General features: G+C 37.6%; 1 protein-coding gene across 2 annotated transcripts; it reads right to left on the bottom strand.

The window, feature by feature from the left end:
* Positions 1-22532: 22532 nt before the first annotated feature.
* On the bottom strand, positions 22533-103129 carry ACVR1C (activin A receptor type 1C). Of its 2 annotated transcripts, XM_045868826.3 has the most exons (9): positions 102838-103128; positions 69668-69898; positions 48873-49112; positions 43138-43368; positions 40390-40557; positions 38892-39048; positions 37265-37389; positions 33503-33633; positions 22533-30005 (listed from the first exon to the last, which is right to left on the bottom strand). In XM_045868826.3, exons 1-9 carry the CDS (start codon positions 102908-102910, stop codon positions 29880-29882), a joined length of 1482 nt encoding a protein of 493 aa, XP_045724782.1. In that variant the 5' UTR covers positions 102911-103128; the 3' UTR covers positions 22533-29879. The 2 variants fall into 2 exon arrangements, with proteins under 2 accessions (XP_045724782.1, XP_045724783.1); XM_045868827.3 differs by lacking the exon at positions 48873-49112 and having other exon boundaries at positions 102838-103129.
* Between the last annotated feature and the right edge of the window lie 41050 nt (positions 103130-144179).

Below are 144179 nucleotides of genomic sequence, written 5' to 3' on the forward strand. Positions count from 1 at the left end.
TAGTACTAGGCCTATTATTTTCTTCTTTATCGCATTTGTTGTGGTTATGGTATTCATTTTTAGCGGTTGGATTCATTGGTTACCATGTGTATTCTGTTGGGGTTCCCCACACATCCTAGTTAACACTAATTACCTATTTTTTTTAATATGTGCAACACTACTTGGTCCTAATAGTCAGAACTATACAAGAAGGTGGGCTTAGAGATGTGCCCCCACTCATGCCTTCCACCCATTCCCACTCTCACATTCTTTCCACTCCATTCCCACTCACCTCTTACATAATGCAGCACTTCAGTGTCTAATTTATTCTTTCTATATTCCTTTTTGCCCAAATGAGCAGATGTATGTATATGTTCTTACAGTTCCTTCATTTGTACTTAAAGGGTACCCTACCCTCCTATTGATATATTTTGGAACTTTGCTATCTTTCACATCAAAGTTTATCCTGGATACCACTGTATGTTGGTTTGGAAAGGTCTTCTTCATTTTTTTTTATAGCTGCATAATGCTCTGTATTGGTGTGGATGCACCATAGTTTATTTGACTATTCTCTTATGTATGGGCATTTAGATGGTTTTTCATATTTTGCATTTTCAAACAGTGCTCCAATGAATAACATTGTGCATGTTATTTGTATGCTGTCTTCAGAATAATTTTCTGGAAACAGGATTGAGTCAAAAGGTAAATGCATATGGACCTTTGTTAGATATTGTTAAATTTTCCTGGGGAGATTTTAATACCTAACGATATCCAAGCCCTACCCCCAGAGGTTCTGATATAATTGGCTAAAGAATGGGACCAAGCATTGGTATCATTTTTTATACTTTTTTATCACTTTATTGAGGTATAATTTATACCGTAAATTCACACACCGTAAGTGTACAGTTCAATAATTTTTCAAGTACACTCATAGAGTTGTTCAAACATCACCCGTACTGGTACGTTTTCAAAGCTGATGAAAATCAAGTTTGAGGCCACTAACGGGTACACTTTTGTCAGTACCACATGGTACCACAGGGTGTCGCTATTAAAGGCCCATTCTGCTACTTGGAGGGACTGGGCTTTTCCTTTACTGCAGCGCCCCTACTGGCTTAGATCTAGCGGAACCTGTTTCACTTGGAACAAAAGCATGAAGCTCAAAATCAGTCCTTATTCTTCAACGTGGAATTAGAATCACTGGGCTATAAAAATGGCATTGGAGGGAGCTTCCAGCAAAAGTTACACACTTGTCCAAACCAGTTCTCCTCCACGAGACTCGTGCTGTGAAACTATGTCATTAAACCAGACTTCATTTGTGACTTCTTTAAAGGTGTTCTCTTATTCGTGTCTGTTAGTCTTTACTGTCCCAGCAACCAGCTGAGCATAACCCTAAACAAAGGAGAAGCCAACATAAATTTTAAATATTTCCCATATGAGATAGCCCCTTGGATGTCGTTCATAAGAAGCACTCATACAGTTCCATATATAGAGGGTCTCGCCAGCATAGACCCAGTCTGGGAAATGTTGGGAATATTTTGGTTTGGGGTTTTTTTTTTCTTAGGCAGGTGATATTTGAACAGAGCTTCAGCTGATGACTCCTAATTAACCTGGTGAAACATGGGGAGGTAAAGGAGTGCACATCCCATGCAAAGCAAGCAGAATCTACAAAGAGCCAGTTGGAGAACAGAACAGGAGAGTTGCGTGACTGATGCACTGAGAGGTGATAGAGAATATGTCACCGGATAAGACTAGATGGGTAGACCTGAGGCCAGATCATTCAGACCCTTTAGACCTGAAGGACTGTGCCCCTAATCTTAAAATCAGCAGAGACCCACTGAAAAAATTTAAGTGCTAGATTAGAGGAAGATAAGGGGGAACTGCATGATCATATTTACTGAGAAAATTTCACTGTGATAGCAGCAAAGAAAACAAACTGACAAGAGTATGTACTGGAAGACCAATTAGAAAACAAATGTTATGAAACAGGGAGAAATGATTTAAAAAAAAATCTGACTGGTGACTAGAGTAGTGCAATATTGAGAAAAGCATTAGATCGACAGGACTTAATGATTGGTTAACTCGGGCTGAGAAAGAGAAGGTATCAAGGATGACTCAGGTTAACAGACTATACCACCCACTTCTCCTCCTGATTGTAGTCATCTCTGGTTCTGCTCTCATTACTCCTCATCATTCTTTTGAAACTTTTAGCTCCGCACTCTCTTTCGCTCTCACCATCCTGTGATAATTCTTGATGATTTCAAGATATATTCAAACAATTCTCCCATTACCCCGATTGTTTGGTTCCTTGACTTCTTCTTCAATCATTTTGTATTCTAGGCTACCTTAGCCACTGATTCCCATGGACATATACTTGACATTTTGCTACTATTAATTGAAATCCCTCCATAGTTTTATTTGCAAAACTCCTTCTAGTACGCCAACTCCAATAATCCTTTGACCCTACTGGGACTTCTATTCCATTGATACTACCAGGATCACACTGTTCATCATACCATCATGTGTTTATATCCATTACATTACTAAACAACTTAAATTGCAGAACCAATCATTCCGATTACTCTTTTATTATTATTATGTTATGTTAATCACCATACATTACATCATTAGTTTTTGATCACTCTTTCTTATACCAACTGACTTACCACCCCCCGCCACCCAATCTGTAGAATCTCTTGGCCAAGCCACCATTATGACAATTAAATAATGCCCTTTGAAGTTGAGTAAAAATAAAGTGAATGCCGATATCTTCTGTTTTCATCTTAAGATCCAATCTCCTTCCTTCTCCTCTCTATAGCTGACCTATAGGGACTACATATTACAGAACAACCATGCCCTGTTGGCTTTCAAATGGTTCAAGCAATGGAAAAGCCTGGCAGGAAATGAAAGGATAGAGGATAATCAAGTTGTACCTGGTTCCATCCCTGCAAATTCACCAAAGGTTGTCTATGCCCCTAAGTGAAGTCAGTTCACTGGCTTGTTGTAGGGAACTCACTCTCCTGAATTTTGGAAATCTCTGCTCCCACCCAGGCCTTCCCATCCAGAGATGTTAGTAGCTCTACTTTCGGTAAACCTGGACTCCTGCATAACTCTGTAGTTCCAGTGCACCCTGCCTACATCTTTTGTATTACATTTATTATTAAGGTATAATTGACACAGTAAAATGCACATGAGCCAATCAACTTTGAAAAACATACACACCTGAAATCCCACATTCCAATCAAGATATAGAACATTTCCATCTCATCAGAAAGTTTTCTCGTGACCCTTTCCAGTCAGTGTACTGTCTGCCAAGGTAAGAACTATTCTGATTTCTATCACTATAGGTTACATTTGTCTATTTTGAACTTGTATAAATTGAATCATACGGTTTTTATCCTTTTGTGTCTTGCATTTTGCTCTCAACATCACATCTATGAGATTGATCATATAGTTGACTCCTGTCTCTTTCACTGTCTTATTCCATTGTATGAGTAGGACGACAGCTGATCTCTTCCCCTAATCATGGACATTCAAGTGGTTTCTAGTTATTGGATTTTATACCTGAAGATGTTATCTGTATACTTGTACAATCTTTTTGTGAGCATATGTTTTCATTTTTCAATTAAAGAGGAGTGAAATTGATGATTCACAGGGAAAATCTATTGTTTATCTTTTTGAGAAATTGCCAAGCAGTTTTTCAAAGTGACTGAATGATTTTGTATTTCATAAGCAATGCATGATAGCTCCAATCACTTCATAGTTTTGCAACATCTGGGGTTGTTATATTATCTTCATGTTTTTAGACATTTTACCGAGCGTATAGTAGTCTCACTGTGGTTTTAACTCACATTTCTAATACTGACTGCCTCTTCATGTACTTATTAACCATTTGTCAATATTCTTTGTGAGGTGTTCCAGCCTTTGGCCCATTGGGAAGGGGAGCATTTATCTTCTTATAGTTGAATTATAACAGTTCTTTTAATAGCCTCAATACAAGGTCCTTGCACATGTATATTCTGCCCATATTTTCTTCTATTTAATGTCTTGCTTCTTCATTTTCTGCTGATTAGAGGATAGCATTTTATCAATGGTAATTTCCTATTTTTATCACTGTACATAGTTATCTAGGAGAATGCCCTTGTGTTTAGGAGATACATAATTGAATAGGTAGAGGTAAAGAAGCATCATGTCTGCCATATATATGAAAGAGAGAGAGAGAATGATATAACAAATGTGGTAAATGTTAACATGAGGAATCTGAGTAAAGGGTAATCAGGAATTATTTATACTAGCAACTTTTCTGTAAGCCTGAAGTTTTTTCAACATAAAGTTTTAAAAAAATAATTTATGTTATCAAAAAACTCATGTGAAGAAAGCCTTTTAATAGGAAGGATAGTATTGTGGACTGAATGATTGTATCCTCCCCAAATGCATATATTGAAGCTTTAACATCAGTGTGATGATATTAGAAGGCAGGGCCTTTGGGAGGTAATTCAGTTTAGATTAAGTCATGAGGGTGAGGCCGCTTGCTGGGATTAATGCCCTTATAAGAAGAGAAAGGGAAACCAGAGCTTCCAGCAAGAAGACAACTATCAGCAAACCAGGAAAGGGGTCCTCATCAGACACTGAATCTACTAGCACCTTAATGTTGGACTTCCCAGCATCCAGAACTGTGAAAAATAAAGTCTTGTTTTTAAGCTTCTCACTCTACAGTATTTTGTCATAGCAACCCAAATTAAGACAGAAAGATTCATCGAACTTATGTACTAGTGAGAACTCAAGTCAGTTAAAAACTGATGTACAGGGGTGCCTGGGTGGCTGAGTCATTAAGCGTCAGCCTTCAGCTCAGGTCATGATCCCAGGGTCCTGGGATGGAGCCCTGCACTGGGCTCCCTACTCCGCGGGAAGCCTGCTTCTCTCTCTCCCACTCCCCCTGCTTGTGTTCCCTCTCTCACTGTATCTCTCTTTGTCAAATAAATAAGTAAAATCTTAAAAAAAAAAAAAACTGACGTACATTGGAAAGGTGTGTAGAAGACAAGTGGTGGAATCTTTAAATTTCAGACTAAAGGTAGTTGTATTCCTGAGAGCAACTGGAATAAATTAACAGTTGTTGAACATAGGAACAACATGTGTGATATACTCTTTTAGGAATATTAATCCAGCAAAAGCATTCTTGGGAAGACAGGAGACTAGCTGGAGACACCATTTAATGGATAATTGCCAACCCAGCAAGTGAAAATTTGGATTAGGTAGTAATGAGAATAGAAAGGAAGGGACAGATATGAAAAGAATTATGGTGCACTAGCTTTGGATGGGTCTTAGAAATCCATAATTTTCAAATCTCTCCAGAAAATTCTGAAACACAGTCATCCATGGGAACTAGAATACGTATTGGCCCCCTAAAGTGACATTAATTGAGACATGAGCCCTGGATGGGGAAATTAGTGGTCAAAGGAGACCAGATTGAGGCTAGAGAAAATGAAAAGTTACCATAATAAAACTGTGCATTTAATTATTTTAAGACAGAGCACTTAAACAAAATAAAAATTCAAAGTATTAAATCCAAAGGAAATGCAATGAAATTAACGACTTTATATTGACTGGAAATGGAGCCAGAGATTTGGATGGGACTGTTGAATATTGTTTAGGCCAAAATATTGCCGTATCTTGATTAAATCATTATGCCTTTTTAGCTTTTGGGGGGGTTTTGTTTTTTGTATTTTGGGGACACTATCAGTGAATAAAAATATGTGTGATATGATACAAGCTCTATCTACTCCTATTCCCTTTCTTCATTTCCCTCATTATCTTGAGCTGTAAAAACCTCTCTTGCATATTTCCTAAGGAGTAAACAAAATGCCTGTTCAAAAGACCTTCCAGTTACACACTTCAGTTTCTGTAATTTCTACCTCATGAGCCTCTACAGCTCAGCATAGAAAATGCTTTTGTCAAACAAAATGGAATAAAGTCACCCTGCCATAGTCAAAGGAAAAACATAATTACCCTTTCTTTCTCTTTTTTTCCTTCTTTCTTTCTTTCTTTTTCTTTCTTTCTTTTTCTTTCTTTCTTTCTTTCTTTCTTTCTTTCTTTCTTTTCTTTGAGTGTCTCATAGGATTCAAATAATTTCTAATAGTGAATATATTTCTAAGAATATAAAGTTTGGCTAATCCAGTAAGTAAATACACAAGCAGACAATGGCATTAAATGAGAGCTACATAATAAAGCACTTGCTATGTCAAGGCGATCAATAAATAGTAGCCTCCTCCCTTACCCAACTCCATCCACTATTTGTGGAGGATAAGAAGTAGAAAAAAAATTGTCACAATTTAAAAATAAAGTCATTTGTGCTTTGCTGCCAATCTCAGTTCTCTCCCCAGGCAACAATTCATTTCTTTTGGGCCTGTTGGGATATGGAGTGTTTTCCAAAAAGGGTGCAGAGAGGTTACAAAGCAGCTTTCAGGAGTATTCTTTGCTTATTGTGGGTGGAAAGAGAGAGTAGGCAAAGAACTCTGGGAACAAAATTGTCTCTCCCACTACTTCTAACAATTAAAGATTCATAGTAGTTAATGAGCTGTTCTTTTAAAGTGCAAAGTTCTCATGGGTTAAGCCTCATTTGCACCTGAATGTCATTAAACAAATAATTGATTTTAGCTAAAATTCAAGGCAGAAATTTTGTGATAAGGGAAGGAGATATGAAGAACATTTTTGAGGAGTAGGGGAAGTGGCAGACTCCTGATAACTAGAGGCTCTGAGGGCAGTGAGTATCTGAAATTAGGGGAAGAGATGGCAGGTGGCAGCAGGATTCCAAAAGAAAAAGAGGTAATAGCCAAGTTCAATGTTGGCATTTTGATTGGAAGTCAGAGAGCAATGGATGTGTGCCACCCATATTCCAGCATGATTTTCAGATGACTACATTCAGACATCTAGACTTGTAATAATAGCTTCTCTTATTTCCTTACAAAAATTGTAATCCCTACAACAATTTTGCAAGACAGATATTATATCATCATTTCTCAACTCAGGAAACTTGCACACAGAGAAGTTATATAGCTTTCTTGAGTCACACCAAGGCTTGTAAATACAAGGGCAGAATTTGACAATAAATTTTCCTGACTGCAAAGTGTGCCTTGTTTTCAAGGAAGGCCTGTACACTTGGCAAATCTCATCTTCTTTCTACTGGGCTCAATCTTCTCAGGCTAGAGTTTAATGGACTTTTTAGTTCAGCTCAATGTCTTTCTGGTCACTCTCTGCCTTCTCACAGGAGTGGGTCAAAGAGTAGAAAAAACTCAAACTGTGGATTCAGGCATCCTAGAATCCACAGCTCAGCTCTCCCACTTACATGCTATGTGGCTGTTAGTGTATCTCTTCATCTGTAGAATAGTTGATCATATCAAGCTTACAGTACTCTTAGTGTTCATTTGAGTTATCTATTGCTGTATAACAATCACCTCATAATCTAGTGGCTTAAAATTTTGATATTTACTTGGCCCATAATTCAGTAAGCTGATCGAAGTCTGATAGGGATAACTCATCTCTGCTTCACTCAGTGTCAGCTAAGACAGCTTGAAGGCTAGGAGCAGAATCATGTAAAGGCTCAGTTACTCACATGTCTGGCAATTGATTCTGGATGCTGTCTGATACCTTAGCTGGTACTATCAGCCAGAACATCTACACACAGCCTCTCCCTGTGACTTGGCCTTCCTCATAGCATGGGATTCCAAAGGTCAGCATTCCAAGAGAAAGACGTTAGATGGAAGCTCTATTTCTTCTCATGCTCTGGCCTCAGGAGCCACACAGCATCACTTTTGCAGCATTTTACTCTCTGATGTAGTCACCGAGGTCTACTCAAGTTTCAGGGGATAGGACATGCATTCCATTAATGGGTGAACGGCAACATCCTGGAAGAGCATTTGGGACCAGAAATATTGTGGAGGCAGTTTTTGGAAACTAAAATCTGCCACAATCCACTTTTGGCCACACCGATAAGCTCACTTTCTTTGCCATAATCCCTCTCAAGTTCATCAGGCTTGGGCTTGAGATCCAGGATCTTGTATCTAAATGAGATGAAGTTCTTTGGGTGTGGTTCCTTGGGTTTAGCCTTGAGTGCCATTCCTCTTAATCTACAGATGTGTGAACTAAAAAGATAGTTCCTCTATTCCACACACACTTGACATCCAATAATGATGTGATAGATGGAAGAAAACCATTAAATGTATGCACATCTAAAATAGGGAAAATAGCTGGAACACAGCTGTCACTGGTTCATTCCAAAATATAACCAGAAATGGTTACCAGTTCCTTGACCAGAGCTCAGTCTTACCACCTAAGCGGTCTCCACGGCTCTTTGCTCTGTCTTTGGGCTCTTTCAACCCACTACCTTATCTTTTCTATTCCATAAAATGTAAATCATCTTTGCAGTTGAGTGATTTTCTTAATCTGCCTCCTGCCCACATATTTTTGGGGATACAAACGCCTCTTAATTTTGTACTATCATTTTTAGTACAAGAAGACAAAATTCCTTTAAACAATTTGTGGGTTTCTTATGAATCACTTTATAACCCACCCCATTATACAAAAGTAATATGTCCAAATCTAATTGAAATAAGCCTGTTTTTCTAACTTGGGCTCTCTTTAAAGATATCTACCTGAAGATTCTTAGAAGCCCGATTGTTTTATGGAAGGAGTCTATAAGGCACCCCTTAAGATCCTTAGAGGTACTTTTGTCTATTTGAAGTGGTCTATAAGGCACTATCTTAAAATTTTATGAGGCTTTAACAAATGGTTTTATATTTAGACCATGTTTTCCTGACAGCACCCTGGATTTGATCTCTGCTCAGAAGCCACATCTTAATTTTAGTATCATTTGCCATCTGGAGAGGCTGGGAATGAGAAACAGTTTTCTTTTCCAACCCAGCAAGTCCTGGAGACTTTATATATAACAGTTCTTTCTTTAGCTCATCTCTCTTCCTTACATTTTACTACAGGCAGTTAGAAACAGACAGGTGGCAAAGCATTCTCAACCCTCTTTCTGCAAATCTTCTTAGCTAGAAAATAGGTATGTTTCTTATTTTCCACCTTACTGCAGGGGACATTGTTGCTAAACTTTCTATCACTATATAAAAAGAGTCCCCTTTTCTCCAGCTTCCAATGCCACTTTCCTCTCTTTCTTTTAAGTCCTTACCAACAGCCTTTCCAGGTCCATGAGGCTTCCTCTACTGGTCTCTTTGACCCCTTTAGGATTTTACTAACACTTTTAAAGATGCTTCCCATTTCTGCCTGCCTCCTAGTCCTAAAGCTGCTACTACATATATTAAGTTTAATTTTCATCCCACTTTACTGCCCCAAATTAAGATGTGTTCCAACTATCTACTGCTGCCTATAAAAGCACCGTAAAACTTAATGGCCTAAAAGACTGATATTTATTTTGCTCAAAAATCTGCAATTTGAGGAAGACTCTGTGGGTTGTTCATCTCTGCTCAACTCAGCCTTAGTAGGGGCATCTCAAAGACTGAGGACTGAATTAACATTTCACCTCTGCTCCATGATGAGTAGCTTACGGATGACTCTCAGACTGGATTCTAGAATCATCTGTGGGCTTCTTACTTCACATGTCTGGTGGTTGATACTGGCTGTTAGCTGCTTTCCTGGGGCTGTTGGCCAGAACACCTACGCATGATCTTTCCATGTGTCCTAAGCTTCCACCATGTGGCTGAATTCCAAGAGTGAACATTTTGAGAAAAATAGTGAGCCAGAAAGAATATGTGTTGCCTTTCATAACTTAGCCTCAAATGTCAGGTATGTCACTTCTGCTGCTGTCTTTTCATTGAGATAGTTACATAGACCCTAAGTTCAAGTGGCAGAAAAATAGATTCCATAGATGGGACAATGACAAGTTTCTGGAAGGGCATGTGAGACCAAAAAATATCCCACTAGTTTTGGAAAATACAGTCTGCCTCAAAAGAGTCAAAATAATTTACATTAAAAAATAGATGTTCAACTCATGTCAGTTCCCTGTCTCAAGCAAAATACACTTTTCTATCTTCACTCAAAATATGGCCTTAACATGGGATATAGTCATGATTTTTAAAGATAACTTGGATTGAATGTAAAATCTGTTTAGTATGCATCTGTGTACATATATCTTTTAATATGGAGAGAACCCATTAGAGTCTTAAAATATCAATGACCAGGAAAAATGTGAATAAAAACATTGCTATGGTCTGCATCATAGAGTACACTATTTTAATAAAATATTTTTGGAAAAGGAACCTATCTCCTGTAGTGCTGAAGGCCAATTCTACAGATGTTTCCTATGGAGAAATTAGCAGAAGGAGAAAGGAGCATTGATAAAACAAAAATTAAATTTTATATCATTTTATAATCCAATCAATTTGCATTGTATATTCTTAAGAAAACACATACTGTCTCTTTGTACCATCTTGCCCCTAAATAAGCTCTCACAACTGAAAACAAAATCAATTTGCAGTAATTCAGCATTCCTATTTCATTAGAGCAGCCATGAAAGAAGGTATATTATGATAGTTCCAAAAGTCACTGGAAACTGGGTCAACCTGCTCCTAGAGTTATTTTTTTTCTCAGATTTCAATAAACAACCTGTGGTTTCAGGAATCTAGCCTCAAAAGACTCTAAATTTATGTGGATCATGATTCACAGGTGACCAAGCCATGCAAAAGAAAAACTAATGAATCAAAACTCTTTTCCTCCTCTATACCAATTCTCACCACTGTAATTCCCAATATCTACTCCTTCTTGAGTAACAAAGAGTAGGAAATGAAAGAATACACACAACCAGAAATAAGAAGAGAAAAAGTGGAAGTAATAAAGGGGAGCCTAAGCGTCACATTAAGAACCATGTCAGGCACGTGCCACTCTAACCCCCACCATTACAGTTACAAATGATAGCTGTCAGAAATAAGGTAGAAGTCTCAAAAGTATATATAATTACCTATATTCATTTAGGATAATAATTAATGGGTTTGTTCTAGAGTTTTGTAAAAATTGCAAATTTGTAGAGAACTAACACTACAGATCCAAGTAATATAGGTACCACACAAAATATTATGTTCAAGCTATGTCTGTGATGAAATTGAACATTGCAGGTACAATTCTGGACATGTTTGCACTGCATACAAGTATCCCATCCCTCTAAAGTTAATATCATTCACTATCTCCCATCATCTGTTTACACCAACACCTCAGTATGAACAATCATGAAGCTCTTGTGATCTTTCTCTCATTCCTTGTCCCCCAGTCACTCTTCATATCACAAACACATTTGAATGAATTGAACATATCCAAAATCTTACATTACATTACATTGAACTTGACCTAATTTAGTTTTAAATAAACCGAGTCTGTAGAATAGATAAGCTTTTGGATAAATAATTGGAAAAACAAATATAATACATTAAAATCTTTAAAAATAGGGGCTCCTGGGTGGCTCGGTCATTAAGCATCTGCCTTCGGCTCAGGTCATGATCCCAGGGTCCTGGGATCGAGCCCCGCATCGGGCTCCATGCTCGGCGGGAAGCCTGGTTCTCCCTCTCCCACTCCTGCTGCTTGTGTTCCCTCTCTCGCTATGCCTCTCTCTGTCAAATAAATAAATAAAAATCCTAAAAAAAAATCTTTAAAAATAAAGAGATGTCTGCTTCCATCCATAACAGACTATCTTGTACTGTAATTGTCCTCCTGCCATAAACAGTTAAAAATCTCAAATAGAGGGAGGAGTTAAGATGGCAGAGTAGTAGAGGGACTCTGGGCTGGCCTCATCCCTCAAACACAGCTATATCAACACCAAATCATTTTGAACAGTGAGGAAGTCGATCAGAGGATTAAGAAAACAATCTGCACAACTGGAGGGAGAATGTGACAGATGCGAGGTTCAGAGCTGTGAATTGGGGGAGAGAAGAGCCACAGAGCCATAGAGGGGAGTGAGTCCTTTTTACAGACAGAAGCCAGAGAGAAAGGGAGAGAGCAGGAGTGAGAGTGGAGTGGTGAGGGGATCCCCTGGGTCCCACCAGGAGAGATCTCTCCCCCTCCTGGAGTACATTTGGAAGAGGGTATTTTGCCTCTCCAAGGACAAAGGACTCACTGGGAGCCATTGAGCCCCCATTCAGAAGCAGGGGACAGAGGTGCCCACAGAGGGCAGGTGACCTGGTTGCAGCTTCTGGCTGTGAGTCACAATAGACTCCAGCCACCACACACCCAACCATGTGACTGCTTTTCTGGGACGGAACAGTGCCACACTATGAGGCTCTCCTCTGGGGGAGGGGAGTGGGTCCGTGCCTTACCGGCCCTTGAAGATTTGGAGTTTTGAATCCTCGCCACCCGCCAGAGATAAAACACAGGAGAACTATAGCACTGGCATGCCAACAATCTACACACAGATATGTTGAGGGCAGGAATCCGACAAAAGCCTGGGACACAGGAGGGGAGATTTTTCACTTTTCTGCGAGGGCCTCCTGAGCAGCAGTAGCTGTGCGTTCTCCTCCCTGGGGATGCGAGGGCAGCGTGAGACCATATTCCACCCTCCCCGCCCAGCAACATGGTTAGAATTCAGAGAGCCTCCAGTGGAGGCTGGAGTCGCTTATACCAACCCCAACGCCCCTCTGCTCTGCAAGAGAATCTTTACTAGGCCAGTCCAGCCAGCTTCTCCCTCAGAAGACCTACACAGCCCCCCAACAACATGTACCAGGTCTGCTAATGATACAGTGCTCCATAGCGTCAGCTTCAGTTCTGGTGGAAATAGGACCAGGCTTGCTTGCTTACTTGCTTGCTTGCTTGCTTGCTTGCTTTTTTTAATTTTTCTTTTCTTTTCGTTTCTTCTTTTTTTTCTTTCTTTTTTTCCCTTGGTATCAGATTTATAGTTTCATAAGGTTTCTTTGTTCATTTGTTGGCTTGTTTCCTTTTCTCCTCTTTTGGATCAGATTTTTTTTTCCTTCTTTTTCTTTTCTTTTTTTCTTCTTTCTTTCTTAGTCTTTGGAAACAGGCTTAGATTTTTGTTTGTCTGCTTATTTGCTTTTTGTTCCTTTTCCTTTTCTCTTTTCTTGGATCAGGCCATGTTTTGTTTTGTTTTGTTTTGTTTTGTTTTGTTTTGTTTTGTTTTGTTTTTAATCAGGCTTACCAAACAAATCAAAGCACACCTAGTTAAGGTCCAAACACTCTGCAGGGACTGACCTATAGGAAAAAGCAGCCAAAGCACAACAGCAGAGGGCGCACAGCATACAGCAGAAACACTTCCTGAAGCACAAGGCCCTGGACAGTGTAGGACCCCTTGTTAATATAACATTACTCTCAGAAGCAGGAAACATAACATGTTTTCTTGATATGCAAAAGACAAAAACCTAGAGAAAATGACAAGATAGAGGAATTCTTCCCAAAAGAAAAATCAAGAAGAAATCACAGCCAGGGATTTGTTCAAAACAGATATAAGTAACATATCTGAACAAGAATTTAAAACAACAGACATAAGTATACTAGCTGGGCTTGAAAGAACCATAGAAGACACCAGAGAAACCCCGGCTGCAGAGATAAAAGACCTAAAAACTAATCAGACAAAATAAAAAATGTTATGACTGAGATGCAAAACTGACTGGATGTAATCACGACGAGGATGGAGGAAGCAGAGGATTGAATAGGTGATATGGAAGATAAAATTATGGAAAATAATGAAACTGAAAAGAAGAGGGGGGAAAAGCTATTAAATCAGGAATATAGACTTAGGGAACTCAGTGATTCCACAAAGTGCAATAATATCTGTATCATAGGAGTCCCAGAAGAAGAAGAGTGGGAAAAGGGGGCAGAAGGTTTATTTGAACAAATTATAGCTGAGAAGTTACCTAATCTGGGGAAGGAAGCAGGCATTTAAGTCCAAGAGGCACAGAGAACTCCCCTCAAAATCAACAAAACAGGTCAACACCAAGACATATCATAGTGACACTTGCAGAATACAAAGATAAAGAGAGAATTCTGACAGCGGCTAAGGACAAAAGGTCCTTAACCTACAGGGCAGACACATAAGGTTAGAAGCAGACCTGTCCACAAAAACTTGGCAGACCAGAAAGCAGTGACATGATATACTCAACATGCTAAATGAGAAAAATATGCAGCCAAGAATACTTTATCCAACAAGGCTGTCATTCAGAATAGAAGGAAAGATAAAGAGTTTCCAAGACAAGGAAAAACTAAAGGAGTTCATGAACACTAAACCCCAGCCCTGCAAGAAATACTAAAGGAGACCCTTTGAGTGGGAAAGAGAGACCAAAAGCAACAAAGACTAGAAAGGAACAGAAACAATCTACAAGACTAGTGACTTTCCAGGTAACACACTGGCACTAAGCTCATATCTATCAATAATTACTCTGAATGTAAATGGACTCAATACTCCAATCAAAAGACATAGATCAGAATGGATGAAAAAAAAAAAAAAAACAAGACTCAATATGCTGCTTACAAGAGACTCATTTTAGACCCAAAGACATCGCTAGATTGGAAGTGAGGAGGTGGAAAACCATCTATTATGCTAATGGACAACAAAAGAAAGATAGAGTAGCCATATTTATATCAGACAAACGAGATTTTAAACCAAAGACTATAATAAGACATGGAGGAGAGCACTATATCATAATAAAGGGGTTTGTCCAACAAGAAGATGTAACAATTGTAAATACTTATGCCCCTAACTTGGGAGGACCCAAATATATAAATCATTTGATAACAAACTTAAAGAAACTCATTGATAATAATGCAATAATAGTAAGGGACCTTAACACCCCACTCACAGCAATGGATAGATCATCTAAGCGGAAGATCAACAAGGAAACAATGGCTTTGAATGACAAACAGGTCCAGATGGACTTAACAGATATATTCAGAGCATTTCATTCTAAAACAGCAGAATACACATTCTTTTCAGGTGCACATGGAATGTTCTCCAGAATAGATCACATATTGGGTAACAAATCAGACCTCAACCAGTACAGAAAGATGGAGATCATACCATGCATATTTTCACACAACAGTGTTATGAAACTTGAAGTCAAGCACAAGAAAAAATTTGAAAAGACCACAAATACATGGAGGCTAAAGAACATCTTACTAAAAAATGAATGGGTTAACTAGGAAATTAAAAAAGAAATTAAGGGCACCTGGGTGGCTCAGTTGGTTAAGCGACTTCCTTCGGCTCAGGTCATGATTCTGGAGTCCTGGGATGGAGTCCCACATCAGGCTTCCAGCTCAGCAGGGAGCCTGCTTCTCCCTCTGACCTTCTCCCTTCTCTCTCTCTCTCTCAAATAAATAAAAATAAATAAATAAATAAATAAATAAATAAATAAATAAGAAAGAAATCAAAAAACACATAGAAACAAATGAAAATGAAAACACGATGGTCCATAAATTTTGGGATGCAGCAAAGGTGGTCCTAATAGGAAAGTACATAACAATACAGGGCCTTCCTCAAGAAGCAAGAAAAGTGTCAAATATACAACCTAACCTTACACTTAAAGGAGCTGGAAAAAGAACAGCAAATAAAGCTTAAAACCAGCAGAAGAAGAGAAATAATAAAGATTAGAGCAGAAATCAATGATATAGAAATAATAATAATAATAATAAAAAAAACAGTAGAACAGAGCAATGAAACTAGGATCTGGTTCTTTGAAAGAATTAACAAAATTGATAAACCCCTAGCCAGACTTATCAAAAAGAAAAGAGAAAGATCCCAAATAAGTAAAATCACGAATGAAAGAGGAGAGAGCACAACCAACACCACAGAAATACAATTATAAGAGACTATAATGAACAATTATATGCCAACAAACTTGGGAATCTGGAAGAAAGAGATAAGTTCCTAGAAACATATAAACTACCAAAACTGAAACAGGAAGAAATAGAAAATCTGAAAAGACCCATCACCAGCAAAGAAATTGAATCAGTATTCAAAAATCTCCCAACAAACAAAAGTCCAGGGCTGGATGGCTTCCCAGAGGAATTCTACCAAACATTTAAAGAAGAATTAATACCTATTTTTCTGAAACTGCTCCAAAAAATAGAAATGGAAGAAAAACTTCCAAACTCATTCTATGATGGCTGCATTACCTTGATCCCCAAACCAGACAAAAATCCCACTAAAAAGGAAGATTACAGGCCAATATCCCTGATGAACATGGATACAAAAATTCTGAACAAGATACTAGCTAATCAAATTTAACAGTACATTGAAAGGATTATTCACTATGATCAAGTGGGATTTATTCCTGGGCTTCAGGGGTAGTTTGATATCCACAAATCAATCAACGTGATACACCACATAAATAAAAGAAAGGATAAGAACCATATGATCCTCTCAATAGATGCAGAAAAAGCATTTGACAAAATACAGCATCTTTTCTTGATAAAAGCCCTCAAGAAAGTAGGCATAGAAGGAACATACCTCAACATCATAAAAGCCGTATATGAAAGACCCACAGCTAATATCATCCTCAATGGGGAAAAACTGAGAGCTTTTCCCCTAAGGTCAAGAACACAACAGGGATGTCCACTCTCACCACTGTTGTTCAACATATTACTGGAAATGCTAGTCTCAACAATCAGACAACAAAAAGAAATAAAAGGCATCCAAATCCGCAAGGAAGAAGTCAAACTTTCATTATTTGTAGATGACATGATACTCTATGTAGAAAACTTGAAAGACCACCAAAAATTGCTAGAGCTGATACATGAATTCAGCAAAGTCACAGGATATGAAATCAATATACAGAATTCTGTTCCATTTCTATACACCAATAATTAAGCAGCAGAAAGAAAAATCAAGGAATTGATCCCATTTACAATTGCTCCAAAAACCATAAGATACCTAGGAATAAACCTAATGAAAGAGATAAAAGATCTATATGCTTAAAACTATAGAACACTTATAAATGAAATTGAAAAAGACACAAAGAAATGCAAAATCATTCCATGCTCATGGATTGGAAGCAGAAACATTGTTAAAAAGTCTATACTACCCAGAGCAAATTACACATCCAGTGTAATCCTGATCAAAATAACACAGCATTTGTTGTAGAACTAGAACAAACAATCCTCACTAGCCCTAGGATTAGGCTACTCTAGACCTAACCCTAACAAATGTTAAAACAACAAGACTAGAAAGAATAAAACTATTCTAAATCAAACTTCAAATCTCCAGGGAAAAAATGACAATAAAATCCAGACATTCAATAATGCAACTATACGATGTCCAGCATCTAATAAAAAAATACTAGACATGCAAGTAAGGAAAATATGATCCAAAACAAGAGAAAAGGCAATTCATAAAAACAGGCCTAGAGGAAGATAAAGACTTTATAACAGTATTATAGGACTTAAGGACTAAAAGTACACACGAAAATAATGAGAAGAGATATGATATAAAAAAGATCTAAATGATACTTCTAGAGGTGAAAAATATAATATTTGAAATGAAAATTTCACCAGGAGGTTGTACCTGGAGATTGAAAAATGCAAAGGAAAGGAGTAATGAACTTGAAGTCACAAACAATCCAAATAAATCAAGTTGAAGCACAGAAAGAAAGAAAGCAGCAGGAAAAAAAAACAAATAGAAACTCAGTTTCCAACAGAGCAATGCCAAGATATCTAGTATACATGTATTTGAAGCTCTCTGTAAAAGAAAAGACAGTTCATGGGGTAGAAAACTTCTGAAGAAATTGTGGGAATCAGAAATTTTCCAGATTCAATGAAAATTGTACACATGTAGATCCAAGAAATTCACTGAAACAAAAGTGGAATAAAAATAAAGAACTACATCAAGGCCCATCATAATCTGATTGCCAAAGACATGTGAAAAGAGAAAATCTTAGGACAGCAGAAAAAGGCCACAACACAGAGAGGAAGACAAGAATTAGTGGTGACCTTCTTATCAGAAACAATGCAAACAGGGAGATAATAAAACAATGACTTTAAAGCATTGACAAAAAAGACTCACAAACAAACAAACAAAAAAACTTAATTTAGAATTCTACATCCAGTGAAAATATTCTTCAACAATAAAATGTATTTGTAGATTAACAAAAGCTGAGGAAATTTGGTGCTGTATAAGAAATGTTAAAGGAAAATCTTCTGACTGAAGAACATAATATCAGGTTAAAACTCAAATCTGGGAGCACCTGGGTGGCTCAGTCGGTTAAGCAGCTGACTCTTGGTTTCTGCTCAGGTCATGACCTCAGGATGGTGAGATCAAGCCCCGTGTCCAGTTTTGTGCTCAGTGGGGAGTCTGCTTGTCCCTCTCCCTCCCTCTGGGCCCCTCCACCCCCTCAAAATAAATACGTAAAATCTTAAAAAACAAAAATTAGATTTTTAAATTTAATTTATTTAAAATATAACTCAGTTTATAGAAAAAATTCAATATATAGTGAAATTACAACATATAAAAGTAAATTGTACAACAAAAACACAAAGGACAAGAGGGAAAAGATGAAAAAGTGTTTTGTAAAATTCTTACATTATACATAACATGATATGACAATATTAAAGGTAGATTATGCTAAATTAATGATGCCCTAAGCTACATAATGTCATTTGTGAGCATAGAGAAGGCAGATAGAAGAGTAATGAGAGCAAAAGTTTCACTGCGGTGGATGGAGGAAGTGAATGGGCAGAAATGAGATGGGGACAGAAAATGGTTCCCTATGTCTACAAAAGTTTGTTTCAGGAGAGAAAGAAGAAATAAAGAAATAGCAAAGTCTGTGTCTCTGGATGTCATCTTCCTACCTGACTGTAAATTGGGGGTATTTACTAAGTACTTTGTAGCAAATGGATTCTCAGTAAGAAGTTCATGATATCACCCATGTATTTCTGAGAAAGGAAAAGCTGACTTAGAGAAAAGTGCATTTCATGAACTAGTTTCCGTATTATATAAAAGCAAAGATCTTGATTGCGGTATAGAATTGAAATGTGTTTTGCAGTCTTGCTTTCGCTCTGTGCAGAAAACTCGGCTCGATTTCCCTGTTCTGGTTCACTTATATCTCTGTGTCACCTTGTGTTTTACTATTTAAAAAAAATTTTTAAAGGCAAACTCAGCAGTTCCTTTTTCTTAAACTGCTTCAGTAACCAGCAGTTGCCACATTAAAAGCTATAGCTGGAAGATTATAATGCTTCCTAGCAGGTAACTACTTTTGAACCAATTCTCCTTTCAGGGATGTAGTGAGTTCAAATCAAACCGCCAAGGAAGGGCAGGCTATGAGAGAGAAGAAAGCTGGTTGACATTCAAAGGGCAGAAGTGCATTATGTTTGGAATGTTTTGTGTAAATGTTAAACAGTGCCCACATTTAACCACCTGCCTCTTGTTTAGAAGAGTTCAAACGAACAATTTCAAGCACAACTGAGTAACACTCAAAAGAAAATCAAGCATAATTTCCTAAGTTGCTGAAGCAAGGTTTCTTCTATGAAATCACCATTAGTATTTCTAAAGCCAACTTGATTATATTTGAAATGGACTGCACACAGTTCAGTGGCACCTGGAAATTTTTCATGCAGAGATGGAATTACGAGGAAGATCTTTTTAAATGACCTGTTTCTGTGTGTGTTTGTGTGTGTGTTCTAAAATTAATATTTGCAATAAAATTAAATTCGTAAGGATGAAATCTTTCATAATCTTTCATTTCTTTTTTATCTTCCTTGTGAATATAGTCTACTTTTAAGACACACGAAAGAGTAGAAAAAAGCTCCATATAAAGACACCTACATCACCCCAACTGTACAGCTCATCTTAAGATTCTTCACCTGTCTGCTATCTCTAAATATCCTCCAATTAGGGAGGAAGGGTAATGGAGGAATCTTCAGGTCTCTTTGCTATATCTCCTAAGAAGGTAACATTTTAAATCCCTTTATTAAATACAGGCACACCTTTGTTTTATTGTGCTTCACTTTATTGCACTTCACAGATATTGTGCTTTTTACAAATTGAAGGTTTGATGGCAACTCTGTGTTAAGTGAGTCTATCGGTGCCAGTTTCCTGACAGCATTTGCTCATTTTGTGCTTCTGTGATGCATTTTGATAATTCTTGCAATATTTGAGAGTTTTTCATTATTATTATATGTGTTATGGTGATCTGCGGTCATAAACTAGGACTTGCTGAAAGCTCAGATCATGGTTAGCATTTTTTAACAACAAAGTATTTTTAAATTAAGGTATTTACATTGGTTTTTTTTAGACATAATACTATTGCACACTCCAGAGACTCCAGTATAGTGTAAACATAACTTTTATATGTACTAGGAAACCAAAAAATTCCTTTGACTCACTTTATTATGGGATCTGCTCTATTGCAGTGGTCTGAAATCGAACCCACAGTATCTTCAAGGTATGCCTGTCCCAACGTCCCATTATCATTGCTGCTTTAAAATCTTCAGTCTCCCTCAAAGGCAGAATCAAGTTTAAATGCTGTATTCTAAACCTTATAAAAACCCTCCATTCTACTCCTGTAGGTTATTCAGTGTCTTGAGCATTCCTGCCTTTGTTTCAGACATTTTTTCCTACCAGGGACTTCTCTGTCTGTTCCACTTAACAAAAATCTTTCCCATCCTACAGCATCAACTCCTTAATTTTCTTGAATATTCCAACTTAACTCATACCTCATTTCTATGTCTTTGCTATCATTTAATGTCTGTACCCACACTCAGCCTTAATAACTTTCTTCCTTATGACATCTCTTCTGTTACTAGCTTCTAAGGTAAGATAGGCTATTTGTGTGCATGCTTTGTGTTCCTTAAATTATCTTCTGAAATGCAGGAGCGTGTTGTTTTCTTAGTAGCACCTACAATAACTGCAATGATACCATGCACTTTGCAGCAACGTTTGATAAAGATTTGTCCACTAACACTTGAGAGGGAAAGAATTTGAACCTATTTTAACTATAGGAGTGATTGATGCTAATTACAATTTTGTTACACATAGCATTAACAAAAACAAAAAAAAACTTCTCTATAGAAAAGTTTTTCTCATTAAATAGATTTTAAAGAAACTATTCAAAGTTCAAATACTCTCTTTAACCACAACATATGATCAAAGTTATAGAGCATTTCCTTAAAATCGCACCTGCAGAACACCCCATAAAACAGCCTGGATTTAGTTATCCGCCAATCTCAAGGAATCTATCCTAAGGGAATAAAAGTTGACTATCCACTTTTAAGTTCACTCATTAAGTAAATTATTTCATCATTGTGGATGTTCATCAACTTTTGCACACATTAGTGTTAAAAGATAAAAATACTGAGAGGTTATTACAAAGTTACAACTGAAAAAAACCACTACTACCAGGCCTGCTGAATCAAAAGTATTTGTCTTATTTCAGGCATGGGTTTCACAATCCAGATTGACAGAAGATAAGTATTTTGCTTTTCTCTACAACTCCAAGAAGAAGGTAATCATGAAGCCAAATGAGAACCTGACTTAATGATTGTTGGGGAAGAATATTTGAGTGTGAATCTGGTTAGTATCTACTTAATGCAATGAGGACACATGAATACAATTGCCCTCAACATGAAAAAAAATGAAGTAAAGAGAATGAAGAATCCATACCAAAAATAAAACCAATGCAGTATTTTGCCTCTCTACACTAAGGCCCAGAAAACACCCAGCTTTGTAGGGTTGAAAGTATAATCCACACAACCTAGTTTTCTCATCATGTCATTCTACAACAGCCACTATGAATTTGGATAAACTATTTTTGTTTGGGTTTATTACAGACATGGGGGAAGGAATGGGTGGGTAATGAGTACCACAGAGTACTTCTCACAGTGCACAATATATAATTCTTTGTGTTTTAAAATTACATCTTCAAACTTCAATGCAAAGATCCCTAATATTAGTGCTCAAGTTATATGATATAATATAATGCCAGTTAATGTAAAGTACTATAAAGAAAAATAAAAACAGGCTAAGCGGACAGTGAATGACAGAAAATGCTACTCTAGAAAGCATGGCAAAAAAGGCTCATTTTGTGTGATGGTATTCTGACAGAGACCTACACCATACCACTACCTGCAGGAAGGATAGTCCTGGCAGAGGGAATAGAACAAATTCCCTGGGACAAGCAGCTGTATTGCAAGTTCAAGGAATAGCAAGGAGCAGAAGACTAGAGAGCAGTTGGGGTTGGAGGTGGGGGGGATACCAGAAATCAAGACAAAGAAGTTGTCAGTCCCATATCCTCAAGGTGCTTAGAGACCACATGCATGTTCAGGATTTTATCTAAATGTGAAGGAAGGTATGTTTGGCTTGAGAGCAAGCCTACCCAAAAGTCTTTTATTAATGTTTAAATAAGTACAAGGCATGGTTACTCCACAGGAAAAATAGGGCAAAGACTATTGTGCTAAGTTTCACATAGAGAAATGGCTATTGAAGAAGCAAGTGCTTCTTCCAGAAAGGAAGGAAGAAAAAGTCCAGTACCCATTGGAGGCAACATTTGAATTTCCATAACCCCTCCATTTACTACATTCAAATATAAAGACAATTTTAAAGTAATAGAACAAAGAAACCAAAATACGACACATTTTCTTTTTATTTAAAATAGAGCTCTATATGCTTCACAAAAACAAGTGCAAGGAGTGACTGATTTATTAACTTTGCCACTTTACAAAACAATACATTTTCAGAAATGCATACATAAAAATATAACATTTAGGCAGATAAGTATTTACATTGGAGGCAGCTGAAAGTTATGCAATAATATTTAAAAAGCTTTAAAATAAATACTTTTATGACTTGCTGTTGGTAGTTAAACATTTTGGTATGAAGGCTATCACTGAGTTCTCACTAAATTCTAAAATACTATTATTTCTAAAGAAAATAAGTATATGTATTACTACAAAATGCGTATTTCTATAGACTAGAAGTTAATGAAACATCTGAATATCATTCTTTTCTCTTTGGAATTTGGAATTCTCTTCAGCTTCAACAATTAAAATTGTAACTACTAAAATTGACATCTGCATTTTTTATACAATTTATTGCCCAATTCTCATTTTAAAACCTAATTTATTTCTTCATATTCCTTATATACATTCATTTGGGCCTGTTTGTTGAAGGGTAATATCTTTTTACATACCTATGAATATCAGCCAGCTTACAATAAGTCTGTACAACAGTGATTCTTTTTACAGTAGTTCAAGAGTTCAAGGCATGTTTTGCAATGTCAAAATGCAATGGTTTTGACATTTGTAATATGTTCTTAGGTATAAGAAAAGTCACACTACCAAAAGAAAAGTATAATTAGTATTAGTACTTTGAAAGTCAATCCAAAATTCCTTTTTTTTTTTAGATATGAATCTAATTTTCTGTATTTAGGACATTTTAAAACCTGAAATACAGATTAAGTTAGAATAATTTTCTCCAGTCTAGGTTCAGAAGTGTACAAGATCTTGACACTAGTCATTGTGGAAACAAACTAGAATTTAATATTTTGGGCCAAACACACCTTATATAAATAGGAAAAAAGAGTTGGATTATTGGAAAATGTTTAATTACTTGTATTAACCTATTGAAGGAAATGGAGATACTGATAAATCTCATTTTATACCTGCATTAGTTAGACAGAATTTAGGCATGTAATTAGCTCTTTATAGGCAAAGTCAATGAACAGGTTTGCACAAGGAAAGAAAACTCAACAGAGATATTAAATGAGGGCCCATGTGTCTTGCTGCAGATTATCTGGGTTGAAAAATTAAATCGACAGAATAAACACACAATCTCTTTTGCTCTCTTGGAAATGCTAGGATGAAAATCTACAGAATTTTTTCCCTAGGTTCTCTAGTCAATTTGCAGATGTCAAGAAGCATTTTGAAAATTTAATTCTCATTTTCTGAGGTTGTATAAGCAGGGTGCTTTCTCTGGAGATAAACATCATGTAAAATGCTTTTCTGAAAAATATAAAAATATTGAGTTGAGGAGCCAACTGCAGGTTAGAGTTCAGCTCCTATCTGCCCCTCAGGGGAAAGTACTATTGCAGAGTACCACATACCAAGCTGGATCTGGTGACACTCAGTAGAAGGCCAATTTCCGAATACATTCAGATTCTTAGTGGTTCTGTTAACATTCAGGTTCATGTAGCCCCTGATACAAATCTTGCAGTTAAAACTGTTAGATCTGCAGAGAAAATTTTCTTGTATAATAATGGGGACCAGTGGTAAGAAAATATAGTCCTATCTGAATATATTAAAAACTAGGATGAGACAGTGTGCATGTTCTCCCAAATGTTGCGTTAATCTACAACTGAATTAAGAAAGTACCCTGGAAGTTCTTAATCGAGGGAGTTTAAAATGGGGATGATTACTTAATTTCAATACAATCTTATGTTACAAACCATATGCCATAACAGCTTAGTTTTAAAAGACGACCAAAGCAAAATAAAGCAATTGTATGAAACAGCAGAAATAAATTTAGCAGTCACATTAGGAGACAAAAATTTTACATTCTCTGTCCAAGTCATCATCTCTGAAGTGGAATTTAGCATTAAGGCAAAAGTAGACATTTCTTATATGTTAGCTAAATGCTAGAATGTAACTAGACTAGTTGTCTTTTTAAAATGTAAAAGAAAATCTTCTCTGCCATTAACAAATCCTCTCTTCATTGTGCCAAATGAAAAATCACTGGAAAAGGCACAAGACGAAACCTCTCACACGTGGGTATGGCAAATTAAAATCTTGCCAGGAAGTTCACTGTGGAGCAATCTGAACATGGGCTAGAAGACTAGAAGAACAGGAATTACAGAGTGATTGGAACTGATGACGATATCCGGCAAAGATGTCTTTTTTTTTTTTTTTTTTTAATGTGTGGAAAGAAAATGAATGCAGAAGACAAACTAATGAGAAACTGAAAAGAGAGAAGGCAATATGCTACTAGCCATAGTCTGAGATTCAGTGACCAATCATCTCTCGCTTCCATTCCCAGGCATAAAAAGAACAATCCTTACTGAGAGGGGACAAGAAGAGGCATGAAGTGTCCCATCATTACTTGTGACCTGCACAAAGAAATTCTACATTCTTACAATTCCTCAGTTTTATTCAGCACTTCAGTGGTTGCCTACCTAGCTTGACAACTATTTGACAACTTTTTCCTGGCCTGTTTTAGTTCTTCTCACGGACCCCACCATGAGTGAGCAAATTATTTCAGCAAAAAAAAAATAAAAGAGAGAGAGAAGTGAGATTTGATCAACACCATTAAACGATGCATTCTATCAGTGTACATTCAAGGTAGGTTTAGATGCATGCTAATTATTTTTTAATTAGCAAATGTTGACTATGGTAGGGCCCTATGGTGGGTGTCACCATTGGGTTTCCCTATCAGTTCTGCTAATAACAAGCAGTCACCTAATCTTTGATCCTTGGTTTCGCCATCTATAAAATATGGGAATTAAATTACAAAACCTCTTACATTCTTTACAATTTCCAAAAGTCTGGTTTTTGTTTTTGTCTGTGACACATCTAAAATAACTTAGACCACCAAGGGATTCTCTTTCATTAGAAGGCTAAATATTAGAATGATTAAGCCAAATGATATCTAGTTGCTTTTTAAAATTAGGGACTAAATACAATTTTGGAAGACAGTAGGGAATATTTTAAAAGGAGGTGAGAAAGACAATGAAACCTAAAAGCAAAGCTAGAGAGAAAAAAAGAGTGTCAAATATTGGAAAAATTGCATTGACACACTTTGAAAAACTGCCTATTATGGAAATTCTACTTAATAGTAACATTTTTAACAAAACTTTTGTATCCCAACCAACATATTTTCTTCTATGTATAAAAGAGGCCATCAGAAGCGAAGGGATGACTGTCTTCACTAAATAGTGCATAAAGTCCCGTTAGGTATCGCCTTATGGAGGGAGCTAATACAGAACAGCGTCACACACAGTAGGAGCAGGTTTCACAAAAGAAAAAAGATATTTAGAATATCTTCGAAAACCATACTGACACCATTTTAAGATGAATTCTTAAATATTTCAAAGTAACCTAAAATGCTGTATTTGTAAATTTACTTAAAGGGATGCGTATTGAAGAAATCAACCGCCATCAACTTGATTCACTTGTTACTGTTACTTTCTCAATTTCCTGATGGGAAATAAAATCCCATATCCATAGTTTAAATAAACTTATTGAAACAAAAAACATCTCCAGGGTGCCTGGGTGGTTAAGCATCTGCCTTCTGCCCAGGCCATGATCTCAAGGTCCTGGGATCCAGCCCCGCACTGAGCTCCCTGCTCAGCGGGGAGTCTGCTTCTCCCTCTCCCTCTGCCTCTCCCCTCCACTCGTGCCCTCTGTCTCTCTCTCATAAATAAAATCTTTTAAAAAAACTCCATATATATTTTAAATAAATAATCAGAAAGTATTCCCTGCTAAGCAATTTTAAGTTGAACTTCATGTAACAGCAAATGGGGGCTCCCTGCTTTCAGGTGATTTGCTCAGTAGGTTCCCTGGTATTTTTGCGTAAACTCTAAGACAGCCCTGAGTTTTCTCCGCCCCAGTAAGTCACATGGTGGCAAAATTCCAGCACAGTAGTAGTTTTGTTTAATAATTCTACTAAAGTAGAAGTATTAAGAATAATAAATTCTTATGGAACTTGTAACCTAATGAATCTATTGTAGATCTTCATTTTAAAATAAAAGCTGATTTTGAAGTCTTCAGACACTGCAACCAGGTTACTATTTTCATACAATCATGAAAATTTAAAATGCAAAGTTAATTGAAAGTATAAAGATGAAAAGCAAGTGCTATGCCTAAAATAGTGCACGACACAGTCATGTTTCACTTAACTTTCAAGTCAGAACATAAATTAAGAATTCTAGATGTGACATGCCAAATATTTTAGACAGAGAAGAAAGCACACAACAGAACTCTACCAATTACACCCTTGAACATGTAGCTTAAAGGCAACAAGTTCATGCTGTAATACTGACAACAAATAATGTTTCTCTTATTTTAAAAAGTGATGTTGCATAGAAACCCCATCACCACTTTATACAGTACTGACATTTCATAAATAGCAATTTCCCAAGCTTTATATTATACCCAAAGTCAAAATATTTGAAAGGAGCAAAGAACACTGACACATTGAGCCTAAGAATATTTTTTGCTTACAACACAATTCAAAAGAAATAAATATTACATGATGACACTCCGTCGAAAACAAATATTATGAAATTTAACAGTATAGGTATATATACAATAAATTTGTTTTTTGCTCTAAACTTTATCCTGTTCTTGTGGGCATCTTCTATTTATAATCATGTTCGGAGTTAAGAAAAAATGAGAACTTTTAACTTTTTGATCATTTTTGTTGACCTACCTCTTTCCTTAAAAAGTGTGTTTGGTAATTAAGATATAAGACTTGTCAGTTAGAAGTTACAGTAAACTAACACGAAAACAAGAAAAACATCTCAGAATGTATAGATTTCTCTAGAGGAAAAGTTGAACCAATAAAAATATGGAGTTCTATTTGGACACATCCAAATAAATTACAAAACATAGTGTCGAGGAAAATGGAGATGTTAAAACATTCTGTCAAAACTTAAGTAAGTATATTCACCCAACATTAGTGAATAAAACAGGAAATATTATTCTTATTTATTTGAACAGCCATTTAACTATAGTACAACCACAGTAAATAAATAATTTCATTCTCATATATTCAAAAACAATCTACAAGAAATCAAGGTAACAAGCATAAGCAAGATTACCCCTTCACGTAAGCTCTTTTTAAAATCCTTTCACATATGCGTTTTAAAAAACTGCTTATATAATTTAGATTGTCTGCAATAGCCCAATAAAGGTACCTTCTAAATGTTTTGCAAATTGAAAGTAACTTCCAGAACCCACTGTCATACGGAACTCAAGACTCCCTACTTTGTCAATTTATTTCCTTCCCCCTAACCGACACCTACATCCTGGTCCCCATTTCCAAATTAATCTTTAAAATCTCTGAGGGCAGAACCTATACATCTTTTCTCTATTGGCCCCAATATTGTGGCAGTGAAGATATGGGGTCCCCTATCTTATTTAACGAATGGATGACTACATTAGTAAGAGTACCACAGCTGTCAGATATTTGCCTTCGATATCTTATCCCAGCCAAATGAAGATGGGTTCAGTAACATATTTCCATAGCGAAATGAACTATAGTCACTACATTGTGATCTGCATGAAAATACATCGATATATCCTTTCAAACACTGTTACCCAAGTTATGCTTTGTAGAACACTGAAATGTGGGATAGTAAAAAGGTTTCCCCTCCTCTTAATAAAAGGGTTCCATGGTCAAATAACTTGGGAAATCTAATTAAAAAAAAACTCAACATTTCTTTACTGCTAGATTCCTCAAAGCACATGATATGCTAATGTGCACTATCACTTTCTAAGAATCTATCAAAGAATGCTTTTGGTCTTGGAACATCTCACCAGAAGAATGTTCTAAGGAACAGAGCTTAGGAAACAGTGTTTTAGAACAACAAAAGATACCATGTTAAATCTCTTTTACCCAAACAAAATTACAGATTTGAAAGAAAGATTCAATGTTCCATGTATTATTCAGAATTCATCACCTCTGTCTCCACAGGAAGTAGAATAAAGGCAAGAGTACCATGAGACTTCTTTTGCATCTACTTGCTCATTTTGAAAGGGTAGGGAAATAGCTATTTACAGTTACTGAAGAGTTCTCTTATTTTTTCTCAAAATATCTTCTACTTCCTCCTCCCTCTGTTCTAAGTGTGTATGTACAAAAGTAGTGGGGACCTCTGAAATAAATCTTAAAGACCCCTTCTAACAATGGATCTTTATGCCTCTTTAATCTCTGGAAGTATTCAGAAAACATTAATATTTCTCTAACAAATAGGCAGACTATGAAATTTCTATGAGGAAAATGTCAAGGGATATTGTCCTCAGAATTCATGCAGGTCCATTATGATTGTGCAGAATGACCCAAATGGTCTTCTGTCTGACTAAACCACGAATACCATCATGAAAGCTGTTGTTTCTGCATAAGGAGAAAAGTACTATATGGGAATTAACAGGAAAGTAGGAAACTAGCTAAGTCTACAGTGTGGGTTATCACAAGATTTGGACCTAGAGCCAGCTCCACCACTAGGTATGTGACTTGCGGGATTTCTCAATGTTTCAAGCTGTTGGATGTCTCCTTTGTAAATGAGAGGAAGTAACAATGGAGGTGGCTTTCATACAGCTTCAGGAGTTGCTGTGGTGGTGGATTATGAAGAACAGGACAGCAGGAAGAGGGGAGGCCAAGTCAGTGGCTACTCGGACCTCACTTCCATCTTCCAACTGAGAGGTTCCCCTTTTAAGTGTTTTAGACACTAAAGTTCAGGGCAATATGTATCTTTTTCAAAGATCCTTCTTAACTAAAAAAAAAAAAAGAAAAAGAAAACCGCAGATTATATCATCTAAAGTTCTGCTGAGATATAATGTTCTCTAGTTCATATTTTTTAATGAAGGTGTTTTCATCTCAGAAAAAAAATGCTTTTACATTTCTTTTTCTTCATTCATGTGCTCTTGATTCAAGTAAAATAAAACCTTAATGACTTGTATTAGTTTTATATAGCTTATTTTACATTTTTGTAATATCTTTCTTATTAAATAAAAAGATGAATTGATGTGGTGCTTCTCAAAATAAAATTAAAGACAACACAGAGATGGGATGAAGTCAATTCCTGCCTGTGCTTGACTTCAGAGTTATTTTTTCCATGCTGCATTTGAGCTCTTAAATACTGTACTGCATTATCTTTGAGGTAGAACAACAACCAAAAAAAGGTAAAAACAGTCACATAAAGAGGGAAAATGAGAAAAAAAAAAAAGCTGTGAGAGATTTCTTTTTAACACAATTATCATCATTAGGCTTTGCAGTCTTCTTTGACACAAAGTTGAGAGATAGTCTTCTTAATACGAAGGGCCGTTAGGCGGGCTGCCCCATTGGCATACCAACACTCCCGCATTATTCTCCCCATGACTCGGAGTGCCTTTAAGAGAGAAAAACATTAAACACTTTAGCTAGTCACACAAACACAGTCCAAGAGAAGCATAACCACAAACCCAGGAATTGATGCTAAGCTCTGGTGAAGAAACAGTAAACTTAAAACTGTATCGGAAGATCAGGACCAAACTTCTTTAAAAATCCAGTCAACACACACACACACACACACACACACACACACACACCCCTTATGGAGACTAACTTTTAATTGAAAATTCAATCCACTGATTTCTGGGAATATGGTAGAGTAGCTATCTTTTAAAATCTTCTGAGAAAGGACATGAAAGACAAAAAGGGATATGGGATGAGTTGCGAATTGCTTGATCTGGATGGTAAGTACATATGTGCACACTTTTTTTGTTATTCATCAAACTGTATATTAAGATTTGTGCATTTTAACATTTAAATTATGCCATAATAAAATAATGATCTAGGTGTAAATATCAAAATTTCTGAATTAAAAAAACAGTATAAATGAACTGCTCAAGAAATAAGATAAATACTCAGAGGGGAAAACAATGAGAATGCAGGAATCCAGAGAGATATAAGAAATCACTGAAGCAAGTGGCCACTCTGGTGACATCAGCTGATCTCATAGTCTAGAATTTCAGAAGTGATGAACCACATACAAAAGATAGAAAATGCAGCCAAAGCACCCAAAGGTATCAAGTCAAGATGTTTCCAAAGTCCTGACTATAAGGATGAATCAGTCTTAGAAGGAATTTTGTAAAGAAAATTATCTAAATCTTGACTCTTGGCAAGGAAAAAATCAAGCCCAGGCCTTAAAATGTTACAGTAAACCTAAGCTCAAAACAAAAATTCACAAGACAGGAGAAAATAAAGTATCATAAGCAAGAATCAATTGGAACAACAAACGGTAAAATCAAACCCATCAAAACATTAGATGTTAGAATTAATGACCTAGAAGAAGTAATGACCTAGAATGACACATGAAAAGATGCTCAACATCACTACTCATCACTTCTAGGTCCTTCTAAAAAAACAATTTAAATGAAATACATTTAAGAAATGCACAACAGGAAATCAGAAAATGATCTTAGAAGGAAGCTTTGAGAAGCAAAAAGGAATGTTGAACAAAGAAAATGATAAACATGTTCTTAAGTTTAAACAAATAATAATGGTATAAAATTACACCAGTATCTAATACATGGGGTTAATACAAAACAAAATAGAACTAAAATACTGGACAAAAATGGACAAAAATTGTTTATATCAGCAATGTAAAAAAATTGATCACATAAAAAATGACTATTTAGGTCTATTCTAGGAATGTATGATTGGTTTAACAGTGGAAAATTTATAAATGCAATTTCACATTAAGAGACGAGAAAGTAGAGAGGCCATATCTTCACCTCATAGGTAGGAAGAAAGCTTTTATCAAAACAAATTCAGTTTTTATGTAACCTGATTAAAGTTTTGACAACAAAACCTACAGCAAGTATCATACTGAAAGGAGAAATATACAAAATTTTATGAAGTAGAACACGGATGTCCACTATCAACTTTCAAGCAACACTATACTGGAAGTCCTAGAAACTAAAGTAAGAAGTAAAGAAAAGGCTTGAGGATTGGTCCCAGAACTCTCATTATTTGGAGATATGATCATCTATGCGGACATCCCAAAAGATTCTACAGTTTTATACTCTAAGACATTTCCCCCCCACACATGCATATATATATATATATATATATATATAGCAGCATTGTTTAAAAATGTTAAAATCACACAGAAGACAATCAACAATAGAAGAAAAATTGTACTCTAGCCATATAATGGACTACTGCACCAATATGAGAATGAACAGATTATAGCTACATCTATAAATGAAAGTGAAAAGAAATTAACAAGAATATCTACAGTAAGTTTCAATAATATGTTTCACAATTACAGAAAAGTAAACAATATATTTTTAGTGTGAGTATACATATACATATAATTATACATAAATATATATTTTTTTCTCCTAAAGAAAAGTTAAGCAATAATAAATAATCACCATAGTAATCTCTCATAGGAGTAAGGAATCTTTGTTCTATTTTTTAAACTTAGTAGCGAATTCACTGATTTTCACATCATTATTACACTTTAAACTTTACATATATGTTACATATTCTTTCATATACATAAAATTATTAAAATTAGGAAGAATTTAATTTCAATTTGGTTGTAAATCGCTCAAATTCTGCTTCTAAAATAAGTATGTAGGTAAGATATCTATACAAAATAGAAATATCGAGACATAATTCCTTCCTTAAATAGAAAAAGAAATGAGTGAAACATGCAAGAGGGGGGAAATTAGGGAAGAAAAAACTGCTGTATAAAATAACCCTTCTGGCAAAGCCAAACTAAAAAAATGTCACTTTAAAAATACCTCAAGTATTACAATTAAATATGGTAGACTATAATAGGAATAATGGGGTTGGTGGAGATTAAAGCAGTAAAATAGTTGTGGAATTAGATGGTTTGTAGTCTTTCCCTCCTATTCCCTTCCTTCTCCCTGTGGGAACCAGAAAAGTCTCTCGCTTCATGTAAGGCAGAACAAGCACTGTGATAACCACACTGAATGCCTTCGACATGATGCTTAACGTATGCATTGTCGGAGATGAGGAGAGAACTCTGCCATGAGGAAACTTTTCTGATATAAGAACATAAGCTCAAACTTCGGCAAATTTACTGACTCTAAAGATGATTGAATTGTAATACTCCGTCTGGCATGGACATTGACGATCAAACATGGCTGTGCTCCTACAGTTACCAGCCCCCCTTCAGGCAGATCAGGCTGCGTGACTGACTCTGGTCTATGAATCATGAGTAGACGTGATGTGAGTCACCTGAAGCCAAAGCATTAAAGAGCCATGTGTGACCCTCCAGCTCCTCTCTATTCCTGACCTAGACACTTGGAAACTATGTGTTGAGATAGCAGCATCCCGAAATCAAAGTTACCTGGATCACAGAATCACCACAGGGAACACAGCTGCCTGACCTGTAGGGGACTTTACATAGCAAGAAACAGTCTTGTTGTGTAAAGTCACTGGGGATACCAGGGCTTGTTATTGCCCCTTATCTTGGCATTCTGTATACATATGGCTAAAGGGAAGAAAACCTTTCTGAAGACTGATACAAGGACATATACTTACATATGTGGCACGAACTGGATGCCTAGATTAAGAGAGAAGAACTATATGGTCTCTGAAAATCTTCCTGATACTTACCTCAAAATTATAATAGATAAAACATATATAAGAACATAGCCTGGGCTCCTGGGTGGCTCAGTCTGTTAAGTGTCTGACTCTTGATTTTGGCTCAGGTCGTGATCTCAGGGTCCAGAGATCAAGCCCCACATTGGGCTCCATGCTGGGCATGGAGCCTGCTTGAGATTCTCTCTATCCCTCTCCCTCTGCCCCTTTCCCCAGCCCCTGCTCCCTGCCCCCCCATCCCCGGCCAAAAAGGAACATACTTACTTCACAGCTTTGCCACTGGTTTGGGATACTTGGTCGAAACTTCTGGTCACAAACAACCTTCCTCATTTCCTCTATTGAGGGATCTGAAGGCACCATGTCATAGTAAGGCAACTGGTACTCCTCAACAATTCCTGTAAGAAATTTACATAATAAATTTCCCAGTGTGAATAACAAACAAAGATGCTTATTTCTTTTTTTTTTTTTAAGATTTTATTTATTTATTTGAGAGAGAGCATGAGAAAGGGGAGGGTCGGGAGGGTCAGAGGGAGAAGCAGACTCCCTGCCGAGCAGGGAGCCCGATGCGGGACTCAATCCAGGGACTCCAGGATCATGACCTGAGCCGAAGGCAGTCGCTTAACCAACTGAGCCACCCAGGTGCCCGATGCTTATTTCAAAAGAATACCAATTAAGTCCTCTAGGCACAAGTGGCACCCTGGGAAACTGGAAAGTCAGGTTTATGAAAATGTTGTATCACTAAAAATGAATTATATAAGTATAAAGCACTCAGCTGAATAATTATTGCATAATTTTATAAAATGCACATTATGAAACTTTACATAATTCTGATAATTACATAAATCTTATATAAAACATAAAATTATTTCTATTTTATAAAATATATAATTTTATACAATTATATATTATATAATATATAAATAAATTACTTTTACATAATATAAAATATAATTTTATATTATAAAAATTATATGAGTTCTGATTTATATAAAATACCATTGTACAATTCAAAAGTAATGCCTAATTGCAAAATTTATATCTTGGCCTTGTTTGGGAATGAAGTATTTTTTTCCATTAAATAACCTTCTCTTTTTTTTTTTTTAATTTTATTATGTTATGTTAGTCACCATACAATACCATTAGTTTTTGATGTAGTGATCCACAATTCATTGTTTTCTTATAACACCCAGTGCTCCATGCAGTACATGCCCTCCTTAATACCCATCACCGGGCTAACCCATCCCCCCACCCCCTTCCTCTCTAAAACCTTCAGATTGTTTCTCAGAGTCCATAGTCTCTCATGGTTCATCTCTCTCTCTCCGATTTCCCCCCCTTCATTTTTCCCTTCCTTCTCCTAATGTCCTCCATGCTATTCCTTATGTTCCACAAATAAGTGACATCATATGATAATTGACTTTCTCTGTTTGACTTATTTCATTTAGCATAATCTCCTCCAGTCCCATCCATGTTGATGTAAAAGTTGGGTATTCATCCTTTCTGATGGCTGAGTAATATTCCATTGTATCTATGGACCACATGTTCTTTATCCATTCATCTGTTGAAGGGCATCTCGGCTCTTTCCACAGCTTGGCTATTGCAGACATTGCTGCTATGAACATTTGGGTGCATATGGCCCTTCTTTTCACTACATCTGTGTCTTTGGAGTAAATACCCAGTAGTGCAAATGCTGGGTCATAGGGTAGCTCTATTTTTAATTTTTTGAGGCACTTCCACACTGTTTTCCAAAGTGGCTGTACCAACTCGCATTCCTACCAACAGTGTAAGAGGGTTCCCCTTTCTCCACAACCTCTCCAACATTTGTTGTTTCTTGCCTTGTCAATTTTTGCCATTCTAACTGGTGTAAGGTGGTATCTCAATGTGGTTTTGATTTGAATTTCCCTGATGGCTAATGATAAAATCTTCTGCACAGCAAAGGAAACAGTCAGCAAAACAAAGAGGCAACCCACAGAGTGGGAGAAGATATTTGCAAATGACACTACAGATAAAGGCCTGGTATCCAAGATCTATAAAGAACTTCTCAAACGCAACACCCAAAAAACAAATAATCAAGTCAAAAAATGGGCAGAAGACATGAACAGACACTTCTCCGAAGAAGACATACAAATGGCTAACAGACACATTAAATAACCTTTTCATTAAACAGAATAGCTTTCTCTTTTTGAAAATTGATAGGCAATCTTTTAAAAGCTGAATTTCTTACATTTGGATTTTAGAAGTACTGTACCTGAGAATGTGCCAAAGAAGCAGCAAAGGTACTCAAGATGGACAATTCAACATGAAGTTTCATATTTAAAGAGTCTCAAATACAAAGACCTGAACTTAATTATCAGAATGTTACCTGAACTTGAGAATTTCCTCAAAAAATTGTTTTAACAGTCTTTTCAATTTACAATACTTAAGAAATGCCCTACTATTATGTTAACTAACTTACTATTTCAAAGGTTGAAGAAAATTTAAGGACAATAACCTAAAAGCAGATCTAGAAAAATATTAATATGAAATTTTTAAAAATTATTACAAACATGTTTGAATCTTGCTATTTACCACACATTGTCCTAAACCCTTTACATATTTTAATTATTCCTCAAAACCTCTGACTAGGAGTTACCATATTATCCCTCCTTTACTGAATGAGGAAACTGAGGCACAAAGAGTCACCAGTTTGCTCAAGATCAAAGAGCTCATAAGTGGCAGATCTAGAATACAATCCCAGGCTCGAGAATTCCACTCTAATTCTACTGCTGCTATAAATAGCTTCATCTGGGGTGCCTGGGTGGCTCAGTTGGTTGGGTGTCTGCCTTTGGCTCAGATCATGGTCCCAGGGTCCTGGGATCGAGCCCCACATCGGGCTCCCTGATTGGCGGGGGGGCTTGCTTCTCCCTCTCCCTCTGCCTGCCACTTCCCCTGCTTGTGCTCTCTCTCTCCCTCTGTTAAAAAAATAAATAAAATCTTTAGAAATAAATAAATAATAAATAACTTCATCTTCCTGAATGGTTTACTATCTTATCTCTTAATAAAAAGGGGAAAAGTATGTTTTCTCATTCAAAAGAATTTTACCCTTGTAAGTTTAAAAAAAATTTTTACTCATTTTTTAAAAAATGAAATTGGTGTAAGGCACAATGATATCAATACAAAATACAAAACTGACAGTGGTCTGATAATGACAGCTCTTTTAGTGAATGTTTACTCTGTACTATGCTCTGTACTAATTAATTAACCAAATGAATCCGTTAAATCCTCAAAGCCCAAGGGGTCAGTTTTATTATTAATTTTACGGATGAGGAAAGTGAGACCAAGTAACTTGCCTAAAGTCAGACATTCAGGAATCTGCTAAACCACGGCTTAGTATGAAGTCTGTCTCACTGGAAAGTGAAAACTCTAATCCGTTTCCTACCAGTAGTTAACTTTTCTCCATGGATGCCACAACTTCAGAGGCTGCATTTGTAGGGTTTCATCCTTTCAAACTCTTCCTCCTCTCATTATTAATCTCTAAACAGCTAGGAGCAGTAGAGTCAGGAAGTTAGTCTCTGCTCACCTCTGGCCTCCGCTTTCTCACTTCTACATTCATTAACACAGAGAAAAAGCAACAACAGCCAACAAAACAAACAAACAAACAGGAAAAGCCTGAAAACTAGAAGACTTCAAGTCCTGTGGCTTTTGGTAAAGTTTTAACATCTTCGGGTTCAATTTCTGGTAGAAAATAGAGCTACAGCTAACTGCATACAAACTCAAGAAAATTTTCAAGTGCTTTGCAAAGTATCATTAAGAAAATCAGAATTATCAAGAGAACTGTCACCCCCACCTGAGCAGTAATCATAATACAAAATCATCATTATATGTAGGATGCTCCACTCTTGAAACTGGAAAGATATCACCAAAAGGTATACTCTTAAATATTATAAAAAATGACTCAATACAGTGCTTAGAAAAAAATACATAGAAAAAATATCTTGTATTCAGAGCATCAAGGAAAGACAGATACAAAGAATATCTCCAACATCTTACCTCCAACTGAACACCTTCGGGCTATTTCCCAATAAACCAGACCAACAGAATAGATGTCGGCTCGTTTGAAGGACTCAAAGATATTCACATTCATTGTATCATCAAGCATTTCAGGAGCCATATACCTTCAAAAACATGCACATTTCAGATCTTCTGTATGACTTTATAGCAATCCAGTAAAATACAATCTTAATAAATCCTCACATAAAATATGAATTAATAGCTTACATCAATTTTAAAAGTAGATCTAAGCCACTATAATAAATTAAATTTAAGTAATACAGCTACTGACTGAACTATAAGTTTAAAAATGTTTGAAATAAAACTAGAAGTCATCCTACTCAATGTGTCAAAGCACAGATGCCAGGAGCCAAATACTTGCAAAGGACAAGCTAGAGGGAAATTCAGCAAGCAAAGCATTCAATAGGAGAGACGGAACTCAACCTCCACCAACAAACGTTGCCATGGAAAGTTCCTTGAGGGCAAAGAGCATCTCTTATTTATCATGGTGCCCCCAGGACTCTAACACAGTGCTCAGCAGCATTCCATAAACATCTCCTCTGAATGAACAATTTTATTATACAGTGGCTTCCAGACATATATACACATTATATATTGGCTACAAGAAAATGACACCCTTGTTTGAATAAGACTAAACCAAAGAAATCTACAGTCCATGGGACCTGACAGAGCCTAGCTGTCCGAAGGGGATTTTCACGATTTCCCAGAATATTAAGAGGAGGATGCAATACCCTCCCAAACTCTTAAGAGTTTTAGATTCTCTGAAGGAGTCCAGCATCCAAGGCTTCCCTGAGGGGTTCCTGATGTGGAGACAGTCTGATGGGCAAGCCAAGGCTTACTTTTTATAGGGAAAAGAAGTTCCGTAGGGCTGCCCAGTTTGAATAAACTGCCCTGAAGTGTTCCTGGGGCCTCATTAAATTTTTCTAGGGAACCGTGGGAAGGACTCAGATGGATAGGCTTAGAATCTCAAACATGGCTTGGAGGTCAACTGTACCAGAAATCTCCTACTCAGAAGAGCCTTTGACAACTCCAGGAAAATGTTTTGGTTGTTTTCTGACTTCAAGATCAAGAACCCAGGAATTAAAAAAAAAAAAAAAAAACCCAGGAATTATGTCAAAGTAGCATGAGCCTGATATTCAAGTAAAAGGAAACGGAAGTATGCAGGCCATATGGCCACAGGCTGGCCAGAACAAGAAACCACCAGAAATCCCATTACTAATGGGTCTGTCGTAATATATATGTAGTATGTTCTGCTTCTCTCATACTTGTTTTGATGACATTTTTTTCCCTCCTATCCATAGGAAAATGTATTCTCAGAAACTGACCCACTCAAAATAATGTATCACCATCTCTTCCACTATCCCTCTCTACTGCATTCCCCACCCAAATGGCTACTATCTATATGACTAAAAGGCCAAGTGTCCTTGCTTTTTAACCATTGTGTCACTTACTTCTCAATGACCCAGAGAAGACTCCTTGCTTTCTTGGGCCTAATGATTTTTCATTTGGACCCCCACCCCCAAAAAAAACCCCACACTCATCCCAGGATTTCATGTTTACGGGGCGGCCATATGTCTGAGCGCACCACCAAAGTTAGTGATCTTACCTTTTGGTTCCCACTTTAGGATTCTGAGGTATGTCAATCGTGTTCAGTACTGAATCATGCTTCACAGCCAGCCCCAAATCTGCTATGGCACAAGTTTCACATTTTTTCACTAAGATATTCTTTGATTTTATATCTCGATGAGCAATAGCAGGTTTACCTATGAAGCATAAGAGAAGAATACTCATTTTGTTGTTGTTGTTACTGAAGACTGACTCTCTCTAAAAGGAATCACTTTGAAGACCTGGCTCAAAAGTCACCTCTGAAGACAGGTCTTCTCTGACCACACATTCCACATCCCCTGTCAGTCTCCACAGAGTACGTCATTTTGCCTTCTTCATAACCCTTATTACTATCTAAATTATATTGTTCATTTACATGTGTGTTTAATTATCTGTCTCTCCCAACTGGACTGTAAGCTGCCTCAGGGCAATGCCTGGGTGTTACTCATCACCCATCAGCATGACTTTGATGCTTAGGACCCTAGGTAGCACTTAGTAGCCACTAATAAATTTCCTTTGCATGAACAGGGAAAGAATTAGTATTACTACCACTACATAAGAACATAGCAAATAAACTCTTACAAAACAAGTTTCAAACTTTTACTACCCTAGACCAGCAGTTCTCAAATGTGACCCCAAAATCCCTGGGAGTCTTTGAGACTCTTTTCCAAATACCTATCTGTGGGATATTACATTTTCTTCACATACTTCAACCAAAACATAAAGGAACAACTGAATGAAGAACATGTTTGAAAATCCAGACATTAAGTCAGACATTAAAGAGATTTCAAAAATGTAAAACAAAACCATATTTTCACTAGATTGGTTTTTGTATTATAAAAAAGATGCAAATTTTTGAAACTTGTTTAATAATTAGTTATTATTAAGTAAATTAATAAATACTTTTTGAATTTTTCAATGTTAGTTTCTATTAGAGTAAATATTGATAGAACCCAAATACACAAAAACCTTTGGGTCCTCAATAATTTTTAAGAGTTTAAGGGATCATAAATCCAAATTTGAGGACCACTGCCCTGATTGGACTAATGACTTTCTAGAGCAAATTTTTTATTAACTCAATAAATAGAAAAGACAGTGGGTATTATTTGATCTTTGAGTCCATTATATGTAAATATTTTTTAAGGTCACATTACATTTCCAATTATTTTAGCTATCAAAGGTAAATATTTAAAGTATTTATAGTCTCTGAATATAGAGCATTTGCCACCAGAGCAAGATCTTCCAGGGATGTGTGCTAAATGGCAAAGCTGGAGCCACCAGGTGTAAAAATGTTATTATGGCTAATACACAAAATGATGAGTACATAGATGAGAGTTGGCTGTATCATGATAATATCCTCAGCTTTTTAAAGTAACTTAGTATTTCTTTACATTTGATAGTCATTTGTAATAAACTAAAATACAACTAAACACTAAAACACAGCTTGGTGTTTCTATCCTCATATTTAAGCAGAAAAAACTCAGAAAGAAAACACGTACCTTGTGTACCAACAATCTCCATATGTAGGTGGGCCAGACCACTAGCTATCGAAAGGGCCAGTTTGATCATGCCAGCCACGGTCACTATATTTCTATTCAAATAGTCATATAAGGAACCCAGTTCATGATATTCGGAGACAAGCCAAAGTTGAGTCCAAGTTCCATTATCTAAATGGGAAAAAGTCTCTTTATTGCTATAAATATATGTTGAGAACGAAACCAAAAGCTTTTAGCAAATGTCAGTATTTAAAGTAAATCTGTATTGTTCACAAAGCAAAGCTAATTCCTTTAGTGAGGATGCTGACAGTCCAAATTAGCAAAGTAAAATATCTCACTGAATCCCTGAAGATATTGATATACTAGAACCTGTTGTATGTATCCACCAGAGCTACAGGAAGCTATGAGAGTGATTCTGATTAAGTGAACAACTCCTTTCTTATTCTCTTTATATACTGATGGTACCATATTCTAGAAGAAACCACTGACAGATGAATTTAGGCTCAGTGTTGTGCTGTAAATTACTCTGAGCTTTTAAGAAAGATTGTTCCAGTACAAACAAGAAATGCAAAAAATTTACACAAAGTGTTATTACTGTAATAAAAGCTCTACAATTCTAAGAATGTTCACATTGTTCACCTTTCAAAATATGAAGTTGATGATTTTCCCCAAAAGTTTACCTTAAGAGCTAAATACAGTTACTAGACATTTTCAAGTAATTTACTTTATTCAACCAAAAGCTAATCCAGCTTATAAAATATTTTTAGCAGAACAGAAATTAGCCTAAAACTTCTCCAGGTATTAGAGTCCCTGGAGTTAGCTTTAGCTTTTGGAAGTGTCTACAACAGCCAGGGGCAGTCCTGACCAGTTCTGACGCTCAGAGAAAGGAAGCGATAATGAACATTTGTTAGGGACTTCTTCTATTAAATGCTTTATGTACAAGAGCTACTCTTAATCCAAATATTTAATTTCCAAATCCGGGTAGTGATAAAATTTCCTACGAATACAAAATCAACATTACGTGACAAAGTTCAGTAATAAACTGACCATGTACAAAACTAATCCTTATTCTACCTCTCTCCCTGCTCAGTGCCAGTGACTATCTTGCCCTCTCATATCAATGTCTCTGTCAGACCGTTGACTAACCAGTGGAACTATAAATACCACAAAAGATTTAGAAATGAGGATGAAAGCGATGTTGGAGGTCATTTAAAGTCATGCACAAAGCCACTGATAAGTAAGCCAGTGACAAAGGTAGACCGGTTAAACTGAAGAAGAGACAATCAAGGATGATCTCCCTTGGGCCTATTGTTTTATAATCAAATAAACATAATGATTAAATTAGGCCCATCAAGATGATCCATATAACTAAAGTCATCACTGCTTTGACAACAATGCTAATTAATCTAATCAGCAAGTACACTTCAGCTCAATCTTAGGAAGGTTAAGAAAAAGGTCTTAGGTTACTAAGAAATGTCTCATTTTCAATAGTCTGGATATATTTTCAAAGTATGTAGAGGTAAGAATTTGAAAGAACATTTCTTGTTTAAAGCTCATGTTGGCTTTACTCAGTTTATACCTGGCAAATCAGAAAACACATACTGTCTACAAACATAATTAAGGCCAAAATGTACAGTAATTCTAAGCCTCTCTTTTGTCATCTGATTAGTAATAATCAAGCTTATAATAGATAAAAATAATCATAGATTTTAATTTCCATAGGTAATGGTGGGTCCCTGATATCCACAGATAATTTTTTAGATAGAGGTTACAATCTCTACCTCACCGAAGTTCTTCATCAGTATTACTGATTTGAATTAAAAAAAAAAATGGACTGGATCATGTTTTGCTCATCTTTGTGCCCTGTTGCCCTTTGTTATGGGAACTAATGCACAGTTAAATAAATAAAAGCTATGCAAAAAGAATAAGGAAAGCATAGGTGATCCATAAATTATATCCAGTCCCTGATTACTCGGGGATTTATACTGTATTTTATGAATATTGATTTCAATACCTAAGCTGATTCTCTGTCTTGCTCCACAAATCTCAAAAAGTCATATACTGTTTGAGGTTGTTGATGTTAAACCTCAATATAATTCATACTCAAAGTACATTGATAGAAAATTTCACTAAAATTGATTTGCTTGCTGCCATTCTGACAATGTTCATAGAGAATTTGAGTCCAGAGTTGAAGCCTATTTATACAGAGGAGAAGTACAGTCCTGGCAAAGGTGAATATTCGACTAGCATTCACTGTTACGTCTGTACCGGTTATTAAAATATTGAAATATTTCTGTCCTCATTGGCTAACAGTTGCTACTCAAAATTCCAATGTCATCCCTTTGCCCTAGACACCCAAAGCAACCTCCCCCACCTCCCACCACCCTCTGACAAGATGCCTCCCAATCTCTTCATGTACCAGCAAGTAAGGGATAAAAGCTAGACTGGCAGGGCTCTCCCAGGACTCTGTTCCAATTGAAGCTTCTGTTCTGATTGGTTGACTCCTCTGCCATACCAGTCACCAAATACTTTAAATATCAACCTGGCTATGGTATCATGATTTCATATCACTCGTTTGCCCTGCCTTTACTGTACGGTTCTGTACATTTATCTGTGGAAAAGAGGAAAAGCATTTTCTATCCTCAATAAAGAAATTAGACTTTTACGTATTTTATTAAAACAAAGAAATTATTGATGGTGATCTGATGATGGACATAACATGTTTACTTGCTGAACCCAATTAGAAAATACCTTTGTTATCAGCAGCAATGAAACCAAGTATGTTTTCATGTCTCAGCATGACCGTCTGATAAATTTCTGCCTCCCGAAACCAAGATCTTTCATCTCTGGAGGAGAAGATTTTTACAGCCACATCTTCCCCACACCATCTTCCATGCCAGACCTCACCAAATCTACCTTTTCCCACTATCTCCTGAAGTACGATCGTCCTTGCAATTGTTCTTTGAACCAACAGAGGTAGACCTAACCAAAGAAAAGACGGAATTGATGATTACAAACAAGGAAGTGTCAGAAAAAAACTGTCATGATGACCATTATTTTCACATAAAAAATGCAAACACTGAAGTGCTTTCATAATTTTACCGATTTTGAAGAAATAAGCACCACTGTACCAAACTTCTGGGTCAAACCATGCTTAAAAAACACCACTCCAAATTCTTAATATGAATTTCTCTTCTCACATTCCCAAATAAAAATTTCTTGAACATAACCTGCTGCTACAGATATCTGATTTTCCAGAATTGCTGCAAATCTCCCTGATTTGCCCATGAAAGCCAGTCAGGTTACTAAATACACAAAGTTTAAAAAAAAAAAAAAAAAGGTGCCATCAGTCTCTAAAATAAAATGCATTGTTTCTAGTACAACTGGGGAAGCAGAAGAATTCCTTGTGAGTTTTTTCAAAAACCAAATTAAAATTGCAAAGTGAAGAATCAGATTCAATAATTAAGTGAGGTAATCATGTTACACTAAAAAAAGCAAAGCATCGTCATAGAAAATATCAAATGGAAATTCTTTGTGAAATAAAAAAAACAAAGAAAATATATTCTGAGTGTATGTAAAAAGTTTAGATTCTTTGAACCAATAACCCCACTTCTAGAATTCTAACCTAAAGATTTAATGCAAAACACAGAAACATTTATGCCAAAATATTTAATACATTATTACTTACAGGAAATAGAAGGGAAAGTATCAGATAATAAAAAAATTGTTAAACATAGTGCAGCGATTAAGAGAACAGATAAGAAAGACCTCAGTTCAAATTTCAGCTGTGCCACCTGGTAACCACGGGCAAGTAATGGAACTTCTCTGAGCTTCAGCTTATCTAAAAAATAGGGGATATTAACAGTACCTATCTCATAGGGGTAATACAGGAATGAATAAGCATGTTAAGCACCTGGCACAGTATCTGGTATATTCCATGCTCAATAATGGTTAGCCCTTAATATTCTATCTTAAAACAGATTACTTAGAACAAATGATAATGATGCTGCTTATGAGGAGGTATTTCTTAATGACATGGGAAAATACTTTTGCTATAATGTTAAATGAAAATAGCACAGTAAATTCTACCCACCTAAATAAGTGTACCTAGCTATCCAAAATATGCACAGGAAAAAGACAGAAAAGGAAATTTGCCAAATGCTATGACGGTTCTTCCTATTTAGTGGAATCAGGGTGAATTGTGATATTCTTCTTTCTAATATACATCTTCTTAATTTCCACAATGGATACTTATCACTCTTATAATTAGAGGAAAATAGGTAAAGAGGTTACAGTCTAAGTTTACTCTGGAATGTCATGTTTAGTTCTTATCCTTGTACTCAGATGGCCCGGAAACTCTCACTGCTACAGCCCCGTAAGCTCTGCAGGCTTCAGCCTCTGCTCCTGAAATGAGCCATGGTTTATTCAGATGTGCTCATCTTCATGAGAACCACCCACTGTGGCTAAATAAGCACAGACTATAAGGTTGCTATTATGGATCTCAACAATTAGTCATAGAGCCCCACAGCCAGAAAGTTCTGAGATCGTCTAGTTCAACTTTATCATTTTAGAGATGAGAAAATCGGGGCCCTGCAGTAATCGAAGACTTGCCCAGAAATAGGCTGTAGTGGGAGGCCGACCTACAACTAAAATATTGGTGTTCAGTCCAAACTCATGCTCTCACCATTCAGTGGATATGTCTGTAGTCCTCTCCTGTTGGGAAGACTTCCAGCAGCAAACTCTAAGGGCTGTTTCTTGTAGGCTATGGCCAAGTTTACTACTTGACCACACAATAAAAGTTGTACTAACAATCATCAGGCCAAATTGCAATCTCAATCTCTCTCCTCCCTCGCCCCATCTTGCATACACACACCCACCAAAACATCACCATCAACAACCGCTACCAACAACAACTGATTAGAGAACTCGATTAGCCTCTATTTTCAAACTGCAAATTGATCAAGCACATGACCAATGCGACAGACCATGGACAGAGTAAGACAACATCATCAAATGTACTCAGCATAGCAATTCAAGTTGAGACACTAAAACTCTGGGAAAGGTGCTTTGGTATCTTTCAAGGCAACCACTCCAAATAATCTAGCTCTTGTTTATACACTTAGAGATTTCATTTGAAGATACATAGACTTTGCTTCTCCCTGTAGGCTCATTTTACTTTCTTTCTTTTTTTCTTTCTTTTTTTTTTTTTTTTAAACCAGGGGTTGTAGAAGCTGATGTCTGATGGGAAGCTGATGTCTGATCTTTCAGTAATGTCACCACCCATCAGAAGTGTTATACTGGGACAGGAAAGTAGCAATTCACCCAGTCTCTCAGAAGCCACCTGAGACACAATCCATTCTCAGAAATAGTCCAGCAGCACATCAGTCCATTTTCCTTTCTTGCAGGTATTCTATCTCTTTGAAATGACTCGGCCAGGGATAAGCTTCACAAGTTTTGGTTTCTCAACATCTAACAAAACTGCCTTTGCCTAAAGTTTGCTGGCCCAATTAAGAGAAGCAAAAAGGAACCACCTGATTTCCTCCCAGTGAACGAGCTTTCATGATGGAAACCTTGCAGCAGCTAGACCCATTCTCTCTGATTACCAAAGACAATGCTGCCATCAGGTACTTTCAGCCAGTGCTCACTGCCAAATGGATGTAGCTGACTTTGAGAAAAAGTGCCTAAAACTCTTTCAAATTGGTCATTAAAAAAATCATCTGTGCTTGGGTACATGGACAGCTTTCTTTTTAAGAAAGATCTTAGAATAAAGGTAAGAGTCCAATAGTCAGTAAACCCCGATTTAAGTTTAAAGAGGCACAAAAACACCAAAAAATCTTAATGTTATTTTTTTTATTTCATGCCCGGGCTCATGACGACTTTCTTAAACTAAATATCCAGTCTCCAGTTATGAAATCTCTATTACTTTTATTTGAAAGGGAAATTCGGGCGCCTGGGTGGCTCAGTTGGTTAAGCGACTGCCTTCGGCTCAGGTCATGATCCTGGAGTCCCGGGATCGAGTCCCACGTCGGGCTCCCTACTCGGCAGGGAGCCTGCTTCTCCCTCTGACCCTCCCGACCCTCCCCCCTCTCATGCTCTCTCTCAGTCTCTCTCTCAAATAAATAAATAAAAAATCTTAAAAAAAAATGAAAGGGAAATTCTTAGTCACCTTAAATATATTCAAGGAGTAGCTCTAAAATACACATTTCTACTTAACATCTTCAGATGAACTGAAATGTTTGGGGGGAGTATTAAATAGATGGTTATTTAACCACTTGAACTTTATCCAGAAATTATATAAGGTTTCAAGGAACTGGGCACAAATCAGAGCTCTCTGTGCTCATATTTTGTGCCTAGAATGTCACCTGGGCTCAAGAAATTAGTACACAGTGGGCCCCATGATGTAATAGTCAAGGAAGAATGAGTACTGAATCTGAACAGCTTTACTTTTAAAGGAAGAATGTCAGTTTTCTATGCAATAATTTAATTTGGATTTTAGATCTATGAACTTTGCAGTTTGGAGACGTTTTTCCAGGTATGCCTCCTTTGGAAACATGCCACCTAATCTGTGCAGTGATGGCATAAACATTGAGACCTTGGCCCAAGACATAGCAGGTGATCTTGCCCCCAGAAGCAACACATTTTCTGGGTTCTGTGGATGACCTAATTGGGTCTCTCTTTTCTGGACCCTTTGGTGAGTCTAAAGCTGCTTCATGTTAAATACAGACTACTCATACAAATGCTACTGCCTCTCTGTCATCTGCCCTGTTAATTGTGCCTGTCTGGATGCTCCTAAAGGCCACGGGCTGCGGAGTTTCTCAAAGTCTGTTTGGGGTAATCATCCTTAATGATCCAAAGCAAGAGGGGACCCAGGGGCTCCTGAAGTGACCCACCTAGGCTTACCTTAGTTCACATTTCTGCAGTACCACATGCCGACAGAATTTCTGGACATATAAGTGAGGAAAGGCCATTTTAGAAAGTTTGTTATTATGGAGAAATCTGCTTTGTCACCAGAAACCCAAAATGCCCTCATATGACTTGTACAATGAGAAAGGCTCATTCAGGCCATAAAACAGCCTGGTCTTTTGAATTGCTTCACCAGGGGTTCTGGAGTTCCATTAAAGAGGAATAGACTTATCATACTACCTTAGCAAAAGCCAGCACAGCAGTGCTGTGCTACTCCCTATCATCTGTTTCTGTGCTTTAAGAATACAAATGTAGGGATCCGAAGGGGTACGTGCACCCCGATGTTTATAGCAGCAATGTCCACAATAGCCAAACTGTGGGAAGAACCACGATGTCCATCGACAGATGAATGGATAAAGAAGATGTGGTGTATATATACAATGGAATAGTATGCAGCCATCAAAAAAACTGAAATCGTGCCCTTTGCAACGACGTGGATGGAACTGGAGGGTATTATGCTGGGCGAAATAAGTCAATCAGAGAAAGACACGTATCATATGACCTCACTGATATGAGAAATTCTTAATCTCAGGAAACAAACTGAGGGTTGCTGGAGTGGTGGGGGTGGGAGGGATGGGGTGGCTGGGTGATAGACATTGGGGAGGGTATGTGCTATGGTGAGTGCTGTGAATTGTGCAAGACTGATGAATCACAGACCTGTACCTCTGAAACAAATAATACGTTATATGTTAAAAAAAAAAAAAAAAGAAGATAGTAGGAAGGGAAAAATGAAGGGGGGGAGTTGGAGGGAGAGACGAACCATGAGAGACTATGGACTCTGAGAAACAAACTGAGGGTTCTGGAGGGGAGGGGGGTTGGGGGGGATGGGTTAGCCTGGTGATGGGTATTAAAGAGGGCACATATTGAATGCAGCACTGGGTGTTATACGCAAACAATGAATCATGGAACACTACATCAAAAACTAACGGTGTAATGTATGGTGATTAACATAACATAATAAAATAAAATTTAAAAAAAAGAATACATTCTTGGTTTTAATTTCAGGTCAGCTCCCTGTTGACTTCACACACACACATCGCAGGGGGTGCTTCGGATTCTGAAGACTTCCATTACCACAAGCAAAGACACTCTAAGAATACCACTTTGCATAACTAACATCTCTCCCCCAGAACTCAGCTCCTTAAATACAGTAACTTTTGTGCCCATGAAGCATTACTAAGAGAGCAACAATGATTATTACTAACCATAATGGGGAGGGGGGGGAAGGGAGAGAAGAGAAACTCTTTCTCGCTTCAGAAATAAATTCTGAAGGAATGTAAACATGAGAATCTGAATACCTAAAGGCAGAAAAGGCAACTGAGAAGACTTAATTCATTCAGCCATGATAGTTGGTTCTCTTCATCAAATCCAAAAACAAGTTTCTATACCAGAACTTACCACATACCACATCAAGCATTCTAAATGATACAATTCATAATATTTGGGCCCTTTTTGTTGGATTTTATTTTTATTTATTTTTAAATAAGAGTTTTCTTACTGCGAAATGGACAACAGGCACATACCAGAGCCAGATCCAGAGGCAGTCACATCGTAAATCAGATCTTTTAGAGTTTTTCCAGCATTTACCAGATTGCACTCAGAGAGGGGCTCCTCCACATTCTGTCTCTTTTTCTTCCTGTTTGTGCACAGTCGACCTTGGCATGCCCAGATTGTCAGCACCGCTGCCATGGACAGGAGGCAAACTGGCACAGTAATGACAACGGTCAGCTCCATGGGTCCGAGTTTGGGGGCATTTGGAGATGCTTCAGTTAAAAAAGAAAGAACATGACCATAAATCAACCCATTTAAGATACTCTGGAAATTGGAAATGTGATCACCAAAATCTCACATCTTTGATGAGGAGCCACACACTATGCACTTACATGAGTTGGTAAAGATTCTTTGGGGGATAAGCAAAGATGGGGAAAGGGAGTCGAGATCAGGATGCACCTGGAATAATTATGCCAGGTAACCATGGGAGCCAGAATGAGGATCATGGAAAGCACCAGTGCATGGGATCCTTTTTAAGTCCTCCAAGGCATTTGACATTTTTCTACTATCTTCTCCCCATTTTTCAGCAGTCCATCCTTAGAGCACATTCATTCATTCACGCCACAAATAATTACTGAGCTCCTGCAATATGTTGTCACTATTCCAGGTGCTGAGATACACCAGTGGTGGTGAGAGCCAAATCCTTGCTCTCCTAGTGCTTATGTTCTCATACGCCCACTAAACAGATGGATATGTGATACCCAAGCAAGAGGCCCTAAGCGCGATGATGAAGCAGAGGAGAAAGCGTGTGATGCCAGGATGCCCCTTTATTTTTTATTTTTTATTTTTTTCTTAAAGATTTTATTTATTTATTTTGAGAGAGAGAGAATGAGAGAGAACACATGAGAGGGGATAGGGTCAGAGAGCAAAGCAGACTCCCTGCCGAGCAGGGAGCCCGATGCGGGACTCGATCCCGGGACTCCAGGATCATGACCTGAGCCGAAGGCAGTTGCTTAACCAACTGAGCCACCCAGGCACCCCGGGATGCCCCTTTAGAAAGACTGCTCCCAAAGGCTGCTCTGGGAGGAGGCAGGGAACAACACCAGGAAGATCCCAAAGAGGTGCGCTCTGGGCAACGCGAAAGCAAGTGTACAGCCCCAAGATGAGGCTCACTTGGGCTGCTCAGGAACAACCCTTGCCTAGAGCGCAGTAAGCGAGGAGAAAGGCAGAGGACAGTAGGAGGCAACCAAGGGAAAGAGCATGTGGGGTCTGTAGGCTGGGTCAAGGACTGTGTATTCTATTCCAAGTAGACTCTGTCCAGGACTTGGAGCAGACAAACTAACAATGTGATCTCACTTTCATTCCACCGGGCTGCAGAGGGGCCCAGGAGTAAAAGCGAAGAGACCCATGTGGTCTGATATCAAGGCAGGAGGGGACAGGATGGTCTTGGCTGAACCTTATCTGAAAGTGTAGCACTTTCTTCTCAGTCCTTGTTCATTCTCTACACCTCTTTACTGTTTTATTTTATTTTATTTTATTTTATTTTATTTTATTTTATTTTATTTACTGTTTTGTTTTAATTCCTGGGTTGTATCACCGCCTGGCACGCGGTATATTCGTGTTTTGATTTATCTATTATCTGATTCCCTCCAAAGAACGTAGGTTTCGTGAGAGAAAGATTTTTGCCTGCTTTGTTCTCAACTATATCCCTAGTATTTTCAACTGGAGATAATTAATAGATAGCCCTTGAATGGCAGAACCACTAAAAGTTCTACTAGTTTTGTTCTTAATAAGTAAGGGATAAGATGTTTAGTTTTAGAAAAAACATGATAATTGAAACCAAGTAACATAAGGTTATAATTTGTGACTCTAATATGAAAACGCAGATACCAATTTTTCCAAAGCTCTTCTTGCACTTAAGAAATCTTTTTAATTTAGGGAAAATAGTGAACCATGAAAAATCTATTATGACAGATATTTTCTGCATTTTTCAAAGAAATTATTTTGACACTTGAAATGAGCACATAGTTCATTTTCTCTTCGTTCACTAAAGACAGTCTTGGGATCACCTTAATTTTATCTCCACGTCCTATCATTAGGGATGGTGATTTTTGTTTTAATAAACCTTAGGAAGTATTTGATAGGAAGAGAATTCTGGAGTCTTAGCTTCTCAGACACCAAGGAGAAGTAGAATGCAGGCTTTGGAGAAAGAGAAGCCAAAGTGAGCAGACACTTTCTCCATTTGTGGCTATAATGCCTTGAGCAAACTCACCCTCCCGGAGCTGACGAGGCATACCCAGAGAGAGGGCTGCAGACACGCATGGAAAGCAATGGCACAACACCTGCCCCTTAGAATCTAAACAAATGACAGTGATAATGGACTTTGTGAATTAAGCCATTCTTCAGACTTCCGTCTTTGCAATGACAATCCTGTAGAGCTTATTATATTAAATGCATTTACATTTTACTTACAATATGTCAACCGGAATATGTAAATATAAATGCAAAACAGATATTTAATTCTCAAGGAAAAGGAATGGAATTCCTCAAAAAATGTGCTCATATGAGTATCATTATAATCTTAAAAATAGGTTTTTTTAGGATCGATAACTAAGAGTTAAAACTGTTAAGTGAACTCTGGAAACAAACATAATCCATGCTCTTCTACTTTGCCAGGGAATTCTGCCAGATCACCAACTTTCCTTCTCCAGAGTGTTTCAGGATTCCTCTGACGTCATCCGAAGTTGTATGAAAACTTGGCCTTGAATGTTCTCATGACAAGGTGCTAAAAGAGTTCTTTGACTTGACTTTGCTTTAGAAATCATTAACCGTGGTACTTGCAACTTCTACCGTTTGCTGTTATAGAAGGGTTTTATTATCCATTACACAGCGATCTTTCAAATCTACATTTCAAGTTGTATCTGTATCTTTAGGTCCTCACGATGGTATTCTAGGAATTCTATGAAAGCCACAGAAAGCACTTAATCTCTTGCAACCTACATAAACATCTGCTTAAATATGTTTTTAAAATCAAAATAAAATTTAAAAAATAAAATTCCACTATTAGATACATTTATATGGCTATATCTTATTTCAATATATGTTATCAGGAGCTATCCATATAAACAGAGTTAAAAAGCTTATTGATTGTCTTCATTTTAGTAAAGCTCTATTAAGCAGAGTTCAGCTCATCACTATGGCAACCAATGAAGAGGCGAAAGGTCAGCAACCCTGAAAATAGAATACTCTTTATAAAAGTGTACTGTTCTAGTGAAGGTTACTGCTTTCAGAGATGTTTATTACAGATGGGCAATGTTTCTACTTTTGTGAACAAATTTACTGATAGGAGTCAGTAATAAAAAAAGATTACTCAGCTAGAAAAAGGCTAGCAACAACATCCAGAAAGAGCTCCTTAAACACTGAGCAATTTTTAAAGCAAACATTTGTAAAACTATCTTCTAAACCAAATGTTGATTGTAATCTCTACAGGAGATAAATGAAGAAAAACTGTAGTCTACACCCAATGAGTCATGGCAAAAGAGACAGTAGTGCAGTTAAGAATACATTTTAATAAGTTACCTTTGATGAGCACTTTATTTTTTCTAGCAGGTTTTACATTCTCGATTATAGGAGAACTCTTATTATTCCATAATTTCCAATCTGAGACTGCCTGTGCCAAATGAAGTGCATGCTCCATATTATAAGCGGCTCCATGGGGGGAATATGTTAATCCCAAAAGTGAGGTCTGGGGAATGCTGCATTGTCCATTCATGTTATTTCATTCCCGAGCAAATTACATAGACTAGAATGTTGGGGGGGTGCGGAGAAAAGCACCAGCCCAGATGGGTGAGAGCCTAAGTCACAAATATCTCCCCTGTATAAGCTCTATAATACACTGAACCAAGACAACATAGGGAAAGGAAGTATTAACAAGGCAGGGAGAAGGGCACATTGACCCAAATGGGGTGGAAGATTCTGGACAGCTGGAGAGAGTCATGTGAAAGGCAGACGGATGTAAGAAAGTAAGATAAGACAAAACAACAACAACCGAAAAGGAAGAAGGGAGGAAGGAAGGAAGAAAGGAAGGGAGGGAGAGAGGGAGGGAGGAAGGAGGAAAAAATTTTTTTAAACATTTTTTTTGCAACTTCCCCTAGAGATGTGAATGGAACTATTGATGGTGAAAGCCAATGGCCATTGCCACTACTCAAATAAATTTCAGAACTAGTTTCGATGCCTCAACTCCTCCAGGACAGTGCCTGTTTGCCACTCCCCACTTCCAGCTTTAGGGAAGCAGTCCTCAAGATGAAAAAGATAATATGGGTATGATCCCCATGTTTCCTCTCCTGCTGACCTCTTCTCTTTCCTTATTAAAAGTCACTTTTGTAATTACTGATGCTTATGAGATGTATATGACCTTTAAATTAATTAATTTATATCTCCTTAGTATATGCTATTAGGAGATGACTGAGAACTAAGTGGAGCTATGGACTAGACCATTGCTTCAAATAGCCCATACTGACCATTGGCACGGAAATCTTGAAAATGTCTACATTCCATGTAAAGACACATTTCTTCATTATATTTGAACGACCTTCAATTGACTATAAACCAAGACATTACAAGGGAGTGAGGAATAGAAACTCTTTGAGAAGGGACATGTGGGTGGCTCAGTCAAACATCCAATTCTTGATTTCAGCTCAGCTCATGATTGTGTTGTGAGATTGTGAGAATTGTGAGATTGTGAGATTGAGCCCCATGTTGGGCTCTGTGCTGGGCATGGAGCCTACTTAAGATTCTCTCTCTCCCCTTTCCTCTGCCCCTTCTCCCCCTCTCTCTCTAAAAAAAAAGAAAAAGAAACTCTTTGAGAAGAGAGTGACTGAAGACATATGTACTGGCTGAACAGCTGTTGAAAAACAAATTCAAAGAGAACAGAGTCTCCATCCAAAATGAATTTTTGTAAAACTTTACAGTAGTGCTTCCTTCCCAGAAGCTGCTACAGCAAATAGCCTATAGAAATTGAAGAGGATCCAAAACACCCCTAAAGAAACCACAGACTAATTTAATATTAAAACCACTTTTACCCCTTTTATTAAAAGTTTTGCCCCAAGTGAAAAGATACCGTCTTGCAAGATTCTACTCATGAATGTATAAATATCAAGTCTTCAACTGCCTCCCCACCCCTGTCCGCTGACAAGGGGAAGCATTTATTTTTCCAGTCTGGAGCATGTTCTCAGGTAGTAAGCCAACCAAAACAGATAATGCTGCTTGAGATGCTTTCTGATGGGTCTGCTTCTGTCCTGGCACATGGAAGAAATGCCACCAGGGTCAACTGAACGCTGTGGTCCATCCACCTACCCTATAAACCCTCTATGACACAGGCCTGTGCATCAATGAAAAGGTCTTTGTTTCGTTTAGTTCACAGGTTTCTGGGGGACATCGTGGAAGTAATATCTGCAGTTGAAACAAAGGAATACATTGCCTCTAAGTCATTCAAAGCTACCTTGTTAATTAGCTCAACAGGAATAATGTCTTTTGCCAAAACTGGAATGACATGCTAAGCACTGAGAAGTCTCCCAAATCTTCATGATGAACCTCCTTTAACCTGCCATTTCAAATCATCCTTGAATGTGGATACTATCATTTCAAACATGTGCTTGATGGTAATGAAAATACATTTTGTAATTGGTTTCTTACTGCTCTACTAAAAGACTGGATCCAAATGTATTGCTTTGTATAATGCTGCACTGAGAACAACCCTCTAGGACAGATACCAGAAAGTGGGGCACAGTTCACATCCTTATGGAATTTAAATTCTACTAAGGAATACATGATCCATCTAGGGAACAATTCCAAAGCAATTTTCAAAGTAAAAATATGAAGACAACTTTACATAAGAGCAAGGCAAGTGGGAGATAAGAGAAAGATCATGATGAAGAATTCCATTCATGATCAATCAGTACAATATAAAACCATATGGAACTGCACTTACACGTGGGAAGTGAACGGGTCTCAGTTGCTAAGTCAAAGATACCGGTTTTATTTGTCTAACGCTCCTATGTAATTCCACACTCACAAACTGCAAGCGACCCCCCTAGAGCCTGTCCTAGCTTCCTACTTCTTCACAGTGACCCTTATAAATGTCATCAGGAATAATCCAGTGAGAAGTGAATTCGGTTAGATCCCTCCAACATACTCTACTTTGGGAACAGCAAACGGTCATCCTTCTCCACGGAGCAAGAATAATCACATGATTATTTCTTATCAACATGAACCTCAAGTACTAAACAAGGGCAGAATATCGTCTAATCTAGAGATTCAACGGAGCAATGAAGGTGACAGAAATAACATGAGAAGCATTTCTGCCTTTTAACTGAATCAGATGAGCTACTGATGGGGCCATTCCACTGTTCAGTGTTCAGTCTGCGTATGGCTGTTGCCATCCACCGTCTTCTCCTGGAATGATTTCATGACTTTATAGAACGCAGGTTGCACAACACAGAAAAGTATTTCCTGGCAGTTCTCCTTGTGTTGCTGGGCTTCAGGGAGTATGTGAGGAACACTGGGTATCTTCAAATCTTCTCTCGTCTACTTTTGTCTGAATTTAAGAATAATAATGCTTTTATATGTTAAGGAATTAGGATTGTGAGATTGAAGAGTATCATCTTTGGCACAGGGTCTGTAGAATTTTGACTTCAGCCGAGATAAGATTAATAAAATGTAGGAAGGAGAATTTAAATCAGCCCCATAGTTGTTCTTAACTTCAGTGCATGCACCGAGATCAGTTTATTATCTGTCATCAAAACATATTCTCAAATGATACACATTTGTAAAAAAAATTAGATAGCTAACTACTCAAGGAATATTTCAGGGCGTTTTTTTTTCTCTTAAGCCAAACTTTTACATGGAAAACATGAAAGATCCTTGGAAGTAGCACCTGTATCTCCTAGCACTGTTTCCCCAGCTCATAGCAAAGACTTGTTCGGGGGAGACATTTAAAAACATTGACCAAAAGGGAGAAGTTAGGCTTCTCTGTCCTGAAGTTCATGCTACTATAAATTCTCCCACAGCAAACACACTCACACAAAGCAGCTTGTTCACTTGGAAAAAAGACTGATGTGAAATAATCCTATTTTGACCCAGCCCAGTGTCCCATACGTGATAAATACCCAAAAAGTATTTCAGCAAACAGGTAATAGTATTTACATAACTGAGAGTAGGGACTCACATCATGTGAAATCCTCAATTTAGAATTGGTTATAAATTTTACTTCCGATTTCCCATTATATCCCTATGAACAAAATTTCATAATTGAAATCAGTGTACTTGTTTCCCAAGATAGGAAATGCTTCCTAGATAGGAAATGCTTCCTATATTAGACTTTAAAAGCCCACGTTTGACTTCTTTGTATGCTTGTATCTCATAGCACTTTCCCAAATATAAAAATCACAGCACCTTGCAGTTTACAGAGGGAAAAAAAAAAAAAAAAACCCTGTCTGACACACCTGTCAGGTGTGCACTGAATCCTCACAGGATGAGCTATAAATGGATTTGTTCATGTGATGGCAGAACAATTCCACAAGGGGTCCCGTGAGTATTTCTCAGCAGGTAGATATCACCTTAATACTGACTAGAGCAATGAATTGGTTTAAAATAGAAAACTATAAGGAAGTTCGAAAACAACAATGAATTTTTTAAAGGACTGTAGGTCACAAGACGTTTAAAGTCCCAAAAGAATAGTACGATCAGAGTCTGCAATTTTTATAATTATAGCATCCTTTGAAATCATTAATTTTTGATAAATCTAATTGTAATGTTTTGGCAATTTATCTTCCTTCAAATGTAATCCTTCAGTTTGGTTTAAATGAAAGTCTAATTTAGACATGTACCTAATCAATATGCATTGTTTACCTACCCTGACTGATATAAATAATCAATTTCCTTTTTTCCTCTTTACACAACTGAGAACAGAACAGGAAGGTGGAAATTTCATATTTTCATGTTGTGCATGACTTTTCTTTACTGAAACCAATTATTTGGAAAACAAAAAATATAATAGCATTATTAAAATAGGGTATGAAATCTGAAAGAAAATTATTAGTACATTTACCCTTTCAAGCACTGTATGTTTTGGTAGCAAAATGGGAACAAAGATACCTGGAACTTGGATGTTTTTGTTGAATAGCCGATTTCCATATGAAAGGTGGGAATTAGTGAGAGCATGAACTAAATAGCAATTCCTATCAAAATTAACCCAATAGGGATGCCTGGGTGGCTCAGTCAATTAAGCGTCTGCCTTAGGCTCAGGTCATGATCTCGGGGTCCTGGGATCAAGCCCCACATCCGGCTCCCTGCTCAGCGGGGAGCCTGCCTTTCCCTCTGCCTGCCTCTCTCTCTCTGACAAATAAATAAAATCTTTAAAAAAGACCAGTTTCTCTTGCCCCGATTTCCTGACCTTATTCCGTAAGACTTTTCATGGAAAGTTTTAGAGTGTTCTTGATGGTATCTGACATCAGAGCTATTTCTCTGAGCATGTCTCTGATATCACCTAGAGTCACAAGAAATCATTTGTTACAAACCGAAATGCATTCCAGCCATGAGAGAATCAAGCCACAAAATGTGATTCCTTCACAAAAGAAAAGACATTCGTTTAATAATCAGGGAGAAAAGTGAGGTATAAAATTGTATTAAACAGAATAACTCAACTATGCTGAAGTAGAAATATACTAAACTATTGATAGCAGGAACTCTAGGCCAGTGGGTATAAGCTTGCTACATACTGCAGTGCCCAGGTGGCTCAATTAAGCAGCCCACTCCTGCTTTCGGCTCAGGTCACGATCTCAGGGTCCTGGGATCCAGCCCCACATCCAGCCCCACATCCTGCCCTAGGTGGAGCCCCAAGCTGGGCTCCATGCTCAGCAGGGAGTCTGCTTGTCCCTCTCCCTTGGCTCCTCCTTCTGCCCCTCCCCCTGCTTGTACTCTCTCTCTCTCTCTCTCAAATAAATAAATAAAATATGTATTTTTAAAAACCTGCTACAGGGGCGCCTGGGTAGCTCAGTCAGTCGGGCGACTGCCTTCAGCTCAGGTCATGATCCTAGGGTCCTGGGATCGAGCCCCATATCCGACTCCTTGCTCAGTGGGGAGCCTGCTGCTCCCCTGCCTGGTGTTCCCCCTGCTTGTGCTTGCTTGCTCTCCCTCTCTCTGTCTGTCAAATAAATAAATAAAATCTTAAAAAAAAAAAAGGAAAGAAAATTTGCTACATACTGATCAAATGAATCAACAGGGAATGCCCATGTTCACTAAGGAAGAGTGAGTTACTTCTCAGTTTCCACCAACAGATAAATGAGGAAGAACACAAGGATGCCATACCTGATTTTTCAAGACAAACCAGATATCCAGAAGTTTTATATTAAGACTTAATTTTTAACAATGTAAAGAAATTCACATTTCTTTCCTTTTCCAGAAATCATAGGTCAAACAAAACTTGTTTGTGGACTGGATATAACCCATAAGCAGAGAGAACTCTGGGTGATTTGTTTTGTTGTTTTTATGTTCATAGAATTGAGTTTAGCTACAAATAACAGAGGAAACTGGACAGAAGTTTCCTTTTCTCAATCATGGAAAAGAAACTTGAAGACTGGTAGTCCAATGTTAGCAGGGTGACTCCATGAAGTTTTCAGTCAGGCTCCTGTCAGCCCCCATGTCGCCACCCCCAGGGTGCATCCTCATGGTCCAAGACAGCCACTAAACTCCAACCTTTATATCCAGGCAGCAGGATGGAGGGTGGCATAAGAATGTGCCAGTTCTGTTTTAACGGGTCTTCTCAGAAGTTCTCCAAAATACTGCCATTCATCTCATTTGCCAGAACCTAGTCATACGGCCACACTTATCTGTAAGAGTAGCTGAAAATATTGTCTGTTAGGTGGACAACTACATTATCAGCAAAAAGTCTAGGTCCTGCTACTAAGTGGGTATTGGAGGAAACAATATGTCTTTGAAACACTTATTTACAGGCATAGTAAACTTTAATCTATTAGATTTTTTTCATTAGAAAAAGAATGTATGTGCAAAGAAACAAGTCAGACAGTACTGTACAAGAATTGATAAGGAAAGAGTTACATAATGTCCTCAGCTGTTCAGCACTCCAATACCAACTCAGATGTTCATAGAATGTGTAACCTCAACTCAAACATTACTTTGAAACTTGATGTGTTGTTCTTTTGTTGTGAAATATAGTGAATATACAGAAATGTACATACATTATATAGGTTAAGTATAAAAAGAATTATAAACTCCCATGCCTCACCAGCCCCTCATCTCCCTTCCCCCTTTTTCCCCACTCTGAGATATCACCACATGATCACAACCTTATTCCTTCACCAAGGGTAATGCTTACCCTGATTTGAGGAATAATGATTTCCTTACCCTTATACTGTGGTTCCCAGAATCCCTTTTTGTATATGGTTCCAGGTTCAAGTTGGCATATTTGCATACATGTTCATAAGTGAGAGTGGCTTGTAATTCCCTTTTCTCATATTGTCTTCATTGGGTTTTTGATATCAAGAGTATGCATAAAATGAGTGAAGGAGTGTTTGTTCTTTGTTTACACTTTGGAGGAGTTTGTGTGAGATTTATCTGTTCCTGGAAGCTTATCAAACTTTTCTGATAGAGCCTCATGGGCTTTGAAATTTTCTTTCTAGAAATATTTTTTACTACCTTTTTCAAACTACTGATTCAGATTCTCTATTGTCATAAGACTATTCAGATTTGATAAGTTACAATTTTCTAAAAATTAGGTTTGTTGTAAACCATCTTGTTTCAACCTTATATAGTCTCACTAATTATTTATCTACTTGTTCTATCAATTACCAAGACTGTGGCAAATTTAAATCTCCTTCAGAGATTGTGACTTCTGTATTTCTCCTTATAGATCTCAAAATATTTTATTTTTGAGTCCCATTCTTAAATACATAGAAATTTAAATTTATTAAGAATCCCTAGTAGGGAGCCTGGGTGGCTCAGTTGGTTAAGCGACTGCCTTCGGTTCGGGTCATGATCCTGGAGTCCCTGGATCGAGTCCCACATCAGGCTCCCTGCTCAGCGGGGAGCCTGCTTCTCCCTCTGACCCTCTCTCCTCTCATGCTCTCACTCTCTCTCTCAAATAAATAAATAAAGTCTTTAAAAAAAAAAAAAAGAGGGGCGCCTGGGTGGCTCAGTCGTTAAGCGTCTGCCTTCGGCTCAGGTCATGGTCCCAGGGTCCTGGGATCGAGCCCCACATCGGGCTCCCTGCTCTGAGGGAAGCCTGCTTCTCCCTCTCCCACTCCCACTGCTTGTGTTCCCTCTCTTGCTGTGTCTCTCTCTGTCAAATAAATAAATAAAATCTTTAAAAAAAAAAAAGAATCCCTGGTAAATTGAAACTTTAATCATTATAAAGTGACCCTTCTTAACTCTAGGAATTTTTTTTGCCTTAAAGTTAATTTTGTATGCTCTTAACATAAACTAACATTTTTTTTTGTTTTAAAATATGTATGGTATATCTTTTCCATCAAAATAACTTCAACATTTCCGTAAACTTTCATTTTTAAGACATTTTCAAAACAACATTTAATTGGATTTGTTTTCTCCAATCTGGTAATCTTTGTTTAGTCTATTTACATTAAATTATTTTTGTTTAATTATTACTGATATTTGGATGCTTTCTTTTTGTCACATCTATTGTGTGCTTCTTTCTCCTTCTCTCTCTCTTTTTTTTTTTTACTTCTTTTGGATAGTTTTTATTGCTCTATTTTTCTTATTGTGGATTAGAAGGAACATAGTCACACTCTCTTAGAAGTAATTTAGAAATGACAACAGGGACACTTCAAAGCATAAGGAGTAACAATATTTTTACCCTCTGCTTAGACAAAACAAGGCCCCTAGAAAATATTAATTCCATTTACCCCTCTCTTGACATGTATGGTACGCTGTTTTTATATTGAATGACCATTTTATCTTTTTTTTAAACCCCACAAGACATTGCTGCTGTTGTAGATTAATATTCTTTAGAATTAGTCACATATTTTTCACTTTTTTTGCTTTTCATTCCTCCTTGCATGCCAGAACTTTGGTATAGTTTCTTTCTGCCTGAAGTACATCTTTAGAATTTCCTTTATCAAAGATTTTGATAATGTGAAACTCACCTATTTGTGTTTTTTATTTTGAAAATGTCTTTTACTTAACCTCATTCTTTAAAAGATATTTTTGCTGGGTAGAATTCTGGGTTACCAGTTAATTCCCTTTAGAATATTGAAGATGTAGTTCCACCTTTTCTCTTTTTCCTTTTTGCTATTGAAAAGATAATGTCAGTTCTTCTGTAACTCCTTTGAATTCCATTTACCTTTTTGTCTGTCAACTTTTAGGATTTTGCTTTGTTTTTGGTGTTCTGCAGTTTTACGATGTTATATCAAGGTTTGTCTCCCTTTTTATTTCTCCTCTTGATATTGATTTAATTTCTTGAATTTATAGATTGGTGTTCATCAACTCTAGAAAATTCTGAGCTGTTACTTCTGCAGAGACTGCTTTTGCCCAAATCTTTCTCTCCTCTCCAATGGACCACTACGTAAAACACGTTAAACCTTTTATGTGTTCCTCTATTTGTCATCCTCACTTCCATATTTTCCATTATGTATTCTGTCTTACTCCATACAAAATAACTTCTTAACTATATTTCAGATGCCTAATTCTCTCCTTATACTAATTGTTGTTAAATCTATCCACTAAGTTTTCAATTTTTGTTATTGTATTTTTAATTTTAAACAGTTTTATTCTGTTATTGTTCAAATCTGGTAGGTCACTTTTTTATAATCTTCTCTTCTCTAAAAATATTTCCAAATTTGCCTTATTTTTTAAACTTAGAATATTGGTCTGTAATTATTTTCTGATAATTGAGATATATGAAACCTTTGCGGTCTTTCTGCTGCGTGCTCTTTTCTGCTGGCTCATGCATGCTGCCTTGCATCCCTGTGTGCTTGGGGAGCTTATTCTTCATTATATACTGCTTACATCCTTGAACAAGTGTCTGTTTTATCTGCTTGAGACCTAACATTAAAGTCCCTTCCTCTAGAGAGGCAGGGGCACTAAAAGTCTGGGACTACCTTAAAGAAAGTTTGTTCTCCGGAGAGTCCCTGTACCACTCAGGCAATGGGAACACAGGCCTAAAATCCATGTGATGTCCAGGCTATGTGCATATCTTCTCAGGAATAGGTTTTTTGTTAGTCTTTCATTCTTCCTGCTCTGCTTAATGAGAAGCCCAAACCTCCTCCCTCGGGTTAGAAAGTTGGTTTTTTTAATATATATATCTTGTTTAAACTTGCAATAAGCAAAGAGACCTTTGATATCTCTGCTCAACATGGTGGCTTCTATTAGATGATCCAATTTGAGCAAATCATGTTTCTTAACCTTTGTCATCCTTCAACCTTGAGATAATAAAACCCAACATTTTCCATATTAGAAAAAGCAGACACACATGAGGAAAAGAGTGTCAGATAAAATTATCAGAAAGTTATATAATAATGTCTTAATAATAAGGGTGTTTATCGATTCACATAACAAGAAATCTGGAAATAGGCTGGTGACATTGTTGAGTCTCTTTGTTAATAAATCATAGAACCAATCTACTCCCAGATTTCTGATCATGTTGAGTTAGTGAACTCACTTATTAAGACATTATAATCTAAGTTTCTGATACTTTTAGTTGAAAATATCTTGACCTATACATCAGTCTTTTAACTTATGCAAATCTAATGGGTGGAAAAGAAAAAATCGTTGTTTTAATTTGCATTCCTCCAGCTATTAGTGATGTTGAACATCTTTTCAACACTCTGACCACATAGAATATTCTCTTCCAGGTGCCTGGGTGTCTCAGTCGGTTAAGCGTCTGCCTTCAGCTCAGGTCGTGATCTCAGGGTCCTGGGATCGAGCCCCGCATCGGGTTTCCTGCTCAGCAGGGAGTCTGCTTCTCCCTCTCTCTCTGCCCCTCCCCCCCACTTGTGCTCACGCTCTCTCTTTCAAAAACGAATAAATTAAAAAAAAAAAAGAATATTCTCTTCTGTAAAATTTCTGTTTGTGTCTCTTGCCCACCTTTTCATTTAGTGCCCCCTCTCCTCTTTCCACTCTCCTGCCATGCACACATACATACATGCATGCACGCACACACAAGATGTTCTTTACCTTCTCACAGTTAACTTTTTCTCTAGTCACACATGCTGCAAATATTTCTATCCCATATTTAACTTATCTTTGGTTTTATTTATGTTATCTTTCATTACTCATTTTTATTTTAGTTTGCACGCAATTATATCTCTTTTCCTTTTATAACAGTTGGATTTCCTGTCTTATTTAAAAACAGCTTCCATACTATAAAGTCATAGAAATCTTTTTGCTATCTAAATTTTCCTCTGACATTTAAATTGTTTTATATTTCACAATTAGATATTTAATCGAGCTGTAATTTATTTTTGTATATGGTGTGGCACTGTGGAACAGCCCTGTTTTCTTCCAGATGGATAGATAATTATGCCAGCAGTATTTCAAAAATAAACTATCCCATGGGGCGCCTGGGTGGCTCAGTTGGTTAAGCGACTGCCTTCGGCTCAGGTCATGATCCTGGAGTCCCGGGATCAAGTCCCGCATCGGGCTCCCTGATCGGCAGGGAGTCTGCTTCTCCCTCTGACCCTATCCCCTCTCATGTGTTCTCTCTCATTCTCTCTCTCTCAAATAAATAAATAAAATATTTTTTAAAAAAATTAAAAGAAAATAAACTATCCTGGAATTTCCATTTCTGCCAAGTTACACTTTAGATGTCCACAGAAGCCCTTCTTGGTACAGCACACACAAAAATGCTGAATAAAATATAAGTGAAAAACTTTTTTTTTTACTATTACATGATGAAGCTGGTGGGAAAAGAAATGAATTGCTCAGAGCCACAAATAAAGTGAAAATCCAGAGAGGTGCTTGAGCACTGGGGCTGCTGTTGACCCTGGAGGCATCTACCAGCTGCTAGTGGTTACACACTTAGTTTACCAGACTGCAGCACAAGATCAGGAGATAAAATATGGTTCCTAAGACAAGGAAAGGCCAGATCAGGGGCACCTGGGTGGCTCAGTCGTTAAGCGTCTGCCTTCGGCTCAGGTCATGATCCCAGGGTCCTGGGATCAAGCCCCGCATCGGGCTCCCTGCTCTGTGGGAAGCCTGCTTCTCCCTCTCCCACTCCCCCTGCTTGTGTTCCCTCTCTCGCTGTGTCTCTCTCTGTCAAATAAATAAAATCTAAAAAAAAAAGAAAGAAAGAAAGGCCAGATCAGAGACCCTCAAATAAATCAGGCAACTATGAATGGAATTACATTGAAAATAAAACAGGAAGTGTTCTGTAGAGAGAGACAGGGTGTATAATCGTCTATTTGTCTGTCTAAACCTTGACTTTGATATAGCAAAAAAATATTTATCTTCAAGACTTTCTCACCCCCAGTGTGTACCACAGGCAGGCTTAGAGCCTGAATTCATATTATACGTTGGCCAAAATAAACCTAATCAAAACACTGAATGGGTTTCAGTTGGTAGCATCCCCAGATACCTAGCAGAAGCTAATGTAAATCTTCCCTGGAGGAACATATTTTAAATACAGGCCCCAAAATTGTCCTCCAGCTATCGTTCCCAAAAACATGAGTTCACATTCTAAAGTGGGGTTTCTTAAACTGTGAACAACCTATTAATGGGGTCTGACCAGCATTCCTACCTAAGGAAAATTCATAGGGTACCTCACATATTTTAAGGGTAAGAATATTTCGTAAAATTCTTATTTCAGTTGTGTGTGCATGCAGGTTGAGGGAAATTGTATAAAATGTACTTCTTTCTGTGTGTCTCAGTGGAAACCTGTATAAAAGCCACTAGTCTAAGGTTTAGGAATTAGAGCCAAACACCTAAAAGGATTTTTAGGAGGGAAAGAGCCAAAGAGGGAAAGGCCTACAGTTCTCCAGTTGCTGAGTTACAACTGTCCAAGCAAAGAGAGAAAGGGAGAGAAAAAGTCCCGAGCTGTATTCAAGGTAGGAATTTTGTCATAAAGAGACAAAGCAAGAGCCCAATCATTACAAACAGGACTTAACGGACAAAAGAGGGTCAGCTAAAAGACCCCAAGCCTTGGTTACTCCACCTCCATCAAGTCACTACCCAGAAATGGCCCCACAGTCTGGAGTGATGGGTGAAAGAGCCAAAGAGGCAAGGGTCCACTTGGCTTTCAGAGGAACCAAAAAGGGCAGTCCAGATTTTCTCCAATCTCTTCTAGGTGACCTCCCTCCCTTTTCTTCTCTTTCTTGCCCACCAATGTAATGCAGAGCATTAACACTGTAGAAATGTCACACTGTTTACTCTGCAGAGTGCTTTTATATATTTCATATATATGTAACCACAATTGAAACTAATAAATCTCCACTAGGCAGAGCAGGGGATGGATAGCAATCACACTCGCTGATGACACAAAAACAGTGGAGTTCTTGGCACCGACTGCGTCTGGGCTCAGCCTGGAAGTTCCTTCCCAAACAGCTGCTGTTCCAAATACAGCTAATAACCATTTAGTGCTGCCCCACGGACAGAACAACCCGACACAAGAGGACTACACATACAATCCTGTTCAATTTCATGTCCGTTGACCATACAATGTCACTAAAAGACAAAAATTCTTAGTTTAAGTAAAGAAATTTTAATTCAATAAATGTTACATAGCATTTTTTTGTAGACATGATTATTGACTAGACAACACATATCTTCCCTGTTCCATCATATCAATAGACTGAAGAAGAAAAAGTATGCTATAATCTCAATACATTCATGAAAATACTTGAAAAATTTAATATTCATATAGGATAAAAAACCTTCTCCCAACTAGGAATAAAAGCAAATCTCATTAATTGATAATAGGAATCTACAAAAACCTATAGCTAAAATCATACTTAGTGGTAAAAGAGGGCGTGCATTCACTCCTAGGACCAGGAAAAAGGCAAGGATCTTCACTCTTACCACTCCTATTCATCATCATATTAGCTCTTCCAGCCAGTGCAAAAAAACAAGAAAAAGAAATAAAATGCATACAGATCAGAAAAGAAGATGTAAAATTGCCTAGATTCACAGATAAGATGATTGTGTATGTAGGGAACGACAAAGAATTTTTAAAAGAGCTACTAGAACTAATATAATTCATTTTGGCAAGCTTGTGGGAAATAAGGTCAATATACAAAATTAATTTTATTTTCATATACTGACAATTAATGTTGACCTATTAAAAATACCATTCACAATAGCATCCCAAAACAGGTAATATTTAGAGATACATTCCAGGAAATACATATGAAACCCGTTCTCTGACAACTATGAAACTTTGCTAAGAGTAACTGAAGAAAAATAAATATATGGGAAAATGTGCTATATTCCTGGTTAATATTGTTAAAATGACCATTTTCTTCAAATAATTTATATATTCAACTCAATCTAATAAAAATCTCAGCATATGTTTTTGCAAAAACTGTCAAACTAATTCTAAAATTTAAATGGAAATGCAAAGGCTTCAGAATAACCAAAGCAATTTTAAAAAAGAACAAAGTTGGAGAGGTCACACGACCTGATTTCAATACTTGCTATAAAGCTACAATAATAAAGAAAGTTGGATAGTGACATAAATATAGACATACAAAACACTTGAGCAGAATAACGAGGCCAGAAATATACCCACATATATTTTTGGCCACTTTATGTTCAATCAAAGTGGCAAGGTAATTGAAAGGATAGATTTTTCAACAAATGATGTTGGAACAACTTCAGATCCATATACAAAATAAAATTTCACCTAAACCTCACATAGTAACAAAAATTAAGTTTAAATTGAATATAGGCCTAAATGTAAATGCTGAAATGTTAAAATTTCTGGAAGAAAATGTAAAAGAGAATATTTATGGCCTCTAGATAGATAAAGACTTCCTCTTTTAAGACATGAAACATATAAACAATAAAAATATATACTTCATCAAATTTTAATCTACTCTGCAAAAGACACATTCAAGAAAACAAAACGGCAATCCCCAGAATGGGAGAAAATTGTCAGAATACACATATCTGATAAGGGACTTGTATTCAGAATATATAAAGAAGTTTTAAATTCAATTTTTTTAACATGAAAAGATATGACACTTTTATAAAGGGAGATACACAACTGTTCAATATGCACCTAAAAATAACTGAACATCATTGATCATCAGGGAAATGCAAATAAAAACCACAATGAAATACCACTACACAATCACTTGAGTGGCTACAATTAAAAAAAAAAAAACTGATTATACCAGGTGACTATAAAAATAGGGACCAACTGGAACTATCATACACTTCTGTTGGGGATGTAAAACAGTACAGTTTGGAAACTACTTGGGAGATTATATTTGTAAAATAAATAGATACTTATTATATGACCCTATAATTCCACTGTTAGGTATTTTCTCACACACACAAAAATATATATATATATATATATATATATATATCCAAAAACTTGTACATAGACGTTCATAGCACCTTTGTTAACAGCCGCCACATGGAAATGACCTGAGTACTCATCAGTGGGTGAATGGGTAAAACAGCAACAGCTGAATATATCCATATAATGGGATATCACTCGGCAGTAAGAAAGGAACAAGCTACTAATACACCCGCAACATGAATAAACCTCAAAAACACGCTAAGTGGAAGAAGTCAAAGGCAAAATAATATCTTCCATAAGGCCCCCATTTTGTGAAACTCTGGGAAAAGTAAATCTAGTCTACAGTGATAGAAAATAGATCAGTCCATCCCTGGTCAAAGTGGGGATTGATTGTGAATATCCTGAGGCGATGGAAAAGTGGTGGTGTGTGCGTGTCAAAATTTACTAAACCATATGCTCAAATGTGTGCATTTTATTATATCTAAATTATACCTCAATAAAATTGATTTTTTAAAAAAATACTGGTTCCTACGGGGACTTGAGGGTAGAACATAAGCTTCTCAGTAGTTAGAGTGTATAGTTAGGCTGGAAAGGACACACATTCTAGCTGCACTAAGTATCTTTAATTTGCCCAACTGCATATGAACCATTTTGTCCTCTAAGACCTTTCGTTGCTGTCAAAGTACTCTCTTGTGTCCATACTGACTGGCAGCATGTGGTCTTGTGGGTAATTCATTACTGGGAAGCCCCCTCAAAGATGCCACAGCCACAGGCTAATGCAGACCTAGCTCCCCCTCCTTAATTTCTGGATCTTGGTCATGGGAAGACCAGCATCAGATATAGGGAGCCTTCATTTCAGGGTGTCTTGCGCCCACAGATAACCATGGGAGAAAATATAAGGGAAGAAAAGTATCCAGAATAAATACCAGATCACCACCAAACCAAGGAAGCCTATGGAATCTGAGACAGGGAGAATAAGTGTGGTCTAAAAATCAAGACTGCAAGTAACCTTGGGGGATGAAATATGCCAGGTATGACTTCTGAGGTTGCAATCAGTAGTGTAATGTTTTAGAACAGTGTTTCCCAAAGATTGCGACAAGTCCCAGTGGCGGCACATGAAATGACTCTAAGCGTTCTTGAGATGATTTGGAGTGGTCAGCAAACAAGATTTAAATAACATTGAATTACACGATAATTTTTTCTCTAGTTCTCTTAGTTTTTCTGATTATCAAAAAGCCTTATTTTGTGCTAGTATGTCTCGAACATCACATTCTTCTCTCTTTTAAACAAAAAGAAAATACAAAATACTTAACTGGAATGCAGTAGCTATGTTTGTTTAAGTACATAGTTGTCTTCTACTTATGGTAAGTAAACTGGTTTTTCATTTGTGGTAGTGATGCCAAGTTTCTGCATAAAATAATTGTTCTTCAGTAGAAAAGGGGGACAGTGAATTTGTGAGAAAAAATAGTAGGTTAAAAATACTATAGTAGAATATTCATATGGTGATAGAGGAACACCTGAGATTAGATAATGGTACCTTAAAATGTTACTTTGTAAGGAAGACTATGTATCCATGTGTAGATACTAACATATCAATCAGCACTGAATTATTACTGAATTAATACACATTAAAGAAAATTCGCCACAGAATACTTTCATGTCATAAATTAGCTTGTGATTTTAATTACTTGCCCCTTAACAACCCCCAAAGTTTCAGACTCCAAATTACCGATAAAAAAACGAGATTAAGATTTTCAATGTCTTGTAAATTAACATAAAATGCCATGAAATTGGTGGGGGGGGGGCGGGAATTTATCTGCACAATAATGAAGCGTTACATTCCATTCTACCTCCATCTTTCTGCTCATGAGGGCTTGCACCTGAGTGCAGGCAGGCAAAGAAGACATGAAGAAGGTGCCCATGAAAAAAAGATTTTGTCTCCATAAAAGTTGGCCATCTACTACTTTTAGTTTTGCTCCTTATTCTTTTTTTCTTGGTATACGTTTTAATTTCTTTCCTTCACAAGAATCCATACAAATTGACATTTAATTTTAGGTCCATTAACCACTTCAAAAAATAAAATTCACATGGACAAATGTCTTCAAAATTATTATGCTGTTGTCAATGTTTTGACAGCCTTGTGCGATTAAAACAACAACAACAAAAAAAATCAACCTCATCTAGGCTCTAGAGTATGTCACCAGTCAAAAAAAGGAGAGAACTGTAAAACGGATTTTCTTATTTAAAGTAACAACCAACACCTTGATTTCTACCATGCTTATAATTTCCCACTAGTAAAACTAAATTTGGAATGAACAAAGAGGAATGCCTTACCTGTTGGAAGGTGCAGCGTTATGTTGTTGCAAAAGTCTGTGAAGCAGCATTCCGTTTTGGTAACGTTGTTGGAACTATGACAGAAGACTTGAGCATTCAGTTCTGGGAGAGACACACAGGACTTGATCACCTGTTCTTTTCCATTGGCCAACATCACTGAAGCCCAGCATGCTCCTTCAGTTTGGCAGGTAAAGTTTGAAGAGTCACACAAAAGACACACACATTTCAATCCTGGAACGTGTAAAGTAAAAAGTTTTAAGATATAGAAAATACCGTGCAAATTTATTTCATCATACTTGAATATAAGAATTCAATCTTAATGAAAATTGAGGAAGGGTTTAAATGAACAGCACTGGATAAACATAAGCTACTGCTCTTAGTACCCCTCAGTCATGCATTTTATTAAACCAGTGGCCCAACCTTCATTTACTATTGCTTGTATTTTTGTGTATTTATTCAGTTGCTACCATATTTTAAAACAATTTTCTCAGCCATGGTCTAAGTCCCTCCTTCTTTAAACTCAATTGGCCTTTTCCTAAATCAACAGCTCCCGTGAAACACTGGGATACGGTAACACAGCAATCAAGGGGCGCTGTCCAGCATCTCTTGTAAAGTGTGGTTAGAGATCTGTGTAACAAAACCACACAGTGTGCTCTGTTCATTTACCCTTTCTCCCTTCAACTTTTAAGTGAATGTGCTAAACACAAAACTAACCATAGAAATTTACAGCTCTAAAAAAAACCAAAAAACAAAAAACAAAACCAGTGTGACTCTTTACCTTTCTATTCGAAGATATGTTCGTATTATTGCTATTGTCTTAGAACCTTTAAGGCATTAATGAGCCATCACACTTGCCCCTCTTCACTAAGAAATACATCGTAGAATAAGAGTCATTTGGGGGGCGCCTGGGTGGCTCAGTTGGTTAAGCGACTGCCTTCAGCTCAGGTCATGATCCTGGAGTCCCGGAATCGAGTCCCGCATCAGGCTCCCTGCTCAGCAGAGAGTCCGCTTCTCCCTCTGACTCTCACCCCTCTCATGCTCTCTCTCTCTCAAATAAATAAATAAAACCTTTAAAAAAAGAGTCTTTTGAACACATACCATGACTTTCAGGCAATTTTCTTTAATGAATACATCTATTCCATGAAGCAAAACACATCAACAGTAAAATTTAATAAATCTACAGCAATAAAACTTTCAAAAATTAGACTTTGCTAATCTGTCCACTGCACAAATTTCCTCAACCTTCCCCACTTACTACACACACACACACACACACCCCCCACACACATGAATTCACATGTTCCAAGTGACACAGTATTCACCTGTTCTGATGTAAAATATCTGTCAGCATGAAGTTCAGTGGTTGTGACAATTTATTCAAATTTTATTTAATTACATTGTTTTTAAATAGCACAACACTAAATAGACTTTTGTAATATTATTCTAATGAGCTTTCTGTTAAATCATAATTGCTCCCCACAATTATCTGAATGTACCAAGTTTTATAATAATTTTTTCTGAGATCAGTCTTTAAACTGCTAATTAATGAAATTGGAGCTGATGTTATAACTGTACAATATTTGACACATAAATGACAATTTTTATACTCAACTTCAAATACCAACATAAGAGCAAATATGGATAATATTCCTTCATAACTAGGTGTGTAAGAAAGAACAAATTACATACCGATCAACAAAAACTACCTTTTCTTTAGTAACTTCTCTTGATTGGTAAAATACCCTCCCCTCTCTATAAACATGTTTATTACTATGGGCTAAAAGAAATACAGTCATAAAATTAAATACTCTTTTGTTAACAACATTGGACCAAGCAAAATAGCTCACTCCTCCATTTATTCCAAGGGTGATTAATATAAACAAATCTACAGTTGACCCTTGCTTGAACAACATGAGTTTGAACCACACCAGTCCACTTATAAATGGATTTCTTTTCAATAAATGCAATACAGTGCTCTAAATGTACTTTCTCTTCCTTAGGATTTTAATAACGTTTTATTTTCTGTAGTTTATTGTAAGATGCAGTATATAATACACGTAATATACAAAATGTGTTAATTGCTTATGTTATTGGTAAGGCTTCCAGTCAACCATAGGTTATTAGTACAGTTTTGGCAGAGTCAAACATTAAGTAGATTTTCAACTGTGTGAGGGGTTGGTGCCCCTAACACACATGTTCAACAGTCAAACTGTACTCATTTGTTGGTATTTATGTGCTACAGTAAAACCTTATCATCTACACTGATTAGGATTCAGTAGAGCTAGATATATAAAATCCAGGTGATTTGAAAAAGGTTTTAAGTCACCTTCCTTGCATAAAAGAGAGTTCATATAGTGAGAATCCATCCACTCAGGTGCCTTCTGACAGTGAAATCTTTCTGTAGTACATTTCAACTCCAATCTGACAAAGGCCTTCAAATCTGGTTATACTAGCGTTGAATCTTGGCCATTACTTGTCCCCTCTATGCTTCCATTTCCTTATATAAAAGATGAAAAGAAGAAGAATATACCTCCTCATACTGTTGTTGTGAAGAATAAATTAATCTACATAAAGCTCTTAGAACAATGTCTGGTACACAGGAAGTACTATGTAAACATTAGTAACTATGACTTTTTCTACTAGAGGAGGTAAAGCTGGTTGTCTTATGCTAACAATTGAAATACATTCATAATCCATAAAGGAATGGCTGAATGAACTAGGGTGTACAGACCATTTAAAAGGCGTAACAAAGAAATGCATCCCTTTCTACTTGTGGAATGAGTTGAATGCTCTCCTTCTTTTAATAGCCCAGGTTAGAACCTAGATAGTCTAACTGCAGAGTGGTGTCTGGCCATGGTCCAAATAAAGAACTTGGGAAAAGAAGGTCTCAGTCCTACCTCTGTCACTAACTTGCTCATTGAGTTTAGAGAAGACATTTAACCTTACAGGGCCTCGGTGCCTTCTTCTGCAAATGGGAAATGAATGGGGGTCACGGCAATGGATCCCCAAATCCTGAAACCTCATAGAGTGCCAAGATTTTATGACTCTATGATTTTATAATTCATGAAATTTACAATTACAAAATACGGAAAACTCTTTGACACTGAAGAAACAATCCACTGTGGTTATTCTTTACCCTCATATTTTAAGGGGCTAAAGTTGGGAAGAATAAGTCTGACCTACAGTCTCAAACCAGTTGTTACTAGACTCCTCATCAAAGTCTACGAATTTTCTATTTCCAAGAGAAGCCTAGGATGGAAATCAAGGCAACTAACTATGGAATAAGGGTCCACTGAAGGAAGACAAGCATAAAGCGCTCAACAATTAAACATATGTTAGTTTCATGTGTGTTTATCATTATGTAAAATTCCCAGTGCAAGTGTGGGGGTTAGCTGTCACCATCTCCACTTTATAGATAATGAAATAGTGCTCAAAAAGATCAAGTGAATGGGGGCGCCTGGGTGGCTCAGTTGGTTAAGCGACTGCCTTCGGCTCAGGTCATGATCCTGGAGTCCCGGGATCGAGTCCCGCATCGGGCTCCCTGCTCAGCGGGGAGTCTGCTCCTCCCTCTCCTGCTCCCCCCTCTTGTGCTCTCTCACTCTCTCTCTCTCTCTCAAATAAATAAATAATTAAAATCTTTAAAAAAAAAAAAGATCAAGTGAATGAATTAATGTAGCAGTTATTAGACTACACAAGCAATGTTGTTTCTACCCTACCAAAGCTGATATATTTTTTAAAATTTTTTTTAAAAGTCCATAAAACATTTTCCCACCTTTCTAGCAATTGAATAAAATATAATTCTAATACAGCAGAAAGAAGTTAATAATTGACAACTGAGATTTTGATATGTGTTATCCTAATTACCTTTTAAAACACAGTTGATATTTTTAAAAACCTACTTATTTTCTGGGAAGACAGGTGGTTAAATAAAAGTCAATTATCATGTGTTTGCATCTACATAAATAACCTTACTTTTCGGATTGTCTGAGTTTTGTATTAAGTGTGAACCTCTAAGAATCTAACCTGATATTTTTTCTTGGAAATACTACTAGCTCCTTATAAAAATGATTACATAGTAGCTCTTACCAAGGAATAATGTGGATACTCACTGCATGTTTAACAAGCTATAAAAATGTCCTCCAGTTTTAAGTAAAATGTACCTATCAGAAGATTAATTCAGACCGAGGTGACATAGTTAAGACACAGTAAATGCCACCTTACTTTAAATGATGCACAATGGAAAACACTGACAAAACTGAGAATTTGTTGATAATACCTTCAAACATCTGCTAAATGTTCTCATTTATTCCAGGTCAACTGGCAGTACTATAGCATTGATAGAGAACAAACAGCAAACCAAAAGGAACCTAAGATGTATAGCTAACATACAACATATTCAGTCTTGCATTTTTCATTTCCCACCAAACCACTATATGGTCACATTTGGTATATAATTAAATTATATTTATATCAACCACCCTCAACATAGAACCCTTGTGCTGCCAATTAAAACATAAGTTGCCCTTAGTGATTAGACTTATGCTTTCATATTTTGTTTTTTAAAAGACTGATGTTAATTGAGTCAATTATACTAGAATATTCCATGACAGGATAAATCTGGCGGTTAGCAGACAGTAGTCCAGCCTTATGTTTCTTTATTTTGTACTTTCCCATTATAATGTACTTGAGTCATATGGAAAGGGATAGCAAATGAAGTTGAAGAAGGAGGTAATTACCCAGAATAAGGAGGTCGATTAGAGTTTTCCCCACAAGAAAGATTGCCCTTTTCTTGTGTCTCCTCCCACCCCTTTAATTAGCCCCTTCCCCCCTTTTTGCCAATTAGTCTGTAAAAGCCAAGACATCTGTTACTCACAAGACATCTGTTACCCACATGAAACCAAAGGATGTGCACATTCCTAATCAACCAGAAAATAAATTTTCATCCATATCTACATGTGATGGCAAGCACACCGTGGTGTCCAGAAATGTAAAAACCATCACACTACAGAAAAATAACAAAATATATTGATTTGTATTAATGTGCTAACAAGAGTTAAAAAGCCAAATATTTACTTGGGATATATTAGTCATTTTGAATTAGATACTATTTTCAATTAAGTCAGTTGCCTACATTTTGGGTCTATATGCTAAAATATCTCTTGACCAGTGCCTTACCCAAATTTCTGACACATACACTCTCCTCTTCTCCAGGCATCAGTTGATTCAATTTCCCTAATTTTAGAGCAGGTTATAGAACACATTTTTTTTTAAATTCAGAAAACCATCTCAAATTTGACCTGCTGAATATAAAATTTTTTCATCATTTGCAGGCTTCTGAGTTAACAAAAGAACAATTCAAGCTCATCCATGTGCTGAATATGAAAAGAACACCAAGACAACTAGCACTAGTGTGTGTAAAAGAAAGCCAGACAGGGTCAAAGGAAATCAGGCAAAGACCTAGCTTCCCTTCTATTCCTTTTCAACATTTGATTTTCTTGCCATGGGGTCATTTCAGATCATTTCTCTTTCTTCATGGTAGGGAAAAATATGATAGAGAAAGAAAGCAGCATTAATAAAATATGGACAATATGAAGGTAAACTTCTTGGCCAAAGGAGTTTTCAATAGAGATGCAACTTTTAGAAATTCTATTTACCAGGCTGTATCCAAGGACATTCAGAAAGGAACCACTCTCATGGGATGATTCCATCCAGGAGAACTGTTTTCACTTCCAGCTGCAGGGCTCAAATTAGGAAGAGTCCAGCACATTTTAAATGATAGGACTAGCCATTTTGAATGCCCTCAGTCCACAGGCAACACTAGATGAAACCAGACGTTTCAGCCCACCTCCACCACGAACCACCCAACACTACAATATCTCCACATCTTAGATTCTTTGCCTGAAATATAAGGTCAGGAAGCAGATTTCTAAAGACCCCAGTTTTATAGTGTTTTCATGCTCTGAGCCCATGTCGCAATTCTCAATACAACTAACTACAGGGTTATCTTATGTATGATAAACAAAAAGAGAGAGCACCCCAAGAGGATAGGTTTATACCCCCAAATTCCCACACTGATATTTCAGTGGATGAACGGCTCCTACTACTTTATAATCCAACAAAATTTCTCCAGTTGATAATTGAAGATGATTGACTTTGTCATGTATCATATGAGAATCTAATGTTTTTTCCAATATCAGCACAATATTTTTAGGAAGAGAGGGGAAGTTCACCACCTCTCTGAATTGGACCAGACACCCAGAGTCTTGCCTAATCCCTCAATCACAGATATATACACCATCACAGAAATGGTACGCAAGACCAAAAGCTATTCAAGAGTACCACAGCATAGCAATCTGATTCTACAAAATAGAAGTGAAAACATTTCCCAATAATGTTTAAATGGCTGACAAAAAGAGTAAAGTTTAAAATTGGCCAGGATTATGTTATTTACTTATAGCCTCAAAATAGAGACTAGATACAGAAAGGACATGTCCTATGGCGTAATCCCAAAAAGCTGTTGGTGCAATTTAAAAACTTCTTAACAGAGAAAAATGATCAGTTTAACATTTTTGCTTATCAGCATAGTTATTAACTGAAAAGTTCACTTGTCAAAGAAGGGCTTTTCCAGGGCGCCTGGGTGGCTCAGATGGTTAAGCGTCTGCCTTCGGCTCAGGTCATGATCCCAGGGTCCTGGGATCGAGTCCCGCATCGGGCTCCCTGCTCCTTGGGAGCCTGCTTCTCCCTCTGCTTCTCTCTCTCTCTGTCTCTCATGAATAAATAAATAAAATCTTTAAAAAAAAAAAAAAAAAGAAGGGCTTTTCCAAAACTACTATTAGTAACATTATCCCCTAACTCGTACAGTATGGTACAAAAATAAGTCAACCATAAAGGGATATAATCTAAAAAGGGGGGATGACAATATTATTTGTGTGGATTCTCTTGAAATATCCCTGTGAAAGCATGAAAATGCAGAAGAATTCTGAGCTGGGGAGAGGACAACCTTTTCCTTGCTGCCTCTGGAAGTCACAGCAGTAGTTAGCAGCAGCCTGGCAGGGGTGGCAGTGGTGTGAGGACTGCTTTTGGGAACAGTGTGACATCTCTTAGAGTGCATCCTTGGTTCCTTAGGGAGGACACTTCCTGCAGTCCTCTGGCTAGCTTTAGACTTGGTAGCCATGGACAGAAGAAAAGGACCTCATTTGGGGTCTCCCATGTCAAAGCATCATGTCAAAGAAGAACAGGTTCCTAATCACAAGACACATTTCCTCTGCCACCCCGCTCCCATGCAATTCTCCTTTAATTTGAGGAGTTATATTCTTGGGCTGCCAGCCTAAATGGCTCCTCATCAAACTGTTCTCTCAGTCTTGGGATTTTTTTTATTGTCTTCTAGTTAAGAAAAGAGTGATTGATGTTCAATGGATTCTAAGTACATCTAGAAAAAAAAAACAAAGTTCGTAGTCATTATTTGGGACCTCATAGGTTAGTCGGTCTGGGTTGGGTTCTTCCCATTTCTTGAACCTCATTTCTTATCACACAGCCCTTCAGACATACTGGTCTCCTTTTCATTGCTCTACACAACAAGTTCTTTCCCACCTCATGTCCTCCCACCCCACCTCCCCGGCTGTTCCCTTTGCCTGTTGTGTGCCTTCTCTCCTAATTCTTGGGGCTCAGCTCAAATGTCACCAACTCAGGGAAATCTTCAGATTCCTCTTGAAGAGTGATCTGATCTCCATCCTTTCTGGCATATTAGCTGATTTATTGTACCGGCCCCACTAGAATGAAAAGTCCATGAAGGCAGGGACCTTTCTTGCCTCATCTATCATCACATCCCCAACACCTACAATAGGGTATGGCAGATGATAAAAAAACAAGAAACATGTATTAAATTAAAAAGTCTAAAAAACTATACAGAAGAATGCAAAATGGTCAAACACATAAAAAGACTCACAACCCTGTAACTATTCTCATTGTGGTACATTATCTTCCAGTCTTTTTTTTTAAATAAGTTTCCATAGTAGAATCCTACCTATAAACATAATTTTACGTGCTTCCTTTTTATTCTGTCAGCATTATATCATGAGCTTTTATAATATCCTGTTTATAGTCACTTGATGGCATTTATAGACCCTCCACTGGTATAACTGAATGACATCCAGTATTTTCTTGCTTTTAGGCATTTCACTTGTTTCCAATTTTTTTAGTAGAATTTGAAAATGTTTATTGAATAAATGACTAAATAGATGGGTAAATTATTAGTCAAAAGTACAATGAGAATCCTTTATAGAGTTCACGTTTCCTGGTTCACTCAGTAAAATTCCTTTTTTTTTTTTTTAAGCTCATCTTGAGGTATATATGCGTTTAGGTATGGCAGGCTTTTAAAAAATTTCCAATTTTTGCAATTAAATAACACTGTGTTGAACATCTCTGTGGATTAATCTTTAACCAAATTTAGTTTCCTAGGCTAGAGTCCCAGAAGTGGAATTACAACATCAGAACTTCTCGATAGACACTGTCAAATAGCTTTCCAGAAAAGTTGTACCAATTAAGATTTCCATTCGCCCTATATGAAGTACCCATTTCACATAGACTTGCCAGCATTAGATATTCTCACTAAAATCTTAATAAAATGATGGATGGAAGTTGCATCTTATTTTAATTTGCACTTCCCTATTATTGGGGTTGAACTTTTTTTTCCAAATATTTCCTCTGGATTTCCTCTTGGGTGAATTTTTTGTTCATGCCATTTAGCTCTTTGATAAGTCTTAAATTTCTTCTCAATTTGAAAGAGCTCTTTATAAAGGTAGAAATCCTTTGCCATATGTGTTACATGTAACTTTTCCCACCTTCACATCTATTTGCTTCTTCCTAATGTACCATCTTCATAGTTTTTGAAAAAAAATAATACTTGTCCCTTGTCAAAAAGAAGTCAAGTAATACATATAATATAAAGAAGTAAAATAAAATAAATCACTCCTAATCCCATATCCCCAAAATGACTACTGTTAACATCCTCTCCAAATATCTTTATATGAAGCTTTACTTATAGCTATCAAAAAAACTAACGTGACAGATGGAAATTGTATCAATCAGTCTTTTCCTTGGCACTTTCTTCCTTTACCTTCAAGCTTAGGAAATCTCCCATCCCAGTTTATGATTTTTTAAATACACCTAATCCCTAAATTTATGTGGATTTGATGGTGGGAATAGATAATAAATAAATCTAATAAATAAATCTCTTTGACAGGTGATAAGTGAATTACTCTATGGTAAATTTCTAGATGTTAAAAAATTTCTTTAAATTATTATTTAAAGAATATTGTATTAGCCACGGTTCTCCAGAGAAATGGAACCAGTAGGATGTATATGTATACATACATGTACACACACACACACACAGCAGGAGAGAGAGAGACACTGAGAATTTATTTTAAGGAATTGGCTTACTGGATTGTGGTGACTGACAATTCCAAAATTTCCAGGGTAGGCTGCAGCAGGGAAGAGTTGATATTTCAGTTCAAGTCTGAAGACAGTTTGGAGGCAGAATTCCGTCTTCTTCTGGGGACCTCAGTTTGTTTTCTCTTATGGCCTTCAACTGATTTGTTGAGGCCCACCCAACTATAGAGGGTAATCTGCTTCACTGAAAGTCTACAGCCTTAAATATTAATCTCATCTAACAAATACCTTCACAACAACACCCAGACTGGTGTTTGACAAAATATGCAGGTGCTATGGCCTAACCAAGTTGACATAAAATTTACCTTCCCAAATATATGTCAAATATCATGGTAAGAGCTAAGAAAAGAAAAAAAGACCATTCCCTAAAGGAACTGGAGAGTTAAAGCACATTATGATAGTGTGGTAAGACAGTCAGTGATGTGTGCACAATGTGTTGGGGCACAGAGGCTGAGTACTGCTTAATCCAACCTGGGGGAGAGGGGAGAGGAGCAGGCAGGTAATTTTCTTTGAGGTGAGTCCTGAGGAGCACGGTTGTTCTTCACCATACCTAGTCCACTCCCCTCCTCCACAGTCTCATCTTACCCTCTCAGCAGTCATCAAATATCCTCCAGCCAGCCTCCATCAGCCTGGGGAAACTGACACAGTCCTCAAACAACAGTGGGAAATGTCTCCTGTTGTGGGGCTGATATGTACAGGCTTTAACCTGCCCCCACTTTGCTAATGTGTTCTTGTCACACCCACCCCCCACGTGGAACTCCATCCCCAGTCCCAAAAGTCATCTCAGCATTCCAGACACAGCCTCACAGGGCCCCTGGACTCAGCCGCTGGTTGGAAAAGCTCAGCCTTCCCTGGAGTTGCAGGATGGGGCTCAGAGCCCTCCCCAGGACAAAGTCCCGGAATTCTGCCTCCTCTTTGTCTGACCTGCTTGCCAACCCTTGCTGAGGTTACTGGGACCCTCAGGCTTTCAGCCAAGCACTGGCATGAGTGCATTCCAGACCTGTCAGCTCCTGGCCATATACCTATTGATATTCACATAAAATCATACTTGATAGTGGTTACCAGATTTCACCAACCAGTTAAATTTCAAAAATAATTTTGAGAATCAACCAGGTGGCACTAAATTTTTGCTTTCCCCAAGGAAGAACACTGGGGACCAGGGGAAGCACCCTCTATTACCATCATTTCAAAAAAGAAAGATTATTATAATACCAACCAAGTATGGAAGAACAGAAAGGAATTATAGACTGACTTTGCCAAGATCAAGGATATCTTTTTAAAATTTCAAATGTTAAAAAACATAATTACTTCTTATAATGTTAAATTTATTTTATCTTTTTCTGAAACAAATTGTTAATCTGGAGGTTGACTATGTATTAGAAAGTGGAGCTTGAGTGCCCAATCAATTCCTGTACTTTGTTTTGTTCACAATCAATGGCCACAACCCATATAAGAATGTTCTCTAAAATGGAAAAGGCAATATTCCATAGTGCTATTTTTACTCAGTATGGATATTCTGGAAAAATGAAAAATCTGAATAATAATAGCCACCCTCCCCAAGCTACAAGGAAAGCTAATAGTCCCAGATCAGTAGTCCTGGCTAACAAGGGACTTCCTTGTCTAGTGAACAGGCTACTGGGCTTTGGTCTCAACTCAATGAGCTCACTGTAGGCAATGCTTCCATCAGTACTGGGGCACAGAGCTTAGCACTATATTTGATCAATATGCACATTAGGGTCTATTTTACAAGACTTGGAGGATGAAATACTGTTTTTGGATCATGACAGACCTATAATTCAATATATTGCTTGTCATAGCTATGATATACTTGATCATAAACTCTTGATCAGGAGCATACCATTTTTAGTATTGTTCTCATGGGAAATTATGACCAATTATAACCAACTCCCATAAGGTACAATTTTCAGCAACATCTTGTAGTGATATGCAGAAATTGCTGTTGTGTTGCATGAAGAAATGAACCTGGGTAAAGAGGAGAACAATGCAGTTATTCTAATCCAGTCTGGTGCATTTAGGGTCCAAGTTAGAAGACCTGAGGTTCTAATCCTGGTTCTATTAATGTGGCCTTTGAGGCTTCCGTGTCCTCAACAGATCTGTCCGAGAGAGAATTCAATTTGATGATCTCTAATTGTTCTAAAGTTGTATGACCCAAAGAGATGAATGCATCCATGGCTACCATGTAGTATCAGAAAGAGCAATACGAGTGTTTGATACCCAGAGAACAAAGAAGTTGTTGTCCTGGAATCAGAGTTCACAAAGAAAATTGTTCAGGAAAATACTGTATCATTCTGATAAGGACTGAAGTGAATAATCTTGAGTTCATACTTTGGAGGTCCATTAATTCATAGAAATCTAATTTTGTGTTTCCAATCTCCATGAGGTAGAAAAGATAGGAAACAAATGGGAGAGGATCACAAAGAAGTTGGTGATGTAAGGAAAAGAACACATGACATGGTCAATCTATTTGGAAGAAATGAAATAAAACACAAAAAGTTAATGATAAAAACATAAGTTTTTAAAGCTAAGGAAGCTCTGGCTTGTTTAAGGGAGGCAATTAAGTAATCAGTAAAGAAACAAGTAATCAATTGTTAATAGTCAAACTACAGGGCTAAAAGAATATGCAGATAGAAAAAGAGAAAAACTATCTAAAGTTTAGAATGAAAGTAGCAAAGAAAATTGAAAAGTTAAAGTCCTTGAGTTCTCAGGGGTTCACTTGTCAGAAATTTTTATCATGATCCACAGTTACTCATTTATATGATCAGATATGGTAAGGAATAGATAATTCTCAATCTAGAAATAAAAGGAAACTATCCAAAGTAAGATGATCTAACTAAAAATAGATTGGTAAGTGAAGAGTTGAAAGGGGAAGAGGAGGGCAAGTGATTTAGAAAGAAAATCTTTTCTTAAAGGCTGATCCTCTCTGACATTGACCCCAAAACTCAAAGGATTGGCTTAGATAGTATGAACAACTCATATTATGGAACCATAAGACGGGCAGCATTGCCTGCCCCTCTATTCATAGAAGGTAACTGGGAGTAAGAGCTGAGGAATGGGAAATGAAATTTTTAAATACGTAATTTAAAAATATATACATAAATCTCAGACTTCTCGGGATTATCATAGCTGCTTATAGAAGGTGGGTCATATGGCTTTCTCGGGAATTACATTTTCCTTTGTTTATCAAAGCATTATTAAACAAAATAACTGTTTTTATTGCAGCTATACAAATATAGTTCAAGACATAAAAGTGAAGCAATATAAAAAGAAATTAGAAGACCTCAGAGAAGTCTCAAAGAATTCATATTAGAACAAAAGGGAAGGCTAAGGCAGATTGTCTTTTCTCAATTTTGCTGCTTCTCTTATGTTAAGCAAGTATAAAACAATACAACAACACAAAACTACAGCAAAGAAACAAACAAAAACCTTATCTTTGTAGTTCTGTTCATTTGAGTTTACTATTATCAGACTTCAGCAAGGTGTAGTGCAGGGCTCCTGAGTATCGGAAGACTCTCCACCCTGTAGTTGAAATCCGGAGTCACTGCTAGTCCAGCCTCATGGCCTGTGAAGTTATGACACCTCTCTAAATATGACTATGCCCTGGTGAAACATGGATAATAATTCCCTATCTTAGAGGGTTTTTATGTGATTCAGAGATATTTTAGATAAAACATTTCATGCACAGCAGATGTTTAAAAACAAAAACTAAAAATTAAGCTCCTGCTATTACAAATTGCAAGCTATATTCAGAGCTCAACATTCAAGGCCAAAACCACACTCCTTAAAAATAACTCTAAGTGTTTTGACAACCATTTCTGGCTTTAACTTTCTCTTTGGTAGTTAACACTGCCACTTCAAGGTGATAAAATTGGCAGCTCCAAAACAAAATAGAAATTTTTTGTTAAAAAAAAGTCTTTGGCATCTGAGCATGATCAAAGACTAGAAGTATCTAGAATGTTAATTCTCATATTGGTTACTACATTAATTTTTTTCCCTTCTCAACCAATTATTTCTTGGGTCTGACAAATAAATTTGGGAAGGACAGATACGTCAATGGAAAAATGAACAAAGTAAATGACAATACATTATTTCCATTTGCCAAATAAGAAATGATTTTGTAAATTACAACACCCAGAATTAGCAAGGGGTTATCAGTGAAATTTCACCTTTATTCATAGTTGGTAGAGCATCAATTGGTACAAACTTCTGGGAGTACAATCTGAAATGTTTGTCTCAGGAATCCTAAAAATGTTTATATTCTTCATGGCTGTATTTCCACTTCCTCTTTATAAAATAATCAGGAAAACAAAATTTTATTTTAAATTTCCATTGCAGTTACTATTCACAAAAGTAAAAATTGGAAATAATCAAAATCTCCCTAAATCAAAATGTGTAAGTAAATGTTGACACAACATATGAGGCATAATATCCTGTTTTTAATAATATTTAAACAGAATGGAAATTGCTCACTGTAAATACTAAATGAAAAGTAGAATCAGATAGGATATGATTTCAATTTACATGTATATGCACAGAAATAAGGACTAGAAGGAAATACATCTAAATATTAATAGTGGTTCCCTCTAAGCTAAAAACTAAAGATGATTTTTACAATTTTTCAACTCTTTTCTCTAATTTCCTATAATGAACACATTAATACTATGACACTAAGATCATCATATTTTGTTAAAATCATGCCTTACTCTATAGAAGTATTTCATTCACAGGGATTTGTTTTGGAAATCATAGGGATATCTTCAGTCAGCAATTCTACATAGGTCTTTAAAATAACACTGATGCTGGAGTCTGGTGAACACCAACATGCCCACTGCCATTGTTACTCCACAGTTTACAGCAACTCTATTTTCCAGACCAAATATTAGAATTTGTGGTCTGAAAATAGCCTAGCATATTTGAAAGCAGGGTTGTCCCTGAAAATTCACGTACATGAGTATTACAGGATGACTCCCACTCAACACTGGAAACTTACCTGATCCTGAAATGTAAACCAACAGACTCGCTAGCCTGATGATCTTTCCATAATTTTACCCCTCATCTTTAAATCTGTCTTGGAAGAGGGTCAAAACACCCATAGTGACTTTCCCTAACTGTATAGAAGACAATCAAGAAAATGCTGACTGCCCACTGTGTGCATGACACTCTACTGAATGAGGAGTACCTCTAATCTAACTCAGCAAAATGAGCTTTGTTAATGCATTAATGAGCCCGTGTATAGACTGCTGGTGCAAGCAAAATTTTCCATAAGCAAGTTTAATGCTATAGGAAACCAACAAAAAGAGCCCAAGCAGCCCATAAGTGCTCCCTTGTAGGTGATAAATGACCTTTCAAGTCGAACCAAAAGCTTTTACCTAAAAGAGCAGGTGAGTAATGCTGCATTTACAATAGGCTTTATCTATGTATGGATGATGTCCCTTAGTTGCAATTTCCTTTGCCCAGAGAAGAAATGACTACTACTCTAGGCTAATGAATTAAACGCAGTCTAATTTATCCTAATTTGATTTCATTTCTTTCTACTTTATGCCATTTTACAGACTGAGAATGATACACACACACACACACACATTTTAACAGAAATCCCTTATTTATATAGCAAAAGCAAATTATTTGTAATTTCAAAATATTTTATGTTTATATAACCAACCCTATCAGTGCATATGGTAAAAAATATATATATAATATAGTAAGAATTAAAATAGAAAGCATCTATCCCACTTCTCCCCACTTCTCCCCAGTCTCACTTCACAAAGGCACTTTTAACTATTTTTGTTGTTGTTCTCTAGGACATTATCATAGGACATTAACTCTAAAAATACACGGCTGTTCTTAATTAACCAATTGGAAACATTATCGGCTAACTTCTTGATTTATACAAGATTTCTTAGTTCTCATACGTGCTCTCCAATCTGGGAGGGGAGGATCTGGTTTATTAAGATTGAATTTACATATAATAACATTCATCCTTTTTAGTGTTCAGTTTTATGGGTTTGACAACTGCAGTTCAATCACCCCTCCTCCCAGATTTTCTCAGACTCTCTTTTAGACAACTTCTGCCTCTCCAGCCCCTGGCAAGCAGTGATATTTTGTGTTCCTGATGTTTGCCTTCTCCAGAATGTCAAATGAATGCAGCCTTTTGATTCTGGCTTCTTTCATTTACTTCTTAAGGCCTTCATTCATGTTGTTGCATACATCGGTATTCACTGAATGGACGTAAAACAGTTTGTTTATCCATTCACAAGTTAAAAGCCATGTGGGTTTTATCCCCCAGTTTTTGATGATTAGGAATAAGCTTGTAATAAACTTTAATATACAGATCTTTGTGGGAAATAACTTTCATTTCTCTTTGCTAAATATCTAGAAGTGAAATTACTATATTTTATATAGAATGTATGTTGAACTTTATATAAAATTGCCGAAGTGTTTTTTTCTGAAGTGGCTATCCCACTTTATATTCACCAGTAATGGATGAGAGTTCTGGTTATTTAGGATTCCTACCAACACTTGGTATTGTCATCTTTGTTTTCTTGAGCTTTTTTTGGTTGCTGTTTGTTTGTTTTAGCCATTCAAATAGATATGCGGTGGCATGTCGCTGTGGTTTAATAAGGATTTCCTCAATGACTAATGATACTGGGCAGCTTTGGTGTTTCCACTTATATATGTTCTTTATATCTGTTCAACTGTTTTGCCCACTCTTACTGGGTTGTTTTCTTATTGAGTTTTGAGAATTCTTTATATATTCTGATTCAAGTGTCTTATTAAATATGTGTCATGCAAATACTATCTCCCAGGCTGTGTGGCTTGTCTTTTCATTCACTTAACAGCATCTTTCAAAAAAATATGTTTTGAATTTTGATGAAATCCAATTTATCAATATTTTCTTCTATGGATTGTGCTTTTGATGATCACATTTAAGAAATATTGCCTAACCCAAGACCAAAAGATTTTCTTCTACATTTTCTTTTAGAAGTTTTTATACTTTTACTATGGAAAGAGCCAAGATGTCCATCAATAGATGAATGGATAAAAAAGATGTGGTATATAGATACAATGAAATATTATGCAGCCATCAAAAAAATGAAATCTTGCCATTTGCAATGACATGGATGGAACTAGAGGGTATTATGCTAAGCGAAATAAGTCAATCAGAGAAAGACAAGTATAATATGATCTCACTGATATGAGGAATTTGAGAAACAAGACAGAGGATCATAGGGGAAGGGAGGAAAAAATGAAACAAGATGAAGCCAGAGAGGAAGACAAACCATAAGAGACTCTTAATCTCAGGAAACAAATTGAGGGTTGCTGGAGTGGTGGGGGGTGGAAGGGATGGGCTGAGTGATGGACATTGGGGATGGTATGTGCTATGGTGAGCGCTGTGGATTGTAAGACTGATGAATCACAACCTGTACCTCTGAAACAAATAATACATTATATGTTAAAAAAAAAAAAAAAGAAGAAGAAGAAGATAGCAGGAAGGGAAAAATGAAGGGGGGGAAATAGGAGGGGGAGATGAACCATGAGAGACTATGGACTCTCATGGTTTTAGAGGGGAGGGGAATGGAGGGATGGGTTAGCCAGGTGATGGGTATGAAGGAGGGCACATATTGCATGGAGCACTGGTTGTTCTACACAAACAATGAATCATGAAACACTACATCAAACACTAATGATGTAATGTATGGTGACTAACATAACATAATAAAATAAAATTTTAAAAAAGTTTTTATAGTTTTAGATTTTATTTTCAGGTCCATGATCTATTTTAATACTTGCACACATGCAAGGCATGTTTTGAGGTACTTTTCTTTCTTTCTTTTTTTGAGTATGAATGTCTAATTATTCCATCATCGTTTGTTGAAAAGACTATCATTTCACCATAGCATTTACCTTAGTAAAAAAAAAAAATCAATTGGCTATATATGTATGGGTCTATTTGTGGTCTCTCTATCCTATCCCATTAATCAATGTGCCTCTCCTTTTGCCAATAATACAGTCTTAATTACTGTAGATTTATGAGTCTTCAAGTAAGTTACTGTAAATATGACAACTTTGATCTTCTTTTTTCAAAATTGATTTGGTTATTCTAGTTCCTTTACCTTTCCACATAAATTTTAAAACAACTTGGTGAATTCTGCAAAAATCCCTGCAGGAATTTTAATTGGAACACTGATTGGGATTACACTGAGTCTATAAACCAAATTGGGAGATAACTGCCATATTAACAACATTGTGACTTTGATTCTGGGAATGTAGTATATTGTTCCATTTATTCAGGTCTTATCTAAACTCTTTCAAATGTGTTTTAGAGCTTTTAAGAGACTTTCCATATATCCTGTTAGATTTTCACCTAAGTATTTCATGGGTTTTTAGGTGCTATTGTAAAGGGCTCCCTTTTTTTCCAATTTCTAATTTTTCATTGCTAGTATATATAAAAATACAATTGAATATGTGTATTAATGTGTATCTTGCAACCTTGAATTTGAACTAGAATTTATCCATTCTAATTCCTTTTTTGGAGATTCTTTGGCATTTTCTCTATATAAAGCCAAATAATCTGTGAATGGAGAAAACTTTGCTTATTCCTATCCAATCCATATGCCTTTTATACATTTCTCTTATCTTCATGCATTGGCTAGGACTTTCAGTGCAGCACTGATAACAATTGGTAAGAATAGACATCTTTGCCTTGTTCTCACCTGTAGTGAGAAACATCCAGTCTTTCATAGGTAAGTGTGATGTTAGCTGTAAGTTTTCTGAAGAAGCTCTTTGTCATGTTAAGGAAGTTCACTTCCATTCTTAGTTTGGGTGAATTTTTATAGATGTTGAGTACTGACACCTGGTTTTCATGCATCTATTGATACTATCATATGTTTTTTTATTCTTTAGTCTTCTGAGTGGTAAATTGGAATATTAGATTTTTGAATGTTGAACCAGCCTTGCACTCCCCAAAATAAACTCCACTTGATCATGATGTATTATCCTGTAATATCCTGTTTATAATATTTGATTTGATAATATTTTATTGGGGATTTTTGCATCTCTACGAGAGATATTAGTATGTAGTTTTCTTTCACTAAGATGTCTTTTCCTAGTTTTGGTCTCAGTGTAATGCTGATCTTATAAAATGAGATGATAAGTATCCCCTCCAGTTCTGTATTCTGAGTTTGTGTAGACTAAACGTTATTTCTTCCTAATATTTTTAAGTAAGCTCTATGCCCAACGTGGGACTTGAACTTATGACCCTGAGATTAAGAGTCATATGCTCTACTAGTTGTAACAGCCAGGTGCCCCTCTTCCTAAATTTTTTTGACAGAATTCACCAGTAAAGCCATCCGAGATTAGAGTCTTCTTTAACAGAAATTATCCAGTTTATCTATTACTTCTTGAGGGGCCTTTGGTAGTTTGTACTTCTCAAGGAATTTGTTCATTTCTTAAGTTTCCTAACTGTGAGCATAAAGATGTTTTGAAATGTTTCCTAGTTTTTAATTTTTATATATGTAGGATGTGTAATGACATCCCCTCTTTCACTTTTGACATTGGTAATTTGGGTTGTTCCTCTTTTCCTTAGTAAATCTAGCCAGAAGTGAGTCAGTTTTACTGATCTTAAAAAAATATTTTGCTATTCTTGATATTCTTTAATGTGTTCCTGTTTTCAACTTCATTGATTTCTCTTCTTATCTTTATTATTTTATTCCTTCTATTTGCTTTGACTTCATTTGCTATTCCTTTAAATTTCATTCTAACTGCTTTAGATGTATTCCACAATTTTTGTTATGTTGTAGTTTCATTTTCTTTTAATTAAAAATAATATATATATTTTTACTTCTACTTTAATCCATGAGTATTTAGACATTTGTTGCTTAATTCTGAAATATTTGGTAATTTTCCAGATAAGCTCCTGTTGATTTCTAGTTTATTTCCACTATGTTCAGAGAAAATACTCCGTGTACTTTAAACTTTTTTAAATGTATTAGGTTTGTTATATGACCCACATTATGGTTTATCTTGATTAACATTCTATATGTTCTTTAAAATAATGTATATTCTGTTGTAGTTAGCTGGAATGTTACGTAAATGTCAATTAAGTCAAGTGGGTTTAAAGTGTTTCTCAAATCTTACATATCCTTACTAATTTTTGGCCCACTTATTCTATCAGTTATGAGAGAGTAGTGTTGAAGTCAAAATATAATTATATACTTGTCTGTTTCCCTTTCAAGTTCTATCAATTGCTGTTTCATGCATTTGAAGCTCTAAGATTAAGTACATATGCATTTAAGATTATCACATCTTCTTGGTGAAGTGAGTCCTTTATCATAATGGAATATCCCCTGCAACATTCTACTTTCTGAAGTCTACTTTGTTATTAATCTAGTCACTCCAGCTTTCTTATGATCAGTGTTTCCATGGTATAACTTTTTCTCATACCTTTACTTTTATTCTATTCGTGTCTTTATAGTTAAAGTGCATCTCTTATATTGAAAGCGAGTTTCTTATAGCCAGTGTATAGCTAGAGCTATACTCTCAGTTTTTTAACTGGTGTATTTAAAGGACTCACATTTAATGTAATTATTGACATGGTTGAATTAAAATCTACCATTTTATTGGTTCCTTTCTATTTGTTCCACCTGTGTTTGGTGCACCTTTGCCATTTTATCATGTTTTTGGATTAAAAATTTTTATTTCATTTCATGTACTTTATTATATTCTTATTTGTGCATTTATAATTTAATATTTTAAGGGTTGTACTTGGTTGTACAATATGCATCTTTAATCATAGTGTAACTTCAAATCATACTATGATCCTTCACATATAATATAAAAAACTAAACAATTGTATATTCTCAATTCCTCCTTCCCATTCTTTGTGCTAAGGCTGTCATACATTTTATCTATACCTATGCTATACAATCAAAAAGCACTATTACTATTTTTGCTTTAGAAAGTCGATGATATTTCAGAGTGATTAAAGTTAAGGAAAATATATTTTATATTTATCTTCATTTTAGCCATTTCCAGAGATATGTATTTCTCTGTGTGCATTCAAGTCTATGATACTGTACACTTTCTGTCTGAAAACATTCTTTTAACATTTTTTGCTGTATAGGTCAAGAAGTAATGAATTCTCAGTTTTTATTTATTGAAAATGTCTTCATTTCACCTTTATTTTAAAAGATAACTTCAGGGGTGCTTGGGTGGCTCAATCAGTTAAGTGTCTGCCTTCAGCTCAGGTCATGATGTCAGGGTCCTGGGATGGAGTCCCACATCAGGCTCCCTGCGCAGCAGGGAGTCTGCTTCTGCCTCTCCTTTTGCCCCTCCCCCCACTTGTGCACTCTCTCTCTAATAAATAAATAAATACAATATTTTTTAAAAAGTAAAAGATAACTTCATGTGGTATGGAACACTGGATTGCTTTATCCTTGTGCACTTTAAAGTTGTCACTTTATTGTTTTTTTGTTTGCACAGTTTCTGTTGAGAAGTCTGCTGTAATTCTTAACTTTATTCCTCTGTAATAGGTCTATTCTATTTGGGCTGTCTTCAAGATTTACTCTTTTATCTGAATTTTATCAATTCATACATGATGTGTCTAACAGTGTGGGGTTTGGGGAAAGAGATATTTATCCTGCTTGGGCTTCTCTGAGCCTCTATGATTGGTAATTTGATGCCTTTCATTGTATTTGGAAAATTATTAACCAATATATCTCTTCAAATAGTTCTTCTATCCCATTCTGTCCCTTTTCCATCTAGGATTCCATTTACACATACGTTATACCACTTCATATTGTCTCACACCTTTTGGATGCTCTGTTTTGGGCCTTTTCACTCTTTCCTTTTTATTTCCTGACACCCCCCATTTTAGAGCAATGCTGGATAAAATATGCACTAAGGAATGACTTTCTAATACTGTAATTACACGATTATAAGGCCATTTCTATTGGTCTATCTTCAAGTTCATGATTCTTTCTTTGGCTGTGCTGAGTCTACTGATAAGCATATCAAGAGTATTCTTCATCTCATGCTTTCATATCTAGCATTTCCATTTGACATTTTCTTACATTCTCTTTCTGCTAAAATGCCACATATTTCGTGTGTATTTTCCACCTTTTCTACTACAGTTTTTAATCATGATTATTTTAAATTCTTATATGATAGTTCCAACATCTGCATCATAAATAAATCCTGAGTGCCCTGTCTCTTGCAAGTCATTTCCTTGATTATTTGTGTGTCTCATCATGTTTGGTTGATGTCAATATAATTACACAGCTGTTAAATGTAATCATACAATTATAAGGTCTTTACACTGGAGGTGTAAAGGAGGTGTCATGGGATAAAAAGGGAAGTGAAGTTGGCAAAATGAAGTGTTAAGTGTAAAGAGTGATGTATGAAATAGTACTATATTGACTCAAAATGAACATTAATTTAAGAAAAAATACATGTACGCTTAGAACAACTACTAAAAAATAATTAAAAGAGAGTGTTAAGAAATCAATAAAGGAAATGAAATGGAATACTCAAAAAAAGTGACTAGCCCAAAAAAAGGCAAAAAAAGGAGAAACAGAAACAATAAAAAGAGAGACAAATAGCAACATGGTAGGCATGAATCCATACCAATAATTACACTAAATGTTAATGACCTTACCACTGGAATTAAAGGCAGATATTATAATATAGTTAAAGGATAAAAATCAAGAACCAACTATATGCTATGTACAAAAATTTCACATCCAAGATAAAGACACAGATGGGGTGTAAGTAAAAGTATGGGAAAAACAAACATGCAAATATGAATTATAAAAAAGTTGGCATACTTACATAATTGCACAGAGTAGACATGAAGACAAAAGTATTACTGAGATGAAGTGGGATATTTCATAATAATTGGTCATTGCATCAAGAAGACATGACAACTGTAAATGTGTGTGTACCTAATAAGAGAGTTTCAAAATATATGAAATAAAAACTGACCGAACTAAAGGGAGAGAAAGGTAAATCCACAAGTACAGTTGGAGATTTTTAACAACCCTCTCAGTAAAAATATAGATGATGTGAACAATACTATCACAAACTTTACCTAGTTGGCGTTTACAAAGCAATACACTCAAAGTTAAAACTAATCTATGCTGGATAAAATATGCACTAAGGAATGACTGGGTAGAAACAGGAGGAAACTTACTGTGGTGATGCTTATTATTAACATCTTGAAAAGATTAAGGGAATGAATTTCTCAAAACACCATGAATGCACACATAAGGTTTGTGAATGTTGTTATATGTAATTGTTTCATGGAAAGAGAAAAATGTTAGCAAATATTGTACTTGTGTGATATGCATACTGAAGTATTTAGAGGGTAGTGTACTGATATTTGTAACTTATTTAGAAATACATAAAAATAATATGTATTTGATGAATAGAGGAATAGATAAATGGATATATATGTGATAAAACAAGCATAATGGTATGATCTAATTGGTGGATATATGGATGGATGTTAACTAAATTTCTTTCAATTCCAGTTGATAAAAAGTTTATTTTTTTATTATTATTATTAGTTTCAGGGATATAATTTAGTGATTCTTCAGTTGCATATAACACCTAGTGCTCACTACATCAAGTACCCTCCTTAGCTCATCACCCAATTACCCCATCCCACCAACCCCCTCCCCTCCACCAACCCTGTTTGTTTCCTATAGTTAAGAGTCTCCTATGGTTTGCCTCCCTCTCTGTTTTCATCTTATTTTATTTTTCCTTCCCTTTCCCTATGTTCATCTGTTTTGTTTCTTAAATTCCACATATGAGTGAAATCATATGGTATTTGTCTTTCTCTGACTGATGTAGTTTGCTTAGCATAATACCTTCTAGTTCCACCCACATCATTTCAAATGGCAATATTTCATAGTTTTTGATGGCTGAGTAATATTCCATTGTTAATATATACCACACCTTCTTTATCCATTCATCTGTTGATGGACATCTGGGCTCTTTCCATTGTTTGGCTATTGTGGACATTGCTGCTATAAACATTGGGGTGCAGGTGCCCTTTCAATTCATTATGTTCGTATCCTTTGGATAAATACCTACTAGTGCAATTGCTGGGTCATAGGGTAGTTCTATTTTCACCCTTTTGAGGAAACTCCATACTGCTTTCCAGAGTGGCTGCACCAGTTTTCATTCTCACCAACAGTGTAAGAGGGTTCCCCTTACTCCACATCTTTGCCAACATCTATTGTTTCCTGAGTTAATTTTAGCCATTCCGACTGGTGTGAAGTAGTCAATTGATGAAAAGTTTAATAAAATGTTTAGGCAAAACAAAAATGAAATGAATCTGAAATGAAATAAATCTTTTCCAGAAAATAAAAATGCATGAGAATTCATTGTCACAAGAACTGAACTAAGAAATGTTCTTCAAGCTAAAGGAAAAGGACAACACATGTAAATTCACATCTACACAGAGTAATGAAGAGCAATGAACAGAAATGATAAATAGGTGGGTAAATGCAAAATCTTACATTCATTTTTTAATTCATTTAAAGGTAATTAAGTATTTAAGCCAAAATAAGAACAATTTTTTTCAAGGCTATAAAATATTTAGAAGTAAAACATGTGAGATTAGGGGCGCCTGTGTGGCTCAGTCATTGGGCATCTGCCTTCGGCTCAGGGCATGGTCCCATGGTCCTGGGATCGAGCCCTGCATTGGGCTCCCTGCTCCGCGGGGGGCCTGCTTCTCCCTCTCCCACTCCCCCTGCTTGTATTCCCTCTCTCGCTGTGTCTCTCTCTGTCAAACAAATAAAATCTTTAAAAAAAAATGTGAGATTAATAACACAAATGACAAGAAGAGGAAGAATATGGTAATACAGTTCTCAGATTAAACTATGATAATTTAAAGTTGGATATTATAAAACTTATAACAATTACTAAAAGTAAGACAAAGAGATGTAGCTTATAAACCAATAGTGGAAATAATACAGAATAGTAACATTTTGTCACTTAAACCAGACAAAGGCAAAAAATAGAAAGAAATAAAGGGAAAGACATAAAAACAACAAGATGACAGATTTAAACACACCCATATTGATAAATACATTAAATGTATATGGTCTAAATTCTCCAGTTAAAAGACAAGTATGTAAGCCTGAATAAAAAAGCAGGACCTAACCATATGCTCTATACAAGAAGGCCAATTTAAATACATATTTTTATGTGTGTGTGTGTGTATACACACACACATAAGTATATATACATATGTATACATATATACATTACAAGTTTAGAATAAGAGGATGGGACGTCTATGATATGTAGGCACTGAGCAAAACAAAGTAGGAGTACCTATATTAAAAGAGATATACAAATATTAAGCATAAGAAAGCTGGGATGGCCATATTAATGTTAACTGAGCAAACTTTAAAACAAAGATTACCAGTGATAAAGAGAGACATGTCATAAGAATAAATAACACCAGGGGTAAAGTGGAAGATTTCCTAATGATAAACATGCATTAAGAGGACATAACAAGGGGTGCCTGGGTGGCTCAGCCATTAAGCGGCTGCCTTCAGCTCAGGTCATGATCCCAGAGTCCTGGGACAGAGCCCCGCATCGGGCTCCCTGCTCCGCGGGAAGCCTGCTTCTCCCTCTCCCACTATTCCTGCTTGTGTTCCTGCTCTCGCTAACTCTCTCTCTGTCAAATAAATAAATAAAATCTTTTTTTTAAAAAAAGGACATAACAATCTTAATGTACCCATTAACAAAATTTTCAAATACATGCAGCAAAAATCAGAAAAACTAAAAAGAGGAGTAGACAAATTCACATGTATGTGGGAGATATCAACAATCCTCTCTTGGTAATTGATAAAATAAGACAGAAAATCAGTAAAGATAAAGAAGCCTTGAATAACACTGTGAAACAACTTGACCTAAATAACATCTATAGAACACTCCACCCAACAACAGCAGAACATACATTATTTTCAAGAACATGTATTACATTTACCAGGTCAGACACAGGTTAGGCTCTAAAACAAATAGATAAATTCAGAAAAATTAAAATCATACAGATTATATTCTTTCACTCCCAGTGGATTTAAATTGGAAGTCAATAACAAAAAAACAACCTGAAAATTCCAAAAATATTTGGAAATTAAACAAGAGACATCTAAATAGCCCACAAGTCCCAGAAAATCATAAAGAAATCTAGAAAATATTCTGAATTCACTGAAAGTTAAAATACAACATAGCACAATTTATGGATAAGCTGAAGCAGTTGCCAAGAAGAAAACTTGAAGCTTTAAATGCCTATATTAGAAAAGAAGAAAGGTTGGGGCGCCTGGGTGGTTCAGTCATTAAGCATCTGCCTTCAGCTCAGGTCATGATCCCAGGGTCCTGGGATCGAGCCCCACATCGGGTTCCCTGCTCCGCGGGAAGCCTGCTTCTCCCTCTTCCACTCCCCCTGCTTGTGTTCCCTCTCTCGCTGTGTCTCTCTCTGTCAAATAAATAAATAAAATCTTAAAAAAAAAAAAAAAAAAGAAAAGAAGAAAGGTCTTAAATGAATGATTTAAGAAAAGGTCATCAAACTATGACCCATTGGTTGGCCCATTTGTAAATAAAGCAACACCTATTTGTTTATGTATTGTCTATGGTTGATTTTATATGAAAATGGCTGAATCAGATAATTGCAAAAGAGACTCTTTGGCCCACCAGCCTAAAATATGTATTATCTGATCCTTTAAGAAAAAGTTTGCCCACTGTTGATCTAAAGTATCAACTTAAGAAGTTAGAATAAAAAAGAATAAATCAAACTCAAAGTAAGTACAAGAAGGAAATATAAAGAGTAGGAAACAACTAAAGAAAAAAAACCCTGAAAATCAATAAAACCAAAAGCTATTTACTGGAAAGAATTCAATAAAACTGATAAACTTCCAACTACACCAATCAAGGTAAAAAGAAAGAAAATTCAAATTCCCAATGTCAGGGATATAAGAGGAGACAGCACTATAAATCCTACAAATATTAAAAACATAACAAAGAAATATTAGGAAAAACTTTATGATAATGGCAATATAAAAAGCAGAGTTCAGTAAAAACAGTTCTAAAAGAGCATCTTCATCTTGATTTGGCACAATAAATCTCATTCTTTTAGGGAAGTCCATTTGTCTTAATGAAGTCAACTTTCTTCTCCGTGCAAAAAGTAATACCTTTTAATATAGTTAATTTACAGCTAGAGAACAGCTATAGGAAAAAAATAAAAAAAGAAAGAGAGGTTCATTTAATTACACATTTATTATCCTGTAAGAAATGTTCTGCTAATCATATATTTATTCTTTATTTAGTGTTTCAAATTTACAATGTATTATCTATTTCCTGGAAATATATACTACAGATTATAGGTGGAATTTGAGTGAGAACAAAGTCTCACTTTGATTATTAGAGCAGGCAAACATTCACGGAGCAGATCTTTACTCTTGAAGAGCAATAATGGTGATGGAGAGAAGAAATAGACACACTTTTAAGGGAGCAGGCCAGAAAAATGTCATCAGATAAAATTATGAAATGTGATGCGTTAATACTCTTTAATATATTTTGGCTCTGTTTTAAAACAATCTGGTTCCTTAAAGCTGTGTTAATCTGGATTACCACCCTCTGAGTTAACATCTCTTGGATAAGCATGCATTTATGAAACTAAACATTTAGCATTAAAATGCTCATTGTCTGGACCATAATGGGTTAGATTTATTTCTAATCCTGTTTTTGACCATGGAGTACTTATTTCAGTCAATCATGGCGTTAAACGAAAAATTTATTTATTTATTTTTTAAGATTTTATTTATTCATTTATTTGAGAGAGGGAGAGAGAGAGAGCGAGCACATGAGAGGGGTTAGGGTCAGAGGGAGAAGCAGACTCCCTGCCGAGCAGGGAGCCTGATGCGGGACTCGATCCCGGGACTCCAGGATCATGACCTGAGCCGAAGGCAGTCGCTTAACCAACTGAGCCACCCAGGCGCCCTAAACGAAAAATTTAAAAGGAACTCAATCAACATACAGAGATACGGCATCTTTCTCAATCATTGTACCTTATCATGAGATAAGGATGATAAAACAAATTAGAAGAAAATATATGTGTCTCACTTTCAAAACTAAAGCATCCTAATCATTTTCTTGATGTGAAAAGTTTAATGAAAAAGTAGATTGATCTAATTTGGGATCCTTAAGTCACTGGCAAATTTAAATTGTTTTAAAAAATAATAAGCCAAGCTCTTGAATCATACTGAATGATTCACCCATGAATTCTTGAGGGGATTAATTTAAAACAGTTCCAAAGAAACAGTATATTCACATACCTACTCCAAAACACAGAAGAGAACAACAGAAAAGGGAAATTATTCTGGAAGACAAAAAGTAAAGAATGAGGACAGGGCAGAACCTTATGATTCTTGTTGGCCAATCAGAGCAAGTGAATGCAAGAGCCACATGATAAGGCAAGGGAGCATCCCCTCAGAAATAGGGGTGTTGGCTTCTCCAATGGAAATAAAGTCTTCATGCCTGTTTCATACTCCTCCTCACCTCCTCCCTCCCTTTTACTTTTTACTGGATTCCTAAGTGTGAGGAGTAGTGGTTTTACTGTCCCCATTCCAGGGAACCAAGAGGCCCACGTGCTTTAGGGATGCAGCTTTCAAAGAATGTGAAAGGCACCGGGTTCATGACCACAGTCCCGTCTTCTATAGAGGTAACAATTGTGGGAAGAGCAGGACCTGCTTCCTCGTAGGAAAAAAACAACCACCTCTGTCCACAGACTCTCCACCTTTTCCTCACTGAGTGGTAGCCCCTGACATTATTGTTTGAAATTTGTCAGAGCTACCATGAAGGCTGGACTAATGTGAGGTAATGGAGAAAGAGGCCCCCCGCTCCGCCATCCTGGCTTCCCTTGGCAGGCATCACACAGCCTTTCAATCAGTGTCAGGATCCAGGATTCTGAGGTATCACAGCCTCCTCCCCTTTATCCTTAGGCTGTTTAGTTGTTACACATTTTGAAAAGAGGAGTAGGTTAGAGTTTTGCCATGCAATTTGGGGACAAAGTACCATGCACGTAACCAAAAGAACAGTTACTTTGCTTTAGTTTGCTTCTCTTGTCTGGATGTCCCTGAATGACTTCTCTTGGGCTGGAGAGAGGCACAGCTGGGACAGGCCAGTATTTAGGGATTCCTACTTCTCCTAGGAAAAGTGGAAATTCTGTATCCCTTCTAAATATATCCCTTTATTATCCCAGTTTCTTAAACAATGTAAGGATAAAACTTGAGATCTGATAATCGGCTGTGAAAAATTTAAAATAGAGAAGGCCAAAGCCATGAAAAATCCAGAGGTGGCTTCACAGATATGTGGTAAGGAATAATACACAGTACACTCTTTGTGCTTAGAATTGTTCCTTTTTTTCCCTGTTTGGTTCTGTTTTCCATTTATATTTAGAAATTAACTCTCTTATTTTATTAGTTCAAATAAACTCTTTATATACATGTGAACATATCCGTTTGAGCTTGTTAATGACCCATGCATAGAGTTGTTCATTTATAGGTCACTGTCCACTACAAATCTCAAAATGAAGCCAGTACTAATTATTTGGTAGCTGGTCAAGACTCAGCTAAGAGCAGGAACTAAACAGTGCATAGTTGAAATTAATGCATCCTTGCTCGTTTCCCAAAGGACTTGCAATCACTCTCTTAGGAACCTGCTCTAAAATCTCAATCTGCCTCAGATGAATAGGACCTGTGACGCATACCGCCTCCCTGGCTCTGACTCTCTCCATTCTCTACTCCCCTTAACCTTCTCTTTTTACAAGAAGACATACAAGTACTGCCAAGAAAAATACAACGAACTGCATCTTGGCTACTGCCTGGAAGCATTTCCCCTAAAAGAGAAACTTAGGAATGCTTATTTCAAAGACAAATACTCTAAAAACACATTTGAAAATAACAGTCACATTCAGAAGAAGATAGTAAATTTGGGCAAAACCAACCGCTTTCACCTACCAATCATTTCCAGGGAGTCTAGAGAGTTCTAACCTTTTTCACAACCCTTTCATGTCAAGAACCCATGTAAGATTAGGAAAGGCTGTCCCTCTGCATCCACCGGGAAATGGTGGAGCCACACAACGCGTGGCTGAAGTGCTGGAAGTGACTCCTCAGAGATGCATACGGGGACGGTGGCAGGGCTAGAATACAAGTGGTAAGAGACAAGGACTAGAAAAGAGGTCTATGCTTCTCTTTCTAATCTAAGAGCTGGGCATACGGGCAACAGGAGTAGTTTAGCTCATCACAATAGCTCCTTCCTGTGGGGTTGCCAAGTAAAAGTACAGAACACCCAGTTAAATCGGAATCAAACACCAATTAATTTGACTCTCGATTTTTTAGCGTTGGTCTAGACTTGTGCCCTGAACCCTAGGCCCCAAACAACAAATTGCTTACTTGGTATCTCCACTTTAGTGTGTATTAGGCATTTTAAGCTCTCCACACGGAAACTGAGCTCCTGCTCTGGGCCACCAGCCCCACCCCTGCCCAGGGCAGGACCTGCTCCTCCTGTGGTCGGTCATCAGCCTGACCCCACATAAGGGTACTATTTCTTCACTGCTCGAATCAAATTTGGTATCATCCCCTATTCCTCTCTCACACCTTACATTTATGTATATAGGATCATAGCAAATCAGAGGAACTCTATTTGATACTTCTGTAAACTTGAGGCTAGATAACAGGTTGGGGCACTACAGTTGATGAAGAAATATGCTCCCAAGAACTTCTGCACAGAGCTTCTCCTGGTCCAGAGAAGTCTCTTTCTTGGCCATTTTTACCTCTTGTCACATGTGTTTCAACCAACCAATAAATGACCCTGCTTAAAGAAGGGCAAATGTGGCAACATCTTCAGCAATTGTACACTCAACCAGCCCAAAGCTTTCACTTTCACTTCCAGCACACCTTAAAATGCGCAGTGAAAACATCTCCCTATCTGAAACCCCCACCCTGGTTATTAAATGAAATGGTTACCTTTTCACTTTTAGAGCAACAGCTTCTAGCTTTCTGGGCTCTTTTTTTTTTTTTTTTTTTAAGATTTTATTTATTTCTTTGAGAGAGAGCACAAGCAAGTAGAGCTGTAAAGGGAGAGGAAGAAGAAGGCTCCTCGCTCAGCAGAGAGCCCAACCCTGGGTTCGGGGAGGGGGGCTCAATCCCAGGACCCTGGGATCATGAGCTGAGTTAAAGGTAGACACTTAACCAACTGAGCCGCCCAGACATCCCCCGGACTCTTTTTTTTTTTTTTTTTAGCTTTCCAGCCTAATTTTTTAGCCAACCCAGACCAGTAAGTATTTTCTCATTTTTTTTCCATCAGCGGTTACCCTCTGAGATTCTCATCAAGGAGCACTGGTTTTCTACTCTACTGCTAATGCATGACATGCCGTAGGTGACAGAGATGCTGGGGAATAACAGTCAAAGCAAAAATGGATTATTGGTTTATCAATGTCTTCAGATATTTAAAGTCCTAGGCCTGGTGCTCAGCAGAGTCAAATTGGAAGGTGGTGTTTTCTGTCACCCAGCTATGTCATAGTGTCAGCAGAGACTTCTCCTACATTTCCAAAACTGACCATTATGATGAACAATGTAATTTATAAAAGTGACTAGATAAAAAATGATATAGGTAACCACGTAAGAAAAATAATTTAAAAGATGAAATAAAGAAATAAACTACCTTGACTCCCTCTACCAAATAATCAAAGATGGTTATAAAAGTTAAGATTCAAAAAAGTAGACAGCAATAGACATTGTTTCTGTGGGACACAAAGAGGGATAAAGTTCTTAAAAGAGATTTGAAAGTGATTGCATTTGACATAGAAAAGTTTATTGTAGAAGTTCAATTTGGTAAGTACTTCTCTACTATATTGACACATTATCTCCATATCAGTCATTTTTCATAGCCTTCATATTTTGAGGGAAAAATCAAATCTGAATGGATGATCTATTTTTTTTTCTTTTTTGTACATTTCAACGTCAAAAGTTTCCATGCTTTTCAAAGAACATAGCCTGGCATGTTTTCCTATACTGCTATGCCCAGGGTCTCTGAAATTTTCTGAAGATTCTGACATATAACAAAATATAACTTTCAAGCTAGATAAAAAATAATTGAGTATTTTTTTAAATGTCTGCAGCAAAGTTATTAGCTCCCTAAAATAAAAAGGGTTGTACGGACAGCCTGTGGAGGTAACTTCACGGGTGCCTAGTCAAAACTGTGATACCTAGAAGGCTGTTTAATTCTTTTTTTTTTTTTAATTCTATTAAATTCATCAAGACTACTTTGAGTATTCTGAGTTAGTGGAGTTTCCGCTCATTTCTTATAAAGACCTTCCCATTGTCAGTTTTCTTCCCACTGATGAGTTTACTAACTCTGAATGCAAATATGTCACTTTATCCCATCATCCTCTGGACAGTCTCTGAGTAATGGCTTTCCTAAAAGGCTGTGCTTTTCCTAAGATAACTGAAATGCTTTAATCCTCATATTGCATTAATTACTTCCAATAATCAATTTGCATTTGAATATTGTATTTAGTGATTCTCTCAGGCCATCCGAAACACGAAATCTGCACATGACAGCAATCTTACTATTCAAAACATTCCCCTGCACATGTCACTAAAAGGAAAACTACCCACCCTGAAGTATAGCTATTAATGTCAAACAGATTGTCATCTGGGAAAACAAAAATGCATAAAAATCAGCTTCGGACAAAGTATGGCTCTAGGGAAAAACACCAGGTTTTTGTGTGCAAATGTCTTAAATGTCTGATTGAAACGGTTAAAGAATGAGTTAGCAAGGAATCTGCTGCTGTTCTCCATATCGCAAAATAATGTTATAACGAAAACAGTTTCAGAGCTAAAGGGTTTTTCATCATAGCACACTATGATTTTACCGAAGATGCATTTGCCCCAGTTTCTAGTAAACATTATAAGAAATGTTTGGTTTCCAGCTTGGGCCGAGGGCTCTATTTAGCCTATCAAGGCACAGACCTGTTAAAAACGCTGGGGCGCTTGCCAGAATTTTTTTTCCCTGCAACTCTTAGTAAAGATCGTACCTCGAAAGCAATGTGCGTTGCAAACCACGCAGATTTAAGCTCCCTCTCCCGCCTACACAGCTTGGCATCAGCGGCTTCTGAGATATCCCTCGCCTTCTAAAACTCAGACCGAATCGCCACCACCACGGCCCACCTTTCCACCACCACCATGCCACAATCTTTACTCAGCTCTCCCGAGCCCAGTACAGAGCGCGCCCGAAGCCCCTGCAGAGTGAACTCGTGGTGCCACTCAACGCCCCAGCCCTGCGCACAACCACAAACACACTCTCCTACTCCCTCCGCTGCAAACTGCCCCCCAATTTGACACCCACCTCACCCCTATTACCCATTACCCCCCCCCCACGTCCCTGTCGCTTTTTCTCTCCTCCTGGTGGCTTCGTCCCCAACACACCTGTCTAATCCTATGGCTGCCAGACCTCAGGTGCCCACGCTGCGCCCTATCCCGCGCCCGATCAATCCAACTGGCGCTTCCCACTCCGCCCAGTGGAAAGTCAGTGTGCTCGCAGCACCTTCTACCCCACCCGCGTGCCCACCCGCAGACCGCCCCCGACTCCCACCCTCGTCTGCGCTGGAAAAGGAGCGCCCGTCGTACCTGTCGAGAGCGCGGCGGCGGTGGCAAGCAGCAGGAGAGCCTGGCGGAGCGCCGCGCACAGCGCTCGGGTCATGGCCACCAGGCGGCCGCGCCGAGGCTGCGAGGTCCCAGAGCGGAGCTAGGCGGTCGGGACAGCGCGGGCCGCTTTGAAGTTCCCGGGGCGCGGGAGGGAAGCACAGCCCCGTCACCCTTTTGAAGAGCGCGGCCGGCTCTAATCCATGCGGGCGCCCCCGTCCTGTGCTTTCCCCATCCTTCGCCCCCCGCGGCTGGCGGTGCGCGGCGCTCCTGCCACCGGCCCCAGCAGCCGGCTGAAAGGGGGGGCTGGGGGTGGGGGGGCGGACAGAGCCCGCCCCCGCCGCGCCTCCGCGCCTCCGCCCCCTGCGCCCTCTCGCAGCCGCCGGGGGCTGGCGCTGCCGGCCAGGCGGGCAAAGGCGGCCCAAAGACCAGGCAGTGAGACTGCCCAGAGCTGGGGGCAAGAGAGGGGGTTGGGTAGCGCGGAACCCCCAAGACCCGAAAGCTGGGAAAAGGGTCGAGACGCGAGGGAAAGCCCCACGGAGGCTTTAGGAAGACTTAAACCCTGCCGCAATTGCTTCCTGGTGGTCGCTCTACAGTCTCCTACAGAAGATCCACTCGTCCATATCTCTTGACATTCGTTTGTAGTCCAGTGGCCTAAAGATTTTCTAACTAGAGTGAGCCTTGTTACAACCCCAGGTAGTCCTGCGGAGCTCGTCCCACCACCATGTCCTCGCTGTGCACGCGTCTGTGGAAGGGCGCCCTCTCTGTTCAGCCCTGGAAATAACCAATTCCCCGACTGTCTTGTCTACCGATAGTTGTCAACTTTCTTACCTGATGCCTTCCAGCGAGCCCCCTGAACAACACACAAAGCCCAAAAGCCACTATTGGTATTATTGCCACTCTTAGGGGGCTCCTTGAAAATCGATTATCATATAAATTAATTGCTTGAGAGTAAGAGGTATTACTGGCTTCCTCACCCACCTCAGCTCTAAATAGAGTGTCCTTTCTAAGGTCTATGAAAGTCCTATGGTGAAATAATGTATATAATTGATTTCACCATCAAAAGATCACAGTAGTGGGGTAGGATGTTTGTTGGATTTGGTGACAGTCCTGAGGGTCTCACCCTCACCATCACCACCTTGGATGAATCAAAACATTCCTAAGAGTAGAAAGACTTTGTTCTAATTTTATTCTGGATCCAAGCAAACAACAACAAAAAAATGGAAATGTGGGACAAGACTGAGCCCTTTCAGACACCCACAAAACAGATGCTTTAAAAAAAAAGACAAGAAAATGCTAGGACACATTATATTTTGGCTGACTTGGTTGGCTCATTATTTGATAACTGAACCCTAGATTGTGATCTACCATTGGATCATGAGATTTGGAGCTGAAAGAGCAGGATTTAGTGTCTGTGCCTGCTTACTCAAAAGTAAATGGAACTTCATCCCTCCCTATTTCTCGGAACCATGACTGGGATTTAAAGAAGTGACTGTGAAAGCACTGTTAAACCATCAGGTATTATACTAATGTCAGGTATTTACTTTTAATACTTATTTTGTCTCTTGAATACAGTAAGCAACATCCTTGCACGTCAGAAAGCTGTTATTTTCTAAAAAAAAAAAAAAAAAAAAAAAAAGCAAGATTGTTACCCAAGAAGTCTAATGTTGAATGACTTTAATATTCTAAACAAACCCAGCACTGTCCCCTGAGTCTAATGGTGCGCTGTCCACTATGGTATCCACCAGCTACATTCTGTGGTACCACTAGCCACGTGTCGGTAGTGAGCACTTGAAATGTGTCTAATCCAAACTGACATGTGCTATAAGTATCAAATACATGCTGGATCTCAAAGACTTAGTACAAAATCGAATGTAAAATGTATCATTAATAACTTTTATATTGTTTATGTCGAAATGATAATCTTTTGGAAGTATTGGGCTAAATATATTACTAAAGTTAATTTCACTGATTTCTTTTCACTTTTTAACATGCCTACTAAAAATATTTAAATTACATATGGCTTGCATTATATGTCTATTGGGCAGTGCTGGTCTAATGAATCCTCATCAAATGGCAAGGATCATCACCATCACCTTGGTCTTAGGCACAGTATAAAAAAAAATGAGTTGTTGGGTGCCTTGCCAGTCAACATATGGCCAGCCAATAAAGGAATCAGGATTTTTGAATTCTTGGCCCAAAGTTCTGACATACACACCAAAAAAAAAGGTTAGTATGTCAAAAGCTAAGGACGTAATTTGTAGAAGTATTTTAAACTTCATCTTCAAATACCATTTCCTTCTGTCCTCTTGTGCATGTTTTTCTTCCAACATCAATACTATAGAAGCTTTGAAGTAAGGAGTTAGTCATTCTAAATGTATTGAACCCCAATGGCTGGCAAAGTATTTTCTTAGGTAATTATAAATATTTCTGGTATGCTTGACTTTTTAACACCACCTTCGTGGCAACCAAGAAAAGAACTTAATCCTCATAATGTGTCCCAATTTTTACTTAAAAGAGTATACTTTATTCACACACACACACACACACACACCCCTAGAGAAATTAATCCAGTCTTAATCTAATACATTTTTTAAAAGATTTTATTTATTTATTTGACAGAGAGAGACACAGCGAGAGAGGGAACACAAGCAGGGGGAGTGGGATAGGGAGAAGCAGGCTCCCCACTGAGCAGGGAGCTTGATGTGGGGCTCGATCCCAGGACCCTGGGACCCTTTGGACCTGAGCCAAAGGCAGACGCTTAATGACTGAGCCACCCAGGCGCCCAATCTAATACATTTTTGTATGAACTATTATTAAGAAAATATTCTTTGGAGCATATTGAGTGACTCCTGTCATTTAATATAAGCAACACAATGCATTGTTGAAGATATGATATAATATAACACATCTTTTACATATTTTGTATATAACAGAAAAAATTCATGTGTGAGGCTTTTTTATTCACTGGAAAGAATTTATATGTAAATGTATTTCTCAGGATTTAACCTCCCCCCCCACCCTTAATCATCTATTTGTACATATTCATTACCATAGCAACATTACATCATGACTCCTGGATTCTCATAATCAAAAGAAAACAACAGCAATAATCAAGGAGTTCATAACCCCCCAGCGAAATAGACTTTGGTTGAATAACTCTTACATAACCAAGGGGAAAAAAGTATAGGAACTTTAAATTGTAACGACTTGATACATTTGCACACTAACATTCCAAATTAATAAGGCAAACAAATGTGTATAATAATTGAACTTTGAAAATGACTACTTGTTGGTATGGTTGTTTGGGATTTTTTTTATCATACATGTTTCTTTTTTTGTTATCTTTTCTAGAATCTCCAATGCCATGCATCTTAATTTTTCATTTCATCTTGGAACATGAACTTATCATGGAATGAGCATATGGTGAGGAGGCATACTACGATAATTTGCTATATACTATCAAGGTCTAATCTGTTCTCATTTTACTGCATTTTTCTTTCCCTAAACTCATATTCTCCCTCAAGGAGCCTATGACACACTCATTTCCACTCATCTCATTTTGTAATCCCAGAAATCTTTCTATTAGGGGACCCCGGCTTCACTTCTATTCTCGTCCTTCTCCTTTTGATTGTTCATTCCATTCCATGAGAATAGTCATGGGCTTTAGGACCTTTATTAAGGTTCTACAGTATGTACCTTCAATCCGTCTACCTCATGGGACAGCTCAGGTCTCATAAAGAAGAAAAATAATGGCATCTCTGTAGACATGATAATGGGGCATCAAACAGTTTCTTTGCTCCACTGTCACTGCTAAAAGCTTAAAGTCTTTAAGTACTTACATTATCTGTTTTCACCACCTTCCAAAATGGCTGCACCCGTTCCCCGATTTTCCATATCCCTCTAGTACTATTCAGTGGTCTTTCCACATAACTCACACTTTGTCTCAGTTTTCCCGTCCACTGACCAACGTCAGTGTGCTGGGCTGATTAGCTGCATTTGATACAGGCTCTGTCTGTAAAATACAGTTCAGAGTTTCAGTTCCAAGTAAGCGGGCCACTACTACCTGGCACATTTCCTTAGAAAGGGCCCCTATAATTATACTGTACCAGAGTGAGGTGACAAGGAGTTGAGAGAGTTCTAGGACTCAGTACAAATCCATCCCTTCCTGAGTAAATAACTAAAAAAAAAAAAAAAAAAACACAGTTATTTCAATACCAGCCAAATCAACATTGGCGTCCTGATGACCTTGACTCAAGCAAAAGAGTAGTCTAAAGCTGCTGTGTTGAAGGTGATAACCACTAACCCCTTGTGGCTCTCGAGTACCTGAAATATGACTAGTCTGATCTCATAGGTACTGTGAGTGTAAGATATACACAAGATTTCAAAGTCTTAATACCCCAAAAAGTCTCGCTAATTTTTAAATTTAATTATACATTGACATGATAATATTTTGGATATATTGGGTTAAATGAAATATATTATTAAAATCAATTTCACCCCTTTTGCCTTTGAATGCAGCTAGTAGGAAATTTAAAATTATGTATATGGCTTTCATCCTATTTTTATTAGACAGGGTTTACCTCATGAATCGTCATCAGATGTCAAGGAACTGTCATTTTTCCTGCACTTAAAATGGTAGGAGAAACAAGACCTTTCTTCCAAACACATAGTTCCAATACCAGTTATCTTTTACTCCTTTCATTTCTTCAACAATGACCCACATTCAGTCAATAATAAAATCACATGTATTTTTCTTTTGTATTGTCCATTGTCATTCACACTGCTATTTCCAAAGTTCAAGCCCCTAGCATCTTCATTACTTGAGTTGTTATAATTACCAAGTAAATTGCCTCCACAACTTCATGTTATCCCCATCATAATGTATTCTCAAGACTGCCATCAGAATAGCTTTCTATTAACATGATTCTGATTATGTTTTCCCCTGCCCTCAAATCTTTAATAATCACCCTTGCACATAGAATCAAGGCTAAATTCTCTAGTCTGCTGGTTCTCAGACATTTTGATATGATCCTTTTATACTTCAAAAATTCTGAGGACCCCAGAGAGCTTATGTTTAAGTGGGTTATAACTATAACATTTATCATATTAGAAATTTAAATTGAGAAATTTTTAAAACACAGGCGTACCCAAGTACACATTCCATTAGCCTTCAAAGCAATGACATCATTACACATCTTGTAACTTCTGGAAAATTCCATTGTACCTTTGTGCCAGAATGATATTGGAAAAGACAAATTACATCTTAGCATTACTTATAGACATAGTTTTCACCTTGTGACCCCCCCAAAATTGTCTTGAGCACCACCCAGGTCTCCCTGAACCATACCTTGAGACCTACTGCACTAGCTCATTTCCCTATACTCTCCCTTGGTGAGCTAATCCTTTCCCATGACTTCAATGTTTATTTCTGTGTTTTGTGCTCAAGACTCCCAAGTTGTTGTCTCTAGCCTTGATCTTGCTCATAAACACCAGATTTGTATATCCTACTGTCATCTCTACCTATATAGTCCAATGATGGTCAAAACTGACATATGTAAAACAGAAGCAGCTCCCAAACCTACTCGTCCTTCATACTTATCTCAGTAATTGTCACCACTCGAGCCAGATACCTTGGTTTTTTCCCTTATCTCTCCCCTCTCTCTCTTCCTTCATAGCCAATTAATCAGTAGTTTCTATGGATTTTAACTCTTATAAAAATCTCTCAATTTTTTTTCACTTCTTTCCACTTCACTGCCACCATCCTACTTCAGATCAACCATCTTCTTTTACTTGAAATGTCAAAAAAAGCCTCCTAACTGATCGCCCTTCCTTGAGGTTCACTCTTCTCTAATCTATTCCCACTGACCCTTCAGCCAGAGGGATCTTTTTATAGCACAGATGTGATCATAGCACTGAAAGCTATCTAAGACATATTGCCATTTCTAACACCAACAATTCTAACACTGGCATTCAAAATCAGCCTAACTCATAATAAGCACTCAATAAATACTTGCTGAATGAATGAGTAAATGACATTTAAATCCTCAACTGTATTGTCCCAAACCTGCTTTTCCAAGTGTCTGTCTATCTTCCCCTTTGCTCCCCTCACACTGACACTATATTTGTTGAATAAATGAGTTAGCTGAACAACAGCAGCATTTTTACAATGAAAGATTTACTCCCTTTGTATTCACATTGCTAAACTAGAGACAGTGATTTGGGTAAAGTACAGATAATGAGAGTGAATGCCAAACCTGAGAGTGAGTAAACCTTAAAAGGGACCAAAGAGTGCTCATTAAAGACTCTCTGGCTTGTGGGCTAAGTCATCCCAGCAAAAGAAACTTGGTCAAAGCTTTTAGTTGCAAACAAAGAAGCCTACCTTAATAAGTTTAAGCAGGAATTAAGCTTATTAAAGAATATTAAGTAGCTCATATCTTCTCTAGAGAAGTCCATGTAGGGGCACCTGGGCGGCTCAGTCAGTTAAGGGTCTGCTTTTGGCTCAGGTCATGATCTCCAGGTCCTGAGATGAAGCCCTGTGATTGTTTCCCTGATCAACGGGGAGTCTGCCTGCTTCTCCCTCTGCCTCTACCCTTCCCCACCACTGTGCTCTCTCTTTGTGTCTCTTTCTCTCAAATAAATAAACAAAATCAGAAGAAAGAAAGAAAGAAAGAAAGAAAGAAAAGAAAAGAAAAGAAAAGAAAAGAAAAGAAAAGAAAAGAAAAGAAAAGAAAAGAAAAAGAAAGAAAGAGAAAGAAAGAAAGAAAAGTCCATGAACCAGGCTTGGAAGTTACATGGCCAGGGACAACAAGCCCATCCTGCCACAGACCTGGCCTCAGAGATGCTCTGCCCCATTCCTCCACTAAGCACAGATTACATTTTGCACCATTAACACCCTGAGGCTGGACGGTGGATGATTCAGCTAAAGCCTTTCCAACTGCTACATCTGGACACTAGCTGCAGTTTTCTTCACCCTAACTAGAGTTTCAGGGGAGACTTGGGACCCGAGCATCAGGCTTTTATAGAGGGATAAGGGTTCATAAAGTAGGGAATTCCCCCCAAATTGGATGAATGCTGGAAGGTGCTAGTGGTCCAAAAGGAATGACAAGCTGGGATCTGGAAACCCAGGGTTCTAGTCTCACTTTTCCAGAATTTCGGCAAGTTACTTAATCTTTCCAAAGTTAGAATCAGAAATTGAGGTTTTTCCTGTAAGCCTTATGTAGCCACAGTTTTACCACATTATATAATCTTCAACTATAAAATGAGAAAAATACCTCCAAGGTTTATTTAGACTATTATGCAAATATAAAGTGGTAATAATATTGTTATCACAAAATAGACACAATATTTTCCCCGGCATAGAACTACTGACAGTAAGATAAGATCATGTGGAGTCTTTTTGAATTTCCAAAAAAGTTGGACAAACACAGGAACAGATTTATAATCACTTGTGTGAGAAAGAAAAGAGTAGAATACTCATATGTAACTTAAAAAATCACAAGTTACATTGTTGCTAAAATTCTTTGAAAAATACTCGATCTTTTTTTACCTTTTCTGTTTTAATGGTAAATGAAATTTATGTACAAATGTTGGTTGACATGAGTGACCTGTTTCCAAATTTAAGGGACTGTGTATTTGTATTTGTTCCTATTTGCCTGTTTCTTTGTCTGGCAGGGAGTTGGTTTTCCATGTTTTTCAAAACAAAATGTAAGACATAAAATACAAAAAATCCAAAAAAGATTGCAAAAAAAGATTGCAAATGACAAAAGCTCTACCAAAATATATATATATACACATATATCAAAAAGAATCACTTTCTATTCCCTTGGACTAAGCCACTTATCCCTAAACTCAGAAATGAGGGCTTCTTCTAGAACCTAATAGGAAAAAAAACTGAAAAGAACAAGGATGGAAAGCACTGCTGTCTGAAACTCCAGAGGTGCAAGTATGAGACTAAGGAGAAGGATGGTGGGCCATCTCAATAAAACCCAACAGGAAATAGTGTTTGGATCCTAACTCTGCTTCCTGTTGGATTTTCTATGTGACCCAATAACTTATACAATTCTGTTGCCAAAATAGGGTACTTGCCTTGTGGTAAGGTCCGCTAAATGTGTCTCTGCTCTTAGAAGTTCATAAGCCATTACCAACCCACCTATTTCCTTTGAGATGACTCTTACATTAAGACCTGTAACCATACAGCAAACCATGACATTTTGGTTGGTGGGGTACATTATTTTCTTGGTATTCCCTTCCTCCTATTGTGTAGAAATGTAAAATGCACTGATACCTCTATTTATGCATTCTCTGGGAGTCAGATTCTTCCTAAGAAACCTGCTGGGATTGGGGAAAAAGTCACCCAGTACTTGGCCTATTACTCAAAACCAAGTTGGCTCACAGCTTATCACTTTCCCTGTAGAACAAAAGGACTCAGAGCAGGGCCTGTTACCTAGATCTAATTGAAAGTAAATATGCCTCACTCCAAGAAAAAAGGCAAACTAACCCAGCTTTCCTTTGATATTTCTAGCCTCTCTTATTTCCTTCTTCCCTGTACAAAAGGATCTTATCTTATTTCTGGCCCATTCCTCCCATTCAATCAAGAAATGCTATGGAATCATATGTTTATTGATTGATACGTTGTATTTCAGAATGAACAAAATTCTATCAGTCTACCACTATAGCTGAGTATTTGTATATTGTGCCCTTAAGCTTTTTTTTTTGAAGAGAAAATTTTTTCTTCAATGACTTTCAAAGAACAGCAACCTAATTAGGGAGAAATCTGAGGGCTATGGAGAAACTTGAAATGTTAATGTACAGAAGATTCTAAAGATATTCCTCTAAGGAAACCAGAATCTTACTCAATAAATCAAGCCTAATATCTTCTGTGATTTCAATGGAGAGAATATTGTCAGGTGGGGAAGAGGTAAATGGACAGATATCTAATAATCAATGCTGCCACCACCACATGGTCCCAGAGAGTGAGGACATGAGGGAGGCAAGTAGAAGAAAATGTTCACCTGTAATACTCTGGCTCAAATGTGGAACACAACTTTTCTCTAATTTCTAGTACTAGAGTTGACAGGAATGGAGCATTTAAATAAACTCCACTTAAAGCTCAGATATAATAAAAAGGGAAACAAACCAGATAAAAACAAAACCATACAACTAGGCAATATAATTCACAAAATATCATTTGCTCATGTTTTTCCTCTAGTCTCTAGAGAGGTCTTTCTCCCTCCTCCCCCAGCTCCAGGCTCCTTTCCCTGTGGCCTATTTGGCAGGGGCCATCTTTAACGAGGTGCAAGCTGACCCCAGAGAGCAAAAGATACTTCCTGTTGAATTCTTAAGCCCACCTTCTAAATGTTCATTCTTTTCCAAGAATCCTCCTCTTCACCACATCATTGACTCCAGGAATATCCAACTCTTTAAAGTGAAACTCTACACTCTCCTCCCACCCACACAGGCGTGGCTTTACCACTTCACAGAATAACCATATCAGAATCCAAAGCAAAAAAGCACCAAAAAGACACATGCATGAGTGCAAGCATGCATGCATTCAGACACACACACACATACGGTAGCAAGGGTCTCAGTTCTCTGCAGCAGCACCAGATTTATCTCTTTGTGGATGACTGGTAGTCAAGTTTGAAATCAAAAGCACCAAAGATGAGCTTCCCTGAAGAGGTGGCCAGTTCCATTACCCTGTAGCCGGTGTCTCTTAAGAAACCAAGCCGAGAAAATAAGATAGGGACAGGGAAGTGGACAACCAGTTGTCATCTGCTTCTTCAAGGTCCTATTTCATGTCATGCTATAGCACAGACACATCTAGCAAGCTCTAATGGACTTAGGATAATTGAAATGGAGGACAAGAATGTTTTTAGATGCTTTCATAAGCCTCAGAGGTCAAAGTTTCTGATAGCACGTGGCATAGAAGCAGATAGAAAACTTCCTGTTTTCTATCTTGATTTGATTAAGACTACTTCCACAGAGCCCCCAAAGTTTTATTTAATTTTTAAGTTTTCTGGGCCATTAATAGATCTTTAGTGTGTATATCAAAGCACTACTGCTAATAGATGTCTTTTCCTCATTCTTTCAGAAATGGAGTGACCATTATGTGATGAAATGGTTTATTGACACACAAGTCAAACAGACTTAGATTCCAGCAACTCCTTTTGTTAATAAAAGTCTAAGTAAATCAACATAGTTGTTTAGAAATATTTATTGAACACTTACAACGTGGGAGATGTTAATCCTTCTCTATCTATAATACACAAGAAGGTAAAGTTGATCTGCTGGATGTAGCAAGGAAAGTTTGTAGTAGAAAGTATGTCGAGCAGGGCTTGAAAGTAGAATAGAAATTAGTTAGGTGTTATGTGTGTGTGTGTCTGTCTGTCTGTGTGTGACTGTGTGTGTGTGTGTCTGTGTGTGTCTTAAGGACTCAGGCAGGAAGACATGTGGTTTTAGAGGAACCTGAATAAGGCCAATGCAACAAGATGGGAAAGTACTAGAGATGAGTCAGAAGAAATATTTAGATCAGGTGGGTGTCTTTTAGGCCACATTAAGAATTTGGGTCCTAATTTTTAAGGTAATGGGAAGTCGCTGAAAAACTCCAGGAAAGAGAATGTCATAGTCAGATTGAAATATTAAAATACCATTTATAGGAAGGGGCGGAGGAGCAAGATGGCAGAGGAGTAGGAGACCTAAATTTCGTCTGGTCCCAGGAATTCAGCTGGATAGGGATCAAACCATTCTGAACACCTACAAACTCAACAGGAGAGCGAAGAAAAGAATAGCAACAACTCTCTGAACAGAACAGTGACTACTGTCTGGAAGGTAGGATGTGCGGAGAAGTGAATCCGAGGGGATATTAGGGAAGATAGATGGCGGGGGAGGGGGCCTCCATCAGCCGCTACTACCGGCAAGTGATAGAGCTGCGGAGCACAAAATCGGAACTTTTAGAAGTCTGCTCCGCTGAGGGACGTCGCTCCAGTGGCTAAATGGGGGGTGGAACCCTCATGGGACAGTGTGGTCTAAGAACCCTTGGGGTCACAGAAGACCAGGGGTACCTGAGTGCGGCAGAGAACCAGAGATCAGAGCGGGGAAGCCGGCTGCAGAGACGGAGCCGAGGCATGGGCTTTCAGATCGGGGTTGTCATAAACTGTGATCCGCAGCACAATTGGGCCACTGCTCCTCCAGCAGGGACCCAACAAGCGGCAGATCCAGGGACACTCCCATTCCTCCGCAGGAGGAGCAGCACAGGAGTGCACCACAGGGATCTGCTGGGTTTGGAGACTCCACACGGGGTTGGGTGCCAGAGATAGAAACGCTCGGTCACAGGCCGGGTGAGCACGGAGTGCGGCCGGAGACCGGGGAGACGGGAGTGACTGACTGCTTTTCTCTGGGGGCGCACTGAGGAGCAGGGCCCCGAGTTCTTGGCTCCTCCAGGGAGGAGGTTGGGAGGCCACCATTTTCACTTTCATCCTCCAAAGCTGTACGGAAAGCTTGCAGGGAGCAAAAGCTCCCGAGAGCAAACTCGAGCAGATTACTTAGCCCAGACTGACAAGGGCGGGGCAATTCCACCTTTGGCAAAGACATTTGGGAACCGCGGCAACAGGCCCCTCCCCGAGAAGATCAGCAAGAACAGCCAGCCAAGACCAAGTTTACCGATCAATGAGAACGGCAGAACGCCAGCGCTAGGGGGATACTGCACATAGAATCCATGGCTTTTTCCCCCCTGATTCTTTAGTCTTTCTAAGTTAATTTTTTTTAACTTTCTTTTTCTTTTTTTTTTAAATTTTTTTTCCCTTTTGCAACCAACATCTTATCAATCCCTTTTTTAAAAAATCTTTTTTATTTTTCATTTTTAGAGTCATATTCTATCCCTTCAAAGTAGTTAACCTTATTTTTGGTATATATATATGTATATATACATATATATATAAGATATCTCTTTAAATTTTTGGGATACAGTTTCTTCTAACAAACCAAAATATACCCTAAATCTCTAGAGTATGGCTTTGTTCTAGTCTCCTGCCTGATCACATTCTCTCCCTTTTTTTTTTTAAATCCTCTTCTTTCTTTTTTCAACCAACTTGTTATCTTATCAATTCCTTTTATAAAATCTTTTATAATTTTCATCTTTACATTCATATTCCCTCCCTTCATCATATTAACCCTTATTTTTGTACATATATAAGTTTTTCTTTCTTTAATATTTAGGAGGCACTTTCTTCTAACAGACCAAAATACGCCCAAAATCTAGTGTGCAGCACTGATATATGCACCCCCAGCCTGATCATATTTGATCATATTCTGTTTTTTCTGTTTGTTTCTTTTTGTTTGTTTTTAACTTTTTCTTTTTCTTTCTTTTTTCTCTCTTTCCCTTTCTTTTCCCCTGGTTTCAGGTCTCTTCTGATTTGTTTAGTGTATATTTTCAGGGAACATTGTTACCCTGTTAGCATTTTGTTCTCTCATTCATCTATTCTCCTCTGGACAAAATGACAAGATGGAAAAAATCACCTCAGAAAAAAGAACAAGAGGCAGTACTGACTGCCAGGGATCTAATCAATACAGACATTAGTAAGATGTCGGAACTAGAGTTCAGAATGATGATTTTAAAGATACTAGCTGGGCTTGACAAAAGCATGGAAGATACTAGAGAAACCCTTTCTGGAGAAATAAAAGAACTAAAATCTAACCAAGTCAAATTCAAAAAGGCTATTAATGAGGTACAATCAAAAATGGAGGCTCTAGGGGCGCCTGGGTGGTTCAGTTGGTTAAGCGACTGCCTTCGGCTCTGGTCATGATCCTGGAGTCCCTGGATTGAGTTCCACATCGGGCTCCCTGCTCGGCAGAGAGCCTGCTTCTCCCTCTGACCCTCCCCCCTCTCATGTGCTCTCTCTCTCTCTCTCTCATTCTCTGTCTCAAATAAATAAAATCTTTAAAATAAAAAAAATGGAGGCTCTAACTGCTAGGATAAATAAGGCAGAAGAGAGAATTAGTGATATAGAAGACCAACTGATGGAAAACAAAGAAGCTGAGAAAAAGAGAGATAAACAACTACTGGATCACAAGGGCAGAATTCAAGAGATAAGTGTTACCATAAGATGAAACAATATTAGAATAATTGGGATCCCAGGAGAAGAAGAAGAGAGAGGGGAGCAGAAGGTATATTGGAGCAAATTATAGCAGAGAACTTCCCTAATTTGGGGAAAGAAACAGGCATCAAAATCCAGGAGGCACAAAGAACCCCCCTCAATATCAATAAAAATAGGACAACACCCCAACATCTAGTAGTAAAACTTACAAGTCTCAGAGACAAAGAGAAAATCCTGAAAGCAGCTTGGGAGAAGAGATCTGTAACCTACAATGGTAGAAACATTAGATTGGCACAGACCTCTCCACAGAGACTTGGCAGGCCAGAAAGGACTGGCATAATATATTCAGAGCACTAAATGAGAAAAATATGCAGCCAAGAATACTATATCCAGCTAGGCTGTCATTGAAAATAGAAGGAAAGATAAAAAGCTTCCAGGACAAACAAAAACCAAGGGAATTTGCAAACATGAAACCAGCCCAGCCCTACAAGAAATATTGAAAGGGGTCCTCTAAGCAAAAACAGAGCCTAAAAGTAACATAGACCAGAAAGAAACAGAGACAATATACAGTAACAGTCACCTTACAGACAATACAATGGCACTAAAGTCATATCTTTCAATAGTTACCCTGAATGTAAATGGGCTAAATGCCCCAATCAAAAGACACAGGCTATCAGATTGGATAAAAAAACAAGACCTATCCATATGCTGTCTTCAAGAGACTCATTTTAGACCCAAAGACACTTGCAGATTGAAAGTGAGGGGGTGGAAAACCATTTACCATGCTAATGGGCATCAAAAGAAAGCTGGGGTGGCAATCCTTATATCAGACAAATTAGATTTTAAGCCAAAAACTGTAATAAGAGATGAGGAAGGACACTATATCATACTTAAAGGGTCTATCCAACAAGAAGATCTAACAATTGTAAATATTTTTGCCCCTAACATGGGAGCAGCCAATTATATAAGGCAATTAAAAACAAAAGCAAAGAAACACATCGACAACAATACAATAATAGTGGGGGACTTTAACACCCCCCTCACTGAAATGGACAGATCATCTAAGCAAATGATCAACAAGGAAATAAAGACTTTAAATGATACACTGGACCAAATGGACTTCACAGATCTATTCAGAACATTCCATCCCAAAGCAACAGAATACACATTCTTTTTTAGTGCCCATGGAACATTCTCCAGAATAGATCACATCCTAGGTCACAAATCAGGTCTCAACCAGTACCAAAAGATTAGGATCATTCTCTGCATATTTTCAGACCACAATGCTTTGAAACTAGAACCCAATCACAAGAGGAAAGTCAGAAAGAACTCAAATACATGGAGGCTAAAGAGCATCCTACTAAGGAATGAATGGGTCAACCAGGAAATTAAAGAAGAATTAAAAAAATTCATGGAAACCAATGAAAATGAAAACACAACTGTTCAAAATCTTTGGGATGCAGCAAAGTCAGTCCTAAGAGGAAAGTATATAGCAATACAAGCCTTTCTCAAGAAACAAGAAAGGTCTCAAATACACAACCTAACCCTACACCTAAAGGAGCTGGAGAAAGAACAGCAATAAAGCCTAAACCCAGCAGGAGAAGAGAAGTAATAAAGATCAGAGCAGAAATCAATGAAATAGAAATGAACACAACAGTAGAACAGATCAACGAAACTAGTAGCCTGTTCTTTGAAAGAATTAACAAGATTGATAAACCCCTGGCCAGACTTATCCAAAAGAAAAGAGAAAGGACCCAAATAAATAAAATCATGAATGAAAGAGGAGAGATCACAACCAACACCAAAGAAATAGAAACAATTATAAGAACATATTATGAGCAACTTTATGCCAGCAAATTAGATAATCTGGAAGAAATGGATGCATTCCTAGAGATGTATCAACTACCAAAACTGAACCAGGAAGAAACAGAAAACCTGAACAGACCCATAACCACTAAGGAAATTGAAGTAGTAATCAAAAATCTCCCAACAAACAAGAGCCCAGGGCCAGATGGCTTCCCAAGGGAATTCTACCAAACATTTCAAGAAGAATTAATACCTATTCTTCTGAAACTGTTCCAAAAAATAGAAATGGAAGGAAAACTTCCAAACTCATTTTATGAGGCCACCATTACCTTGATCCCCAAACCAGACAAAGACCCCATCAAAAAGGAGAATTACAGACCAATATCCCTGATGAACATGGATGCAAAAATTCTCACCAAAATACTAGCCAATGGGATCCAACAGTACATTAAAAGGATTATTCACCCCAACCAAGTGGGATTTATCCCTGGGCTGCAAGATTGGTTCAACATCTGCAAATCAATCAATGTGATACACTACATTAATAAAAGAAAGGACAAGAACCATATGATCCTCTCAGTAGATGCAGAAAAAGCATTTGATAAAATACAGCATTCTTTCTTGATTAAAACTCTTCACAATGTAGGGACAGAAGGTACATACGTCAATATTTTAAAAGCCATCTATGAATAACCCACAGCAAATATCATTCTCAATGGGGAAAAACTGAGAGCTTTTCCCCTAAGGTCAGGACCACGGCAGGGATTTCCACTATCACCACTGCTATTCAACATAGTACTAGAAGTCCTAGCCTCAGCAATCAGACAACAAAAAGAAATACAAGGCATCCGAATCGGCAAAGAAGAAGTCAAACTCTCACTCTTTGCAGATGATAGGATACTTTATGTGGAAAACCCAAAACACTCCACCCCAAAACTGCTAGAACTCACACAGGAATTCAGTAAACTGGCAGGATATAAAATCAATCCACAGAAATCAGCGGCATTCGTATACACCAACAACAAGACAGAAGAAAGAGAAATTAAGGAGTTGATCCCATGTACAATTGCATCCAAAACCATTAGATACCTAGGAATAAATCTAACCAAGGAGGCAAAGGATCTGTACTCAGAAAACTATACAATACTCATGAAAGAAATTGAGGAAGACACACACACAATAAAGAAAAAAATGTTCCATGCTCATGGATTGGAAGAACAAATATTGTGAAAATATCTGTGCTACCTAGAGCAATCTGCACATTTAATGCAATCCCTATCAAAATACCATCAACTTTTTTTTAAAGAAATGGAATAATCCTAAAATTTGTATGGAACCAGAAAAGACCCCGAATAGCCAGAGGAATGTTGAAAAAGAAAAGCAAAGCTGGTGGCATTACAATTCCGGACTTCAAGCTCTATTACAAAGCTGTAATCACCAAGACAGTATGGTACTGACACAAAAACAGATGCATAGATCAATGGAACAGAATAGGGAGCCCAGAAATCGACCCTCAAGTCTATGGTCAACAAATCTTTGACAAAGCAGGAAAGAATGTCCACTGAAAAAAAGACAGTCTCTTCAACAGATGGTGTTGGGAAAATTGGACAGCCACATGCAGAAGAATGAAACTGGACCATTTTTTACACCACACACAAAATAGACTCAAAATGGGTGAAAGACCTAAATGTGAGACAGGAATCCATCAAAATCCTAAAGGGGAACACAGGCAGCAACCTCTTCAACCTCAGCCGCAGCAACTTTTTCCTAGAAACATCGCCAAAGGCAAGGGAAGCAAGGGCAAAAATGAACTATTGGGACTTCATCAAGATAAAAAGCTTTTGCACAGCAAAGGAAACAGTCAACAAAACCAAAAGACAACTGACAGAATGGGAGAAGATATTTGCAAATGACATATCAGAGAAAGGGCTGGTATCCAAAATGTATAAAGAACTTATCAAACTCAATACCCAAAGAACAAATGATCCAATCAAGAAATGGGCAGAAGACATGAACAGACATTTTTCCAAAGAAGACAGATGGCCAACAGACACATGAAAAAGTGCTCAACATCGCTTGGCATCAGGGAAATCCAAATCAAAACCTCAATGAGATACCACCTCACACCAATCAGAATGGCTAAAATTAACAAGTCAGGAAATGACAGATGTTGGTGGGGATGCAGAAAAAGGGGAACCCTCCTACACTGTTGGTGGGAATGCAAACTGGTGCAGCCACTCTGGAAAACAGTATGGAGGTTCCTCAAAAAGTTGAAAATAGAGCTACCCTACAATCCAGCAATTGTACTCCTGGGTATTTACCCCAAAGATATAAATGGTGATCCGAAGGGGTATGTGCACCCCGATGTTTATAGCAGCAATGTCCACAATAGCCAAACTGTGGAAAGAGCCAAGATGTCCATCAACAGATGAATGGATAAAGAAGATGTGGTGTATATATACAATGGAATATTATGCAGCCATCAAAAGGAATGAGATCTTGCCATTGGCAATGACGTGATGGAACTGGAGGGTATTTGAGCGAAATAAGTCAATCAGAGAAAGACATGTATCATATGACCTCACTGATATGAGGAATTCTTAATCTCAGGAAACAAACTGAGGGTTGCTGGAGTGGTGGGGGGTGGGAGGGATGGGGTGGCTGGGTGATAGACACTGGGCAGGGTATGTGCTATGGTGAGCACTGTGAATTGTGTAAGACTGTTGAATCACAGACCTGTACCTCTGAAACAAATAATACATTATATGTTAAAAAAAAAAAAAAAGAAAGAAAAAGAAGAAGAAGATAGCAGGAAGGGAAGAATGAAGGGGGGGGAAATCGGAGGGGGAGACAAACCATGAGAGACTTTGAACTCTGAGAAACAAACTGAGGGTTCTAGAGGCGAGGGGGGTGGGAGGATGGGTTAGCCTGGTGATGGGTATTAAAGAGGGAACGTACTGCATGGAGCACTGGTGTTATACGCAAACAATGAATCATGGAATACTATATCAAAAACTAATGATGTAATGTATGGTGATTAACATAACATAATAATAATTTTAAAAAATCACTTATAGATACTAGTGTGGAGAACAGGTTGTGCCTAGGTACGAGTGAAATCTCAGTCACTAGCCAGGAGGATTATTCAGTCAACTGGGTGATAAAGGATTTTTTGGCAAGAACACACTTGGGCAGGGAAGATGGAAAGAAGGGAATTTTGTCGAGGAAAGAGTTGGCAGGAAAAGAGAGGAATGTTCTCGGCATGCCCCAGGGTTCTGATCTCTGCACTGAGTAAACAAAGATGCCATTCACTAAAAAAGGGAACACTAAGAGTCAGGTTGGATACATATGAATTCCATGTAGGACTTTGAATTTGAAATGGCTGTGAGACACCCAAGTGGAGCTGAGGAAGCAGTAATTAGAAAAATAGGTTTAGGGTTCGGAAGATTGGTCTTGGCTAGAAGCAAAACTTTGAGAGTTCTCCTGGTACGCAAGAGGTAATTAAAACCAAGGCTATGGATAAGATTTTCTGGATACATTTTTTAAATGAGACATCCAGTGAAGGAGTCTTGAGTTTTTTCCTGATTTTTTTATAGCCTCCCAGCAAAGTCCAGTTGGTTCATCCTGACTTAAAATGTTTTCAGTAGCCATACTCTATGGCACCGAGGTATGGACTCTCAGCCAATTGCTGTAACTATTTTAAGAAAATCCAAAAATCTGGGGCGCCTGGGTGGTCAGTTGGTTGGGCGACTGCCTTCGGCTCAGGTCATGATCCTGGAGACCCAGGATCGAGTCCCACATCGGGCTCCCTGCTCGGCGGGGAGTCTGCTTCTCGCTCTGACCCTCCCCCCTCTCATGCTCTCTCTCTCATTCTCTCTCTCTCAAATAAATAAATAAAATCTTTAAAAAAAAAAAAAAGAAAAGAAAATCCAAAATTCTTTCCTGAGAAAAAAATGTTGACTCTGTGCATAGATACCACTATATTGGCCAATTCCTGTGCTGGTGTGTTGATCTTTTGACTGGGATAGACTTCACATTTTTGTACTCAAGTGTACACAACTGAAATAGAACTTTGCCCCTTTGAATCTGGGGTTTAAAGCATATGGCCTTCACTTGATTCACAATGTGTAATATATATAATAGAGCTACTTCTTGGAAAATCCAATCACGAATGAAAGTCATCATTTTGTCTAAGTATTTGTGGGGGAGGAGGGAAACACAACATAATCCACAACTAAGTTTGTCAGTAAGAAAAGTGTTTGCCATTGAAGGTCTTTGTATTATTTTAGTCTGCTGTGTTGCCCTAAGTGAGGATCATTTTCCTGTAACTGTGAAGGTTAAGGTATTAAAGAACAAATTTCTGGGTGGCTCAGTCAGTTGGGCAACTGACTCTTGATTTCAGTTCAGGTCAGATCTCAGGGCCATGGGATAGAGTCCCGGATTGAGCCCCACATCAGGCTCTGCACTCAGCAGGGAGTCTGCTTGAGATTCTTTCCCTCTGCTCTTCACCCCAACTTATGTACTCTCTCTCTCAAATAAATAAATTAAAAAATATTTTGCTCTAAAAAAAAAAAAATTTCTGCAAGATTTTGAAATTCTGCCTCTTTTTAGGCACAGAATGGTAGAAAAGGCAGAGGTAACAAAACTTAAATTTTTAATTTATATTTCTGTGTTCCATGAAGAATTTGAGATGTCTTACAATAACATATGAAATACATATATATTCAAAACATGGAAAAATACAAATTGGAGCAGATGATTATGACTGAGAAAAAGGTAAAATGCAAATGCATAGGCCAAAGACCCCTGCACAGGTACTAAAGTTGGATTGCAGATCTGAGTCTGAAATTTCAGCTTTTGAATAAAGGGATATGTCATTACATTCTTTATTATACACAAGGAAGATGTTCTCTTTCTTCCAATAGTCATTTATTGCTTGAGGTTTTCTTTAAAGGACTCCAAAAGATATATTTAAAAATATACTCAAATATATCTCTGAAGTAAAATACAGTAGTAGATTTTGTACAGCTATTTCTAGTAGTATGCTTCAATTCAAGATTAGGACCTAATTCCAAAACCAAATCCATAACAGCAATTCTGTGAAGTGAGAAAGTAGAGCGGAGATGACCTGTGTGGCCCAAATATGTGGCTCTCTGATGGCCTAACTTAATCCATAGCTAAACTGTGGCATAGCTAGATGACACACTCTTAACTGTTTAGATGAGATATCCTAAGGGAATCTGATTAAAACTATGGATCTCCAGCAAAACAAATATTGTACACACATGTGCGTGCGTGCTCGCACGCGTGCATGCACACACATGGTAGCACATAAATTCAAAAGATTCACTAATCTTTCTGAGCCTAGGTTGTAATATAGGATCTTAAGTGCCCGAAAAAAAATTACATAAATTACAAATTACATAAAAAATTAGAGGTAGTATGAGAAACTGCTTAAGAGTATATGCTCTGGCATCAAACGGAGCTCAATTTGATTCCAGGTTCTGCCCCTTGCTGGCTGGAGAGCTTTGAGCAAGCTGTGTAACTTCCTTATGACTCAGTTTTCCATATATAAAATGAGGCCAAGGCCAACCTTCATAGGGTCAAGACAAGGATTAAATGAGATAATGGATATAGAGGGCTTAGCACAATGTCTCTAACATAGTAAGGACTTCGTTAATAGTAGCTATTAGTGTTTTGTTTTGTTTTGTTTTGTTTTTTAAAGATTTTATTTATTTATTTGATGGAGAGAGACACAGCGAGAGCAGGAACACAAGCCGGGGGAGTGGGAGAGGGAGAAGCAGGCTTCCCGCGGAGCAGGGAGCCGATGCGGGGCTCGATCCCAGGACCCTGGGATCCTGACGTGAGCCGAAGGCAGACGCTTAATGACTGAGCCACCCAGGCGCCCAATAGTAGCTATTAGTTATCATTAGTTTAATCAATCAATGATTAATTGAAGCTATCATTTCTAGTTACACTGTTTCCATTTCCCAATAAGACCAAGAACATTAGAGGGGCTCCCGGGTGGCTTAGTCAGCTGAGCGTCTGACTCTTGATTTTGACTCAGGTCATGATCTCAGGGTCATGAGATGTAGTCCCCAGTCGGGCTCAGTGGAGAGTCTGCTCCTCTTCCTCTCCCTCTGCCCCTCCCCCTGCTCACATTCTCTCTCTCTCAAATAAATTAATAAATAAATCTTTAAAAAAAAAGGCCAAGAACATTAGAGATGTGGTAATCAATCTACAAAACCCTATGCTTATATGTAAATGAAAACTATTTCTCTAGGAAGGGTATATAGAATCATTTTTCAGATTTCCAATAAGGTCCATGAATGAAAAATATGGAGACCCCTGCAAAAAGGCAAACATAAGTTGGCTCTGTTCTTTACGAAAGTACTGACTCACAATCACTCTTCCCCATGCTCCATTTCAATAGGACACTCATGAGCTCTGAGCATATATTTATCTTATAAACTGTTTCTCAAAAAAATAATAGTGGCCTCATGGCTCATTAAGTGTCACTAAGCTCCTTTATCGATCTGATTCTATTTCTGGACACTCCGTCATTGACCTGAGTATGCCAGGTCTATCCCCATAGGTCTTTGGATACGTCCAAGATGCATTAACATATGAAATGACAGAAAAACTCCCAGGTAAGTTACTGTGCAAAATTACTTTAAAATCCCCCCAAAATTGCCAGCAATCATCACTGCTTCTCCTGTTTGGGATGACTTTCTCCCATTCCCTGAGTTTTTTACCTTGTACCTCTACTGCCTTTTCTTTTTTTTTTCCCCCTAACCCAGACTTCCCATTTTGTCTTTTTAAAAGCTAGCATTTGTAATAAGAATATTCTTTTCGTTGACCAAACAACCAATCAGGGTAAATCTCAAAATCTTAACTCTTCTCCACAGTTTATTGCATCATGCTCAAAGATTCTTTTGCTGTGGTTATTGTTAGGCATAAGACACGGCTTGTTTTATTATTTTCCCAGTTCAGAATCTGAATACTTGAAAGAGTCCCCTTCCATACAACCAAGAATGTACTGTATTGGAATGAACATTTTAAAGCTTTAAGATTTGGAACACCTCCAAAAGCCTTGCAAAATTAGGGTTAAAGATGAGGCCAGTGGATCTAGGGGTCAGTGAGCTTTGTTTTCTGAAACCTTTGACTTGCTAATGTGTTTATACATTATGTGGCTTAAATAAAAGCCATCTCCAGCTCATGCCATTGCTATGTTATCTTTGTTTTAGTATCCCAATTTCTGTTCTTAACATTTAATGCAAATAATGCAGCCATGAATCTCTTAGCTCAAATAATTATTTAATATTCAGACAATATCCTCACCGCAAACAAAGCAAGTCCTTTACGAATGCCCACAATAAATAACAGATATTTATAGTGTTTACTATATGCTAGGGGTGTGCTGATGCTGTTATACATTCTTTGCCACACTGGTGTGAGGACAGCTACCGTTCCCATTTTATAGGTGGATAAACTAAGGTTCAGAAGGTTTTAAGTGACTTGCCCTAGCTCACTGAGTGTGAAGTTTTGATTTTTAACTCAAGTATGTCTGACTCTAAAGGCCTTGTTTCTCTAGCTAATAAAGAGGGATCCAATTAATTTCATCAGAACCTATGAAGGAACTTTATAAAATTGTGAATTTTTGAGCTCCTTCCTGAAGATTCTAAATCAGGAGATCTAGGTGGAACTTGGAAAACTGGTAAGGACTGGATTAATGGTATCTATTGTTAGTTGTTAGTTATGCTGCTTCAGTTTTTTTAATAGGACCAAGAACATTAGAGAAGAGGTTATTAATATTCAAAACATTGCATGAATATGCAAATGTGAATCTCTGGGAAACGTTCCATAATCTTGTTCAGATTCTCAATGAGGCCCTCAAACCAAGAAAGTTAAAAACACAAGGCAAACACAAGTAGGTTTGTTTCATTTTTTTTAAACGAAGTTTTCTACTCACACCTAACTACATTTATTCACTCTTTGAGAATACTAATATGCTCAGAGCAGGCATGTTTATTTTATATATTGTTGCTGTAAACTCTATAGATCGCAAAATGTCTATAAGCTTTTTTTGTTGTTCAAATCACAAATACCTTGGACCGTTCCATTTTTCACACTAATGCTCTTCATCTAGCCCGTAGACCCTTGAAATTTCTAAAGCCCAGGTAATTCAGATTCCTAGCCAGTTTGGGGTACAACTGGTGTTTACTGACCCTTTTGGCATAACATTAATCTTATTTATTAACTAAAACCTCTTAATTAACTGGCACCAGTTAGTGGCCTAAAATAATAAAAGTTTTCCTAAATATACCTCAATATGCATAGATACTAGAGCAGTCTTTAAATAGATAGATAAGGTACACCTTATTACCACAACTAAGTTCATAATAATTACTGCTTTTGCACACCTTTTATCCTCCAAGCTGTTTATGAACATGAATGCCTGATAATTAGGAATGCCATTAAGCATTAAGAACTGTTCCTTGAATTAATTTCTATGTGTGATATAGCACACAATGTTGGTTACTTTCTCATCACTCATTATCCCCTTCTTTCTGATTTGTTTCAATTTGTCCAGCCCCCTAGGATGAATTACCATTGGCCTTTGCCAATGATTGGTCTAGTGGTAGGCATATAACCCAGTTCTTACTCATTAACAAGGAAATTGAAGGTGGGCAGTCTCGGTATTCATTTGGTAGATCACATTGTCATCAAGAACCAAAGTTCCATGCTAGTTTTAACTCTGCACAAATAACATATGCCCTTAAAAAAAAAAAAAAAAGATTTAGGGTTCCTGCCGTACATTGATCTAAATCTATAATTAAGCATTATTGTTTGCAGTAAAAACAGACTGATTTCTGTCAGCTTCAAAGCTGGAATTATCCCAAGACATCTGATATCTATTAAAACTGATTAATTTAAAAATAATATTTATTAAAAACTAATTTGATCATATGTGATATGTCCTATATGTTAGTTTATACACATATGATCAAATTTTATATTAATATAAAATTATGTCTAGAAGCCTAGATAGAGAGTATCATAGGCAAGACAAGGAAATTGATGCCAGACACTTTCTCAAACAGAACATTCTACATAAAGCTGAAGAGATACACACTTAGTTGCCCCACTGTAATGGTACAATATTCTTTGGTTTCTTCAGACTAATGAGAATCCTGAACAGTTGATTTAAAAACAAGAACTTCAACAATTTGAAGTGCTACGAACAATGTTTAGAAGAATAATTTATTCTCACTCTTCACTATGATTAGGACTTAAATACTTGTCATGATTTTAGCAAGGACTTGCATATGCTAGCCATTTTATAAGCACAATGTCATTGAGAGGACACAGCCGGACATGTTTCTCAACAATTCACCTTGGATGATTTTTTTCCCCAAAGACTATGAGCAAGCTTGATTCAAATGTATTTAGTAGCTTATGTATATGCTTTACATAATATATTACATGTGAGAAAAAGAATTTGTCGATTCACTCAGTCCAGATTCTTTTGCTGTTGCTCTCATTTTGTTTTTGCTAGAGGACAGTTTTCCATTACCTAGCATTTACTTTTCAAAGGCTCTAGCAAAAAGCCCTCATCTGAGAAAGCATGCTAGGTATTGGGCACTTGAAGGCAAGCCAATGCCAGAACTAGGAAACATCAAGTCTGCCATAGAAGAGAATCAATCAAACTGTTTAAAATAACAAATTGGGTTCTCCTTCTGGCTCTTCCACTAAGTACTATTATTCTGGGGGCAAACTACTTAATTTATTATGACAACTAACATTTATTTAGTCTTTGCAACATGATAAGAATTTTGTAAAGCCCTAAAAGTAGGTTTTCTCATTGAACCAACATATTATCCCTAATAGGCAGCTAATATTATTGGCCTCATTTTCACATCAGAATCTGAAGCTCAGAATTTATATCTAAGTGCACATAGCTAGGACGTGGCGGAGTCAGAATCTGAACCCAGACAGTCTGATTCCAGAAATCTCTTACATATAATTACATGAAAAATATATCGATAAGATAATTTCTAAGGCACTTCTATGCTTTATCATCTATGTTTCCAGGTACCTTGTCCTTAAGTAAAATATAATTCAGCAAGAAAGGTCTTTGATGCAAATATATATACTACAAGGCTATACATAATAAAAATGGCAAAGTTCAACTTAATAAATATTAATTCAGCACTGCAGATGTACCATATGTAGTTTAGATATATAATCGATAATACTCTGTACAGTTACACATATATGAATAAAATATTCAAGATGGGAAAGCTTCCAGTTTAGGGAGGAAATGGCAAGTGTAAACGGATCACTTTGATGGTGATATTCTTAAGATGCTTTTATGAGGAAGCACAAGGCACTTAATCCATTCTGAATGAAAGACGAGGTCAGAAAAATCCTCCTCTGGAAGGTAGATGTCCAAGCAGAGCCCCAAACAGGGAACAGGAGTCAGCCGGGAAGGGAGGGGTGGGCGAGGGAAGCCACGGAAGTAAAGCCACAGGGCAGTGGAACAGAAGGACACGCACAGGAAGCAACAAGTACTTGCTGTTACTGGAGCCTCAGGTAGGCGGCAGGATATAGTGGTTGATGAGATTAGAGAAGAAGGTGGGGTCACATCATGGAGGAATTTAAATATTATTTTAAAACCCATAGCTCCTACCCCGCGGGTCAGAGTCAGCAAAGAAACTGCACACGTTCTCCATTTCCCTCCCCCTGTGCCCAAGGGAGACATCACTAAAAGATCACCAATCCTTCCCCACCGCACCTCGTCACAATGTGGCAGTCCTCCTCAAGTCCGTGCTCTAAGCAGTCACCATTAAGGGATTGGACTTGCATTTAATATGGATCCCATCTGCCATTCCAGTTATGGCTGGTGAGCAGCTAGTCAGAAGCTCTTATTGGGCTAGCGGTCTACGGTAGATGGGGGACCTTGTTAAAAACGTAGTTTCAGGGGCGCCTGGGTGGCTCAGTCCTTAGGCATCTACCTTCAGCTCAGGTCATGATCCCAGGGTCCTGGGATCAAGCCCCGCATCGGGCTCCCTGCTCAGCGGGAAGCCTGCTTCTCCCTCTCCCACTCCCCCTGCTTGTGTTCCCTCTCTCGCTGTCTCTCTCTCTGTCAAATGAATAAATAAAATCTTTAAAACAACAAAAACAAACAAACAAAAAACAACCCGTAGTTTCAAATCTAGTACACTGAGTGAGGACTACTAATCTGTATTTTGTATAACCTCCATAGGCAGCCCTTACGCACTGCCTCGTTTGGAAACCTATGATGCAGCGCATTCAGGACACGTAATAACATATCCAAAATCACAAAGCGGCAGCCCATGAGCTAAATTTGGCTTTCATATGTTTTATGGCTAAATGATTTTTATATGTTATGTTTTATATTTACATTTTTTACTTCTCAATATTTAAAAGTTGGTAAAAATCACATGTAATTAGGAGATTTGGGTTCTCTTTGGCAATTAGAAAGTGTGCAGCTCTGGACTTCTATTCCAACACGGTGACTTCCAGCCGGATCGGAATGGAGCTGCCTCCCTTGGATGCGGCACCCGCGTAACTATTCCCGCTCAGTCCTCTTCGTGCCTTGACGCTTCCTGCCGCGGCAGAGAAACGCCGCTGTCCACCGCCGTGTTTTCCCTCTTCTTTTGCCTATCCAGATCGTGTGTACAGAGAAGAGGGAAGTGAAATACTTAGTGGACTCCCGTCTTCGTCTAAAGCAGGAAAACAAATGACGGACCAAAGAGGTCCGTCTTAGAGGCAGAACACTCAGGGATATTAGGGCATCAATCTCTTTGTCATGAAATTTCAAGAAAGATTAACGACGCCCTTGTGCAACGGCTGGGCCAAGCAACTGTTTTAAGTCAGTTCCACAATTTTAATAAGACCAGGGAAGTTTCATTACTCTCAAGAGCACCAGTTGAGTGGCGCGCAGCTGAGCAGGAAGGTCCATCTCGGAGCGTGCCGTCACTCACTGTGTGACGGGGCTGGACGCCCTTTGTCAGCAGAACCACTCCGGCTCTAATGAGGACCTCGGCATTAGCTTAAAGTATGTGCTCTGGCGAGGCCGGTCCTAAATTTAGTGGTTTATGAGCAGTCCTGCTACACGTCCTGATTACTTGTGATCTCATGTTTGAATTTCCAATTGTATTCTGAAAATATAAATGCTCCCCGGTGAAATCTTAGAAGTAACCATTCCAGTAAACTTCACAGCAAGCAGGACTGTCTAAGGATAACACTGATGTGGGTTTTTGCTTTTTTTTCTTTTTAAGTTTTAGTTACACAAGTACAAGTGAATATATTCTAGTCATAACCCTTTTAAACGACAGAGAAGGGGGCGCCTGGGTGGCTCAGTCGGCTGAGCGCCTGACTCTTGGTTTCCGCTGGGGTCGTGATCTCAGGGGGTGGTGGGATTGAGCCCCACCATGTGGGGCACCATGGTCAGCTGGAAGTCCGCTCGAGGATTCTTTCCCTCTGCTCTTCCTCCAACTCGTGCAGCCCCCCCTCAAATAAATAAATGAATCTTTAATAAAATAAACAACAGAGAGGTATAGAGAATAAAAAGTGTAACTCTCTCTTACTCTCTTATCTCCCCACTGCTTCCGTAACCAGGGATTCCACTCCCATTATCAGAAGCATTCCATTACCATTTAGGTGTGCCTTTTTTCCAAACATTTTTCTACATAGTTTGGCATATGATATATGCTTCTGTCTGAAGGATTTCTTATCATTTATGGAATCACAGTATGCATTTTGTTTTGCAACTTGCTTATTTATATAGTAACATGTTTGAGAAATCTTTCCTCATCAGTGCTTAACCACATTCTATAATGTTCCATATCAACCATTCTTCTATCAATAGATATTTAGATTATTTCCACTTTTTCTTTCTGATGTGGCAATTAATTCCTTTAATCATATGTCTTTGTGCACATATGTATGTATGTAGAAAAGATATCCAGAAGTGGCATTTGCCAGTTCAAAGTGTATGTATAGTATAATTTTTTAGGTACTCCCAAATTACATTCTACCTGGAATGTACCCATGCTCTTGACTTGTAAATATTTTAAGTGTTTGTCTATGTGAAGGGCAAAAATATGTGTCTGTTTGAATTTGCATTTGAACATATTTAACATGTTTATTAACCATTTATAATTTATAAGATTTATATTAGGTTGTTTTTTCCTTCTTAATTTGCATGAAACCTTAGATATTAAGGCTGATATGTTTTTATGTATACATGTAGCAAAATTTTTTGTCAGGTTGACAATTGTTTTTTAACTCTGCTTTTGTTGTCTATTGAACAAAAATTCTCCACTTTTAAATATGAAAATCAGTTGATGCATTCCTTCCTAATTTATGAATTTTATGAATCCCCAGGAAGGTTTTACCCACTTGAGGGTCAAAAATATACTCTCCTTTATTTTCTATATGTGTTACTCATCAGACCTACTGACCTGGGTTTGAATCTCATAATTAGGGAAATGTGGTGGACGCTGAGCATAAGCAAGGCTCTTCAGGGCCCAGGTGGCGATGTGCAACTAGAAACAGGCCCTTTCCCTACCTCTTAACATAATCCAGCTCTAAAATATTGCGACTTTGTGTGGCATGTCCAAAGACAGCATCTGAGACAATACCATGCCCATGCTATATACCTTTGTCATCACTCAGGCTCCTTTCTAGACCAGCAAAGACAGCTATCTCAATGGGACTGTACCTAACAAACTGATTTTAATGGTCGTATTAATAGTAACAATGATATCATTAATTAATAACTATGTTAATAGTGATGATGATCATTCTCATGCTTAACATGGCTAGGCACTTATGGTGTAGCAGGGATGACATGAATCATCTCATTTAACATTCTCAGAGACCTTATGATGTAGATAGGCATTACTGCTATGACCATTAGCATCTACTCACGTTTTCTGAAAGTGCCACAGCCAGTAACTAGAAGAGCCATAATTTAAATAAATCTGTCTGACTCCAGAAGCTCTGATTATAGCCAAGGAATTATCCTGCCTCATACTTAGATGATTCATGAAATGAGTCCTTGAGAATATAAAAAAAAAAAAAATTGAGGGACACTAATGAAGTGGTTGAGGTCCTCAAATCTAGTAAGTAGGGGTTTGTGTCATCTAGGTTGAGTGTTCAATCTATAGAAGTGGAATGAAAAATTGATAGAGAAAAAGAAATAGAATAATTTCCAGATGGATATAAGATCTAAATGTGATAAAAAATTAATTCAGAGAAGTACTAAAAAGATCAGGTGATTTTTCAAATAACTTGGAAGAGGAAATAAACTTACTAAATATCAAACAAAACTCAGAAACCACTAAAAATAGATGGTAGATTCTCCTATGTAAAAATAAGAACTTTCTATATTGCAAAAAATGACCAAAAGTCAAATGACAAACGATAACGTTGGGAAAAGAAGGGGGTAGGAATTTGCAACCATCATCACTAATAAAAGACCAAAAACTTTAAACTTACATAACTCAGTAAGAAAAATCCAAGAACCAAATTGAAAAAAAACACAGAAATCAAATATTAATAGAAAACATTTTTTTGGGTGCCTGGGTGGCTCAGTTGGTTAAGCGACTGCCTTCGGCTCAGGTCATGATCCCGGAGTCCTGGGATCGAGTCCCACATCGGGCTCCCTGCTCAGCGGGGAGTCTGCTTCTCCCTCTGACCCTATCCCCTCTCATGCTGTTTCTCTCTCTCTCTCAAATAAATAAATAAAAAATTTAAAAAAAAAGAAAATATTTTTTTAAAAATTGGTTCTTAGACATATGAACTATTGTTCGGCCTCCCTGATAATTTTTAAAAGTAGTAAACAGAATCATGATGAGGTTCCATTTTCATTTACCAGTTTGGCCATGATAAATGAGAGAGGAGGAGTGAGAGAGAGGGAAATTATGTTGGGCAGAGTTGAAGGGAAAATGCATTATGTAATGAATTATGAAAATGTGTACTTCTTACACATTGTTGGCTGAAAACTATATTACTATATCCACTCTACGGAGGAGGCTTAACACTTCTAATTTTTCACAAATAAAATTGCACATACTCTTTGACCCAACAATTCCACACTTAAGTATGGTGCTACAGATACATGATCACCTGTGAAAATGGTATGCATCTGAAGATATTCACCACATTGCAATAGCCAAGATGGAAAACAACTTAATAAGATACTATTTAATATTTAATAGGATGAATAAATTGTACTATATTCATATAAGGGAATACCTCAGAATCAGTGAAAAGAAATAAGCAGCTTAAACAGATAACTCTATCATTAAATTAAAAAACAAAATACAGAGGAGTATATAGATTATGGCAATATTTGTGGGGGGAAATATTGTATATATCCCCCCTTCCCCACTACACACACACACACACATAAATACATACAGAAAATCTCTGGAAGGATTCACAAGAACAGGAAGGAAACTGAATGGTTGGGAAATAGGAGTTGGAGTGAGATTTCTTTTTCACCATATACTTGTGTGCATCTTTTCCATTTCGAATCAAGTATAAATGATACCTGTTAAGTTCGTAAAGATGAATGTTATTGGGAAATTTACAAGGATATTTTCAGCAGGAAGGATTTTTTAATAGAAAAAAATATCAAAGATGACCTCAATATTTATCAACAAGAAAATGATTTTTTTAAGTGGTACATGAAATAGTGTGCGGCGGTGAAAACACCAATTTAGTCTTTACAAATGTTCACTTTTAATATTAGAAAACACATACAATCAGTGTGATCTGATCCCAATGTTTATAAAACAAAAACCACATATGTGAATGCACACATCTAGGTGTGTTTGTGAAAGAGGGCCTAAGCTTTTACACTCTATGCGTACCTGGAAAATAGGGGGTGGCAGTGAATAATCACTCTGATTTTTTATTCACTTCTGTGTTGTTTGAATTGTACAATGTCATGTGTTCCATTTATTGTTAAATATATAGAGTCTTACAAATCAAGTCATTGAGACCTTATTCGTAAATGGAGGATAGAGAAGTCAAGGACCTGGTGGTTATATAATACTAAGTTATTTTATTGGTTTTCTCTGAGTTTCCCAGACACTCATAGTTTTTACTTCATCTACTCAATATACTTGAACGTTAGGAAATATATATAAATGAGAAATATGTATTGTTTACATGCTGAAATTAACCTACAGTCAACACCTTAGACCTAGACCTCAAAAGGTACTTGACTGGGTTAAAAAAAAAAAAAAATGGGGTTTCAAATTAAGTTAAGAAAACAGCCTCAATTTTAACTCTGAATTTCTTATTATGTATTTATTCTTTTGAAGCTCTGTGTCAGGCCAATTTACAGATGGTCTGGTGAGCCACAGGAAAATAACCCCGCTTAGCTCATGAATCATAAGCAGTTACTCTAAATAGTTACTAATGCAACTTCTCAAGGCATCTGCCATACCTCAGGGGAACATTTTACCAGTAAGTTTGAATCTTGCTCAAAAGTAAAATGGGTAGATTGATGCCCTGCCTATAACTGAAGCTACCTCCTAATGAAGTCCTTTGGGTACTTTATAATCTAAATTCCCCACCACAAAGGATTAAAATGAATTCAATTTCATACAGAAGTTCTGTAATTAACAAAGTTTATAAGAAGGCCCATGTTCAACAGATTTCACAATTAAAACCACTGGCACGCTAAAATGCTAGAAGACCTTCACTTTCAGATTAGAATGCCAGCTATTAATGTGCAGAAAGCATGTTTTCCACATGTTTGTTAGTGTACTTGAATCTTTAGTTATATTTAACAGATATTAACCAACAATGAGTTTTCTATTTTCAAAAAAAGCCATTTATCTTGCATATGCCTAAAGAACTAGTCCTGGATGGGAATGAAACCTTCCAAGGACTCAACAAGGCAAATCAAGTTCTGTTCAAAGTTACTCAAGTACTGTTCCACTTTGTTCAAGGGATGTGGATATTTAACTTTATTGTTTTAGATAGGAAGAATGCATACTACATATGTTTTTGCAACATAGCTCAACATGACTCATTTACAAATGACATTAAAGAGAATGGGTGTAGGGGCATCTGGGTGGCTCAGTCAGTTAAGTGAGCAACTTTTGGTTTTGGCTCAGGTCATGATCTCAGGGTCATGAGATTGAGCCCCACGTCAGTCTCCATGCTCAGCTCAGAGTCTGCTTGAGATTCTCTCTCTCCCTCTCCCTCTGCTCCTCCTCCCTGCATTCTCTCTCTCTCTCTCTCTCAATTTCTCTCTCTCGCAAATAAATAAATACATCTTTAAGAGAGAGAGAGAATGGGTTTAAGAATACTGGACTACAGCATTGCCTGACTAAGTACATTGGCGATAAAGTGGCTTTCCTAAAAGGCTAAAGATTGATGATATTCTATGCCATACATGAAATATCCAGGTGAACAGGGCTTCATGGTAAACAACGAATGTAAAAATATTTCCAGAACTCTGTTTTGATCAACAGGCTAAGTCTCCACCCCCACCAAATATTTTGTTTATAGAAGAATGAAGAGTTTGGTCTCTTTCTTTTTATCCCCTATGAAATAGACATTCTGGTGAAGACTGCATTACCTAGAAAACAGGAGCAAATTATAATATTAGAAAGAGCACAGTACTAGAAATCAGGGAATGTGAGTCCTAGTCAAAACTCTGTCAAGAACAGGCTGAGCACCAAAGGAAAGTCAGTTCTTCTCTATGGTCCTTAGTTCCCTCATTTTGCAAAATAAAGGGCTAACATTAAAATTTCCCTAAGATCTCACTAGGTCTAAGGCAATATAGACTAATGTTTAAGAGACTGTCCTCAGTGATATGTACTGGTTGTGTAAGTTTGAGCAAATTATTAACTTTTTGTGCTTCAGTTCCTCATCGGGAAAACCAGGATAATAATAAAGTACACTGCATTGGATTATTGGTAGTCATCTGTGAGTTAATATGTGTCAAGAACCAAACCCGCTCCCAATAATCATGATGGCGATGACGAAAATGATAATGGTGGTGCTGCTGTTAGTGATGATGATGATTTTATGGACTGAGCATTATGAGAGAAGGAAGGTACAAATATTTGGATCAGCTACAAGCTGTATAAGATCTTAGAAAATACAAAATATGATGATATGTATTAGTCAAGGAGAAATTCAGTTGAGAAACTTTGTAATATAAGTCTCATCCATACTCGTCATTTTTAAGGCAACTTGTGCCTTAGATACTTATTCATCGGGTAAATAAATCCCCAATTCTACTAATTGCTTTAAATACCAAATTACATTAAATCTAAACATTTGATTTCAAGTATAGGTACTCAAAAACAGTCAAATATAAGTTTCCTATTAGACATAGAGACTCACTGAGAGTGACCCCAAGTCTATTATTCCTTGTCTTGTTCTCATCCGGTGGTATCCATCATACCATGCTTCTCTCACCAACCTCACCCAGAGATGATTCTCAGTCTTTTGGTCATAAGATGTTAATCCGTGAAGGGGCGCCTGGGTGGCTCAGTCGTTAAGCGTCTGCCTTCGGCTCAGGTCATGATCCCAGGGTCCTGGGATCGAGCCCCGCGTCGGGCTCCCTGCTCTGTGGGAAGCCTGCTTCTCTCTCTCCTGCTTCTCCCTCTCCCACTCCCCCTGCTTGTGTTCCCTCTCTCACTGTGTCTCTCTCTGTCAAATAAATAAATAAAAATCTTTAAAAAAAAAAAAAGATGTTAATCCGTGAAGAATGGTCAACTCATCCAAATGAGTTATAAAAACATGAAACTAGCACGCAGAACATGTGAATGCAAATCAAGAGATGAACATTGTCTTTCTTGCTCTTTCTGTTTTGTCTTACTCTGTCAAAATTCTGCACTTCTCAGTGTCCACAGATAACATTCTTAAAAGTTACAAGAACACAACACAACCCTTTTTTACATCATTCAAAGAAAAACAAGAATTTATACCTGATATTTCATCTTCAGATTCTAAGATCCACTTTTTCTTAGGTAACTAACGTATTACAGTTGCTTGAAATGTGAAAATAAAGTGTTCCTGGTACGCTTTTTCACTTCCTTTTCTTTTCTCTCAAGAACGGAGCCACCATTCGATAGTCTTTTATAAAGCCACTCTCAGAAATATTTAGTCCCATACTCCTACACAAAAAGACTCTTCACAAGTGAATAAATTAATCCATGTACCACCTGGAAATGGAAATTCTTAATACCTAGATCCATAATCCTTCTGCCCAGATGGCTAGCAGTTTCACGCCTGAATTTAGCTGGCTCATCGGTTCTCTTCTGATTCATGGGGGCTCCTTTCTCATTAGAGCAGCCATGCCCTGGAGAAGCCTAGTCCAGTGACTGACAACATGCAGCAATTTAGGCAGGGCTCCAGGAAGTACTGCTTTGCCAAAAGATGGTGAAACTCTAGCTTGATGTTTTCCACCTCATGTCCATGTCCCCATGAAATGGGGGGCGGGGCAGGGGGTGTAAGATGGAAAACCACTCTCCTTTGGTTTACAGAAACACCGTAGTTAGTAATTGACTGGCGCTATTAACAATGCACTAGAGCCTTGTCAGTTCCCCCAACCACTGAGAGATGATCAACAGAGCAACACCGTGAAGGATGCAGTTATTTTCAAGAAAAAGTATGGTGGTTTTAAAAACAAACTGTTAAAGTCAATCATGCTCTTCATGGGAAAGTCCAATCAAATGTGTTTGTGTTGTTAAAAACATTTTCTATACTATCTCCCAGTTCAGGGGGATAAAAATCAGCCCTCAGCAAAATTATAGTAAGTTTTTTGTGGGGTAATCTAATCCCTTCTTTTGTCCATCCAATGCCCAAGGATAAACAAGTTCCTTTTTAAATTTACTGTAAACTGCAAACAGATATCCAATCATGTTAAAATTTTGTGCAAGATTAGAGGAAATTGGCTCAAAGTGAGGGCCTGGATTGTTTTCCCACAAATAAAGTATATGAGCTTAGTAAATAGACTCAGTGACTTCTATTTTGGGTGCTAAGAGGTTCATTTTTACTTATTGGATGGATGTTATTTTTCAAAATTTGAGGTTCTTAGATTAGTATGCTGGTGTTGCTAATGAGCACATTTATCATTGCCTTAGAGTCATTTAGTCATCTCCATGTCGATTATTTCTGTCATGAAATAGTAACACTGAAAGAGCGAAGGCTCTGCCAAAGCCTCTTCACACAGGTCTTACTAGGCATGGGCCGTACAGCAAGCACAGTCCTATGCCCAGTAAAAGCAGTAAAAAGATTTGAGAAACAAGAACTCAAATTTGTAATGAAAAATAAAATCCGTATCTTCCAGCTTGGCATAGAGGCCCAGGAGGCAAAAATAGTGATTCATTTACCTCACTTACCTGCGGAATATAGTGTCTGGCATATTACATAGTAGTTGCCTTATTCATTACTTATTGACAATAATTAAATAAAGCAGATCTTTTTAACCGGCACGTAATGCAATGCAGCACGGTGTAATGGCTACAATATATACCCACCGTGAGTCTCCTTTCTCATTTGTAAGTTGAGTATTATGATATAATACTCAAGAGGATAATTTTAGGACCTATGCCGACACAGGACCTGGCCCAGAGCAGGTACTATTCGCTGAACTGGAATCTTAGATACTTTAAAATAAGTTAATAGGCAAAGAGAGAGCATGCATTTCACCCATTCACAGAGTTTGTTTAGATCAGAACAGCTTGTCACAAGAAGGGAAGGTGGACTTTCCCTCAATATGGGGAACATTTATAGGTAGTCTCCATTCCCTAGTTATGGAGACTGTATTTAGTAACAGCAAAGGATTTGGTAAGAACAACTTGGAACAGACCAGAATCTTAAATCTGTATACTTGCTCCCTGAGCTATGGGGCACCGCGTCATTCAGAAGCACTAGGGGCACAATTGAAATTTCAGTCTGTAAACACCCTTGGGCCAGCAACCCCAACCCTGCTCAGCTCAGAGACTACTTTAATGAATCTATACAACCAGTTTCATATTTAAGGGCTTAAATATTCATTTTGGAGTATCCAAGTCTCTCATTTCTCTTTTTTTCTATCAGACACAATTTTGATTTTAACTGACTCATTTGCAACTGCATCAAGAAAATGGTAAAGTTAGACAAAGAAAATTATATCAAAATCCATCACACTTATTATTTAATAACTATAGAAATGGGTTTAGTGTGGGCAGGAAGAGGTGACATCAAAACAATGGTTTCTAAAGCAACCCTGTCCCCTAACATGGGGCTGAATTGAAAGTGGCTAGGACTACTTTATTCAGGTTTCACAAAATCCAAAGTATGCTTTTATCCAATTAATAAACTAATAAATTTAGAGTGTATAAAGTGTTCCTCTTTTATAAAGGACTCTAGCCCAAGATTAGTGAAATAAACATCTTAGGAAAGCAATAGCAACAAAAACAGAGAAACCAACTTTTTATATGTTCCTCACGGGGACAACAGGTTACACTGATGGAGATGATGATATTGATTAAATTTCCCAGGTTGACACACTGAGCACTCTGTGTCCTCCGGATTTTATTTTGGATTGTTGGGGATGATAAACACCTCTCCTGCCCTAAAGAGGAACACCATGTGCTGTTGGAGACATTCATTGTCTCACTAAATAATGTACAAAATATTCTACAGGTCTTACTGTATCCACATAGAAGCATTGTTTGATGGTAATCAACTTATTTCTTGTGTTGGAACAGGCTCTATCATGCTGTCCCACTGTTCAATATGATTCTTGCAGGGTTCCAGGAATTGTGCCCAGTGTGATGGTCTCAAGAGCAGTAGAAAAATAGCCTTGTTTTGCCTGACTTTTTTTTTCCATTTTAGAACCACTAAAGCAAATAACTTTTTTTTTTTTAATTTACCAAACGTCTTTCCATCAAAGCTATTAGAACCAACTGCAGCCATGGGGGAAAATAAATCAGAAACAGTGAGGTGGACAAAGAGAGACTGGGTATTTTTGTCATTGCAACCAAATGGAGCACTGAGGCATGTAATTAAACAGCAACGGCTTTTGACCAGAATCACTAATCCCCCATAGCCATTCTCAGATTCAAAAACTGCTCAGGGTTGGCCTCCTCCTTGATAATCAAAGTATGTGGCTGCCTAATGGTATCATTTGAGGAGTACTTGGAGTCTCTCTGGCCCCTAAATATTCACCTTGTTAGTTTCTATAGTCCTAAGATTCCATTGTTAAGGTTTTATTCCTTGGGGTTAAGACCTATGGCTTGTTAGCATAGTAATATTCCTGACACCCATAAACAGTAGGCCACCATTCAAACTTTCTGTACACCTCAGAGGCAATGCCTTCTTAAGAGTGACTTCCTTTGGGGTTCTCCTCAGTCTCCCAAGACAACTAGACTAGTGCACTCCAACTTTGATGTATACACAAATTATCTGGAGATCTGGTTAGAATACAGTTTCTGATTCTGTAGGTCTAGGGTTGGGCCCAAGATTTTCTATATTTATTATACATTCCTTGATGCAATTACTGCTGATCTATAGACCACACTTGGAGTAGCAAGTTCCTAGACTTTTCCCAAGGTCTCCTAGATTGGGACACAAGACCAGGGGTCAGCAAGACTTTATTGTAAAGGGACAGATAGTAAATATTTTAGATTCTGTGGGCTACAGGGTCTTCATTGCAACCATTCAACTCGGCCATTGTAACAAGAAAGTATCCATAGCCTGTATGTAAGTAAGTAGGCATGGCTATAAATAAAGTATTTGAACAACACTTTATTTACCAAAACAGGCAGCAGGACAGATTGGGCCCACAGGCCATGGTTTGTGGACCCCTGCTCTACCCATGCCTAATCAAGGCAAAGAAAAAAAAAAAATTCCGAATGCAAACAAGGGAGCAACCAGGACACAAAACTGTGTGTTTTAATATCCTCGTAGAAAATTTGGAATCGCCTTCAGAAGCCTGGCCTAGTGCTCTAAACAGGCAAGATATGAGAAATGGAGGTACAAGAGTACCAACCCCTTACAACTTCACAAGTTTTTTTTTTCAAATATTTTATTTATTTATTTGAGAGAGAGAGAGTGAGCATGAGCAGGGTGAGGGGTAGAGGGAGAAGTGGACTCCCTGCTCAGCAGGGAGCCCGATGTGGGGCTTGATCCTGGGACTCCAGGATCATGACCTAAGCCGAAGGCAGCCACTCAACCGACTGAGCCACCCAGATGCCCACCACTTCACAAGTTAATGTGTAACTTGCTTTGTGCTCATTTTGGGTTTTCCCTAGCAGAATAAGAGACCTAAGAGTAGGAAAGAAACAAGGCAAGTTTATAGCCTGTGAACTCATACACCTATGACCAGTCTTTGGTTGATACAGGTAAAATCACATTAAAAAAATTTTTTGGCAGCCAGGAGGAGAAAATATTCCTGATGTGCTGTGAGGTTCACTGTACAAGCAACACTGATGGCCCTCCCCGTTGTCTTGCTGACTCTTATACTTACCCACTCCACACCTGAGAGCCTAGATGTGTTGCCACTCTACTAGGTATGCTCATATGCCCAAATTCATTTACTCATCAAATATTTACTGAGCATCAATTTTGTAACTGGGATAACAGTAGTCCTGAAGAAAACATGGACAAGGCAGACCTAACCCTGCCCTCAGAGTTGATGGTGTAGTGGTGGCTTCAGACGAACATGTACGTAATTAAGCTTCACTGTGGTAGGAACCATGAGGGCAGGAATTCTGGTGCTGTAAGCAATAATAGGACAGACATATAGCTAAACTGTGATCTGAAGAAAGGGCAGCTGTTAGCCAGGTTTGAAAGAAGATGCAAAGAGGCTCAGGAGGAGAGAAGTGTATGGAAGCAAAAGAAACCATGTATGTCAGAAGAACTGAAAGGCATTCAGTAAGACAAACAGAGTATAAGTAGGAGATAGTGAGAGATAAGATTAAAAAGTATGCAAAACCCAAATAATAAAAAGTCTTATAAATAGGGTAACTTATAATCTATCAACCAAAGCAGAATACATTTGTGAGTGAAAGGAGGGACTGTTAATTATGCTGAAATAATAAGCAGAAACTGAGACTATTCCAGGGAAATGGATCTATGGTCAGCTTACTTATAAACCATATGAAGGAAAAAATAAAAATAAATAAACCATATGAAGGAGATAGGTCTGTATCCAAGTGCAATGGGAAGCTGTTAAATATTTAGGGCAAGTGGTGATATGACCATATCTGTGTCTCAAAAGAATTATTCTGGCCATAAAATACCAAACTTGGAGGCAGGACCATCATGAGGCAACTACTACAATATCCATGTGGGGGATAATGGTAGCCTCAACTAGAGCCATGACATTAGAAAGAAGTGAATGGAGTAAAGAGCTACTGGGGACTTAGAATCTGTAAGGACTCAGAATTGATTAGTTTGGCCACTGGGGGAGGTGGCAAGGAGAAAGATGAAAGGGAGAGTCAAGATGAATTCTTGGTTTCCACTCTGAGCAAATGAATTCATAGTGATGACATTCAACAACATTAGGAAGCATAGACGTCATTATAGATCTGGTGGGATAATTATGAATGAAGTTTTTGTATATACTAAGCTTGAGAGGTTGTGGACTATCCTAATTGAAATGTCTAGTAGGCAACTGGCTACATATATGGATATGAAACACATGAGAAAAATCAGGCTGGAGTTATGATTGGATGGTCATCACCTTGTAGGTAGTAATTGAAATCATAAATTGTCCATGTAGAATGTGCAGTATGAAAAAAGAAAGTGGCCTAAGACTGAGCAGATATGAATTTTACAGGCCCCAGATTAAGGCATGCAAAAACATTAACTTCGTTTATTTTGAGAAATGTTGCATTATATTTTACTCCCTCTTAGATAAGCATCCTTGGTTGAGTAAATTCCTTTATAAATAGTTACCATTTATTAAGTGCATGTTCTATAAAAGGCACTGGCCTAACCCGGCACCTAGTAGGCTGCTTAGTATATCCCTGATGCTAACAGACACCTAGACCATGTATGATACCTAGCAATGGACACAGCCATGCTCAATCTAGAACTTCTACTAGCAGAGATAGTTATCTAAAATGGTCATCAGGACAAAATCAGGACCTTTCCTCCCTCCCAGCAGACTGTATTAGAGATCCCCTCTTATCTGCTTCCAGAGCAACACAAAAATAATTCCATCCCAGCACTTGCCACTCTACTGTATCATCTGTTTCCTTGCCATCTTCCCCATGAAATGGAAGTCTCTGATGGCAGGAACTGCATCTCGTTCGTTGCTGTGGCCCAAGGCCAAGCATAGTGCCTGATAGGTAATAAGATTTCTTAAATATTTGTTGAAAAAAGGAGAGAATGGGTGAACGGAAAGATGTTTATGGTATCTTCTTCTCCATTGTTCTTTCTGGTATGTTTTTATTAACCTTGTCCTTGTTACTTGTAAGAAAGAACAATTTTGCTAAATTAAAGAAGACTTTGGATTCATAGTGTTGTGCCGATCCCCTGTATATGTCATAGCATATGGTATCAGGATGGATACCACATGATTGGATAGAAAAAAATCAACTATGTAGAAGAGAAACCCATCAACACTAAATATTAAATGCTATTGAGAAAGAAACACCTCAAACAACAAAACTATTCCTGTGGTATAGGATCTCACAAGTAGGGACTTTTAGGCACATTTCTAGCTTGTGACCTTGACAAGCTGAATAACATGTCAGTGCTCCAATTTCCTTAATTATAAAATGAAGGATGGGGAAAAAAGAGAGAGAGAGAGAGGGAAGCAAAACCATAAGACACTCTTAACTATAGAGAACAAATGGAGGGTTGACGGAGGGAGGTAGACAGGGGATGGGCTAAATGGGTGATGGGGATTAAGGAGGGCACTTGTTGTGATGAGCACTGGGTATTATATGTAAATGATGAATCACTAAATTCTACACCTGAAACCAATTTTACCATACATGTTACCCAGCCACCCCATTCCTCCCACCCCCCACCACTCCAGCAACCCTCAGTTTGTCTCCTGAGATTAAGAATTCCTCATTATCAGTGAGGTCATATGATACATGTCTTTCTCTGATTGACTTATTTCACTCAGCATAATACCCTCCAGTCCCATCCATGTCACTGCAAATGGCAAGATTTCATTCCTTTTGATGGCTGCATAATATTCCAGTGTGTGTGTGTGTGTGTGTGTGTGTGTGTGTGTGTGTGTGTGTACACCACATCTTCTTTATCCATTCAGCTGTCGATGGACATCTTGGCTCTTTCCACAGTTTGGCTATTGTGGACATTGCTGCTATAAACATCGGGGTGCATGTACCCCTTCGGATCCCTACATTTGTATCTTTGGGGTAAATACCCAGTAGTGCAATTGCTGGATCA

Source organism: Mirounga angustirostris, unplaced genomic scaffold, assembly GCF_029215605.1.
Source record: "Mirounga angustirostris isolate CCGP_5_RB_7025 unplaced genomic scaffold, mMirAng1.0.hap1 SCAF_3, whole genome shotgun sequence".
NCBI lineage: Eukaryota > Metazoa > Chordata > Mammalia > Carnivora > Phocidae > Mirounga > Mirounga angustirostris.

What these genes read in the sequence shown, in the direction of transcription:
- ACVR1C (XM_045868826.3), bottom strand. Translation starts at nt 102,910, where the DNA reads ATGACCCGAGCGCTGTGCGCGGCGCTCCGCCAGGCTCTCCTGCTGCTT. An exon ending in AACGCTGCACCTTCCAACAG is followed by an intron (nt 49,113 to 69,667) that starts GTAAGGCATTCC and finishes TTTTAACTGAAG; the next exon opens with CATCTCCAAATGCCCCCAAA. An exon ending in GGAGATTGTTGGTACACAAG is followed by an intron (nt 39,049 to 40,389) that starts GTACGTGTTTTC and finishes TATGCTTCATAG; the next exon opens with GTAAACCTGCTATTGCTCAT.